This window comes from Pleuronectes platessa, chromosome 1, assembly GCF_947347685.1.
Source record: "Pleuronectes platessa chromosome 1, fPlePla1.1, whole genome shotgun sequence".
Taxonomy (NCBI): domain Eukaryota; kingdom Metazoa; phylum Chordata; class Actinopteri; order Pleuronectiformes; family Pleuronectidae; genus Pleuronectes; species Pleuronectes platessa.
This window is the reverse complement of record NC_070626.1, coordinates 2,357,855-2,502,033: the sequence shown is the minus strand read 5'-3', so window position 1 is coordinate 2,502,033 and position 144,179 is coordinate 2,357,855. Positions and strand designations below refer to the sequence as shown.

Genomic DNA, 144,179 nt, shown 5'->3' with positions numbered 1-144,179 from the left:
CTTTGAGATCCAGTAGCACATGCACATGGCCATGAAGAGAGGCAAGCGTTGAACAGTCCATTCTACAGCTTTACCACACACTATGCTTCCTGCCCCACTAATGTCTCATTACCATCCCTCTGCTCTTCTTTACTCTCAGAGGAAGTCCCCCTTTCCTGAAGGCATCATTCTCAGCACTCGTAGGTCATGACTTAATGTGACTTATGAGCTTAGACAGGGACAGGCTCTGCACTGTGTGTTTTTGCAGCAGCTAAGAGTAACACATATGGCTGAGAATCGTGAGGTACTGCTTTCTGGTGTATGGAATTGTGGGCGGAAATCTCAATTTTTTCACTGCCTCCCCTTTGATTGAAAGAGGTCTTCATCTGTATTTTCCACTCCTAGACTCAATCATTTGACCTCTCTCTTCAAACTGCCATGTGCTCCTTGGTCTGCCACCTTCACTCTAGCTGGAACAACTGTCCGGTGCATTAAATATGATTACATTTTACCATAATTAATTATATGGCATTGACAAAGCTTCAATGCAACTTGATGAATGCAGTCCATACTCCACATCACTTACTCAATAATCAAGACTAAAGCAGTAACTTTGCACATTTGTAAAGAAAAATTATGACTGCAGTAACTTTGTAAATTATTGGTATTTCGCTCTATTTTCCCACTAAGCAGACCTTGGTTTTTAAGCATCCACAGTGTTTTATGTCCCAAACCACATCTAAATGTGGTCTGAGTGATCGGCTGTTGGTAAATCTTTGGTAGGTAAATGCATCTATGTGTATTTTTAGTCATTAATGAAAGAAAATAGATATAATTGGACCTTAAATATAATAGTGTCAAGAGCTATGCTATACACAGCTATGATTGAAGTATGGATTTACAGGATTTCATTAAAGAACTGATTTTGAAATTACAGTTGAAATTTTATTGCATTTAATTAAAATTAGAGTTGAAATGTCTCAGGATTCTGTCTAATTTTGACCTCATTTAAATACTGTCAGCCACAGATTTCTATATAATTCATGGTATTCGTGTAATGTGTGGTGTGGCTTGATTTATTGATATGTTGGGGCAGTCATGACATCCTCCTCTCATGCTCCTCCAAAAGGATCAATAGAAGCGAATCCTGACACAATCATGTACAAAACAAGTTAATGTCTTTGGACAGATAGTCTGTTTGCTCGCCTCTCTCAGTAAATTCAGTCAGATATATCAATGTACCACCTGTAGACAGCCCAGTCAATGCATGGAACTGACACAACCAACCTCTTTTCACTCCAGTGGCCAGTTTGCAATCATTAAGTCATGGTGCTACAGGTGGTTTGGATTTTAAAGCTCATAAGGGTGAAGGGCAGCAAAATATATATATATATATATTACAAGACTAAACAGAATATTTCTTCCTAGTGTTAAGCATACCCTAACAATTAATATCTGTATAATAATATAACAATATTTGGGATGTACTGATGAAGCACAGATTAGGGAATCTGATTATCTTATTATTATATATTATTTAACGAAAACATACTTTATTCGATCTATGAATAGTAAAGAGGGAGGAAAAACACTGGTCATGTACATTTTACCAACAGTAGAAACTGTAACATAACTTGAATAAAGTGCAAGTGATATTCTTGTTTCACTTGAGGTAACATTAACTATCGACTATTTTACCTTCTCCTTTGCTCCTGTAACAATTACAATGGCGACTAGAGGGTCTTGTCATTCGAACCTTTGCATTTGTCGTTTTCCCGAAACAACTAATGTCATTTTCAAAGGAAGAGAGTTTTGTAATGACCTTTTGCAGGTTTATGAATAAAGTTTTGCAAAAACAAGTTTGTCTACATCAAAAAGAAAAGAAAGATGGGAGAAGGAACTGAGCACGAAATGTTTTGCTATGACAGTGTAGTCCAGGCAAAGTAACTCATTTTGGAACAAAAAATAAAATTAATTGTAAAATAATTTTTTTTTTATTTGGGCTATTTTTTTCCTGGAAAAAAAAGAAAAGAAAGTACCCATGAAAAGTAATGCAAATATTGTTTATTTAATACGCAAATGAGCTATACACTAATCGAATATATGCCCAAAATACACTAAAATAGGCTTAATTTTAATAAAACTTTACATGCATTTCCCCACATTTTCCTGTGACTGGCTGAACACCTTAGCTTGTTGAAGAAAGCTAGTGTCATTCTTTATTCTTTCGTGGTGGGGAGGCTTGTGTGCCTCCTTGACCCTGAAGACTATACCAGCAGGGGTTTATACCCATGACAGGTACTACCAAGCCAGGCGGTTTTCAGGCTAGAGGCCAGTCTAAAAGCAGCATTGCCATCACCCATTGGCAGTAGGATGATTGGATGAAGATTGGGCCGATGTATTTGTCATACATATGAATGGTGTTTCTGCCTATGCAAATTAGGACATATTCAATAAGTGTGGAGCTCATGTGCATATTCAAATTAATTTGAAAAGAAACTTGTAATACAAAAAAAGTAACTTTTCATGTAAAATGTTATTGTGGTAGAAGTAAAGGAAAAAATTAAGCCTATTTGGGTGTATTTTGGGCATATTCGATTGGTGTATATCTCATTTGCATATTCAAATTGATTTTAAAAGAAACTTGTAATAAAAAATTTGTTACTTTTCATGGGTACTGTCATTGTGTAAAGTTTTATTTTTATAGGAGTAAAGGAAAAAAATTGCCCCATTGGAGTGTATTGTTGCCTGGCCTTATTGGCACACATTGATGAGAATTAAACATATTTCCTCAACTAGGATTTCTTAGGACATTTAGTATGTTGGTCTGGACACCTCATAGAAATTATATATGCTGAAAAAAAAATTATTTTACAATTAGTCGGACATAAAGCACTACTTTGCCTGGACTAGTGGGGAGGTGTATGTTTTTAGATGTTTTAACTAATTTGAATTAAATGGACAGATAACTGTATCAATCCCCTGTGGATAATCTTTTGGTGCAGCATACTGTAAGATGTCGGCAGATATGGGTTAAGAGCAGTAGTTACTCTGGTGATTCTCCGATTTTAGTGCTGCATTAAAGTGGATTATGGCATCCTCAACTCTCAGCTAGAGAATTGTGGCATAAAGGAATTGCACAACTAAAACAGTTTCTATTCAGGTGTCAACCAGTCTTAGGTTGAGATTTATATTTTTGTGGGTTTTATTATATAGTTTGTTTTAAAGTTATTTTGTTGTCTTCTTGGCTGTTTGTTTTTACTTTTTATCTATCTACCCTATTTTTTCTGTACAACACGTCAATGTCTGTTCTACCTAAACATGTGTTACCAATAAATTGACTTGATTTGAGCAATTAAACAATAAGACGGCAACACCAGCTAGTTCATGAAAGGATTTGACAAACAACCTGGATGTGACTTAAATTGACTACATACATAAAAATGCACTCAGGCAAGAAAATAGTCTACTGTCAGATTCTGTAACATGAAGTAATATGGTGAGCCTGAAGCTGCCAAGTGGTCTTTTTGGTATTCATTGGTAAATAGGCTGCAGTTCAGCTTGTATAGCAAGTGTTGTGCACAGCGAGTCTGTTCAGACAGCAGCGGAGTCGAGTTTAAAGGTCCTCAGTGGTGAACCAACTCAGCAGCATGAGCACACAACTACATTAAGCCCCAAAGGGAAAACAAGATTCAATTCAGCCTATACTGCGTAAAGCAAGCTACACTTCGTCACACATTAGTAACACTATTGAAGATGGTATGATGTCGTTTATATAGCTGGCAGTTGGTTTGGTAAAACACAAAAGGCAGGTGAAAGATTTTGTCAGCATCCAAAACAAACATCAACATCAACAACTAAGAGGTTCGAGCAGACTGTTGATTGTCTGCGTTTCCACCTTGGCCTGAAGGGGAAAGTAGGAAATGTAGCCGGCTGACATATACAAGTGAGCGCTAGAACAAGCCAACATTCTCCAGTCCACCTCAGGGTGGTAATGCAGAAGACTATACAGTAACAATAATATACAGTATATATCGCGGAAACAGGGTAAACATGGATGTCATTAATTAGCTTGTCTCTGAAAAGGAGATCTGCAGTATACATTAAGCATATTAAAACAACTGGCAGCCATTTAATGTTGATTAAATCTTCAGTGCAATTTTGACAAATTCAGAGCCAGGGAGTTGATAGCCCTGAGCTGTTGTAAGTGTTGCGCTTACATAGAGGGGCACTAAAAGCCACAGAGCTCCACTGTACCCATGTTTGTTCTGTCAGAGCAGACTGAGTGTCCAAGGTCAGTTTCTCCAGGCGTAGGAAGGAAAGACAGTTAAGAATCAGAGGAGTGAATCAGGAGGAGGAGGGATGGGCTGAAAAGGAGGAGAGCTGGAGGAAGGAAGAGGAGATAGGAGTAAAAATTAAAACAAAGGGGTGGTGCTTGTCTGCTGTGGTAACCGGCAGTAATGGCTGTGCCCTTTTTCATGTTTCACTGTTGAGAGTAGGGGCCTAGAGATTTACTTGGACATTAGTTGGGAAGGGGGGTTGGAGAACCTGCAGGACATGGCCTGACAGGATGACCCCTGACCTCTCCTCTTGCTAGAGCTGCTTGGGGTCTCATGAAATACCTAAAGGGCCCCAAGCCTAGCCAGTGTGTGTCAGATCCCTCAGTGCTGTCAGATAGCTTAAGGTCCTTTTTAAATGTATTTTTCAAAAGGGGGAAATCAATAAGTTGGGTCAGAGAGAGGCGGCAGCAGAAACATGAGTCTGTGATATTTACTTTGCTGAAAGGCACGGCTTGTTCAGAGCACTTGTCAAAGATGGGCCTCCAAGTGCATATTTAGTTGTAAGACAAAAATAAGTCGATGAATGGACATGAAATGGAACTCACTCTTTTTTTAAGTCATCATTATACAATAAACTTTATCATGCATTAAGAATAGTTAAAGAGTGCGATCATTTTACCTTATGAAATTCATACAGTGAGGAAAATCCCTATATAGCCCCCAACCCTAGTGTTTTTTCAATAAATTAAATCTCCCCACTTATAGTCACATTGAAGATAGAAAAGCGTTTAGAGTGCGTTGTGAAATTGCATCGACAGCCCTGTTATTCCTTCTCATCCACCGTTTCACCACCATGCATTTTGGATTGCACTCTGTCCCGAGACAAAGCGGGTAATTGGATTCACATTGTGTCTGTGAAGGGAGGACGAGAAGAAACTCCACCTCTCCACAGTCTGGCCCATGGCGGCCAGTGTGATGGTGATATTGTACTGACCCTGCCTATCAGGGGTCACGATGGGGAATTACAGTGTCGGCTGTCAAGCTGAGACCCATATTCTGCCCAGAGGAAAGGCACACTGACAGCTTCGGAGGATGCAACCAGGCTCTCTGACACACACAGACAAACAGTAACACACACACACCTTATCTCTTTTTTTTGAGCGCTCACTGCACTACACTGCTCTCATTGGGTTTATGGGCCTATTGTTGCCCTCCAGGGGCAAGAGAGGGGAGAAAAATTACCAGCTACAGCAGAGCTTAGCAACTGAGTCAGAGTGACAGACACGGAGGGCTGATGTCTGCTGGTTCATCAGTTCATATTCCATCAAATAAACACAACACAAAAATGTAAAAAATGCACTCATTGGCATTTGATCCACACAACTTCATTTTCCGGAATCTCACATTTTCGGACCGAACACTTCCTGTTTCATTCCCTCCGTCTTCTGTTGTTGTTCTCGTCTCATAAAATATGTTACAAGCAAGTCCTCTTCCATGTCAAGCAGCTCCAGCTCCATCAACAGCCTTTGTCTGTTAGTTGCCATCGTTTTCTTTACATACGTCAAGAGGTAGAATTCTCTAAGCTCGTCTTCCGTTGCGCCAACTTCTGCTCTGGCGGTGAATCGTTTTCAGCACCCACAGCCTTCGGAGAACCATAAATGAAAAAGAGACCGTCGGATCCGTCCGTCCGCCAGTCCGTAATGGATTCGTAGTAGCATATATCGGCCTTTAGCCCTTACCCTTCATTTTGCGCGTTCAAATGTAGAGGTAGGCTTTTTCAGACCCTCACTTCGAACGGAGGGGTACCCAGAATGCCTTGTGAATCACCGGGAAGCATGGAGAGAGTCCCACAATATAGTATTTTCTCCATTAATTAGGAATAAAAAATTACGCCCTATGCTGGCGATCTTTTTGCATGATAATCCAGTATTTTGGGGGGTTTTCGCGATGACTACTGAAGATGTAACAGCTTCTTGAAGGGCTGTCCCAATAGGTAGGGGGAGATTTCCACCACTACCCCTTGTTACTCCGTTTCAAAGGGCAAGGTAACCCTCGAAAACAAAGGGAAGGGGGAGGGCCAAGGGGTGGAATTGGGATTGGGCTCTGTTATTTTTTTCTTATTACTTTAATTACATTTGTAAATAATTCAATTTTTTCATTGGAAATATATTAAATTTGATTTAAGTCATATCATCCTGAAGGTTTTGTTTTCAGTTTGTGTGTTTATTGTTACAGAAATTACACCGATCCTCAGAGCAGCTGTTATTTAGACCTTTATGTACATTCTGTAGAGTCTCTCCTTAGTGCATTGAAAAACATGCATATTCCCTCTCTCTCCCCCTTCCTCCCTCTCAAACACACACACACACACTCACACACACATACTGCTGTGAATAGTTGACCTCTCCTAGCAGCCAGCCATGTGCTTAAGAAGAACCTGTCTCCTGTCCAGTTTTTCTATCAGCTCTCCCATCACACGCTGACACCACAGCAGCACTTCAAAGAGGCCTGCTTTTGATGCTAACCATCAATATGCATTTCATCCTGCACCGCTTTCTCCCCAGCATTCCTCCTCTGTGTCTTCTCTCTGCAGTAATTGCCTTCAAAGCCAGTTAGCACAAATTATTTGCGACCATGCTGGTGGTAAAAACCCAGGGTTTGTCGGTGGAGGTGTCCTGGAGGTCAGATGTATTAGCTCAGTGGCTCTGTAAGCTCTTTCCGGTGTCTACTTGTACAAATAGGCTATCAAGCATAACCCGTGTCAACCTCCCTACATTAATCTCCCAATGTCTTGAAGGGGGGTTCTGTAAATGCATTATTAGAAGAGCAGCAGCTCACAATTTTTAGAGGCTCACAGGGCATGTTGCCCTAAACATGTGAGACTGGTAAAAATGTTTAGTTAATTTGTCGGGTTGCGTGTTGGCAGTTTGCATCCACAGCTTAAGTCTATGTTTAGCTAATGCTGCCAAAGCCATTTCACTGCAGCGCCTGCCTGTATTCCCCCTCGGAAAATACATGTTTTACTCTGTGAGCCAGATCAAAGCAGAGACGCTGGGATCAAAGACCAGCATCATGCCGCTTTGGTCACATCTGTGTTGTTTACATGAATGCTAAAGGCACTTATATCAAATATTACCAACTTTGAAAGATATATGTGTTGAATCAAAGTATTTTGATGTCACTTTTGAAGTACATCGGTGCATTTGGGGATAATTTTGAAAATCTCCCCACAATTTCACAACAATTTTGTAAGCCTTAAACAAGATGGGAGGACTGGGCCTGTAGAGTATGCATCTGTTTGCATCTCCCCCTACATTTTCAAATTCCACCACATCCTCACTATCAACAGCAAGGACCCCTGTAGGTATGTCTCTTAAGAGCTTAGCTGAGCTCTCAGTGAATACAATGGACTTAACTTAACAGGATCCAACATTTCCCATCGGTCCTTTGCCATATAAGATATAAATATAATGAAAAAGAGAGGGGGTAGAGATGGACTGTACATCTTTCAGGCTGTTGTTTATCTGTTGACCTCAGATATTCTCTCCTCAGTAATCTCCCCCGACGGGAGGCTGAAGAGGAGGAAGTGAGGTAGCTGAGGGGGGAGTGGTGGGTGGAGGTGTGTGCGTGCATGTGTGTGTGTGTGGGGGGGGGGGGGGGGGGGGGTATAAGGAACAAGGAGCAAGATGGAATAGGAGAGGGGGGTTCAATGACCTGTGAGCCAGCCTGCTGTTGGGCTGGGGGCTAAACACCTCCCCAGCCCCTTTACCTCTAACTGGATTATAAACCTTGCTATTCCCTTCGCAGAGAAGCAGACCAGATCTGACACCCAACCAACACACACACACACACACACACACACACACACACTCACAAACACACACACACACACACACACACACACACATACACACACACACACACACACTCACAAACACACACACACACACACACACACAAACACACACATTAAGGCTTCATCTCTGAAACAACACTTACCCTTCTACTTTTGGAGTTTTCTTAAGTTTTTCTCTTAGCTCTCCTCTGTCCTCTCCAGGAAGGTGAGGAGGGAACCGGAGTAAAAAGGGACACAACACACCGACTCCCTTCAAACATAAAATCACAACAAATCCTTTTCCACATTTCAGGATTCATGTTGTTGTTGCTGTTAATCTTAAAGGTTCAGTGTTTAGTGATATCTAGTGGTGAAGTTGCATTTGCAACTGAATACCCCTCACCTCACCTTCCCCTTCCAAACATGAGACAGAAAATTTGGTAGCCTTCAGTTGTCATACAAACTCAAAAGTTGTTTAGTTTGTTCAGTTTGGGCTACTGTAAAAAAAATGGGCCGATATATAAATCCATATATAAAGTATTTAAATATATTATAATAATATAACAGATTCAAAACATGTGCAAAAATGTCAAGACATCAAACTACTGTGATATACATTATGCTAAATTATTGTTAGATAGTAAACTTCAGAAGTGTTGGCATGTGTCTTTCTGAACTAGCTGTATGCTTCTATTACCAATCAGTTATGCTAAACTAGGCTAACCATCCACAGCTCTTTACTTTTCACACAGATATGACGGTGAAATCAATCTTCTCATCGACAGAGAAAGGGTTTAATATGCAATGTACAACAAATATAATGTCAATTTACCTGCAGTTTATTCTCAACGACACCTCAAAACCTGGATAAACAAAACAAAACCAATCTTCATTGACAGATTATGGCAGCTCAGGACGGTTGCTTTTTTCGAGTCTTTATGTCGTATGTATCCTTGTGTTTGACACTTAAACCAAAATTGTGCATTCTTTAAATGCATAGTAGATAGATAGATAGAGAGATAAAGAAACGCATTTGTTTTTATCAAATTGTTACCAAGAGTCTTGGGTTAGTCAAGTATCTATAACAATGCAAACAGGGTGAATTAAAACTTAAAATGAAGAGAAAGAAAGAATAAAATAAATTTTGACTGTATATACTGTATAAGGAATTTACACATCCTGAGTGATCTGGTCACAAGTGGTTGGTGATGTACAGGTGGGAATGCATCCAAGACACACAGATGACCTTTGGAAATGGTGTGGTATGTAAATTACCACATTCTTTTAGCAGTGTGTACAACAATGTGTTCTGGGCAACACTGAAGCACCGTCTACTCATTTCCAATGTCTTAAATTTGAAAAGCCTATACATGTATCATCAGTGCATGAAAAATCTTGGTCAACTTGGTTTGCCTGGAAGATAGAAAGGAATAGATCAATTCTGTACTATTTTGATTTCATCTTCTATTTTCAGACTTGGCACATAACATTGTTTGTTGCCTCCCACTGGTTAAATATAACATGATATTTGGATCTCTCAAAATTATTGATGCATGTATTTGCAAATAGAGTTGGAAACTGAGATCCCATCACAACTGGCCGTTTGATTCTAATACCAGATGTGAATTGATGCAAGAGCTGTTCACTTGTGATCAGATCACCCAAGACACATGGTAATACCAGGTACGAACAGGGTCATATACTCTTCCTCTCAATCCCAGTGCAGGAGAGGTTTGAAGCGCAGCTCAGTTCAGCAAGCAGGTCAGCGCTTCAAGGTCCTACACTGGCTGACTGACAGTTTGCTCTAACAGGGCTGAGTGGCCTGAGCATTTCATGTGTAAACCAGTGCTAGTCTGGCTAGTTTCAGATTTCATGAAGAGGAGCTGGCAGGGAGAGAGCAGCCACAGCAGATGCAGTCCGACACTCCCAATCCCCGGAGCAAATGCACCAACACAAATGCCTGCTCAGGCAAGCGGAAGAGGTGACAAAACACATCAGGTAACCTATGCCTACACGTCAGACATTAATGGTCATTGATAGTGACAGGAACCTTTCCGAGGTAGGACATGTGCATTGGAAGTGTTTAACTGGTTGTTAACTAGTGCGGCAGATGCCAACTGGTATCTACCAGCCAGAAAAAAACATAGCCATAAATATTACAACAAGACTCCCGTCATTATCAGAGGTCGTTAAAGCAATTAAGTGCTCATGTGTAGAATGGACAGATGTCGGGAGAAAAACAGAGCATATTAAAGAAGGCAAAGCTCCTTAGTGGCCCTGTTGATGCTAATATGGCAACAGTTTAGGGTTTCTATTCTTTCCAATGCCTGTTATCAGGGGATAACAAGAGGATTACAAATGTTCTCCTGTACTTTGTAGTTTGTTTTCTGGTTGCTGTGTGTGTGCGTGCGTGTGTCCAAGTAGCATTCCATACGTTTATTTTTGTGCTCATTAACATCGTAAAAATTATCAATTGTTTAAATGTTTAGATAGATAGATAGATAGATAGATCATTTTGATAATTATTTATATTTTTCACCATACGAGACTGACACAGATACACAGCTTAGGCGCTGATATCTGTCACAACAACGTTTATAGAACCCCTTTCTTTTTTTTAATATATTTTAATAGTCTAGTAAGCTGTGAAGGGGGGCCGACAGAGAGTGGGGGAAGACATGCAGCACAGGGCCACGACCTGGGCCGCTACGGGTGATGTCTAGCCTCAATGGGGCGGCAGCTCTACATGGTGAGCTACACGCCGTCCTGTAGTGTCCCTTTCTGTTTGGCAATTTTTCTTTTTTTCTTTTTCTTTTCTTTATATTTTAAATCGAAAGGAATTAGAGAGATTTTATTTTGAAAAGGTGTGAATTTGGGTCTGAAGATTGTGTCGGTTACTTGACAGACCTCTCAAATAGCCGGCATGTAATGAAAACACACATGAATATCAATGAAGCAAATTTAATGTCCTTCTATGAAAAACATTGACAATAAAATCTTCACTGCAGTGAAGGTTTTGTAACTTCAATCGGCCCCATAGACTGTTACACATAAGCTGTGCACACATTGTCCAGCACACAAACAACAGATAGTGACAGTATTTTGTTGAACTGTTAGAGGAGGTCCCACTGCTTTGTGCTGGGGAATTTTCCCTAATGAGAAGAGATGCAATACATTGTACAGAAGTCTATTAATAGAGGACATTAGAATGAATTACTAACAAACAAATATTATTCAACAAATCATTTAAACATTCTGATGCCCTACAATTGTTTTTAATAAAACACAAAATAAATATCCTTCCTATCTATAATATCCTACTATCCCATTATCAGGCTTTGTAGATGATATTATCTCATTAGATACACTGTGGATTTTACATTTTCTTTTAAGTTATTGAATTTGATTTTTGAATTTTGTCTACAAGTTGAGTATCAGAAAACACGGACTGACAGTGATTAACATCTTTCACTACTAGGTTATTCATGATATTCTTAAATTTAGTTTAATACATTATTTTTACTACAGCAGAATACAAAAGATCTTTATTTTCCAAACTGGAAGTTTTGGCTGAAGAATCAAATCCCCTGAACAACATTGAGAAAATAACGAAATGGAGAATATTAGGTGATGATTAGCAGCAGTTCTGTTCTCTGAGTTTTCTACAGGAGGTTCACATGCTGCATCAGGGTGGGGAGGTGCAGGGTAGCACACCAAGTCCACACATTAATTCTGTAAAAATTCTCCAAATTTCATATCACAGCCTAGGCTGGGGCCATCAGAAAAACCCCTCCCCTGCTGCAATTGGTGACATTACATTGAAATATTAAACACCTCTGCGCATCATGCTTTTTATGCACTGATGCATATTTTGTGTCGTGGTTAAGAATATTAAAGCATAATTTATATTTCAGCAATTTGACACCTTGACATTTTGACACCTCTGTTTTGAATTTCAGCATGCGGTTTGACATGTTTGTGTTAATAACATTGTGATCTCGGAGGGCCATGGCCGCAGGCTACTTGAACAAGACTACTAAAGAAAGGGATTTCAAAAGGAATTGTAGAGCAGCCTAGGGACTCGTCAAAATCAGCCCTGATACTGTTGCCCTGATAAAAATCCATTACCCGCAAACGTGAGGGGGGATGGTGGCTACAGTTGTGTCTGTGTGTGTGTATGTGTGTGTGTGTGTGTGTGTGTGTGTGTGTATGAGTGATACTGAGAGAGAGAGAGAGAGAGAGAGAGAGAGAGAGAGAGAGAGAGAGAGAGAGAGAGAGAGAGAGAGAGAGAGAGAGAGAGACCCTTTTATAGTCAGTTCAAGGCAGGGATGTTGTCCCTTTATTCCACCTCGCTGTTCTGTATAAAAGGGACAAACATAAAATAGGAGGGGCACTGATGTTCTGCCTTTATGGTGACGGTGGAGTTGTCACAGAGCCAATTCAGTATCTGTGCACAATTATTGAGCTGGCAGAGCAGGACAGGAACTTGACACTGTTGTGTTACATACAGTAAAGTTTATAGTAAGACCGATGACACGACAGCTCCTCAAAAGTTAAGCCAAAGCATCTCAAATACCCTCTGCTGGCTAGCTCCAGTAAAGGTCATAAAACCCTATTTAACCTAATCCATGTAAGTGGATGGGACATGGACCAAACTAAAACATCAAAGTACACATCAAACATTTGTCTCAGATGGTTTCTGTCATTTTAGGCAGTTCCTAAGGCACAATTATTTTGCAAATACTTTTCCGATATGTTTGGCATTCATTAGTTTTGATGCAATAAAAATTGGGTGAAATGTTATAATTGATAGCTGAGACCTATTTGACTTACAAGCATAGATGGTAGATTTTTGTATCAAGGATATTTTGATTTCTTTTCTGGACAATGGGGAAACAAGAGATGTGTTGTCCATCTATATAGTCAATTGATTCCTGCTGATGGCTTAGGTGATAGTGTATGAATGGCGCGTGATTGAAAAATCCCTACGTACAAAGGCAAATTAATTTGTGTTAATGGTTGAATGTAGCCCATTATACTATCTCCTCAAAGTTTCATGAGCATTTTCTGATCTCCCAGTCCAAACATTTATAGGCTATATATTCATTTATTTTCACTCTAAAGTTGGGTTACCTAAAATGTAAGTAGCACAGACAGGTTAATCGCTTATTTGCTATCTCTTGGAAATACTAAGTTGTCTTTTTGTTGTGTTGTGAATATTTGTTCTGAATTATGATTGTGCTGAATACTCGTATGAAACAAGAATCCAGTACAGATAATCGACTTTTACGAGCACAGGTACCAATCCGAGTAAAATGTGTCAATATCCATACTCGTGATGTGTGACAAAGTTCACTGTTGCTGCGCCAGCAGCCAGCAGTGACACACAACACAATCTTGTCGTTGTCACAGCCACTTTGTCCACAGGGATACTAACGTGTAACATCGTTATCTATGTTCATATATTCTCAGCAGCCACTGGCCAAGTCAAAGTGCAACCAGCCCGGCTAAACAGACAGAGAGCCACATGCAATGCACAGGCTCCACAGGCAATGCCCTGCAGGACAGAGGGCCGGGCAGCATTCACAAGCTCCACAGGCTAAGTCAGAGTTCACCCAGCCCGGCCAGACGCACGCGAGTCAATCTTTAGATCACTTAATCACAGGATGCATAAGTTATTTGATGGCTGTGCTGCAAAATTACCCCTAAATATTCTCCCCAGTTAACAGTGCTAGCCTGGTAATACCTAATGTAGGGAGTTTTACCACTATGGCTGTAGGAGCATGGACATTATCATGTGAAAAGAATGGAAAACAACATGGTGGCAACAGTAGCTCTTAGGAATTCTTAGGAATAAGTAACAAGGATTCAGAATTTGGAGCCACTTCAGTGTGCAGAGGTTATAATACTTTGCCCTAAACACCTTAGAGATACATTATCTAATGATATAGCTATCGACATTGCCCTTGCTTCCAATGGTTCGTCTCTGGTTCGACTCCACGGAGAAACAACAAAAAGACGAACCTGGATTGATCTGTCCAAAGATCCAAGAGGATTCTCCATACCCTGTCTAGTACCCCTGAGCAAGGCACCTTACTCCCCAACATCTGCTCCCCAGGCGCCGTACATGGTCGCTCACTGCTCTGTGTGTCCTGCACCAGATGGGTCAAAAGCAGAGGTTAAATTTCCCTACCTGCATGAGTGTGCCTGTGCATGTCTGTGCATGTATTTGGGACAAATAAATACATCTTAATCTTAATCTCTTAATCTGAAACAGTCAGGAACTTGGGAGTGATCTTCGATCCCGATTTCTGCTTTAATTCTCATTTAAAACGAATTCCTAGGACCGCCTTCTTCCACTTGCGTAATATCATATTTTACGCAATATCGTAAAATCAGACGTTCTTCTAAAAAAGATGGAGAAAAACTAGTTCACGCCTTTGTTACATCGAGACTGGACTATTGTAATTCATTATTATCTGGCTCCAGCAGTAAGTCGTTAAAGACTCTACAGCTTGTTCAAAATGCCGCAGCACGTGTCCTGACGAGAACAAAGAGAAGAGAGCACATTTCTCCAGTATTAGCATCGCTACACTGGCTTCCGGTTAAATCTAGAATAGAATTTAAAAACTCTCCTCCTCACCTTTATGGCCCTTAATAATATGGAACCATTTTACCTTAAACAGCTGTTAGTACCTTATCAACCCACTAGAGCACTCCGCTCCCAGAATTCAGGTTTACTTGTCGTCCCTAAAGTCTCTAAAAGTAGAGTAGGAGCCAGAGCTTTCAGCTATCAAGCCCCTCTCCTGTGGAATAATCTCTCACTTTCAGTTCGGGAGGCAGACACCATCTGTACGTTTAACAGTAGGCTTTAAACCTTCCTTTATGATAAAGCTCATAGTAAGAGCTGGTTTTTACATTATTTTTACTCTGTTAAAAGTATTTTTTTAGTTTTTTAGTTACTCCTTACTATTGTTAAGGGTTAAGGGCAGAGGATGTCACACCTTTTTAAAGCCCTATGAGACAACCTTTGATTTGTGAATATCGGCTATACAAATTAAATTGATTGATTGATTGATACTTTCTGATGCTACTAGATGTCCCTCCTCATGAAACTGTTTAGTTAATTAGTAAATGAAACCCATTTTGGGCCATGGGTAAAGAAACATGCAGGCCAGCTTCATCCGTTTAACTTGGTCAGTCTTGTTTTGATGTCTGCTTCAATTGTAGGACAATTACCCTGTATCAAATAACTCTCTCAATCTTAACCATCACCAAAGTACAAGCAGTGTGCACCATGTAATGTTCCTAATCTATACATAAACTGTAATGTAATGTTAGTGTTCATTCTGTAATGCTAACTGCATCAATAAACCTGAAAACAACAAATCTTGACCAATAAATCTAATTTTACACTATCTTTCGAACTATTCTAACTGGTGTTCTGTTGGAGCACAAGGAATTAAACCTACCTCAATCACATTGGATGAACATTTTGATCTTGAATGCCTTGAGATGTCTTCCGTTTGCCTGCTGAATAACCTCTGAATGTGAAAGCACAGCGGCCTCAGACACAACCATCTGCATTGTTCTCCATGACTGCACACAGCGGCTAGCTCCACCTGAGTATCTTGTGGTTTACTTACCCTCAACATTGCACAGACTGGTTGATGCTTTACAAATCTGCGTCATGAGACAATGAATGGTTTGACTTATGAATTAACTGACACCTGAATGGATTGTACTACCATTTCATTTCAAACATACACACTTACTCCAAAACCAAGTTTTTTTTTAAAGATGAACTTCCTCCTTTTCTGAGGTAACATCTTTTAGCCACATTTGAGCTATTGAGCCTTCTATAAAAGTAGAAATCTAGCCTTAAAGTCTGGACACAGGTGCTGGATATTGAGAACATAGACTGCTTTAATTGAATTTCCAGTATCCTCCGTTCCGAGTTACCAGAGTAGAGATAATTCCCTTATCCACATCAATGCAGGCCCTCTGCTGGGCTCAGTGAAAGGGGCTGTGGACCTGCTGTTTGCTGGCAGGATCTGCCACAATCAATTACACAAGCCTTGTTAAATACCCCTGTGATTTCCTGACTCACCCCACACTGACACTGAACTAAGTTAAAGGAACCAAACAACAGCCGCTGAGACAAATAGCCCCAGATCATTGTCCAGCTTCAGTGCATTTTGGTGTCTTAAGATGTCTTAAGCTGGCTGAAGTAATACTACAAGATGATAGACTTGTGCTGCCTGATATAGGCGGTCCCGGGTCTGGTGAGGAGGGCTGGTCATTGCCCCCATGGTGACCAATACATAGCTGTGTTGCCTCACCAACTGGGGAGTTCCTTTCATCCTGCTCACTCACCCAAGTGTCCATTCTGGGCCCAAGCTGACACCAAAACACATGCCCACAAAAAGACAAGCTTATATGTCCAAAACTGGATGTGTTGGGATAAAACCAATTCTACATTTCCTACATTTGCTTTCTCTCTTACATGTAGTAACCTTTCCAGTGGGCACACTTATGCCAATGAATCACAAATGTAAAAAACATATACAGTTTGGCAGACACAATTTTTTTTTACAATACAATTGTTCAGTTTAAAGCTGGCATTGTATTTTCGTATTAAAGCACTTAAAATTATAAGATTGGCATTCTTTAAGATGTCCTTTTCCAACTAAAACTGATTTGTTATAATACTGACAATAATTTATTTTAAATAAGAAATAAATGAAACAAGGAAAAATAGATCACCTCAAAGCCTGGCAATCGCTTTTACTCAAAGTATTAATAAGGCAATTCATTGGTACTATTCCGTAGGGAGGATTAATAAATGTTTAATTTTGATACGCTAGCCCATGAGAGTGAAATTAACACAGCTAAGCCAAAAATAAACAAATGGAAAAAAGATAAGCAAATAAAAACAATATCTTTGACAACATCTCCCACTGATGGAAATACAATGATTATGTATGATAAATATTTCAATTAATATAATAAAAACAGACAGAAGACAATCGTTCATTTAATACTTGTGTTTAACATAAACATGTCATAAAGCACAGCAAATAAAAAAAGACAGAGATTACCAGCAAGTGTTTGCAGCTTATGTTGTTTAAGTGGAGAGAGGATTTGTTTATTTCTTAAGTATTTGTCAATAAACTCAAAATAGTTGTCTGAAAGGTTTATATCTTTTCTTCTTGTTTTTTCTACAGGGCCCATCTTCATTATTATAAAGGAAGATGTAACACGTTTTAATTTGGACTCTTCAATGGACTTTGGTTCCGAGGGATAGCATGAAACAATACTCATTAGTGAGATCAATTGTTTGTTCATGTCTTTTCAGTGGATTTGATGATAAAAAATATAATGACAGGCTTTCCCACATTAAAAAATATGTATTTTGAATAAATATATTTTAGTCATTTCCACTATTTACTCAGGAAATGTTCAATAACTTGATTGAAAATACATGTTCCCCTGGAAAGAAATTTGAATTCGTTGGTATTTATTTTATAAGTCAGCTATTGGTTTACTAAGCATTCATTCAATCTGTCTTTGCTTTTAACTTGTCTATAGACCTTTCGGAGTAAAACCAACCCAACAAAAAGAAATGTCTGTAATCAAGTTCTTTGAGCTGTGGCTGTCTGAAATTATATATGAAAGTTTTTTAAGTTTTCTAAGAGTTCACTGTTGAAAGCCCAGCGCAGGGTGGTTATTTTACTGTATGACACAGTTCTTTCATGCAGACAAATGGATGCTCTTTGTGTGTCCCGCATTTTAACAAAGTTTCTATGAAGCAGTGTCTCTCATTGGATATACTATGGTCTGTGATGTGTAAGATGATTTTTCTCTTTTGTTGACTGCTGTATAGAGACAGGTTTAAGTGCCTTGGTGGAACTCATATTCACCTCCATGTTCAGCACTCTCCCATGGCCTTGTCTCCATTTCCAGCACCCAGAAAGAAACATGTCATTGTGAACCCTGACCCCACCCTGATCCGCATCCACTCTCCATCAGGAAGCCAAGCACATGCCTGAACAATTAACTCCTGCACTGCCATCAATTTAGCCCAGAGGGAAGAAAAGATTGAGTCACTCAGGTTCAGGCACAAAAAATGGGTAAAAACATATGGATAAAAGGGTTTTCTTGAGAAAGAGAGAGAAAAACATGTTTTTCAGTTCCTGCAAAGTAACTGTCACTGGAGTGACAAGGAGACACTATTGAGAGCCTCCGTTCATTCAGCCGGTTTGTCTGAACTGTTCAACAAACAATTACAGGGAGTCATGAGGGTTATGTTTATCTTGAGACCAGGCCTGTGAGGAGCTGCCTTAAAAGCCATGGTGAGTTTAAGTGGCAAGTACATCTGCTTCATAAACTTGTGATGTTAGGTCTCAGTATTGATTCCTGTTCAATGTAGCAGCTGATGGTGAGCAGGAAGCTGATGGCAGTGTGACCCACTGTCTGTTCAAGTTACTCTGAAGCAACTCCAGCTCTTTATTGGGGTTTAACTCATACATTCAGCCCTTGCATTGAAAGATAAGACACAAGCAAGTCAGAAGTACTCATCTGGTGCAAACAATGTACATAATAATTCATATGTTTTTTATTGTGGGGCTGGAGTAATTCAACACCATAGAAAGCACAGGAGGTGTACCTCCAAGGTTCAACCATAAAATATGAAGGTGCCCAGACAAACCAGCAGGAGTCACCAGTGAACCAAGGAGGATGAGACCCTCATTAGGAATGAAACGATTACTTGTGGCTGTGGAGGAAGAGCGGGTTATCCACATCGGCAGTCCTTTCCCTGTCTCCTCTGTTGAACCCCAATTTTCCCCTGACAGCTGTTTGTGTGGGATGTATGATAGAGAAAGTGCTGCACATTGATGCACTGTATGAACGGGTGTGTGAAAGGATCAATGGCCAAACTGTACTGCAAGGCACTTTGAGTGCTCCTCTGGGCTGATGAATGCGACTAGCTAGCTAACTGTGAAAGGCAGGCTTTGCTCTCCACAAGATAGAGATTTCCTAAGCTGCTTCCCCAAACTTTTTGTTGTTCATGTTTGAGATATCTAGAAATCCCTGCGGCAGTAGATCAATCAATCAATCAATCAAATTTTATTTGTATAGCCCATATTCACAAATCACAATTCGTCTCATAGGGCTTTAACATGGTGTGACATCCTCTGTCCTTAACCTTCAGCAAGAATAAGGAAAAACTACAAAAAATAACTTTTAACAGGGTAAAAATACGTAGGAACCTCAGAGAGAGCCACATGTGAGGGATCCCTCTCCCAGGACGGACAGAAGTGCAATAGATGTCAAGTGCAGGAAAACATCATCAAGATTAAAGTTTTTAGCAGCATTGATGAGGGTAAACATTTTGAAGGATAACTTCAATACTAAATGTCAAGCAGTCCTGCTGCAATCATAGTTTATGGTCAGCAGACAGCAAGATCATGATCCGCCATCCAGATCGGATCCACTATAGTCCACAGTCATTGTCCACTGCCGCTTATTAGGATCCATCATCAGCCGCCGACCTCGGTCGTGGTCCACCACCATTATATGATGCCAACGCGACACAGGTCCTGCCATTACCACTACGATCAGCCCGCACCGTATAGAATCCACCACACTGGATCCACCATTGCGACCTCTGATGCGCGATCCACAAATCGTAATCCATGGTGCGGCCACAGCAGGCCCGGATCTGCGGGCAATAAAGCAAAGGGACTCGGGGAAGGGGTCAAGTCAGTAACATGTACTGATGAGATATGACTTACTTCAATGTGATAGGGATGAAGAGGAGGAAGGAGAAGCTGGAAAGAGAAGCTCCGTGTGTCATGTGTCATAAATTCCCTTCGCGTCTTAGCGTCAGCAGGGTTTTTTGCCTTGTAATCAAAATCTGATCTGAGTGAAAGGTTAGAAACATACTCAGATAAACAATCAGAATTATAAGAGGATGCTGTACCATCAGGTAACTTAATGATCCTAACCACATTGCTTGTGTTGAATGTTATACTCCTCGACTTCTGCACCTTGTCTGTCTCTCTTTCAAATCTTCCTCTTTTTCTTTTGCTACCCCTCTAACTCCCCACCCTCTTTTGTCCCTTGACCCCTTCCCCCACAACCTGCCAATTAATGCCAATCAGACCAGCGGTGGGCTGATGTGGTGGGAGGGTGTGGGACTGGGACCACCTGGCTTTAACTCACAGCTGTCCTCTCCTCTCTACCTGTCAGGACCAGGCTTCTCAAAACACCCTGCGTTCAGTACTTGGAGCTGGAAGACTGAAATGTCAAACCTGCGTTGACTATGGTTTATTAATGACACACTCTTCACTTATTGTGTCTGATTTCTGTCTTCAATCCAACACTTTGACTGACTGGGAGGTAATTTGTGAAAAGTGGCAGATCATCTGGGACAGTTCGGCCTCGTGTATTTAGTTTAGGATTACAATCAGGATTAGTTGTACATCAAGGAATTTCCTCATCTGATCTGAAAAAAAGAAACGTCGGTATATTTAAACTAATCAATTTTACAAGGCCAACATGTGTATAAAATGGAGAATAGGAGAAATAGTTAACCACGAGACTACATCATGCTTCTATCTGTTAATATTACCACACTGTATCTTTACCATTATTCCTTTCGCAGTGTTGCTTTTGTTAATTTAATCTAAGGGAAATTATTTAGGGTGGTTATTTTATGTCAGCTTAATGTAGAATCTTTATAACTGAGAAGGACAAAGCTTCCAAGCAAAAATTGGCATTGTTTTTATTTTGAATCAAGGGAGTTACTGTAGTGATGCTGAAAGTGTGAAGTCAGAAAATATACCACCATTGACGCAAACCAACGTGCAATCCAATCCATTGTATCGAGTTGCTTTTGACTATGCAGAACTCAACCTGCTGTTATATTAATTATTTAATAGTTAATTTGACAAACCTCTCTCTGCATTGAAACAACAACAAAAAACAGAAATGAAAATTATTTAACTATGAACTATTTACTGACCCATAATATGTGTTTGGCCTGCGGTTTGTAAAGAGTCATAAATAAACTTGTTCCCTTTGCATAAATGAACACATGTTGTCTTTGAGTGCGCTTTTATTGATAATAGTAAATATAAACCAATTAGTTCAGTTCTAAAGGTATAATTTGATCACATTTACTGTAGCCGTGTTGTTGCAGCTGTTAGAGGTCATATACCATAAATAACTATAAGTAGTCCATTACTGACTTTCACCACAGTTTAAGTGTGTTAGGATCAACGTTTACTCTGTTTTTACTTTCTTTCTTTTCCCAGTGGAAACACAATTTTGCTTTTAAGGGTAAAACTCGTGAAATATATGTTTCACATTTCCAACTAATCCCATGAAAGTCCAAACCTGTCCACTGGGCAAAAATACTTAAATTACATCAAGGAAACACACTCCTGCACTGGGAGGTATAACCATGAATACACACACACACACACACACACACACACACACACTCTGTAGTATATTTTGAGTCAATGCCTTATACACAGCAGACACAGGGAGTTTGTTTGTTTGTTTGTTGATATACATTTAGCCTAGTATAGTGTCCCTTTTAGTCGGTCAATAAATAACATTTTATTTGTATAACCCATATTCACAAATAGCAAATTGTCTCATAGGGCTTAACAAGGTGTGAAATCCTCTGTCCTTAATCCTCAACAAGAGTAAGGAAATAAAAACAGAACCACATGTGAGGGATCCCTCTTCCAGGACGGACAGAAGTGCAATAGATGCCACATGTAACTGAGAACATCAGAGTATTTTAAAAATGTATAAGAATAAACTGTTGTTGCATAATGGGAAGTAAATGAATTGAGGAGTTATTGTCGGTATTTTAGTACTGATAGGACTTACATTTTAACTTATTTTTTGTGATCAAAATCCAATTGTCTGTATGTTTGCCTTGTACAAGCGACAGGCATCAGTCACCATCAACGTGCTACTGTCTATGTAAAGTGTAAAGGTTGACCAATGAACTACAAATGTTGATCTAAGCTTTGGATCAATAGTATGACTTTAATTTATTGATCTGCATTATTCAATTGATTCCTTGAAAAGTGAAAGAACTAAATGTGTATAATGGGATTAAAAAAGAAAAGCAGTATGTATATGCACAGTAGTAAGGAGGTAGTCTTACTTTTATATAATTTTTTTCTGGTTTGTGGTTCAGTCCAATCTATGGAACCACACTGCTCGCAGATAAACAAGGGTCAGCTCTCTCATATGAATGCTTAGTAGACTCCCTGGAGCACGAGCAATAGAATGATAGTTCATTTAAACAAAAAGCAATGCAGAGATTACAACCTATGTGTAATGTCTTCTGTCACTGACACTAAGGCCACCATTTTTCAACTAAAGGCGATACAGCTTTGATAGTTTCAGACTGAAACTAGCACCCATGTTATTTTATTGTCAAATGCACTTGCACTCAGCACCAATATAATTTTTTTCTTATAATGACCTGTGGTCGGGTGCACTGTTATATCTATACACTCTCAACCTAATATACTCATATATATATATATATAAATATGGACGCATCTTAAATGCACTTGCTCCATAAGCTTTAGAACTGGAGATATTTAATGAAATAAGTGAAATGAAATAAGAAAAGAGATTATCAATTAGCATGGGACAATGGGAGTTGTTGTCTCTGTCAGCCTTTCCTGGTCAGGATTCCTGTTTACTATGAATTGAATTCTCCCTGGACGTCTCCTCTCCGCCAAAACAAACAGACCAGCTGATAAAGTGCAGTACCAAACAATGCATCAAGCAGCTTCACGTTAAAAAATCTCAGGGTTGGGTGAATGTTTTTAGAAGGAGAGACAGATGATGTCTCCATGTGTGTGTGGATGTGTGTGTTTGTGGGAGTAAGAGAGTAACTGAAGTCATCCTATCATAGTGCCTCACATCTGCCTCACTATTACCCGACAGTCTTTGCTGTCCATTTTAAAACTAAAGATCCTTCTAGAAATTGAGCCTGATCTCTGTGTTAAATAATGCATCAGCATTTTTTTTGTTATGTAAAAAAGCTGGCTTTTAGTAGCATTGGTGGGACAGTAATGCCACCTGACAATCGTTCCCCACAGTCTTGACTGTGGCCTGCAGGAGAAGAGTCAGACTCCTTGTGATTGACAAGGACAAAAGAGGAGTAGTCCCACTTCTGTTTTTGAATTGTCAACCGCAGCCATGGGATTTGAGAATGAAGGATGACACCATGACTTTGACTACAAGAAATAAAGGACTTAAGCATGACAAGTGTGATTACATTATCCAGGAAAGTCATTTAGGGCATCAAGGTAAGAGGGAGTCTCAACAGGACACTCAAATATTTATAACACTGGAGAGAGCGGGGACTTTCAAGGCCAAAGAGCTCACTTCAAGGAGGGTGTATTTCAGATACTTTAGCAGCACCACACATTACATGTATGGTATGTAACCCAACTTCACTCGATCAAAACCACAGTTATCCGAAGTCAGCCTGACACTGACAGACCACAGAGTGTCCTAAGGCTTTCCTTATAGAGGTAAGTAATCAGCTCTGCAGTCCTGATATGAGACCTGTGGAATCTGATCTATAGCAGGGAGAAAGTGTAAATAAATCTTCCAACACTGACCTTCCTGATGACATCACGTTATGTAATACTCTCTACGTGTAGACTAAGTCTTGTGGGATGATTACAGACTTACAGTTTCTGGTAAAAAGTGGAAGTACGTTATCTACGTTCAGGTGAAAATTATTAATTCGAAAATTTGTCGTGGAACATCATGGTCATGGTGACATTAATAAATGATGTAAATCTAACAGAGTATTAAATATCTACAACAACGATTTTGAGTAGAAAAATGTGTAAGCCCAACATGTTGTTGAGCCAACAATCCTCAATTGTCTGTGGGTGTTGTTACCTCACCTGACTTCCTCTTTGCTCCTGTCATAATTCCTGCATTCACTAGTTGGCTCTAGTTAATCTCTTCTACAAATACATATGTCATTGTCAGGCCACTTGCTGAGCTAATCTCATCTTTCTTCGGATCACAGTTTTCCAATGTTGATATTAAAGGCGCATAGCTGTCCAGATGTTTTCAGTTATTGTGTCTCACTCAGGTTGGAGTAGGAGCAGTGCAAAGCTTTGCTGCGATTTACATTTGGCCTTTTTACTTGGTGTCATAACTAGAATAATTCAGTTGTAACATGATTATCATAGAAGAACCCCATAAGTCAGAAAAGAATAAACTTTTTTATCTTAATACACAAGATGCTCACAAATAATCAATCACGAGCCCACACAAAACACTGAAAGAAGCCATTCTGATGATGAGGGCTTTCACTTGTATTTAAGTTTGTATTTAGTTAGCAGCGGAATACCTTCATCACAGTTTCTAAAACATGTTTTCCAGACATGTGTACTGACACTGTCCTCTCAAAAAGAGAAGCAAACTATGACACCTTTTTCTAAATACGGAGTGGACAGAACAATGTTGACTGTTTGTCAGAAGCACAGGAGGAACTGTACAATGACAAAGACAAGAAAACAATGGGATGCCTCTGTCCACATATGCTCTTCTATTAGAAGTCACTGCTATTTTCTTCTAATCGTGACCATACATTAACACAGATATTAATTTAACCTAAAACAAGGCTATCTCTGTAATTGGTCTAGTTGTTGGAGTTGTTTTTGTGGCTTTACCAGCCAAACCTTAACAGGCAATGCTTTGCTGCCCTCACTAGTTGAAAGAGTCAAGCCTGTTTCTATTGAATCTCCTCCTGGACCCCCGACAGGTGGGTGTGTTTAAAAAGTGCGTCCTTTATCTAGCAATCCCACAATGATGTCCCTGTGTCCTGGAGTCTGCAAAAGTCAAAACATTGGTAGTCGGTGAAGATTTTCAAGGATTTAACTTTGCAACAAAGTATTTTCTGGTTTTAGTTTGGGGATTTTTAACAGTTGTGGAAGGTGCCAATTATCAAGGTCATCCTGCTGATATCAATGTGTCATTCTGAAGCGCCAACTACAAACAATGCATGATTTCACTGAGCCTATGTTGGGTGATTTAGGGTACTATCGGGTATTTAGAAAATACATCATGAGTCTCATCTAATTTATTTTGGCTGAGCTAATCTGTACGATTAGTTACATGTCACATTAGCATACATTAGTATCGGTATTGACTCAAATGAAAGAAAGAAAGAGTATAAAACCATATACAGGGCAAACAACACTCTCTGACCCAAGAAGACAATGTGACAAGATTCATTCATAGTACTGATGTGACTGCCAAAGAAATCTATGAGAAAGAAATTATTCTAATCTACATATTTTCACATGAAGGTCCTAATGCAAATGTGAATCAATCAATTTTGCAGGTTGAAGCAACAGCAAGGAAATAAAATGTTGGGTAAGTGTCTCACACACAGTGACAGTGGGATGATTTACTTTCTTGCATATTTTTCCTAACCACTTTCTTTTATTTGTACGAGAGTAGTTTTGTGTAACTGCTGGATTTATGAGAATGGGACTCCTCTGTCCCTCGCAAGCATATACACATGAACGCACACACATTAGACATGCACACTAAAGCCATGCTCAGTGGGCTGCAAATGCAGTATGAGCGGATGTGAAAAGTATCACTGGCATAGTCACACACTTTTACTGCAAGCAGTATCGTGGACGGACACCCATACCAGATGCCGTATGTGCCCTTAGCACAGAGGCATCACTGCGAGGGGAAAAGCCAGTACGGGGAAATAAGCACCTGTCATGTGCCAACTGAAGTGTTAAGTGCACAAATTGTGGAGGCGAGGGTGATGTTTCCGCAGGGGTGACAGCTCTGGGTCTGGGTGCCATGTCAGGCCCTGGCATATCATGCAGGCCTCCCCCTCCCCCGTCTTCCCTCTAGACCACCCTGGGCCCCGTCGCTTGCTGAGGGGCACAATGGCAACTATTATTTACTGGATGTCTGCCTCATTTCCTCATATTCATCCTGGCTGGCCATCACAGTGCCAGGGGGGGTGTTGCCCCCCCCCGTGTCATCGCTGAGGGGCGGCAGTGGCAAAACAATCTCTGGCGAACATTTAGATCATTTATTCAGAGCGCCGGGTGTCAGCCGCAAACCAAATTGCCCACATTTGTGCGGCAGTGTCTTCCCCTCGTGCCTCTCCCTTCAGGTTGGGCACGAATGCGAGCCGTGGAAGGTGCATCAGGCTGGGTGTCAGAGGGCCTCTTCACAAACTAACACTAATGCCACATGAAGGTCTTCCTGTGAACAGTGTGAAAGTGCAAAATGTATGATAAATTGAGCATGCCAGGGGGGCTTTATCGCTGTGAAGCACTGTGGCTGGTCGCAGGCATTGTTATGACTATGGCTATTTAGGATCATGGGAGTTGACAGTGTACTACTGGCAGCCATATCAGCCAGATTTATCTGAGCTTTGTGCACCAATAAACAGCAGAAACAGTGTGAGAGGGGGAAAAATTGTTTCAGAATACTTCTGAATTTAACAGAACTTCAAGGACATGATAGACACCAGTGACCTAGGCTAATGCTGTTAGGTAAAAAGCCTGATCCAAAAAGATGACAGCACCTTAGAAATACCTTCTTTTCATTTGACCACCTGTTGTCAAGGTGTTAGTAGCTGAGAGGGTTGAATAAAGCAATAAGTGCATGTATTCAGAGACAAATACCTGCAGCGAAGGCAGGTAATGGTTTTGTGATAATGGCTTCCTGATGTAGAAATAGCGGTACATGACACCGGCTCCAGCAGTCCACAAACATCTACAGAAGACAGATGAAAACCCCATGAGCCAGGGCAGGAAAAGCAGTCTGGCTCTTGTTCAAGCCTTTGCTGCCACCCACTGAACACACTATATGGGCTTAGAGCTGCCAGAGCACACGTGTTCAATTTGAAAAAGCCTGATTTCTATAAATATTTAAAAGATACAATTGATTTGAGATTTTTATTAAAAATAATTTTCAGGTAACAATTAAACAATGTTGAAACATAGAATATATTCGTAGTTCACATTATCTATCTCAATTCAAGCTAGGTAGGTTGTGTCTGTCTGCCACCTGCTGGAGGACTTTATGAAACACAGTCATTTATGAAAATGACTCTGCCTCAGTTTGTTTGATTTACTGACGTGAAAACCCCCTGTAAAGCAAACATATTGTGCAGTTGTGTATGCAGTACTGTATTTAATCTGTACATGTCCCCAAAGACTGAATTTTGTTTCATCTAAACAATCATCCAGGCACTTGCTCTTTTGTGTCATAAGGTCACAGCTCCAGTGTTTGATGTTCCACTATGTCTTTGAGAAGAGATCAATAAGACCAAACCTCTTTTACCAAGCCACAGTCCTGTTGATGAAGTTAGTAATGGCTTTTCAAGGACTGGCACAGAATGAAAGGTTCCACACTAAAATAACAAGCAATGATCAGGACCATTTTAGTTATATCAGAACAGTGCCTGTTCAAGATGTGCCTGTTCAGTACATGACACTGACAACACACATGCATTTTCATTTAAGTGATGGAAGACTATGACTTGAAAACCCCGCTTCAATCATTGCCCCTTATGAAACAATTGGTTCTGCTGAGAAGGGACCTGGAGAGTGTTCTGGTTCTTCCCCCTGTTTTTCTATTAGAATAGTAATGAAACACAAAATAGTATTTGCAAATAAACGTATGTAAGTTAAACTCAAAATAATCCACTTCACTTTTGGGGAGAACTTGTTCATTAAAGTTAAAGGTTGCTATGAATAGGATCACAGACTGCATGTCCCAGATCCAGCCACTGAGGTCGTCATTGATCTTGATCTTCTGCATTGAACAAACCACCTATCCATCCATCCCAACCGGGCCAGGAGACGCTCCAGGAGTATTGTCTGTCTCTCCGCCTGCCTCTGGAGAGCCGCCAGCTGCCATCTGGTACATGACCACGTACTCCTCCGCTGCTCAAATCAGCACGGTCTCTGTCGGCTGGTCGGCCTCTCTGGCTGTGTTGGGCCCCACATTGGATGCCACTGTGGCAAAGGTGGTTGCCACCCGGTAACCAGTTGCTTTTTCAGGATGTTTATTTATATCACCAGGTAAAGTCTAAAAATAAACTTACAATTTACTGGCATACATTATTTTCTTGTAGACCAATTTACATTGTTGGGATTGAATCAATTATGAAAGAATACTGGTCAAAAATTAAATGTGTTAAAAAAAATATGTGAAATTCTCGATACAACACCATATTAAATAGATTGGCATAATCTAACATCTGTGTGGATTGATATTTAATGAAATTGTTTTGAATATTATTATAAATTTTGGGAATCAAGAGAATCAACCTCCTAAAATGTCAAGGTTGTGTAACCCCCATTCAAAGATGCCACTTTGCTAATTTCTGCAAGAAAACCATGTGACAGGAAAATGTGTCAGAGAAAAGGAGATTATAACTGCTGCATGCAAGTAACTCTTTAAAAATTACAAAATGTGATATTTTTAGGCTATGGTGAAACTTTATGACCCCAGGAAACCATAAATAGTTCTTCATATTTGTAAAATAGGAATTTATATTAATATATGCTTATGCTCTTTTATACAAGGCCATGTGCTTGTTAACCAGTTACAACAGTTTACTCCTATAACGTTAATGGCTGATTTTGTCAAACATCAGCAGTTTATGATGCTGAATAAATATGAGATAAGAATTAATACACCCTGTTTGTACATTTTTTTGTAAATGGGTATTTTTATTTATTTTTAAATGATTTATCCACCACTCTATTAAGGCTCTATAAGATAAGAATAAAATGCAAACCTTGATGTTTTTTAATTTTGTTTTGTTTTAATGCATATTTATATTACATACACTTATCTGCAAGTGCTATAATCAAGCTGCAGCATTTTGCCACACTGACATCAGACAGAACAAGCAGACGGCAAACTCACTCTCTCTCTCTCTCTCTCTCTCTCTCTCTCTCTCTCTCTCTCTCTCTCTCTCTCTCTCTCTCTTTATATTTTTTTACAGATTTGCTATTGACAAATGCTTTTTGAAGTTCACAATGGAAGACGTGAATAAGAATTTTTTTTTATGAGATGTTTTCATTGTTTCCTAATCATCTTCTTTCGTATTCTTAAAAATAACAATAATCACTAATATGGGGCCATTATTGCAGAAAAACTATCGGTAATGTGAGTCTCAAAGCAAAAGACACATAGTCTGCACTTTCAAATTTGGAATAACTGGGTGCTACCGCCATCTAGTGGTATGCAGCAAGGCCGTAGTCATAAAGTGACACTACAATAATACCAAAGATGGGCAGTATTTCTATTACTTGTATTTGAAATACGTATTTCAATTACTTTGAGTATTTTGTAATTTATATTTGATAGGGCCGATAAAAAATCGCACGTAATTTGTAACAAAATACTTTAGAGTGGAGTAATAAACAGTTCACGAGTATGAATCAATTAACAAAATTCAGTGAATGAACAGAAGATAAATCTAAATCAAATCAATATTTGGTATGACCAGCCTTTGCCTTCAAAACATCAATTCGTCTAGGTAGACTTGCACACAGTTTTTGAAGGATCTCGGTTGGTAGGTTGTTCCAAACATCTTGGAGAACTAACCACAGATGTTCTGTGGATGTAGGCTTCCTCAAATCCTTCTGTCTCTTCATGTATTCCCAAACAGACTCGACGATGTTGAGATCAGGGCTCTGTGGGGGCCATACCATCACTTCCAGGACTTCTTGTTCTTCTTTACGCTGAAGATAGTTCTTAATGACATTGGCTGTATGTTTGGGGTCGTTGTCCTGCTGCAGAATAAATTTGGTGCCAATCATACGCCTCCCTGATGGTATTGCATGATGGATAAGTATCTGCCTGTATTTCTCAGCATTGAGTCCTGACCAAATCTCCATTTGCAGAAATGCAGCCCCAAACTTGCAAGGAACCTCCACCGTGCTTCACTGTTGCCTGCAGACACTCATTATTGTACCACTCTCCAGCCCTTCGGCGAACAAACTCCTTTCTTCTACAGCCAAATATTTCAACTTTTGACTCATCAGTCCAAAGCACCCGCTGCCATTTGTCTGCACCCCAGTTCCTATGTTTTCGTGCATAGTTGAGTCGCTTGGCCTTGTTTCCATATCGGAGTTATGGCTTTTTGGCTGCAACTCTTTCATGAAGATCACTTCTGATCAGACTTCTTTTGTTCGCTCACTTTGCTTTTTGTAAATTGATAAAAATAAACAATTATTATTTATATTTTTTATATTCTTAGTTTACAGCATTTTTTCACACCTGCCTTAAAACTTTTGCACAGTACTGTATATATACATAATCAACCAAATTGTTGTTACACTGACATTCTGTGACTGTTCTTCCTTTTTGTGGGGTTCACCAGAGCTTTGTGTACATTATAGCCAAAACCTGAATGCTCTGCTATACCAAATTGTGAGAAAACGGAAAATCCAGAAAAAGTAAATACTGGTGTTTTCTGGCACCAGTATTTTGTATTTTATTTTGATACATTTATTTGAGGGGTATTTTGTATCAAAATGCCCATCCCTGGGTGCACACAGCATCACTGTACGTACTGGGACAGTAAGTATCTAAGATATTCTGAATAGATTCATTCAGCTTTTCATATTGTCCAGAGGTGTGAATGTGAGCGTGGACGGTTGTTTGTGTTTATGTTTTGTTCCTAACCTCTTTATTTAGTTTGTCTTTGGTGCAATTTCTCTTTTAGTAATGCATAATAAAATAGTTTTAGTCTAAACCAGGGGTTCTCAAACTTTTGCAAGCTGGGCCCCCCCAAAGCTGGTTAGCACCCGCCGCCCGCCGCCGCCGCCCTCAACTACACCACCATATATAGATAGATAGCATATTGGTACGACTTTGAAGGAAGTTTTCTCCCGTTAGTACAAAACTTTTGTGTCGCTTGTACTGTATGCAGTGTAATCAATTTAAATTTTCACCCTGACACAGTATGCTTGTTGCAGACAGAGTATCAAAGGAGATGTGTTGATAGTAACATTTAAACCAGGATGCTGTGCTCTCTACGCATACTGCATGTGACTATGCAGTATTCTATCATTAGCAAAGCTCATTCAGGACAACAGCTGGAGTGCAGCTGTTTGGTCACAGCCATGGAAAACGAAGTAATGATACTGATGTGTTATGTATTCTCGTTTTCGATCACATCTTAAAATAAAACACCTCATTAGCTTCACACTTCAAACCCCTTTAGGAGGAAAGGTTTTTTGAGAGAAGATTCCGGATTCATTTACTAGACTGGCACTCAGTAGAAATCAACAGAGCCGTATAGGTTCATCTCTGATCCATGCAACTTCCTTCTAGCAAGTTTTGTGGTTATTGGTCCAGTAGTTTATTACATAAACCTGTTGACTGACAAATCAGAGATGAAAACATAAACTCCTTAGCAGAGGTAATAAAACCTCAACACATTTATAAAGGAAATGTCACTAACATTAATCATAATTAGAAACACAACAGGATAGAAATGCAGGATGATGTTCGCCGCAGGATGATGTGAGCCGCAGGATGTGCGCCGCAGGAGATGTGCGCAGCAGGAGAAGGTGTGAAAGTGTCTGAGCTTGTCTGTCTTCAAAACCCTAAACATTCCTTAACTTTTGTTCATTATGTCAGTTTGAATGAAAACTTATCTGTGGCCCAGGAAACAGTTGTGGGAATGTTTCACAACTGTTTTTTAAATGACTATTCTTGTTCTTGTCCCCTTTGCAGCAAACCAAGGGGCACCAAGGGGTGCATGGCGACCCCAGGTTCGCCATGCACTCGACCCACTGCAGTTTGCCTACCAGGAGAAGGTGGGCGTGGAGGATGCCATTATCTACCTCATGCACAGGGCACACTCTTATCTAGACAAGGGGAAATGTGCTGTGAGAATCATGTTCTTTGATTTCTCCAGTGCTTTCAACACCATCCAGCCCCTTCGACTGAGTGACAAGCTCCTGCAGATGGGTGTGAACGTCCACCTGGTATCCTGGATCACTGACTACCTGACAGAGAGACCACAGTTCGTCAGGCTGAAAGACTGTGTCTCTGAGACTGTGTTGTGCAGCACCGGCGCCCTGTACACATCTGACTTTAACTACAACTCGGAGTCATGCCACATCCAGAAGTTCTCTGACGACTCTGCTATTGTGGGATGTATCAGAGATGGCCAGGAGGGGGAGTACAGAAGCCAGGTGGATAACTTTGTGCAGTGGTGTACACTTAACAACCTGCAGCTGAACACCACTAAGACCAAGGAGATGGTGGTTGACTTTAGGAGGTCTCAGCCTCCTCTGCTCCCCGTCTCCATCGAGGGGGTCGGTGTGGAGGTGGTCAACACCTTCAAATATTTAGGAGTCCATATGGACAATAAACTGGACTGGTCAGCAAATGTGGACGCAATCTACAAGAAGGGTCAGAGCCGGCTCTACTTCCTGAGGAGGTTGAGGTCGTTCAACATCTGCAACCATCTCCTGCGCATGTTCTACCAGTCTGTTGTTGCCAGCGTCCTTTTTTATGCTGTTGTGTGCTGGGGAGGCAGTATAAAGAAGAGGGATGCAGGGCGACTGGATAGGCTGGTGAGGAAGGCGGGAGCTGTCGTTGGCTCTGAACTGGACTGCCTCACAACAGTGGCGGAGAGCAGGACCCTGAGTAGGTTGCGGTCTATCTTGGACAATGAGCACCACCCACTTCACAAAACTCTCATAGGTCAGAGGAGCGTTTTCAGTGGCAGACTCCTGTCATTGTCATGCTCATCTGAAAGGCTGAGGAGGTCCTTTGTCCCCAGGGCCATTCGGCTTCATAACGCCACACAGAGGGAGAGTGGGGGGGAGAGATCTTCCCGGCATGAGTCGACCATATTCGTGGCACCTATTGCACTTCTGTCCGTCCTGGGAGAGGGATCCCTCACATGTGGCTCTCTCTGAGGTTTCTATGTATTTTTACCCTGTTAAAGGGGTTTTTTCGTAGTTTTTCCTTACTCTTGTTGAGGGTTAAGGACAGAGGATGTCACACCCTGTTATAGCCCAGGAGAAGAATTGTAACTTGTGAATATGGGCTATACAGGTAAATTTGATTGATTGATTGATTGATATTTCTATATATTTCTTTATATATATATTCCTGCTGTTTTTATAATATAAATACAGTTTATATTTTGGTGCACTATCCACTCCAGCACAAAATCACTTTAATACTGGACACTGACACAATCACATCATTGCATTCCATACCTGTATCTGTACATATGCTCTCCGTATGTGATGTATGTGATATATGTGATTTATGTATATATGTCAGTGATGTTTTAAGTGTACAAGCTACTGAATTTCCCTCGGGATTAATAAAGTATCCATCTATCTATCTATCTCTCTACTGTCGTTATTGTTTTATCTGACCGGAGGAAGAGACGCTGCTTCTCCTTCCTCTTTCGTTCTGCTTGGACTGAGGTAGATTCAGTTTTTACTCGAGAGTTTTTGCATATTTAACCTTGAGGGAGTTGACGGATCTTGAGCGGGACAGATCAGACGACTTCACGACCAGTGTGGGTCGATCGCACGACTGGACAAGAGGCAGTTAGGAGGACGCTCCGGCGCACGTACCCCCTTTTTTTCAATTTTTTTGCCGCCGCCACGCCCAGAAATATTTGAAAAGTTAGTTTTTCTTAAAGGCAACTAAATTGGCTACTCAGTGGTTGGAAAAATTATTATGTCATAAAGATGTCAGTGTGAACCTGTATGAGACACTTAACACTGTAATACATGGGCGGCTGTGGCTGAGGGGTAGAGTGGTCGTTCTCCAACCTGAAGGTCGGCAGTTCGATCCCCAGTCTTACCCATGTGCATGCCGAAGTGTCCTTTGGCAAGATGCTGAACCCCAATGGCCCCCCATAGAATAACTAAGTGCTGTGAATAGATGCACTGTATGAATGTGTGTGTGAATGGGTGAATGTAAAACTGTACTGTAAAGCACTTTGATTGGTCATCAAGACTAGAAAAGAGCTATATAAATACAAAACCATTTACCATTTAATATAGAACTATGTGGCCTGCCATGCCACTGGCCAATGTAAGAGAGAAATAAGTAGGCTACCATGCCACTGGCCAAGGTTCAGTAAAAGAGAAGTAAGTCGGCTACTGACTTGTTAAGTTACCTGTTCACTTTTGATTTGATTTACTATTTACCTTTTATTATTATTAATTTTCAGTGCAGAACTTGATGTACAGTAATTTATTTAGTCTCTTTACCTGTGTACAACTGGTTTTAATTCTATATTTTGCTTTTATAGTATACATAGGCCTAATGTGTGATGCTATTGTTGTGTGATAAATATTTTCTTGTTGATACAAAGCCAAAGTTTATGGGCTGTTAAGTCCCATTTAAAAAAAAAAATGATATACATAATCAATCAAGTTGTTGTCTTTTAATAGCTCTGCTTAGTTACACTGACATTCTGTGACTGTTCTTCCTTTTTGTGGGGTTCACCAGAGCTTTGTGTACATTATATAGTCCAAACCTGAATGCTCTGCTATACCAAATTGTGAGAAAACGGAAAATCCAGAAAAAGTATTTCCTATATTTCAAAATACAAAATACATGTATTGTATTTTGTTTCATTTTCTGGCACCAGTATTTTGTATTTTATTTTAATACATTTATTTGAGGGGTAATTTTTTTTATACAAAATACAAATTATTCTCCCCGGAAATGATCCCTGAATAATACGTCTACCCTGAACTACCTGTTTGTCTACCATATTTTACTTTCTTTTACTGCAAAAATAAATGTAATTAATTAGTTCAATTCTTGTTTTTCTCAGGGGTGGAAATGTCCCGCCTCCAGAAGCCTGTAAACACACTCGCAGTCGCCAAGTTGACTTAAGTTCAGCTCATGGACAGATCTTTTCAAAGTTGCTGAGACAGAAATACTTAAATCCTGAGATTCATTGACAATAATCTACTATGATATAATACAATTCTGCAACTGTCTGTATTTAGATAAATGTCTCTGAAGACCTCAACAGTCTCAGTGCTTGAGAGATCAAAACCGAACTGGAAGTTCGAGAGGCCACAATAATGTATGTTCATTATCATTGTTTATTTTCAACTGCAAATCATTAATGAAAAGTCTCACTTAATAGATATTTTTCAGTTTCCAGAGCTTTGCACCTTCCACCTTTGCCTTTGTGGGTGCCACGGCATAAACATTTCTTATTTAGGAATTTAAATTAAGATAGTGTCCTTGAAAGAAATTACAGAAATTAACAGAGAGAACAACACTCGTCACCACAACCTTAGAAATGTTCAAACCTTTGGAGACGATTCAGTCTAGAGTGTATCCTTTGTTGTGTGAGTGCGTCGTCACATGTTGAGTCCGTCTATATTTATTGAGGAACATAAGACAATTCTTCAGTGTCTCTGTACTGAGGATCAACATGGGTGTTAAAATCACCAGCAGTCAAATCAATCAAAGTCAGGCAGTTCAGTAAAGTTAGCAGCTATTTTTCAGTATCAGTGCATTTCAGTGTGCAGGTGGATTGTGTATATAAATTAATGAAAATCTGGAAGAATTCAACCTGACAAATCCTCGTATTCAAAGGAAGAAATCTCAATAACTACTTGCACTAAACAAGATGTTACCCTTTTACCGGAATTGTTTTCTTTCACCTATCAGCAAAGGATAGGTAATAAAAATGATGGAAAGAAGGAACTGCGAGTTGTCTGCTACAACAGCTGATCAGTTTGCTGAAACGAGATGCTTCCTCAAAGTGGGAGCCAGCTGTCATTAAACTGCAGGGAGAAGCAGACCTTAATACTGGAGTAGTTTGAAAGACGAATGTGTTGTTGAAAGAGATTTTGTATTACAGATGCTGTTCACATGTGATTTAATGAAGAACAGTTAAAGATTCAGACCATTTGCACCATGTGCTATTAACTCTATAAGGTTATGTTTTTCACACATTATCTCTTTTCCCGGGGTGTTTTTATTTAAAGAGACAACACTTGCTCATCTGTACATGATTGAGTTAAAGAACACATTCATTCCATCTATTTTAAATGCAGACCAGATGCAGGGACTTCAGTGTTGCTTTTATTTCTTATTTCTAAGACCGGAAGTTTGACTGTTCCTCCTGTGACAGACTTTGCGCTTCTTACAGGTACTGGCCAACTGAGGCCATTCACGAACGCGTTTACACCTGAATTTGTGCGTAAGGGGATAGCCCTCACAGGCCCCGTTTTCCGCGTTTTTATTTATTTATTTATTTCCGTGTAAACTGCCGTCTTGATATAAAAACATTGATGGTGGATAATTTAGCCCAGCGTTGAGGGTTCCGGGGAGAATAAAGGATTTTAAAGTCTTCTCGCACTTCAGTCTAAATCCAGAGACATGGCTCGACCACGGCCGCGGGAATACAAGGCAGGAGATGTGGTTTTCGCTAAGATGAAGGGATACCCGCACTGGCCAGCGAGGGTGAGTCTGAGCTGCGGCCGGACTGGGAGAGCAGGGAGGCGGGGTTGATTCCCACTGTACAGCCGCTCCTCTGCTGGGGGAACCGGAGGGTTGCGACGGTGCCCGGAGCTCCACGTCTGCTCTGCGTGCTTCTCATGTCCCCGCTGTATTGTTGTCCACCAGGCTGAGGGGAAATGTAGACATTTTAAAATTAATATATTTATTCGGAGCGATTTCTTCAGAACGTACCATGCTTCATTTACCTCGTTCTCGAGTTGTAACGTTATTTACCGTACACCTATTTGCTGTCAAGCAGCTCGACGTGTTTTTCTTTTCCTCATGTTTGCTTTTCAGTGTCACGCGTGGAGTAAAGGAGCGGTAGTAACCCCCGTCTGTTTCAGCAGCACTATACACCAGCCTCTCAGTATATCAATATCACAACCAGCAGACGGTATGAACTCAACCGGAGTCATTGGGCATGTCCACAGTGCAGTGGGCTGTCGGGCTCCATTTGTGACCTCTCACAACTGCCCCACGCGTTGTTGTTTATGTGTGACAGGGCAGCATCCCATAGCAGCCTGTATCATTTAGGGTAATGGAGTAGACATCAGCAGATGAGTGGCAATCTCAGAAAATCAGAATGATCAGCATTATGTGGAGGGAGGAGAATACATATTCAGTTTGTCTCCCCCTGTCCTTCAGATTGATGAGCTTCCAGAGGGAGCTGTCAAACCACCTGCCAACAAGTATCCCATCTTCTTCTTTGGGACCCACGAAACGTAGGCACCTATTGTTGTCCAGGATGTGATGTGCCATTTACTCTTACATTGTCTAACAGGGAAGCAGCTGCCATGCACTATTAGAACTCAGCTCTGCTTATACACTTATATACTTAGCTATGAAAGTATATCCTTGTATAATACCAAGTACTGCTTTGAACAGATACACACTGTGGACACTTAAACACACTGAAACATGTTTTTACCTCAAGGATTAAAGTTCAGTCTTCACCATGGAAATAATTTGACAAAATATTTCAACTCAAGGTCCAGTATAATTTTCTGGAGCTTTCAACCATATCATTAACACTGTTTTCACATGACCTCAAATATGGTCTTTGTTCATGTGATCAGGATAATACACCAGCACCTGTCACCATGGAGCTTTAATCCATATTTTTTATTTTGTCATTTAATACAAGATGACAAACCATTAAAAGCACCAGGGTTAAATGAGTAACTCTGCATTGATACAAAAAGCTAGTCCAAACTTAATAATTATCCTGATGTAGATCAGCAAATATCTATAATTTAGTAGAAGAATATAGTACTCAATTTTAATGCTTGACAATCCTTTATAACCGGGGCTACAGACAAATTTCCGTCTGTTCTGAGATTTGAAACCAAAGACTGGTGTATAGGCAATAGCCTTTTTAAATAAATAGGTTCCACCGTGTTTTACATTTATAGCCGTTTATACTTTAATACTCTCAGTAAACAGTTTTCTGCAAAACTCTACATTTGAAAACTGTGTTGTCTAATCTTCCACTTTTTTGTATCAGTATGTTGTATTCCATGTAAAATTTACAGTTTGATTTACAGTTATAGTAAATGTCTCTTATCCCTCTTCAGTGCATTTTTAGGCACCAAGGATCTTCTGCCGTACAAGGAGTATAAGGACAAATTTGGCAAGTCCAACAAGAGGAAAGGCTTCAATGAGGGCCTGTGGGAGATCGAGAACAACCCCAGAGTCAAGTTCACAGGCTATCAGGTCCAAAAATATTATGTATGTGATTAAGAGAAAGAACAGCAGAAATGCCAAACAGGCTTGATGCTCAACAAAAGCTCATTGTTGCCTGGCCAAACCATAAGACACAAATAACTGTTATGAAAACAAAAGTGCTGGAATAAGAAAACTGGAGGAATGTGACTTAACTTGGACTCTCACGCGTTTAAATCTGGGGTGTCAGTCATTTTAGAATCAGCCATTTCTTCTTTAAGATTCAGCAAAGCTAATGGTGGATATCTTTTTTCTATCCACAGGCCATCCAGCAACAGAATTCATCTGAGACAGAAGAGGGGGGGAACACTGCTGATGGCAGCAGTGAGGGCGAGGAGGGTGACTCTGTTGAGGAGGAAGATGACAAGGAAAAGCTGAAGGGAGATAAGACAGGATCCAAACGGAAAAAAACTGCCCCCTCCAAGGTACTTTACTTCAGCTGGGGAACATGCTAACACAGAAGTGAGCAGCACCGAAGGTAACATGACCATGACAAATTATTTCAGAGGATTTTGTGACTCTAGAATTTGTCTTTGTTCACCTCTCATCTCATGTTTGTCTTTTTGAGATTTGGGCTGAACAATAGAGGTTAGGGCTCTTTATTATTTTTGGCACTGAAAAATCTGGTCTTTGGTTAATGTTGTTATCCATCTGTGAAGCTGAAGGCATACATGCAGTACTCTGGGATTTTGAGTCTTATAATTTGCTCTGAAAAAGGCTGCATGAACTGGGTGCTTTGAAGTAAATGTTGCTGCGTGATCATGTACAAATGGTAGGTTGACAATGGTACCAGCAGTGTCACTCACACAGTGTGATGGTAAATGGACTGCATTTTATATAGTGCTTTTCTAGTCTTAAATGCACAGTTGTCTGGAGCAATTTGGGGGTTCAGTGTTTTGCCCTAGGACATTGGACGGATGACTTGCAGACTGAAAGAACTAGGGTTGGTGTTCAGTGGATCACCTGCTCTACCTGCAGAACCACAGCTGCCCATTTCAACATACTAGCTTGTACAACTTGACATTTTAATGCAAATCCTAAAAGTATCATATTCCTCTGTTGACACAGCCCTGCATTAAAAGCACATGAGTGAGACACACTTGGGGCTGCTGTGGCTGAGGGGTAGAGTGGTCGTCCTCCAACCTGAAGGTCGACCCTGAATGGCACCCCATTAAATAACACAGTGCTGAGATTAGATGCACTGTATGAATGTGTGTGTGAATGTAAAACTGTACTGTAAAGCGCTTTGAGTGGTCATAAAGACTAGAAAAGCGCTATATAAATACAAAACCATTTAACCATTTACCATTTACACACTGTTGTACAGTTCAATCATTACCAGGAACACACACACTAGTTATTTTTGACTTAATCCTCCAACATGTGTCTGCTGCAAGGACATAGAAAACCTATGGGTCAGATACTGTGCTGTTTATGGACACAGTATTGGGTGTAAAGTGGTTTAAGTCTTCCACTACAAGATTTTTTAAATAGGCAAACCAGGCTGCTCTCCTATATTAATATAATCAGTCAAATTTTTATTCCCTGATCATCTGTATTCATTATGATGTTCAGCTTTTAGGGTTGAAGGGATGGAGTGCTGCAGAGCTGAGCACTGCCAGAGTGTGTTACTGTATTAGTGCTCAAGCCATCGCTGCTGTAAATGGGTGCAGGTTGAAAAAGTCAAACGCATCCTGCTCATCACTTAGCAACCACTGTTGCCTGGCAACTGGGCTCCATTACGCACAGCACATGTGGTGCGTCCGGAGGAATGTGACGCTGCTGGGGGGTCTTGTGCTGGTGTGTGTAAAAGGGATACACCGTAGAACTGGAATCTCCTCAGATAACAAAAGATTAAATGTGATCTGTAATCTGCAGTGTGTCTCGCACAGGTAGAAAAAATCACTCAAGTAAGTTTTACATTAAGATTAGATTTCACTCATGGCACAAGTCACGTCTCAACAGAGTTTGCTAATAAAAATATATTCTATACATATTCTGTATATGTAATGATAGCTTAGGTTTGAGGGTTTGGATATGGTTTGAGTTTTATTTTTCTGTTGTAATAGAGCTCCTGAGTTGCTTTTGAACTGCCAATCAGGAGACAGCAGTTCTTGGAGTGCAATGCTAAATCTGTGGAATCCTCTTAAGTATGTGTAACTGTTAATTAATTTTAAAATGGCAACAGGTTCTTATCATGTCTGTGAACAGTAATTGTCCTCTTCTAAGTGTTTTGGTTTATTTGTTGCTAATGACACTGAGCAAGTGACACTGATCTGCACGTCTTTGGCAGAAGTCCTCCAAGCTGTCAAGGATCTCATCTGCAGAGGATGACCTGCAGAAGGACAGGAAAGATGAAGACCAGAAGAGCGGCTCAGAGGGAGAAGACCCTGACAACGACATCATCCAAAATACCACAGACAGTAAGGTGGGATTCATAAATGCTTTCATACTCATCACCCTAATTGTAAAAATAAACTGATTATTTCAGTAAAAATTCGACTTAGTTATTGGGTCTATTGTATTATATGGAGTTTTCACAGAATATTTTCCGGGAAGTCCTGCTTCTTTAGAAATGGAGAAGCTGACTCGACAAAAAAAAATCACTTTTGACTAAAGTGTAACTGCTGTTTGTGAGAGCAGTGTTTTTCTTGAAGCACTTTGTTACAAACACCATACAAACACCATACCAATACTATATAAGCAACCTCAGTTTTCTAATAATAACACATTATTATTTGTCTATTTCTTTTATTATTAAGTATTATTTAAATATCTTTGCAAAGCTCGTTGATCAACATTTGACTTAACTTATAGTGTCTAATACTACTACCAATAACGCTGTCTCTTAATATTGTGTCTCCCCAGAACGTGCTGCTCATAGAAGAACATTAAGAAAGGAAAGCATGAAAGGGAAATCATTCTTTGTAGCTGTAATGTTGGAAAGGTGAACCAACAAGATGATTTCTCATCAACACCATCTACTGACTGCCATTGCCACCTCCTCTTCTTTGTTGGACTTAGTATGTGTTTATATGAAAGATGCACCCTGATACTGGTACCAGTTATCACACAGATACCAGTCAAACTGGGAAGTAATTGAAGTAACTGGGGACAACTTCTTCTAACGTAAAAATCAACAGAATAAAAACAGAAATGCCTCCATACTGCTCCTGTGATGTCCATAGGCCCACATTCAAATTTGAATGTCGGGGTTCACAGGCACTTGGATGACACCACAGGAGCAGTATGGCAGCTTTTTCTGTTCTTGTTTTACGTTTGAAGAAGTAGTCAGTAGTTACTTCAATGGTATTGGATATGGCTGCAACGCTGTTTACCACTGAAAATCCCAAAGTGTTTTGTGGACTCAAACACTTCACCCACCCCTCCATCCGCAAAGTGGTGAGAAGATAATGAGTGGATTTAAATTTTTCGGTGAACGATCCCTTTAAGGGCCATTTACATTATTATAACATCCTATGAGTGCAATGCTAAACTATTTAGCTTTTTTGGTGAAACATTAAATGACTGTGATGATGATGATCCACAGCATCAACAAGGCTCATTCACAAGTTCTGCTTTTGTATAGGGTTTCAACTTCTTAGCGATTAGATCTCTCACCACAAAATATGCCTGTATACGTGATAGCTGCTTTTTCGGTATTAAATTTTACATAACAGCATTTATTCTACTTTAAATTATGCAGTTCAGCTGCATGTTTCTAGCTAAAATCATCCTGAAGTTGTTCATACAGTCATGATGCACCACCCTAAAGGACAGGTCAGTCTACTGTTTTATATCATTTTCTTTAATCACAGAAAAAAATCATTGCTATAATTATTTTTTTTTGTATTACTGATTATTTATTTTGTTTCCCACCCCTGTGGCTCAGTGTGTAGAATTTAGTGACATCTAGTGGTAAAGTTGCATGTTGCAGCTGAATACCCCTCACCTCACCCTCCCCTTCCAAACATGAAAGAGAACCTGTGGGAGCCTTCTAACTCAAAAGGTGTTTATTTTGTCTAGTTTGTGATACTGTAAAAAGCCTGGTGGCCTCCATAGAGAGGACCAATCCAATGTAAATATAAATAAGTTAAATATAAAGGGCCTATTCTGTTGTAAATATAACAAAAATTAGTACAATTTAGATTAAACAAACTAGTGAAAACAACACTAGGATTATTTTATTTTCAATTTCTGCCAATTGATCCTTTTCAACAAAAACATACACACTGAACCTAGGATTACTTGAAATGTGTATTAGCAAAAATTGGATGGTATGCTAACCTATGTCAATAAATACTGACGGTAACACAGCTCTGATAGCTTGAGACTAATACAATGTTTGTCTATTTAGAAAATTCTCCTTATTAACTCTAACTTAAAATTATAACATTGTGGTAATGCAGTTATATTTCTAAGACAATATTTGGCCTCTTGCATAAGTAAAGTCAATAAATCTCCAACATTCACTAACTAAATGTGAGTTAATTTAACCTAATCTATTATTATAGCATAATGAATCTGCATGTCATATGTAGGTAGGTCAGATATAAGGAGGTTGAGGTTGTTCATCTTCTTTCCATTGCTCCATTAAATCACACAATGTAGATAGCCATCAGTCAATATTTATACTGGTGCATAACTGTCTGTATTGTATCCCTAATGGTCACCTGTCACTGTCTACAAAAGCATTTGGTAAGACTTCCATATATAAATATATAGATATATACGCATCTACTGTCTATGATATATGTTGGGAATTGCGGTTTACTGATCAATCTAGATGTAGCTGGAAATAGATTTTTTACATCAGTGTCATGGGATAGTCTTCTGGAATAGTAAATAATGGTTAAACATTATCTATCACAATATACTACTCTTTTATGTACCCAGGAAAATATGAATGGAAATACATGGATAGATGTATGAATTGTTGTGCACAACTGGGTTACACATTGTAACTCAATATTAACTATATATGTATATTTAACTTTTGTTGTAGAATAGGCCCACTATTCTGCTGGGACTGCGCTAGGTAACAGCTCATCTTTTTATGGAACAAGTGACACATCTGTTCTTCTGTGTATCTGTGGAATAGATCACTGTGTATTTCAAAGCTTTTGTAGTGGCATGCTCTGCTGTTGTACTCCACATCATTCTTTTATGAAAGTGTCTAAATCTGATATTTGTTGGTATGTGATTTACTTGGAGGTAAAAAAAACACAATCCACATTTTTCTGTTGCCTGGTCTCAGTTTTTAAAGCTGACAGCTGACAACTGAACCACAGTTGTGAAAAGGATTTTTCTATCCCAAACATTGTGAACAACATGCTGTGTGATACTGCATTGTGTAGTTGCCAAGCCTGTTAGATTGATGACACCAGTCTACTTTGACTTTCACCCTGTGCCAGTTGCCTTTATTTTACTCCAACTATTGCGATTAGATATAGATTTATTTATTTTTGATGACTGTTGAATGAGAAAACTTCTGTATGTAAACTCATGTTTTTTATTCCCTTTAAACCTTCGTTATGCTCCTTTTTGGAACATGTTTTGCATTTTCAAGGTTTGTAATTTGCAGTAAACTGTTTTGCTGTTTATGGATGAGACTTTTTACAAAATAAACTAATTGGAATGCCAAGAAAGGCTGTAATGCTCATCACACACTATAAAACTAAATTGTTGCATGGATTCAAATGGAAATATAATGCCACTTTGGCAACAAATGTACTAAGATTTCCCTATGGGTGGTGCCAAATAGAAAAACTGTAGACCCTTAACATTATCATGCTAATTGCTACCATGTTCCCAATTAACATGGTAACATTGGCATGCTAGCTGATATCTTTCATGACCACCCACCACATTACATTACATTAGCTGACGGTTTTATCCAAAGCGACAATTAACATCCATTAGGGCCATTTTTGGGGGGGTTCAGCATCTTGCCCAAGGACACTTCGGCATGGGCTGGGATTCAAGATGCCAACCTTCAGGTTGGAGAACAACCGCTCTACCCCCTCAGCCACAGCCTCCACATAACAGCACTATAGGTATTATCCCTCCACATTTTGCACATTACTGATATTACACAATGTATATTAGTCGGATAACATCATTCATAGAGTATGATATACTGTCCACTCACTATATTAAGAACACCATACTTGAAGTGGGTAGTTCCTCCCTTTACTTTGGAATTCACTGAGCGCTGGAAACTCGCCTCTGAGATTGTGCTCCATTTTGACATTGTTGCATCGCATCATTTCTGCAGAAACGGGAAACTGTGGCTATACATGGTCAGCACCTCCAGTCAGATAAACTGTGAGGGCTACGAAAACGGCTAAGTGTTTTAGCCTTCAACTGTCCAGTGTTGGTGAGTCTGTGTCACTGCAGCCTAGATCTTCTGTTGTTGGCTGACAAGAGAGGAGCCTGGTGTGGTCTTTGCTGCTGGAGAACCATCCACCTCCAGGTTCGACATGTGAATTCTGACATGCTTCTCCACCCAGCACAGTTGTAAAGAGTATTTATATGTGAGAGTTACAGATGGGCTACGCTAACTTAGACAATCAATCAATCAATCAATCAATCAAATTTTATTTGTATAGCCCATATTCACAAATTACAATTCGTCTCATAGGGCTTTAACAGGGTGTGACATCCTCTGTCCTTAACCCTCGGACTCTTCTGACCTCTCATCGACAAGGTTTTTCAGCCACACATCTGCTGCTCAGTGGACCGTTTGGTTTTAGGCTTTAATCTGAATAAAGACTGAAAACAGAAAAACTCACTGAGAGTGAGACCACACACACACACGTACATATGTATGCAAACGTGTGTGTTCCTCACAACAGTGGGTTTATGTGAAGGAGGTTGTGTATGCGTAACAACGCACACGAAGAATATATTTATATATATATATGTGTGTGTGTGTGTTTGTAGTTGGTTTCGTCAGTGCTCCGTACGCGCCAGCATTGTCCCATTTGGTGTGTGCGCGCAATGGCGCATGCGCGGTGTGCGCATACCGATTCGGCGGTGAAAAGGAACAAGCAAAGCACTGCCAGTCAGCGCATCAGCAGCAAGAACCGAATCAACGTTCACCCACTTCCTTTGCTTTCGAGCGTCGTGACACAGAGTTCGGAACATGGCGGATAAAGAGGGTAGGTCCCCAGAACTACTTAGCTCATTAAGCGGTGGCCCGTTTTCCTCGTGTGTTGCTTAGCCCAGGCATGGCTGCTAGCATGACATGCTAAGTCCTGTCAGTAGGCTAACTGGTCTTATTCTGCCTGTGTGTCGCTTCAGGTTTTAAACTTACTGGAGAATTTCATGTCTGACACTGGTAGTTTAACTTCAGTTTGTTTCCAAATGTCCAATCCATCAAACTAAACTTATTTCAACTTCAGACATTGTTCTGTGGCTGTTACGTTGCCACAACCTCCTACACCTAATCACACCGCAGAATGCTCCCAGTCCTCTGGCAGGGGAATAACAGCATCCAGCTGCGGTGGGTTACCAGTCTGTGATCAGTGTACATGGAACGGTGCAGCATTTAGCTGTTAAACTAGTTTGGTTTGACGCATATCAGCCGTCTTGTCTCTTCCTGAGAGAATCACTCTGGCAGATTCCACACTGTTACACAAACTGCCTCACTGCACCGTGAATAACTTCCTGATAAATATGTATAACCAACTAAGAATGAATGCACAGTAGCTTCTATTGTAGGGCTACACGATTATGGCCAAAATCATAATCACGATTATTTTTGATCAATATTGAGATCACGATTATTTATCACGATTATAAACTTCTTTTTATTGTTCTTTCACGTTTAAATGAACAAGAACACTGCTTCCACTTCCATTGTTGTGCTACATTCCAGCTAATGTACATGTCTTTGTATCAAAATAAAACTAATACCGTTCTGAATTAACCTGACGCAAAATGTAAATACAAAATTTCCCCCAAATAAAGGGCTAACAAAAAATAAATATGCCATCACAGATGGCATATTTATGGCAATTCAGGCCTATGCAGACAAGGCAATAACAAGGTGTTACCCTTAAACTGAAGCATCATAATTTCACCTCAAGGCTTCATTTTAAAAGAAAGCTACAGTTATTGTTACTTGGCAAATTATTTATTCAACACGTCTTTGGCAAAATGAAATCCGATTGCATCCATTATTTCAGAGTGTCTTTGGGAGGTGGATGGATACGCTGTCGCGCTATGCATGGTCGCTGTTATGGTTTTCTGGGTTGACGTAGGACATGGACAGAGATTCAGTTAAAAATTCGATTAATTGTTTCAAGTTATACGTTTAAAGTTATACGTTTAACCAAAATATGTTTTTTTGTTGTTTGTTGTTAGTTTATGATGATGCAGTGGAAGAAAGGGTCATCAATGAAGAGTACAAGATCTGGAAGAAAAACACTCCTTTCTTGTACGACCTGGTGATGACTCATGCACTTGAGTGGCCCAGCCTCACTGTCCAGTGGCTCCCAGATGTCCGCAGGTATTTCCATTACCTCCATGTTACTTGTCTTATAACATAGTTAAAATCTAAACAGGTCTGCTGCCTGATGTCGTCAAAGTGCCTTTTATTGGCAGTGAGCACCAGACATGGCTTAAAGGGGACATATTATGCCCATTTTACCACAGTTGATATGGTTCCTTGGGGTCTTAATGAAATGTCTCTAACATATTTTGGTCAAAATACCACAAGGATCATTTAAAACAGCACCCTTTTTACCCTGTCTAAAACAGCCCTCCTCAGATTGACCTGTTTTGAGTGCCCCTCCCCCCTCATCTCCGGTGAGCCTGGCTGTGTGAGCCCCAGCTCCCCAGCGCAGCCCCGCAGTGGGAGCAGTGGGAGCTTTAGCTGGCGCAGCAGAAGCATCCTTCCACACTGTTGAGTCAACGTTTAGAGGTGTCCCGGGGGTCCCTTGTTTATGCGGCCACTTCAATGTCTGATGGGTAGCAGTAGCGAGCTAACGCTAGCCGGGCTCCCCTAGCCGTGGGGGGCCCCTAGGGAGCCGGGGAGCTGGGCTCGCGAGCCCGGCTCCCCGGCTAGCATTAGCTCGCAGGCCAACCGGGCCGGTGGAGCCCGGCTAGCGTTAGATCACTCGTCCAAGGCCGAGTTTTTGGGACGGTAGACATGCCAGATACCCAAATTAATGTGTTGAAGCACTACAAAAGTGGAATTTTCATAATATGTCCCCTTTAACCCAGCTCCTTCACAGGAGTCTTGGAGACAAACCACTGCCATTCCAGATATACTTTGTGCCTTTGTCAAACAACATCAAAAATAGCATTAAATGGGACATATTATGACAATTTTTCATGCAGTGGAAGGTTCTCGGGTTCATCAGAATTATCAATGTTGTTTGTTTGTTTGAATAACAGCTGCCGTCTGACTGCATTAGAGTGGCGACTAGTGCAGATTGGGCAGAATTGTGGGTATATTGGAAGGTCCTTCGTTAAATGCGTACATTTTTTTTTTTAATTAATCCTGTATTTGAATCTTAACGCGTTCTTTTCCACAGCTCTAATTATTATACCTTTTTTTTTTTATCCTTATTTTTTTTTATTGATTAACCAACTTTTTTATTTATTCACTATTATTATTATTTTCTAAATCAGTCAATAGAGTATTTTCTGAATGGCATCTTCCTAAGACAAAGAGACACACAATCTCCCACGGGTTAGATTAGGTTATATAACTTTATTTGCTGCTGCTTAGTACAGATGAACCTTTGTCTCGTTTTTGGATCTCTGCAGGCCAGAAGGGAAGGACTACGCTGTCCACAGGCTGGTTTTAGGGACCCATACATCAGATGAGCAGAACCACCTTGTGATTGCCAGTGTCCAAGTGCCGAATGATGATGCCCAGCTTGATGCTTCACACTATGACAGCGAGAAAGGAGGTAAATACACCAGGACTCATTCTGCAGTGGAATGCTTTTCACTTACATCTTAGTGCTTGATTCCTCTGTGATGAATATCTATGTAAGAACAGGGGAGTAGGTGTAGACATGGCATTCTCACAAGTGGATGACTAAAGCTTAATTTCTTCTCCTGAAGCGGTCTGTTCTCAGATTTTATTTTTGAGCCACAACTTTGTCAAAATACCCAAACCAATAGAATGCCAGGTGTAGTGTTACATTACATGACAAATCATTTAGCTGAAGCTTTTATATCAACCATGAGGATACAAACCCAGAACAACAAGAATCAAGTTAGTACATTAGGTTCAAAAATCCAAACTACATTGTGCTACATGTAAGTGCCATATACAGTGCCTTGCATAAGTATTCACCCCCCTTGGACTTTTTCCCATTATGTACTGTTACTAACTGGAATTCAAATAGACTTAAATAAACTTTTTCCCGTTTGATCAACAAAACATGCATAGTACTTTGGAGGTGCAAAATAAATTTTATTGTGACACAAACAATAATGAGAACAAAAAAGTTGACATCTGGTAGAACCCCCTTTCGCTGCAATTACAGCTGCAAGTCTTTTGGGGTATGTCTCTACCAGCTTTGCACATCTAGAGATGGAAAGGTTTGTCCATTCTTCTTGGCAAAAAAGATGAAGCTCAGTCAGATTGGATGGAGACCGTCTGTGAACCGCAATCTTCAAGTCTTGCCATAGATTCTCTATTGGATTGAGGTCTGGGCTTTGACTGGGCCATTTTAAGACATTAACATTCTTTAATCCAAACCATTCCTTTGTAGCTCTGGCTGTATGTTTAGGGTCATTGTCCTGCTGGAAGATGAACCTCCGCCCCAGTCTCAAGTCTTTTGCAGACTGCATCAGATTTTCTTCAAGGATTTCCCTGTATTTGGCTCCATCCATCTTTCCCTCTATTCTGACCAGTTTCCCTGTACCTGCTGAAGAGAAGCATCCCCACAGCATGATGCTACCACCACCATGTTTCACTGTTGGGATGGTGTGCTCAGGGTGATGGGCAGTGTTGGGTTTTCGCCACACATAGCGTTTTGCATTGAGGCCAAAAAGTTCAATTTTGGTCTCATCTGACCAGAGCACCTTCTTCCACATGTTTGCTGTGTCTCCCACATGGCTTCTGGCAAATTCCAAACGGGATTTTTTATGGATCCCTTTCAACAATGGCTTTCTTCTTGCCACTCTTCCATAAAGGCCAGATTTGTGGAGTAGACGACTAATAGTTGTCCTGTGGACAGATTCTCCAACCTCAGCTGTGGATCTCTGCAACTCCTCCAGAGTAACCATGGGCCTCCTGGTTGCTTCTCTGATAAATGTTCTCCTTGTCCGACTCTTCAGTTTGGGTGGACGGCCTCCTCTTGGTAGGTTTGCGGTTGTGCCATATTCTTTCCATTTTCTAATGATGGATTTTATGGTGCTCAGAGAGATGTTCAAAGCTCTGGATATTATTTTATAACCTAACCCTGCTTCATATTTCTCCACAACTTGATCCCTGACCTGTTTGGTGAGCTCCTTGGTCTTCATGATGCTGTTTGTTCAGTAATGATCTCCAACAAACTCTTAGTCCGTCACAGAACAGGTGTATTTATACTGAGATTAAATTGCAGACAGGTGGACCCTATTTACTAATTATGTGACTTGCAAATGTGACTTGTGAATGCAATTGGTCGCACCAGATCTTTGTGAGGGGTTTCACAGTAAAGGGGGTGAATACATATGCACTCAACACTTTTCAGATTTTTATTTGTAAATAATTGTGAAATCCATGTAATATTTCCCCCCTCTTCCAAATGATGCACTATTTTGTGTTGGTCCATTACATAAACTCACGATGAAATAAATTTTAATCTGTGGTTATACCATGACAAAATGTAGAAAAGTCCAAAGGGGGTGAATACTTATGCAAGGCACTGTATAAGTGCAACTAGCTTTATTTGTTTTATTATATAAACCACACAGTTGAAGATGGTTATTAGACCATTATCTCTCGACCAAGGTGTAACCGGAAGAGATGTGTCTTTAGTCTGCGGCAGAAGATGTGTAGACTTCCTGCTTTCCTGGCTCCCAAATGGTGGAACGAGCTCCCCATTGCCATCAGGACAACAGTTGTGATTTTGTTGAGTGGCTAGCTGTCCCTCGCAGTGAGGGAGCAGCAGGCCGATTGGGAGATGACTGTTTGGGGTGTGAGGTTTAACCATGTCCTGGATATAGACAGGGCCCGATCCGTTCGCAGCACTGTACGCGAGTACTTATGTCTTGAAGCGGCGACGAGCAGCCACTGGTTTCCAGTATAGGGAGTTGAGGAACGGTGTGTTGTCAGTCAACTTTGGTAGGTTGAAGACCAGTCGAGCTGCTGAGGGAGTTGCAGTAGTCTAGGCTTGAGATGACCAGAGCCTGGACCAGCACCTGCACCGCCTTCTGAGTGAGAAGGGGAAGTATTCTCCTGATGTTGAGCAGCATGTATCTACAGGAGCGGGTTGTTGCATCAATGTTGGCGGTAAGGGAGAGTTGACTGTCGAGTGTCACACTCAACTTCCTTGCAGTCTGGGTGGGTGCTATCACAGAGTTTCCAATTGTGATAGTAAGGTCAGGGTAAGGGTGGGAGAGCCCTTCCCTGGAAAAAGAAGTAGGTTGGTCTGGACAAGTGAAATTGACTCGCCTAATTGTGTGTGTGTGTGTATTAGCGTTATGTCTATTACTTAATCCAGGTTCATGCACCTATGCCCTCCGCAACTTGTGGTGTGCGTGAAGAGAAAAATAATGTCACCTTTATCTGGCTGGAGTGCCACATGTTAATAGCTGGTCATCATGAAGGAGCAGATTTCAAAATCAAATCGCAAATCTCATATTTTGTAACTTAATGGGACCACTATTGCTCAAAACTATAAAAACACGGAAACAGCGGTAACAGATAAAGTAACCACTGTAAAGGTGGGACAATTTCATTCATCATCACTACACTATTGGTTGGGGAATTTTGACAGTTTTTTTGCAAAAAAATCCAAGACCAGAAGAAAAATAACTAAGATCGACTTTACACACTCACAGACAAGAAGTGTGAGTGTGAAAAGAGGCGCTGAAGTTGAAGTGCAGGCAATCTAAGCACCAGCAGGGTATATTTGAGTGTGAGAGCAGGGTTTTTGGTGAAAGTCCTGCTTGCAAACTAAAAGACCATGCTCTTAAATAAAGATCGGAACAAAACACATATGATCTTTTTTTGCTATTTTGTTAATGCAGTAGAGAGATATGTCTCTTTGGAGAATTGCAAAGTTTTTAACCGTCTAACTTAATTAATGAGGCTGCACTCAAGCCATTTTTCATTTAGTCTGTATACTGAAATTGTGATATTCTCTCTTCCAGCAGGTATGTTGATTGGCGCCCAGCTGTGTGTGTGTGATGAAGACTCTGTTCCTTTGGTGTGTTGCCATATGTATGTATAAGTTTGTTAATGTGGCCACAACAATTTTAAGGTAAATACCAAATCTTGATGCTAAATACATCCATATCAGAACAAAGATGGCAAAGAAGTAAGCTCCATCCACACAAGTACCTTTTAGTTTTAAAGTGCATCAGTGTTGCATGGTATACCGATACCAGAAAGGCATTGTGATACCTAGCCATTAAAAACGACAGATGCCTACTTTTATGAGTATTGGTACTTTTATGAATGATTCCCGGCGCACTTTGGCTGCAGAACGGCTGAGGGTTATGTTATTAAACTTAACAAGTTATGATCTTTATCTTTAAAATAATCCGAATTATATATAACCTACATGCATGAATACAAACAAACAAGAAAACACTTAACAGATTAACTTGAATTTTATTAAGCATGGAAATAATGATCTTAAATTACATTGTAAATGTGGCATTTCATGGCTCAATCCCAAGCACAATACTGATAGCCTCACAAACTAATTAAACCCACTGCTATGACAAATTTATCACCTTCATTTTTCTAACCCATTTTTTTACTACAGATGTTTGGTGCAGATAGAGTGACTCTTTTATTTTTTAAAGAAAAGTATCTGTATAGAAATTCATGGTATTGGTATCACTTCTACAACTTTTATGTCATAAAATAGGATTTCTGCCGTGGAGAAAGTCAGCGGCAGAGTACTCACGGGAGGAAACATGAGGGGAGGAGGGGAAAGAGCGCAACACACTTGAATCTGCCGTGCGAATCACTGTTCACCGTGGACTCCGTTGCGTCTTCTCGCTAAGATTCGCCAGCCGTCCTCCGGTTCTTCGCGACTCCCTCTCCCCCCCGCCTTAGCAAATAACCGAATAATTATTCAATAACATTATGAATATTCGAACATGAAAACTCCTGTAAAGTCCCATCCCTACTATAAAACTATACTAAACACACTACCTTTTGAGCCCTCAAAAGGTAGTGTGGTCTTGTTTTAATTTGAAATCCATGGTTGTGTTTGAGTCTTGACGGGCAAAAACAGGCACAACATATTGGTATCAGCTTAGACTACCAATAGTCATTGTTAGCTGGATAACTACTTACAAGCATTGCTGACCTTTTTGTCTTGGCTAGCAGTTAGATTCTGTATTTTATACAGTTAAAACATGCCAATGACTGTGTACAGGAACTGTTACGTGATATGTATTTTAAAGGAGACGTTTTCTTCTCATATTCAGATACATAATTTAAATTATGCTTGAAAAGGTGTTCATGCTCTAGTGTTTGGAAAACGCAACACTTGCCAGACTAGCCATGACATATTCAGAGTCACATCTCATCTCAGAATGAGGCACACTGGGTCCATCTCAGCACAAAATCCAATCTTTTTTTATTTCAGATAAAACATCAGACCAAGACCTTTTGTAGTTTACAGCATGACCAAAGACAGTGAGTTAATGGATTAAAATAATGTTTATGATTGGGAGAACTGTGCAATCTATGTATAATCCTAAATGCCATTGCTTTGGTGCGATTACACTTTGACATTGATCTTCCCAGTAAATTGTGACAGAAAGTTCCTTCTCCCAGGTGCCTTTAAGTCCTCCAGATCCCTCAATGATGCAATACTCAAAGCCTTATAAAATAAAATGGCAGACATCCTTCCAGCTGCTTCAAATATCAATTTCTCGATAGGGGATACTTTAGGTTTGTCAATTATGGTTGTGTTATGTTATATATAGTGGCACATCTGCTGATAGCTGTAATTGTTTTGTCTAGGGATTCCAAATTTTACAATCAAATGTTAGAGTATCTTTACCATATCATCATTTGTTTCTTTTTTAAAATATATTAATAATAGCATATCTGCATACTGACAAACGTTACAAGTGCTATTTGTTTATGAGCTCATATGTGATCAGTACCCTTCTCAGAAATTCAATTCAGACAGTCAAATCAAAGTTTGTAGTCTGCACTGGTCCTATGTTAATGTGCTGGTTAGTTAACAGGGGCATGCATCGATTACCTGAATTGTCTCCCTTATCAGGGGATTTGGTTGTACGTTTGGATCGCTAGTAACGTTGTTGAGTAAAATGGAGGCAGACAGCGATAGTGAAAGGATTAGAGGCAGAAATCTACATTCAGAACTGGAGTGTGTTTTCTCTGCCAAGGCTCTGTGTCCTCACACAGCAGCTATTGGCTGATATTGTTGCAGCAATAACAACAGTTCTCATCAGCCAGTAATCTATATCATCATCATCATGTTGCAAAATCAAGGAAAATGTAAAAGACTAAAGGCCTTTCTTTTAGATCACTGTAAAAATGTGAAATTCATAAAAGTCCACAGGAAGTGGCTGAGCTAGCGGACGTTTTCCGATGGTCCCTGAATGCATTATAATATGTGATATAAAGTGAATGAATAAACTACAAGTGACTTGTAGTTTAAAGTGCTTTAAATGTTCAATAAGACTAGAAAAACAGCTATATAAATGCGGTACATTTACCATTTCTAACAATTTATGTATTACAGTATCATTCTGTTCTTTTGTCAGAGTTTGGTGGATTTGGTTCAGTAAGTGGAAAAATAGAGATCGAGATCAAAATCAACCACGAAGGAGAGGTGAACCGAGCCCGCTACATGCCCCAGAACCCCTTCATCATTGCCACCAAGACTCCATCGTGTGATGTTTTGGTCTTTGACTACACGAAGCACCCGCCTAAGCCAGGTTGGAGCTCTGCTGTGATGATGTTCTTATGACCATTGCTTCAGAGTGTTTTAGTCAATTGCATATCATTAGGCGAAGGCTGAATGTATTTCTGTCTTTCAGATCCCAGTGGAGAATGTAATCCAGACATGAGACTGAAAGGCCATCAGAAAGAAGGGTATGGTCTTTCTTGGAATCCCAACCTCAGCGGCAACCTTCTCAGTGCCTCCGATGACCATGTAAGTGAAGAGAACTAACACCTACCAGTTTATTAGTTTTAGTTAGTTATCCAGAGTAGGTAGCAACATGAGCAGTTCCAGTTCCACTGATGCCAAGGTGATGTCTTGTAAAGTCTTCACAAGCTGCGATTCTGGGTTTTAGCCCTTTTACACTCAACAGATAGAAATAGCTAAATCAACCAAAGTTGAAGTTGCAAAATTGGTTGTGATGATAAATTGTGGCATTGACCAGTTTATAACATCAATGCAAGCAAGAGGATGTACAAAACATAAACTAACACTGTGCTCTCCTTTCATTCTTCTCCAGACCATCTGTCTATGGGACATCGGTGCTGGCCCCAAGGAAGGGAAGGTTGTTGATGCCAAAACCATCTTCACAGGCCACACAGCAGTGGTTGAAGATGTTTCCTGGCATTTGCTCCATGAATCCCTGTTTGGCTCAGTGGCCGACGACCAGAAGCTCATGATGTAAGAGGTTAATGCAAATGGTCTGGTTATGAATTATTTCTTACCAAATACAATCACTGAGCACTTTATTAGGTAGTTCCTCCCTTTGCTCTCAAAACAGCTTAGGTACCTTGTCAAATGGATCAGTATCTACAAGATGCAGGAAACTTTCCTCTGACATTCTGCTCTATGTTGACGTGACATCATATCATTTTGTAGATTTGTCAAGTGCACATTCATGCTGCTGATCATTTGTTCTACCACATCACAACGATTATACTGATTTCACATCTGGTGGCTGTGGAGGTTCATGAAACCACTTTGACACATTTACGTTGTGTCATAGAGCATTATCAGTTAAAGGAAACCATTGTAGGATGGAAACCTGTGCCTATGAGGGGTTGAATATAGATGGTCAGCAACAATACCGAGATAGTGTGACATTCAAACCATGATTGATTGATATTAGACCCAAAGTGAGTCAAAAAATGTACCACCAGCAGCCTGGACTGGTGACAAAAGGTAGGTTGTCTAGATTCATGCTGTTGACTCCAGATTGTGACTCTACCATCTGAAATCCAGACTCATCAGACCAGGCTATGCTTTTTAGTTTTCAACTGTCGGAACCTGATGTGCTGTTGCTAGAAACATCCACCGCAAAGTGTGTGAATGGCTATCTGAGTGACCTTAGCCTTTCTGACAGGTCCAACCAGGCGGACCATTCTCCTCTGACATTTCTCATCAACCCAGAACTGCTGCTCACTGGAGTTGTTATGTTTTTCGCTCCATGCTGAGTAAATACTCTAGAAATTGTTGTGTCTGAAGATCTTAGGAGATCAGTTTCTCACTGGACTCAACTTTATGAATAAGCAGGTGTGCAGCTGATTGTATTAAAATGCTCATTGAGTGTATGCTATGTCCTTGCCTCCTCCTTACCCGTCTTTATCCTCCAGATGGGACACACGGTCCAATAACACATCCAAAGCCAGCCACGCGGTAGATGCTCACACTGCTGAAGTCAACTGTCTGAGCTTCAACCCATACAGCGAGTTCATTCTTGCCACTGGTTCTGCTGATAAGGTACAGAAAAAGCAAAAACCCATTTGGATTGTGCCAGGTTCAGGCTTACATCAATGACTAAGGAGAAATGTAAGGGATATGTAAGGCAAATCTTCCTTTGTTTTTCAGACTGTTGCACTGTGGGATCTCAGGAACCTCAAACTGAAGCTACACTCCTTTGAGTCCCACAAAGATGAAATCTTCCAGGTAACCTCAACTGCTTTGTTTTGCAAACACAATCTAAGTAAAATTGTATCATTAATAGTCCACACTGTATGAATTATCACAGTTTCACTTAGTGCAGCTCTTCTTTTCAACAGTTTCTTGAACAAAAAATAACCAAGGAAACTAAAACATGTCTTTTATAAACAGCACTTATCGTAGAAGCTTAGTGCAGCACAGCAGAGGTACAACTAGAACGTCACTAAGATTTATATTTACTAAATAGAAAATTAAACAAGGCTCTCAGAGTAAAGACCTCCATCAATTAGGTGTGTATGAGACACTTGTGTTTAGTCTGCTTTAGTGCTGTATCATGGTGTGCAGGCTGATAATCCTCACTTTGAGATGCATCACTATGACGTGCCAAAATTAAAGGTTGTCATTTATGTTTAAAACTGTAGTGTTGTGAAGTGTTTTTTCCATATATGGGATGAAATTGCAAATGAAAAGATTGATAATGTATTATTGTAGCTGAGCATTACATTAACCTGCTGTCATTTGACTGTCCCACTCATTAGGTACAATGGTCTCCTCACAATGAGACCATCTTGGCCTCCAGTGGCACCGACCGGCGTCTCAACGTCTGGGATCTCAGGTAAAAACCTCAATGTTTGTCTGTGTATATATAAAAATTCATCATGACATAGACACTGATCACACAATGTGTTGAATATTAGCTTTATTAAATTCGAAATATGGCACTAAGAGTTGATTGAAGAGTAACTGTTGTTTTCTAGTAAAATTGGGGAGGAGCAGTCGGCAGAAGATGCAGAGGATGGCCCGCCAGAACTGCTGGTAAGTAATGTCCCAACAAGCAAGATAACTGGGATTCCATCTCTCACTCATCAGGTCCTTTTTCTCACAGGGACCAAAGAATTGTCCACTTGCACAAATATCTGTGCAAGCAATGTAAATATGGTGTTTGTCAGGCTGCCCCTGCACAGTAATCAAACACATCACTGATTGTTTGTAAAAAGTATGAGGATAGATAGCTCCACAGATGTTATTCATCTGTTTCAAACCACTGAGCTTTCATGTCTGTGGGTTCCCTCTCAAGTGAACCACTTCACTTCTAGATGTTATTAACATGTCTGTCATTTCATCTTTTTTCCACCAGTTCATCCACGGAGGCCACACCGCCAAGATCTCCGACTTCTCCTGGAACCCCAACGAACCCTGGGTTATTTGCTCTGTGTCCGAGGACAACATCATGCAAGTCTGGCAGATGGTGAGTGCTGCTGCTCTCACATGAGCCTCACACACAGTCTCGTTCTGAGATTTCCTCCTCAACACTTCTTGATGTTTTCACCTTAAAAGCCTCTTACTAAAGGTCTTGCAACAAGACAGGGAAGAGGAGCCAGGAGGCTGCAACACTTTAGATGTGAAGTGTGGATTTTCATTCACGATAGCCTTTTAATACATCATTCAGCAGCTCTACCTGAATTGGACCAGTTAGAAATAAAGACTTGTTTTTACCTGCAGCTCTGGGAACGGTTTTCTTGGACATTAAAATTGTGTTAGGATTGTTTGGAAAGAAACTCATCCACCAGGTGTTGTTGCAGAACCATCACTGTGAGCCAGATTATTGATGTTGTTAATGGCCTGTAACTATATAGAGCTTTTCTAGTCTTGATGACCACTCAAAATGTATTGTACATTTCAATTTTCCAGGCAGAGAACATCTACAATGATGAGGAACCAGACAACACCCCTGCATCAGAGCTGGAGGCTCAGGGATCTTAACCCAGTGCTGCACCAATCTCTCTCGAGGCATGGCCCCTCCTCCCAACCTGGCCCCACCTGATGCCCTCTTCTCTAATTCACTCAAGTGCAAAATGAAAACGTCTGTTCTCCACATGAATGGAAAGTGTGGATTCAGAGACATTGTGGACTTGTTAACAGACAGATGGATTCCAGTCGGTCTTCTTTACTCTGCACCATGGCTCAGGTGCTCTGAAGCAGGCCAACATCCGACCATTTCAGTACCATCTCCAGTGTCTGGGTATCTGGTGGTGACGGTGCTTCGAGCATAAAACTATGCCAGTCACTGTAAGTCATTGAGAGCTGCTAATCTGTTCATGTCAGAGGGCTCATGCAAAGATAAGTGACATTTTACATTTGGATCATGAATATCTAGCAAACCAGTAAACGGGCTCCCTGAAGATAGAAATATGTAGTAGAACCTGCACAATAGATGAGTACCTGACCTTTATCCCTCTGAAGTCTGAGTGTTCAGCAGCTTTTCTTAATGTTCCACCTGAGTTATTGTTGGCTGTTATTTTTCTTGCATTTAGCTGACGCATCACTCTCTTGTGAAGAAACATTCCCTGTTTTTCTCCTATAGGTTCATAAACTGCTATGTTGGTGTCTCGAGTGAAAGGTGTGGGACTTGACAAGTGCACCTTTCTTTCCTCTACTCTTGTTACATGATAAATGACCCTGTTTTGAGTCCTGAAGCTGAGATCACAATAAGACATTTGTAACTTTGTTAAAGCAAGTTTCTCATTCATTTACAGTTGTCCTCACTTCCAATTTGACTAAGGCATAACAATCTTCACTCCTGATTCCTTAGTTAAAGGAAATAAATCCATAGTGAAGAGAGTGCAAATTCTACAAAATGTTTATTGAAAAGAAAGACAGGACTACAAGAACATTGTACAATCAAAGAGAGGGTGTGGGCTTTTTCAGTAAAAATAAAGCCCTCTGAAGCTGTGGTGACTCGTGCCTCTTCTTTCACAATTTCTACAGAGGTAGATTCTGACATTACCTGAGTGTCAATCTGGGCAAAGCGGAAACAGGCTGCTCAGGGGTGTGACAACAACTGTCCACCACTTGATACCAGAGATGTACGCACACGTCAACCGAGCCTTTGAGTTGACATGTCCACACAATGTGAAGGAAAATTTGATGAACAGCAAGGCAATGTCTTTCATTCATTGACATGTTAAACAGGCCAACTGTTCAGTACATAATGAAGGAAAACTATTTGAAACAACCCAACCTGACTCTCGCTGACCTTACTCAGACGCTGAAGCAGACTTCAGAAAGGACATTACTCTAGGACAAGTCAAAAATGATTGCACTTTAGTTTCTCAGATTCACTCATTTCTACAAACTGGAACTTTTCTTAGGGCTTAACAAGATGCTGTGCATCAGGAATGATGTTTTTTAGGGTTAGCAGCTGCAATGAGGCAGTGTTAACCCAGACTGAGTATAATAAAATAAAATAAAGTGTGAAAACCAGAGATCATGTATGTTACAAACATCTGATCGGCCAATGATCCCTTTCCTACACATCAGGACTCCACTCGGCAGCTTCTGTAAGTGAGGAAACATGTGTTTAAACGAGTCTGGTTGATACAATGACCTGAGCCATTACTTCTCATTTAAATTCAAACAAAGCTGTTACATTTTGAACTGGAATGACCTGTTAAAATGTTATATTTACCATTTGCAGATCAAAGATTCTGAACTTGCCATCTAGGAGGACCTACTCAACTTGTTGCTCTCAGTATAAAATGAAGCCCTTTGGCAACAGATGTTTTAATGAGGAAAACTGAAGACCTCAATTTTCTTGGTTTTAGCTTAAACAAAAAATATATTTTGTATTGTTATCTAATGTATCACATCTGATCCTAACATTTAGTAATTCTATGACTTTATTCGCATATTGCGTAAACCACAAACTGTTGTCTTTAGGAAATAACACCTCAAGTATCAAATTTGATATGATAAAAATGAATCATGACTGCAGCTGCCCATCAACCATCCTTAGACTCTGGTGACATACTGTCATTTACCTTTAGTAATCGGCAGTTGCAAGGGGGGGGGGGGGGGTAAAAAAGGAACCAGGGTTTCCACTTCTGTTTTCATTTGTTACACACCAACAACTGAGTGCAATGAAATAACTGTCTTCTGAGAGATATGTGCAGAGCTCTCTAGTCATCACCATGAAGTTAGCAAAGCAACATTAGCCTGGTATAATGACAGGGTGGGTCGGTCATAGTGACGCTTGTTCAGCTTGTGCACTTTAGAATTTAGCTTTCAGACTCATTACTAAACAGAAAATATTGGAAAATCTGTAGCAAAAGTGATGGGTAGCATGCTAACTAGTTATTAGCAAACAGGTGGGTCAAGGTAGCCTTTTTATATGGATTCACAGATTAATTTTGTTAAGATACTTCTGGTTCCAAAAGACCAACTTATCTAAACACAAACAAAAAAAAGATGGTCAACAATGAAGATGTCAAACGAGCCATCCCTGCTTCCTCCTCAGATCACATTCTCACTGTGGGCTTCATTAACACACTAACCTATAAACAAAAGCATGTGACGGACCCACTTGTGACAGAATCACTGGAGAACTTCTGATGAGATGCGACGCGACACCACAGGGATGGACCATTTGACCAAAGAAATTAAAGATGGACTGCTTCAATTAGACTGCATTGAAATTTCTTATGAAAATACACTTATGGTAGAAAATGGAGTACAAAGTGCTCGCCACAAAGCCAATTATTACAACCAACCTAAACGTGGGCTAGCTCTTAGAATAGAATCTTTGATTAAGTCACTTTATCCTTCTTAAACGATTACACAAAAAGATATAGGCTCAGTTTCTGTGTAGAAACCTGCAGAGGCAAGTGTAGACTTAAAAAACAGAGGAAATCTATATCTCCATTGAAGATGGTTTGTCTGGCTAGTTCTTGAACTAGGCTGGAGGCATGTGGAACCCTAGTATCAAAACCTTTTCCTCTATACTCACACACATGTAGGTTGGCTCAGTCCTGTGTGTCTGTAGGAGGGCTGCTTATTGTAGCAGTAGTGGTTTTGTCAGTAGCAGCCGGAGAGGAGTCAAGTCCAGGTCGTCTGGGGGCTTGGTGAATGCCCTCTGTCTCCTGTGTTGAGCCCACTTCCCCATCCTTTTCCTGCCCATCCCCTTCCTCCTCCTCCTCCTCCTGCTGCTGCTGCTGCTCCTCTGCTAAAGGCTCCTGTCGCTGGTCTTCAGGAGCTGCTGTGGTCCCTTCGTCTCCCTGCTCCTGCAGGAGGCTGAGCCGATTGTTCAGGTCGTTCCTCTCCTTCTGCAGCGCTCTGCACAGCCTCTCCAGCAGCTCCAGCTTCCCCTGCAGGGCCTTGAAGTGGCCATCGCGCAGAGTTTTCTACAACAAACAGTGTTTCAATAGCGTCATTTTTCTCACACTGGACAGGGAAGTTTGGAGGAAAGTATTGAATGACAAATTGTTAAGTCAGAACTTTCAACCATATATCTTGGCTATGGAGCTCTGGAAAAAATAAGTGGACTAGTGAGCAAAACTTTGCAGCCTTTTATGTATGGAATTATTACTTTCTTTTATTCTCTGCTGGCTGTAACGCAAATTGCCCATCTGGGATAAAAAAAAGTTTACCTTGACCTAACAATTATCCTATCAAATTGTTTCAAATGAAAGGACATAAAAGTTTATTAAATTAAACAGAACTCCCTTTTAGTTAACAATGGAATATTAATTCATCCTAATTTGCTTACGTTATTTTTTTATTTTACCCTCAGGTGTGCATAAACTACAGGCCATGAGTCCATTGATTCACTGACATATCTCTGCAAAAAAAAAAGAAAACATTCTCCCTGGAGGATTAAAGGGATAGTCCACAGAAAAATGACAACTGTACGTTTGAAATATTGATCCTAGTTACTTCAATTGTATTCGATTTAAGCTACTTTACAGGTAATACTGAGCATATTTACCCTCTTAGTTTAGCCTGGTAAAATCTACTAAACACTGAAAACGGCAGCTATTTGGTAAAGCCCTGTTAGATGAGAAGTCCGAGGGAGGAATGCTGGCTGTTTCATTCCAGTCTTTGTGCTAAGCTTGACTAAGTATTCCTTGATTTCAGATCAGTATTTAACATCCACACACGGAGACTGATATACCGCTTGACATTCACCCTCAGAAAGACAAAGACTGTGTTTAAAAGTCACCTCCTCAGCCATCTGCAGCAGGGCCTGGTTGTTACTCTCCCATTTGTTCTTCCACTGTGTTGTCTCTTTCTCCAACTTCTTGATCTTCTTTGTCATCTGGAGGTTAAAACACAGTTACTCATGACGGATGAAGGCAAACAACAGGAAGTCAGATTGTCATTGACAAGTTATCGATTCTTACCTTTTCCATCTCTTGTCTAAAAGTGGTGAAGACCTCATTGCTTTTAGCCAGAGTACTCTGAAACTCCTCGAACTTGTCCATGTACAAGGAGAGCTAAGAGGGACAAGACTGGAGCTGTGAGAACTGATGTGCACAAAGGTGAACACAAGTGGTGGTAGGCATCTTCCCGACAGCATTTTGTTGGTTTGTAAACGTAGCCTGGATCAATGTCATTAGAGTAGACCATGGACACCAAGCATTTATGTTCCCAGAGGAAAACAGTCTTGTTGCATTGAATGTGTTCCTGATCCTGAGTGTGTGTGTGTGTGTGTGTGTGTGTGTGTGTGTGTGTGTAAATGGTTTTGTATTTATATAGTGCTTTTCTAGTCTTGATGACCACTCAAAGCACTTTACAGTACAGTTTTACATTCCCACACTCATTCATGTGGAGGACGACCAGTCTACCCCTCAGCCACAGCCGCCCCCTGAGTGTGTGTGTGTGTGTGTGCGCGCGCGCGCTTGTGCTTGTGCTTACCTGTTGTTTGAGTTGTGTTTCCTGCTCCTTCATTAGCTCACACTTGCGTCTGGACTCAGTGGCATCTTTCAGCAGCTGAAGCATAACAGCAGTCAGTTCTAATGCTCTCACAGGCTGCACACTTTGAAAATGTTCTTGCACAATTTTTTAAGCCAAATTTAATGCTTTTTTTAAAGACCCTTTAAGACAGTGATTCTCAAACTGTGTGGCGCGCCCCACTGGTGTTCTTATTGGTTGAGCTTTATCATCTTTGTAACAGAGTGATTATAATTGAATAAATGTTTTCTCTATTATTGAAAAAGTACAGACTGATGGAGGAATGTAGTGATAAATGTCCCCAAAATTACTTCAATTAAGTTGAATTTAAGCAAAGTTATGGCACTATTCTTTGAAAAAAGCAAAAAAGGTCACAGAAAATTATTTGCACATCAGAAATTCCTGAAAGTAATGTGGATTTAATGTTCATGTGTATGTTATGTAAAAACACATGTTAAACTTGGCCCATTTTGTTGGGGCTGGGGAGAGGGTGGGGCATGAAAAATCCAAAGTAGACCCAAAGTGGGGGCATGACAGAAAAAGTTTGAGAACCACTGCCTCAATAAATTATATTTAAGACCCCAAAAATGTCAACCTTTTCTTTTATAGAAGAGAATTTCTTAAAACTTATTAATAATCTTCATACAATATCATAATAATAAAATGTAGTCAGGGTAGCTGTTGGAGCTGTTTACGGTTGGCTTTAGAGTTTAATAGTGAAACATTTTTTTTTCAGTTTATTATTACATAAATGGTTAGATTATGCCTTTAGAATAAGCGGAAAAGAGTCATATTGTTTTGGTTATTTATAGTTAGTTCATGCTTATCTTTTTTTAATAAAAAGGTACTTAGCACAAGGTGAAATCAATTATATGGTTAGGTGGGCATAGGCATCCAGGCACCAGGAAGGGGTCATGGTTTTTTTCAACAGGGCAAGAGAGGCCATTGCCTCTTCTTTTGTTTGTCCTGGACAATGGAGTTATTTCCCTGCGCAAAGTGTACTTCTTGGGTGCCTCAGTGGGTTACTGATTTTGAGTTTTAAGTCTTTTGCTTTTTCTAGTCAAATTTGAAGACAAGGTGCCATTATAGTAACACTTCCTGACAGAGTGCCCAGAAAAAGCATTCTTTGAAAAATAAATTTACTTTTACATTACATACATACATACATACATACATACATACATATATATATATATACATATATATACACACATACATAATTTTTGTAGTTAGTATCCTGTTCATTTACAATTATCATTGTTGTTATTGATACAATTGTTATTAGGCTATTATTGGTCTGTTTGTATATTAGAAATTAACTCCCATCTGGGTTCTGTGATTAGAAACATAAAACTGGCAGAGTCTCACGCAGACCGCAAGGCTGTGATTGGTCTGCTAACTACATCCTTTCCGGAGTCGCCCTTCCGGTTTCATGCCCCATAACTAGTTTCCGCCTAGTGTTCTGGAGGTGAATTGCGTTCGAACACGCGCAACCGCTTAGAGAAGCATAAATTAAAACGAGTCCTTCGACACAGCTGCGTGTAAAGCCACAGACGCAGCTGCAGAAGCATGCGCCGGCCTTTAAACTTTGCAGCCAATTTATGGTCAATTTAAGATCTTAATTTCATAGATTTTTTAAGGACTACTACAATTAATGTATTGTGCTTACACAGCTGATATAATGAACACAGTACTCACAAAGTCCCTCTCTCTCTGCTGCTTCTCTTCCACTTCTTTCATCATCTCTGTGATTGTCTGAAGCTTGGCGTCCATCAGCTGCTGCTGCAGCTCCTTGTGCTTGAACACCTTGTCTATATGCTGCAAGGCGGACACAATCACATCTCTAACAGACTGTACAACTTGCGATAAAATAATCATTATCCTGAGTGTTTTTAAACTGCTGGACGTTTTAATGAACAGTGACTGTTCAACTGGTAGAAAATATTCTCTATCAGTTGATTTAAATCTACATTCTCACCTGACCACTTTAACCTACCAGTTAAGTTAGTTTTCTATCACAGCAGTGATACACTGCCCATATGTCAGTTATCAATACCAAAATGAGACAATTGTTGATACCTGACATGATGAAGTATGACTGCCCAGGTTTGTACTTTATGCCATAGACACAACAGACTACAGTTGTGCAACAGTGTAAGGAAAAGTACTTTTGTGACATCTTACCTCCTCTCTGAGCTCATACTGCTCGATGAGCTTTTTCAGCTTCTCTGCCAGCTCCATGTTCTCCTGCCTCAGCTTGGTGTTGTGGGAGCTGTGCTGCTCCATCTGCACCTCAATGTCACTCAAGGTCATCTGGAAGTGTAGCATGGCCTCCTTCCGCTGCTCCTCGTACTCCCTGGACCGCTGAGCATTCTCATCCTATCAGGTGACAGGTGCGGACATTGAGGGGATATCAAGGAGATGAGAGGAGAAAAGAGAAGAGTGAGACACAGAGGTACATTTGAAAATAATTATTACAATCTGAGGGCTAATTTGACCAAGAGAGAGAAAGTTGATGGTGCCAATAATTAAAATAGTATCCTTTGTGTGTTCATCTTCCTGATGCTTTAGCAATAATGTGTTCGCTGTTTGTCGAGACAAGATAAAAAGATAATAGTGACACAGATGAGTGTGGCTGCAGTGGGTTAGGGTTGTACCTTCAGAGTTTTGTTGTGTCTTTGCAGCTCCCTGCACAAGCTCTCCAGCTTGCTGCGGGCCAGGATGGCCTTGCTATGCTCCCCTTGCAGGTGGATCTTCTCCTTCACAATCTGAGACTGCTTCTTCTGCACGGCTTTCAGTCGCTTCTGCATGCAGCGGCTCTCCTCAAGCTGAACACACAGAGAAAATGAAAGATTCACATCATGGAGAAATATGTAGGGATGGGCATTCGATTTAAATTGTCTTAATCTATCGTCGGGAGAATTAACGATCGATTTTCGATTAATCATTAATATTTTTATATTAAAATTCACTATTTATAGGCGATATTAAAATGCAGTGAAAATAGAGCTAGCTGCCTCCTTGTAGCTTCAAGCTGTTCAATTAGCAATGCAGTTCGGAAACAAGACCGGGGAACACCTGCGCTAAGAAACGATAACATAAGCATTATGACCCGCTGGGTGTCACTTTATTTTATTGAGTTGCCATGGTAGACTGTGTGTGTGAAAAGCCGGGAGCAGGTAAATAATGAACGTGTACTTCTTCTGGGAACTCATGAGGTAGGCTTCTCTAATCTCGTCTTCCGTTGCGCCCCCTACTGTTCTGGCGCCCAATTTTTTTCAGCATCGGAGAACTATAAATCAAAAAGTGTCCGTCCGATCTGTCCGTCCGTAACGGACTCGGAGAAGCATACATTTGCCTTAACATCTTGGCTGTGCTGCGTTCAGGGAAACTCTGATATTCCGACCTCCTGCCACATAGCAAACATGCAATAGTTTTATCGATGAAAAAATAATGTCATTGACGAAATTCTTAATGACCAATTAATCGATCGTCGATAATTTATGCCCACCCCTAGAAATATGGTCATTTTTTTTTATACTTTCTTGAATTTAATACAAACATGCAACATTGATTTGGGAGATCACCATTTTTAGATTGTGCATGTTGCATTTGCACTTGAAAAAGGGGGCAGCAATTAAAGCATGATATTCTTACAATGTCGCAGAACAAATCTTAATGAAACTGGATGAAAAAGTAGATATCCGGACTAAGTTTACTTTGTGTTTTCACTAGATGAGGTAAAAACCTTTATAAATCTACAGAGTTGTGTTTAAGCTTATCAGTCACAACATATGCTTCCCTGACTGATCACCCTCATAGTTCAAACAAAACAGCATCGGCCTGGACTACCAGTGGCAGATGTTAAGTGTTGGAAATCCAAATATCAATCAACCTTTGCCATTGGTCCAAGAAAAGTAAATCCCAGCACTTTTCAGAATGTCTGTTCTTCGTTTGTAGTATTTTGAGCAATTAAGCAACCAAATGCAGAGAACATGATCAGCTTCGTGTTTTCCAACATTTGCAAATGAGAAGTCATATGATGTGTTTTCAGGTGTGCAAGTATCTACTGTAAGGAGGGTTTTAAGGGCCAAAACTAAATTCATAAATAATTATATAAATACATAATTATTTTATGAAATGCCTAAATGTATGATTTTTATACATTTATAGATGTCTTGATTAATGTTTTTATTTATTTATACTTTTCTTTACATTTTTATTTATTCAAACTTTTATTTATCCATAGTGTAACTTGCTGGAAGGAACAAAATAAACTTGCAATGGCTAAAGTTGACAGTTATATTTTGTTCTGTCCGGCAAGTTAATTTATTAATCAGTAAATTAATAAATACATTTATAAATGTATAAATAAATACATAACTAAATATATATATATATATATATTTAGTTTTGGCCCTTAGAACCCTCCATAGCGCAGGGACTACTTCTGAAGCAGAACTGAATAGAAAGTAATTTGTTTTAAAATCAGATGCTCACCAGGTCGGCATATTTCTTGCACAAAGCAGCCAGTTTCTCTTCAGGAGTGGCCAGAGAATTCAGAGCCTGCATCAACAGAGCGACCTCCTTCCCTGGAATATAAAGCATAACAGAAAACATTCAGGAGAATTCTTTCAAGTAGATTTCCGATGAGAAGATAACCACCTAAGAACCTACAACCTGAGACTAAAGTGGTGACAGGTAAACCAATATGCCTGTCTGACTCAGATGTTATTGCGACACCAAAAAAAGTATGATATCAAAGCTCACACAATGGTGTGAGAAAGATTGCAATTTTTTTTTAAATAATTCTGTTGAATTGCTCCACCTTCGACAAAACCTTGCAAAGCTAATATGGAGCTAAATTATTATAATCAGTTTAAATTGATGAGTTAACTTTTATAATTTCATGTCAATACAAGCTCTGTTAAAAGTAATGTGATGTCAGTGGAAACAGCAATAAAAAAAGGACTGGGACAGATAAGTAATTTGGACAACCTTCATAAAAAGATCCAGAGCATTATCCTGAACCAAAGGCAGATTCTGGTCACATATTTATTACTCAGATAGAAAAAAGACTGAGGATATCAGACAACTACTGTTTTAGTAATGTTATATTGGTATGATACGAGTTGTATGAATGAAGAAAGAAATGTTTAACTTGAATGTACACAAAATATTTTGGAATGATGTTTTAATTATTTTCTAGGGAAACTAAAACTGTTGATGTACACAGTAAGTACATAGAATGTGTTTTTCAGCAAGAATCAGAAAGCCCTAGAGACCCGCCCAATCCAGTATAACTGGACCCATCTCTCCTGTGCAACTCTTTTCACATACAGTGTATGTTACACTGGGGGCTTGGTCTGTTCGGGCAATGACACATACATATTACATTTACAATAAATTTAACAGGGATGTAACTCGGGTGTTAACAAAGACATAAGAACAAATGTGACATCACACATACAGTATGTAATGACAAGATTGTTTGTACCAAAGGCCTTGTCTTCTCCACTCTTGGGGTCTCCTCCAGGATCAAGCTCTGCCTCCCCAAGATCACTGGGACTATCCTCTCTGCCTGGAGTTTCCCCTCTCTCCTCCTCAGCGCAGCACAAGCCCAAATCAAACGCTGCAACCACTTCCTGTTAACACACACATACACAGCAGGTATGAGTTCTTACCCACCCAAAGTTTTCCCAACAGGTCTAAGGCTTCGAACAGGTTGATTTTCACGCAAGGCCGGCTGGCTCCATCTGTCTGTGAGGTGATGCCATCATGCTACGAAAGCAGAGCACTAAGATGTTTATTTCCCTGATATCTTTATCCACACATGACATTTGTATTAGGGCTGATGATAAATAAAAGATAGTCAGATCATTGACATGTTTTTTGTCAATGATTAATTTTCATTCATTCATTCGCAAATGATAGGGACACAGAGAGGAGCAGTAAACTACTGACAGAGCTGCTAAAATTGTTTTAAAAAAAAAAAACGTTTACCCAATCCAAACATGTAGCGGTCCGTGATCTCTACGTCCGTAGCCAGGAACTGTTTGTTTATTTAACTTAGTCATATCTTCACGATTTTAAAGGAGACACATGCCCATTTTACCACAGTTGATATGGTTCCTTGGGGTCTTAATGAAATGTCTGTAAAATATTTTGGTCAAAATACCAAAAGGGTCATTTAAAACATCACCCTTTTTACCCCGTCTAAAACAGCCCTCCTCAGATTGACCCGTTTTGAGTGCCCCGCCCCCCCTTGACGACAATTGTGACGGAAACGGACGCGCAGAATGAACTATGAGTGTAAGAATTTGCACACTCTGTCTACATATTCTTACACTCATAGTATATTATATTATTTATTGTATAGTCAAATACTTATATTTATACCTCTACTATATATCATATCATATAATATCACTGTCTAACAATAACATTACCATCATATCATCAGTACTATTACCATCATCTTGCCACTGCACCTTATCTACCTATTTATCTTGTGTTTCTGTTTTTTATTCTTTCTACCTCAATATTTTATTTTTATTTTATTGTATTGTATTGTATTCAAGTATATACCGGCTGCTATGACGATTTAATTTGCCTTCGGGGATGAATAAAGTAATCTATCTATCTATAAAATATACTCGATTTCAGCAATGTACGATATGGAAAAAAGTTCATAGCCTGTAGTTTACACACACTTGAGGATAAAATTGCCAAATATATTAAGCAAATATGGATGAATTATTATTCCATTGTTAACACAACAAAAATTCTGACTCAATCCTGAGTGTTCATTTAGATTTTTTGTGAAGTACATCAGAAAACTTCACACAACTTTAGGTGGAGGAGGAAAATCTCTATTTTCCTTTTACCTGCATCATGTTAACCCTCCTCTCATCTCACTGTGTTGCTGTGAGGGAGGAGTCCTGGGACCTGTGTCTGTGTGTCTGTGTCTGTGTCTGTGTGTGTGTATTAACTCCAACTCACTCCGAGCACATACACAACGTCAGTCACGTTCATTATTTGTAAACTGATGCCTTCGGTTCACAAAGAATATGAACTACTGTCAATAACCGTCTCTTAGCTCTCATCAACTCGCTGGGGCTCTTCGCTTTCTTTCGCTCTCTCCAAGTTCTCTTCCCTCTTCTCCTGATACAAAAAATATACAGTGCCTTGCATAAGTATTCACCCCCTTTGGACTTTTCAACATTTTGTCATGGTATAACCACAGATTAAAATTTATTTCATCGTGAGTTTATGTAATGGACCAACACAAAATAGTGCATCATTTGGAAGTGGGGGGAAATATTACATGGATTTCACAATTATTTACAAATAAAAATCTGAAAAGTGTCGAGTGCATATGTATTCACCCCCTTTACTGTGAAACCCCTAACAAAGATCTGGTGCGACAAATTGCATTCACAAGTCACATTTGCAAGTCACGTAATTAGTAAATAGGGTCCACCTGTCTGCAATTTAATCTCAGTATAAATACACCTGTTCTGTGACGGACTCAGAGTTTGTTGGAGATCATTACTGAACAAACAGCATCATGAAGACCAAGGAGCTCACCAAACAGGTCAGGGATAAAGTTGTGGAGAAATATGAAGAAGGGTTAGGTTATAAAAAAATATCCAGAGCTTTGAACATCTCTCTGAGCACCATAAAATCCATCATAAGAAAATGGAAAGAATATGGCACAACCGCAAACCTACCAAGAGGAGGCCGTCCACCCAAACTGAAGAGTCGGACAAGGAGAAAATTAATCAGAAGCAACCAGGAGGCCCATGGTTACTCTGGAGGAGTTGCAGAGATCCACAGCTGAGGTGGGAGAATCTGTCCACAGGACAACTATTAGTCGTCTACTCCACCAATCTGGCCTTTATGGAAGAGTGGCAAGAAGAAAGCCATTGTTGAAAGGGATCCATAAAAAAATCCCGTTTGGAGTTTGCCAGAAGCCATGTGGGAGACACAGCAAACATGTGGAAGAAGGTGCTCTGGTCAGATGAGACCAAAATGGAACTTTTTGGCCTCGATGCAAAACGCTATGTGTGGCGCAAACCCAACACTGCCCATCACCCTGAGCACACCATCCCAACAGTGAAACATGGTGGTGGTAGCATCATGCTGTGGGGATGCTTCTCTTCAGCAGGTACAGGGAAACTGGTCAGAATAGAGGGAAAGATGGATGGAGCCAAATACAGGGAAATCCTTGAAGAAAATCTGATGCAGTCTGCAAAAGACTTGAGACTGGGCGGAGGTTCATCTTCCAGCAGGACAATGACCCTAAACATACAGCCAGAGCTACAAAGGAATGGTTTGGATTAAAGAATGTTAATGTCTTAAAATGGCCCAGTCAAAGCCCAGACCTCAATCCAATAGAGAATCTATGGCAAGACTTGAAGATTGCGGTTCACAGACGGTCTCCATCCAATCTGACTGAGCTTCATCTTTTTTGCCAAGAAGAATGGACAAACCTTTCCATCTCTAGATGTGCAAAGCTGGTAGAGACATACCCCAAAAGACTTGCAGCTGTAATTGCAGCGAAAGGGGGTTCTACCAAGTATTGACACAGGGGGGTGAATACTTATGCACCCAACAGATGTCAACTTTTTTGTTCTCATTATTGTTTGTGTCACAATAAAATTTATTTTGCACCTCCAAAGTACTATGCATGATTTGTTGATCAAACGGGAAAAAGTTTATTTAAGTCTATTTGAATTCCAGTTAGTGACAGTACATAATGGGAAAAAGTCCAAGGGGGGTGAATACTTATGCAAGGCACTGTACATCCAAGCAGGAGAGTTTTCTGGATGGGCGGGGGAGTGAGCTGTCTGCTGTGAGAGGGTCATGAGAAGAGAGCGAGAGAAGCGAAACTCCAAATTGAATTTTATGCTGAAGGCTTAAAGCATTCACGTGACCATTTGTACTTGATGGTCGCGATAAAGTCCTTTTGTACATCTCACATGGAACAAGCCGCGATATATTGAGTATATGTGTCGCCCACCTCTAGTCTCAAGTCTGGTATTTTTTGATCGGACAGTTCTTGATTTAAACCTAATTTTGCCAGCTTTGGCTGTTAAGGCGACAGGAATCTAGTTGTCACCAGGCAGGCAGAACTCAGCAAACACCTGTCATGAGAGCTCACACATTCACTGTGTCAAACAGAAAGAAGTTGCACTCCTTAATAGCATAACACTGACTGCTGATATAAAATTATTTTGACGGAGCAACAGCCGGTGAAAAAAGTCCAACAAAAAACACCCGACCACGGAAGTATCCTTTACAGACTCCCAAGCTGCTTTCAGACATGCACTGAACTTTTCTCTGCAGAGGCTGTAGGTGTGAACTAAAATGTCCAAGTGAGAGCCTCTGAAGCTTCTGTGGACTTTATCCACCTGGTCCCCCAGTATACTGTAAGGTCCGTAGACACCGGTGCTGTTGTGAACGAAGCTGAGCAGAGAATCTCCCACTACATTCCTCCAGAGGTCCTGTCTGAAAACGGCTTCAGTGAGGCCGACATGGACAATTATGTTTGTCGTGCTGGTCCTGATGTTGTGGTTTAGCCAAAAGCATTTTTGTGACAAAGTGTCACTTTGTTTTTGGCACAAAAACATTTTTGTAATCCTGCTACTCTTGCTATTTGAAAGACATTAAAAACAGGAAGACTGACAGTAGCACAGTAGTAGCAGGACAAATAACAAAACATAACAATACATCACACATAACAATGCATGTTGAGTGTTTACCTGACAAGAGCTGTCCAGGTCGATAGGAGAATCACTGCCTCCCGCTATTCTCCTGGTCGCCACATCAATGTCACACACTGCTGTTGTCTCCATTTGTCCTGATCACAATCTACACATTCACAGAAAAACAGAATTTGTAGAAAATCTCCATGAGATGACAGCCTGATCATCCACTTACATCCAGTAATGAGCAGTGTTTGCTGAATACTGTCTGGATAAGAGGAAGGCAAATTCAACAGCAGACAGCAAGAGTCCACCACCACCACGTGTGTGGAGAGCTGCAGGAGCAGCCTGGCCTGAACATGCCGCCAGAGTGAAACATGTCAACGCAGCACAGAGCAAGTCTGCTCATGGGTACATTCACACACACTGCAACTATGTGAGGGACTCTCTGAATATAGTAACACAATGCGCGTAACCAGTCAAAAATAAAGACGATCCCACCTACCTCATCCTTTCATTTGTCTGGGGCCTACAAACAATTTACTTCCCTCTCTACAATAACAGGCTACCGTTAGCCTCACACCAGCATTGATGTGCAATGACAACAGGTTGAAGAACGCTAAGCTACATGCCGTTCAGTTAGTGGAATGCCACACATGACAGGTAACCAACAACAGTTAGTGACAATTAACTAATCTTGTAGGCTAATCAGAGTAAAGCTAACCTAAAGGAGCACTGTTTGTATCGATGCTGAATGACAACCGCCTACTAAACAATAGCATGACTGTTGGGCCAAAGTTGCAGTCAAGAGTACTAGCATGTTATTGTAATGGATTCTGAGCAGATTAGTCGTGTTACATTGGAGCAAACCGCGTCAGTCCCCGTCAGAGCTTACTGCCCCACCTGATGCAGAGGAACACGCAGGACATGTAGTTCGCTGCATTACTACGTGTTGTTCCCTCGTTTCACTCACTCTGTCTCCTTCAGAGCAAAAGCAGCAGCTCTCCCATGAAATGTGTCCCACTGGGCACAAACACACAACGTGCCATGTTACTTAACGTCGAGCGTTTATAAGCCCTGGTACTACAACCGCTGGCTGCGTTTATACAACTTCACAAAGTGGGGAAATTCACTTAAACTCAAGTTTAATACTTGAGCCGAATTCAAGAGTGTCTTCTCATACTGTTAAAAGTGTATTTACTCAAATGATAACTGTAAAGTGGCTTTGCAGATGAACAAAGTAACCGCAACCGTTTGAAGCTGTAAATGGAGTCTGGTATGACGTTCCTTCGGCTCAGGTCATGTTAGCTCCAGAGCTAAACGCACAGCACGCACTTCACTTTTTGTCCGTTTAAACAAAGGAACGTAACCATTTACAGTGTCGGTGTATCTATTCAGACACATGGTGGATATCAAAGCGCGCGGCTGCTAAACCCACAGTTATTAGCCGTAGAAGTAATTTGCTATTGTTAGCAGGGCTAATCCTGTGCTATGTGCTAAACTAGCTTATGGCTAGCCCCATTGGCTAACACTAGAAGTAAACTTGAGAAATAGGCAAGAGTAAACAAAAGGCTAAACAGAGAGTTAGTGAGTAGATCAAATCAGTACGGTACAATACCAGTGAATGAAATGTGCTGATGAAGCAGGCAGAGCGTTTACCTGTATTTTCACTCTGGATAGAACCAGGAGACAGTTAACAAGCTAGCAAATAAGGTCTAACGTCCGGTTGAACCTTTTCAAAATTAAATATATACGTGTGCGTGTGAACGGTGTCCAGAAGTGAACATTCTTATTCAATTGTTTATAAAAGGCTAGTACAGAAACGTTTGTTGTCATCTTCTGGAACAGCATACTACTGTAAATCAAAGTATATGAGGTACTTATATTTTACATGAGTGGTATCCTCTTGTGCTTCTTATACTTAGCTTATACTCTACTTTGATCATCAGACAGATGTAATATAGCTCCTGGTTACTTTACAAGTTAAACTTGTCACTACATTTATTTGCATTAAATGTCACAATGCACCTTTGAATGTTTCGAGTTTTAGTATTGTATTGTGTTGACTTTTTTTCTATAGTAACCACTTTCTACCTTGATTTTACTTAATTTAACTATTGCACTGCTGAGCTGATCGGTTTCTCCTTGTCCAACACATATCATTGTACTGTTGACCCTGTGGTAATTTGCATATTAAAAATAAATCTATAAACTTTACATAAAATTCATTAGAGGAGCTTGGTCACAGACGATACTAATTATCAGTATATACAATTAGAGAAGAAAGAATTAGTTAACTAACAATAATTCAACTCTGATCAGGAACAGTAATGATTCTTAATTCACATCTGATTATCAGTTTGAATATGATTACACTTTTCTTTAAGTAAGATTTTCAATGGGTGAATTTTACTTGTGAAGGAGTAGGGGAGAGCGGGGTAATGTGGGACATTTTTTACATTTGCTCCCCTCTAGGCGAGCTAAAATGATATATCAGTAAAATTGACACATTTCCCATTAATTCTGGATGTTTTCTAGGAATTGAAATGATCAGAATGTCTTCAGGACAAAGGGCAGTGAAAATATGATTGTTTTAAAAAAAGTGGTCTTGTGTCCCACTTTAAAACTACCATAACAAAACATGTTGTAATAGTTAAAATCCCGACAGCTAGATTGACAACCACTAATATCGGACTAGTAACAGAATCATGGGGATTGGTCAATTAAGCACATTTATGATTATTATGATTCATGTGATCTCTTGCACACCCTAGCTTACCGGCACATTGTTTCTCTGTCCAATTGGCAGGGACAGGGATATTATTTTTCTCTGCGTATTCAAATGCCAGTTCACGGCACTTTACTGGAGCAAGGCCATGGAACTGGTCAGCTAGTTGTTTCAAGTGTTTGGCAAGCTCCTCCTCCATCTCATTTGTGAATATTCTCTTTAACTCAGCTACTGCACCCCAGGCTACTGATTTTACTTCCCCTTTCTCTTTTTTCTTTATGAATCTTTTGAGGGTTGTCTTATCAATATTTCTATCCCTTCCAGCTTTTCTTAAGGACTTCTTTCCTTGCATGACCTCAGCGGCTGCACTCTCCATCTCTGCGAGGGGTGGTTGGCCCCAGGTTGTCTTCCTGGTGTATAGTTTCTTGGCATGATGGCTTTTCTACAATGTTTATGACATTAAAAATAAGACATATATATAATGTAATATAACACTAGAATATGTTTAAGACTAAACTTAACTTGTGCTTCATGGTGAGGTAAAGTGAGACACTGTCCCACTTTACCCCACAGCATTTGTCTCACTTTACCCCACAGCCACCGTTTTAGAAAAGCAACATCTCTTAGCAATTCAGGCTAATCTTCAGCTAGCATCAATCACATGGTTTTATATGTTGGAAGTTCACCAACATGTATGATATAAGTTTTTCTACCTGAATCAATTTGTTTTGACACAACAGTTGATTAAGTTCAAAGCAAGAAAATTTACTTTTACATGCAAAACACAAATTTTTGTGAAAAAACATACTTTCCACAACACCAGCACCAACTTTTCCTTCATGGCAAGGGGGGAATGGGAGGGGCTTGAAAACATAATGGTCACATGACCACATATGTGTTCCGTTGCCTAGATACAGGGGGTATATCACATTACCCGATGTCCCACATTACCCCGCTCTCCGCTACTACTTCGCGGTATTCATAGTTTTACATTTAATAACCTAACATTCATACCCATCATATGCTACGGTAACCTTCCTTTGCACACGTTGCTAACCTGACATATTTGCTTTTAACGTGAAGGCTCATTTCCTGTCAGAATTGCAAGATTTTGATGAAGCTAAAACCAAAAGCAAGAGAGCTCTGTTTGTTCCGGGACGTCAGAGAGGAGGGAAATAACAGCCACTTGATGTCATGTGTCAACAACCACTTCATCTATGTGATTACAGCATCTCAGCTTTTTCACCCAGTTCACATTTTTCTCTTCTTGTTATAAAAACAGCAACCTCTCATCTGGACATCATCATCTATTTGAACCAAAAATGTATAAACAAACTTTGCAGATGACAAACAAGCTTATGACAAGTTTTGCTTTCAGTTGTTGAGTTTTTGAATAAAATTTCTCCCACATGAACTGAATTGAGTGAGTTTACAATTCCTCACTTCCAACCCTGTGCTGGCACAGTACCATAATAAATCCATACAGTGTCCATATAACGTGTACATTTGTGATAAGATATAATTAATTTATCCTATCAATCATAAAAACGATTATTTACTGCCAAAAAGTTGGTTGTAATTAATAAAAACAATTGGCAAACTTTATCCTTAAAAAAAGAATTTGACCTTAATGCCCTGGTCAAGGTACAGGACAAGGTTCATCCAAAATTAAAATGTCTGTATTAAAAAAAAACACCTTCTGATCAAAATAATGATTTAACTGACACTCAGTGTTTGCTATTAACATTTGACTTATTACTGGTTCTGGTCTCCCTTTTATATTGTGCTGGACAATGTATTTAGTTATTTATCCACTATATAAAGTAAACATATATACAGTAAGTTTAACTTTAACTTGAGTATAAGAATATTCATTTTAGCAGAAAAACTGTAGTATAAAGTATTAAGGTAAGATACTGGTTGGTCCCGCTGACTAATTATTAGATAATTAATACTGCAGTGTATAAGTAATATTTCACCATTGAAGTAGCTGCAGCTGGAATTAGTTTGAACTTTATGTTTTTATAACAGGGACACCAATCAGAGGGATCATCAGTTAATTAATGGTAAAGAAAGAAAAAAAGAAGGTATTTTATGTTTAAATGAAAATGCCATTTATTTATGTTTCTTATGTATAGATTTATAATCGTTATTAATATTGTCTTGGCTTTTAGATTAAATATGTACTTTTTTCGTTACCTTTTTTCCAAGTATTTATACAATATGAAAAAAGTAGAGACGACATTGCATTGGAGCTACTTACTATATACTGTGTATGAACAAACTGAAGTTATCATTTTATTTATGTTGATATTTTGATCACTGCATTAGGACACATAGTATGTCCTAAAAGGGTGGATCTTATCTTATTATATGAAGTGAACTGGTTATTTTGCAGTGGGTCATTTTATTAAATTCCTGCAGACTGAACTCATCACACATTTAATATTCATATTCCTACTTAAACCTTTTTTATCTGCATCACATGTTAAACATCAGTCTAAAGAGCAAACATACTCACAATTAATGAAAACCCTGCCTTATACAGGCAGATTTTTTCTCTTGCCTTTTCTTCTTATATGATCAGTATTAAAATTTAACTTTTTAAATATCATTATAATTTCATGATCTTGAAATTGTTATTAATGAGTTCACCTCTGTCACATGAACAAGTTCTTGCTGTAAAACCGAAACTTAACTGAAACAGTTGGTTACCACTTAATCAGCACAGTCAATAGCTAATGAAGAATATGTGCTGAGCCTGCTGTGATAACTAACTTTGTTTTGGTTTGTCTCTCTCCTTCCTCTATAGATGCACTTTGTTTTCCATTATTGATAAATGCAGTGTTGGCTTGGACAGAGGTGTGTACACATCTCCACACATTAAGATACAAATACACAAATGTACATTACATGTGTCTTGAAGTTATACCCCTTGAAATACATGGGGCAGTTAATTAGTATGTAAATAAAAACGTTGGGGTATCACAACAGACAGAGGCAAAAGTAATGTATTCAAACGCATGTTGTTGTCAGACCCTCCTCATCTGGTGAACATCTGCATAGTTACAAAGTCACAAACACAGGTATTATTCTAAACACAAAACATTAGTCTTCATGTCATGAGTCAAAGTGAGTTAGGAAATAGGCTGGATCAAGTGAATTTCTAAACCATGACTGAACCTCAAGCCAATAAAAAGTCTGCTGTAATATCATGGAACATGAGACACCAACACCACATTATTTGAGCCCAAAGTTTTGCTAATTTGATTTGAAATAAATATGTCTGTTTAGATGATAATAAATTACTTTATTCTCTCATATGTCCTATGGCTTAACTACCTGGCATCTGGACATACGGTCTTTACAATAGGGCCTTGAAGGCAGCATCACTGCTGCATCACAAGTAAATATAAGCAATTTGTTAACTTTGATGACTTTCATTATGTAAAGTCTAAATTTAAATGTTTAAATGAGGAAAGTCCTGGAACTCGCTATCTGATATACATTTTTTGCTAACTTTCATAAACTCCTTATAGGGACAACAAAGAATTTCAGCATAAAAGATTTGATATTTCACAAAGTTGTCATTATGCAAGGGGGGGCAAGCTTGCAAAAGTTTGAGAACCCCTGACTTAGATGTTTAGTGTTGACTTATTAAATGTTAGAGTGGTACTTGATTACAGACAAAAATAACTAAATATTGGGGTAGAAAATTATAATTATAATAAAATTATATTAATGTGCACTAAAAGCAGATAATCAATATTCAAACTTTTGTAGGATCAAAAGCATGATTGGGACAACCTATTTGTATAGATTCCCAGTCATCCAGGTCATGGTTTGTTCAGAAGTTGTATCGGTGAACATCCGCAAATGGACTGTTCAGTGTTTCTTGAACATCCAAAAGGCTTTTCAGTCCAGCACTGAGAGGTCTTTTGGATGAGAGATGAAACATCCTTAAAAAACACAAGAAAGACCTTTACTTGTGCAACTTCTGAAGATTAGGACAATCCTCATTCAAATTCAACAAGGCCAGTATGTGTGTGGAATATGCTCCTAGTCAGTCTATTTTATTTGACAACATTGGCGTCCTGTTTAGGATGTACTGTGGCTTTCACCCAATGTCAGCTGGGATTGGCTCCAGCTCCCCATGTGACCCCTCAAAGGATAAGCGTTGAAGATAAGGGATTAATTGATGTTTAAAGCATGAGGAAAAGTATTACCATGATTGATAATATGGGACAGCATGATTTAGGTAATCTGGGACAATCATTTCAGTTCTCTAAATGGGGAAAACTGCACGTAGGGACTTCCTGCAGTGAATAAACAGACTAAAGAGATGTAGCAAATGATCTGCAGTTGACAGACAGGAGTTCATGGTAAATAGAGTCTGTCCCTGTCTGTTTAAACTGATTGTCTGGTCAGCTAAGTAGCAGAAAATCAGTTAGCTCTCTAGGAAAAGGATGATCCAAAACGCACAGAAGAGTTGGTCTTTTGATCTGTGGAGAGAACGATGGGCTGATCAATGATGATTAGTCTCTCACCTGCAAGGAGTGGACCCAATATGGTGAATTACCAAATGAATAATCTGTTACTGTTGCTTGCTGTTGATTGCATTTTAATAGATAAGAATGTTTCTTTATTTAAATAGGCTTCTTTATGAAAAATAATTTGAAATTAACATGTTCAAATGAATTAATTACATTTCTATGAATAAAATATCTTGTTCATTTTCTTTTTAGTATTATGATAATACAATTTTCATGGTAATATTGAGCTTTGCGTGATATTCTGGGACAGAATTTTATTTTTTGGCACAAGGAACACTCAAAGCTGTGTCATTTCTCAGAAGTATGCAATCTCCATTTTTCTCCTGGTGAAGTTAGAAAACGTATATAAAGGGTATAACATGTTGATACAATGTTTGAAACAGATATCAGAAATAATTCACAGAAGTCAAAATTGCACTCCCCCCCCCCCCCCCAGACTTAACTGAAAACAGTTGTTTTCAGTTAAGTCTGCTTTAGTTGTAAGATCTATTGAATCTGTTTGTTTGAAAATAAAGGATAATAATTTCAGTAGGAATGCCATTTAATGTTAATTCCGGCATAATATAATTAACTTTAACTTTAATTTACTTCTGTAAATAAAAAAATAGCATCTGCTAATGGAGTTTATTGGCTATTATCTATGTTTGATTATATATTTAATTATATATCACGTTACACTCACTCTCGTCCTCTCCTGTAGTAATTTCATCAGGGCGGTCCTTGCTCAACCAGCCAATTATCGCAGAGCTGTGAGTTGGTAGCTGAACCTGATTGGTTGAAAGCAGTAGACTGTTGCCGTACAGATAGACTATTGGTCAGACGGCTTGCCCTAACGCTTGAGACCCGCCTGTTTTCTCCCTTCGGTGAGGACGTCGTCTCCATCCAGAGCAGAAGGGGAACCAGCAGAAAACAAGAAGCCTGGTGGACTGTTGAGAGGAGGAAAAGAGGGGAATCCCGAGCTGCTTCCCCGGGATTAAAACTCATGTTCCAGCGGGAGATCACAGCAGTCATTGCCGCTACTTCACTTACGGTACGTCGTCCGCTACATGTGTTCTAGTGGCTGATAGTTTGACTGAGCCCTCTGCTCCTAGACTCACTGGTGTCAGATGACACGTAAAGCACCATGGTCCCCTCTTTCCATACATGCAACATTCATATATATATATTTGAGTCATAGTTCACAAATACTAGACCTTTATTGTAGCGATAACTGTCATAGTGCTTTTGTGGTGCTGGAAGGAAGGAGCCTTTTCTTGATTTTTGAAGACACTGTGAAGTTTACACATTGGGGCTCCTGTCTTTATTGAATGATTTAAGTCATTCTTAAAGATTTAAATGGACCTGCAATGTAAGGAACATGATCAGGGAGTTCCAGGGAGTGGCCTGTAGTAGTTGTTAAAGTGGGGGAGCCCAGTGGATCCTGAAAGGGCACAGTTAGCTTGTAACAGCTGCCTTATTTTGAAGAAGAGACTATCAGAAAAATCCATTGCCTGAAGGTTGTTGTAGATCAATCATTAGCTAGTTGCATAAACACTCATGGCTAAGAGTGTAAGAATGTTGACATCAATGAATGAGGGACTTCCCCGGAGCTGATGGAATTAATTACACTAATAATCCATAACACAGAAGTTATAAACTGTGGAATGTGAAATGTTACCTGACCACAGGCTCCCAGCTCCTTTACAAAAACAGAGCAAACCACCTTCAATGATTGGAAATATGCTGAGATGCCATCTTTTCAGTTGTGGTGGTCCTGGATCAGCTGTCTGTGAAGGGGGTAGGACAGGGTTTGCCCTGAATGTTGTGCCTGTCATGCACATTCAAGATCAGTCTCTGAAAAAGCAAAGCTGCAATTCCACCATAATAACTTTTCCCAGGAGCTAGGGACCTTTGCAGGAACCCTGCATTTCCATTCTGGGGTGTTAATCAAGTTCCCAGTAAAAAAAAAATGTCATCCCAAAAGTCCATGCCTGGGAGACAGTATTTCATAAAACAACAGGCACGTTTGAGATGGGGCTTGTAGCACTGAAGAAGTATTATTGGTCAAGTACTCAAGTGTTTTATTTTAGCTCCTCAATATCCATGATTTTCTCTCCACAATTTAGAGAGCAGACTTAAGACATTTTATGTTAAAGGTACTAACATAGGACTTCATCATCTACTTACATTTGGCATTGAGTGGTTTGTTGATGGTAAAAAGTATTCTTCCCATTTAAATGGAGAAAATGAATGAACCGGTTCACTTACTGCAAGCTGCTTTCAGGAGGGGAGGTTGTTGTGAATGTGTCCGAGCGAAGAATCTCCTGCTGCGTTCTTCATATGTGAAAGGCAGCATCTGTAGGAAGTCCAGACACAAGCAATCCTGCGAGCCACTTTGCTTTCACTTGTTCTCTTCTTATGTTGTTTAATACTGTCTCAACTTCCTGCAATTGGTACAAAATTCCAAACTATCCAAAACAGTGTTTTCACACTGTATATGATCCAAATGATGGTTTGTTTGATCTCAACAAAGACCACCTCTTTTGACCATGGTCAAAGGCAAATTAGGTGAGAAAGTCCCCTAAAAGTTCGAGGCAATCTTGGACTTTTGATCAATGTGGTGAAATATTTTAAGTAAATGTATCCTGGTGAGTTAAGATTAAGATGAATCCTGCTCTTTTTTTGGTGTCAACGAAACTGCTAGATTTAATTAAACTGCAAGTTCCTTCCCATTGACGGGCCACCAATTTCTGACTTTCAAAAAGTCCTTACATCATCTCCAAACCACAAAGGAATTAAAGAATTGGAAAAGATGCATCAAGAAGCACAACAGAAACAGAATGTAACTTTAGACTTGTTTTAAACCTGAATATTAGATGTTAAAATGTGAGATGGATCATGAGGCTGTGGGGGTTTTCCTCACAGTATATCCTGCTGCAGTGTCCTGAGGTTTCACGCAGCAGACAGCACCATCTGTTCTGCTTCCTGTAGCTACCTGCTGTGTTCATGTGACTACGAGGACAGTCTGCACTACTCTGTCTTCGATTTCATCCTCCATCGTTACCTCTCTCACGATTGTCCTCCACTTCATTCAGTTCCATCTCCCTTATTTATATGTCTCTCTTTTAAGCACACATACACTAACGCACGCGCACGCGAGTCAGACTGTTGTGTGAGTTATGGTTGTCATGGAAACAGTTTCGGAAGGCAAAAGACACGTGCTCACTCTTCAGACACCATGTCTGATCTATATCTCTCTCTTTGTGTATACTATTATAGACTGTTTAACGTGGGCTCAACAATAATTCTTTTTAAGAACTATAATACTATTTCCTTCTTCTGTCAAAAAATGTTGTGATGAAGAAGAAAAAGTTTTACCTGTTCTCTGATGTGTTTTGTTCTTGGAATTAAAATACCATTATACTATTAGGAATTACATTGTGGCTTTTGCACATAGATACATACATTTTAATAAGGCAGCAACGTATAACAATTTTCACTGTGCTGACTTAAATATCTCAACAGCTATTGGATTGATTTCCAAGAATATTTGTTCAGATTTTCATTGATGGAAGAAGACTTGTGCTAGAAAAGGTAGTTGGAATCGTCAAAAAGCTGTCATACCTGCTGCAAAATGTACTTTAGGCAGCATAGTAAATAGCTGATACTGAAGTAGATTGTGATTACAAAGCAGTAATATTCGGTTGTAGCACGTCAAAGTGGATCTACTTTAATATTTAAATAAAGTTGGGTAGTTCAGGCCCCTGGTTCACAAACTAAGGGCCATTCCAAAAGGTCATGTGATAAATCTGAGGTGATACCAAATCTGTTAAATTCAGGGGCTGTCCTGTTTGATGTACTGTGGTCTATCTCTGCTAGGAGATCTGCTCTGTACCTATATTATTCATACAACTCAAGACTCCATATGCTGGGCACCTGCGCTACCAGCTGTCTCTCTTCCGACCATACCTTGAAAACAATTTTGAAACTAACAATTTAGTGGCACTTAAACAGTACTCATAGCACTTTGTAGTTTTGCCATTTTTTTGGAAGAAATTGTACTTTCTTGATTCTTGTTGTTCTGGGTTTTTACCCTCATGGTTGAATGCACTTATTGTAAGTCGCTTTGGATAAAAGCATCAGCTAAATGAAATGTAATGTAAATGTGATAATGCTTATTTTTCTTAAAATAGCTTTATGTGTGGGACAGAATGTCATTACTGACTGAGAGATGTTTCCACCATGAAAACTACACAGTTCTGGGTATGAGCACTGCTAGACATCGTGTCTGGTCTTTGTGTGGCCTTTGTATATCCACCAGACCTTTTGCTTGTCTGTCTTCCTGTGTGGAATATCAACATCCTCTTATGCTTCACCCCACCCAGTGAAACCAAAGTAGCCAAATCTCTCTACTACCTCTGTCTGCTGCAACAACCTCTCTTTCTCATTACTAATCTCTGTCCTCTCAAACTGCGTCTTTTATGTCTGTGGAAGACAGTCTGTGCATTTCTCTTACTGTGAAGCAGATTAGCCTCCTCAGGACTGAAGCACCATGGTAAGAATGCAGTCTTATTTGTTCTGGTGTGGTTTGTATGTAGCTGAGAGCTTGTATGCAATGTTGATGGTGTACCCTCAGTCACTGTGCCTGGTTAAACACATTCCAATCCTCTCAAATTGTTTAGATTACTTTCTTCATCTCTTTTCTCTCAAGCTCTCCTCCAACCCTCCAATTTCTCAATCTGTCTCTCATTGGTTGCTCTGCGCCCTCTCTGCCTATCTCTGTCTGTTTTTCTCCAGCTCAGTGACTGTCAGGCTCTTGACAGTCTTGGGAATCAAGTTTTTTTCAGCATAGTTTCTGTAACTGACTGTTACTTGCAGTCCATCCTGGCCTACACTAATTCACTCTGTCAGCTTCACCATTAACTCTAAAAGATGCATCCAGTACATGACATCACTTCTAGTTTTATTTGGGGTAAACGTTATTACATTTACTCTTGTTGCTCTAATTGAACAACTCCCCTGAGGTCCATCATCATCTAAAAACATTAATATAAGGATATTATTCTAACAAAGTAAATGGTTTTGTATTTATATAGCGCTTTTCTAGTCTTGATGACCACTCAAAGCTCTTTACAGTACAGTTTTACATTCACCCATTCACACACATATTCATACAGTTTATCTATTAGCAGCACTTTCTTGTTCTATGAGGGGCAATTCGGGGTTCAGCATCTTGCCCAAGGACACTTCAGCATGCAGATGGGGAAGACTTGGGATCGAACTACCGACCTTCAGGAGGGAGAACGACCGCTCTACCCCTCAGCCACATTCAGGGTTCAAGTCATTTACTTACACAAACCTTCAGTTCTGAGCCAGACTTATTGTTTTAGTTATTATAATTCGTTGTGCTATTTCCCAAGGTGGTTTATTAAGAAATGTCTCTCTTCAGCTTTCTGGCTGTGCTAGTAGGCTGTATTTATTTGTCTTGTGCTGTGAGTAGATACACAATACCCAGCGGTTGGAGGGAACATTGGCCCTGTGAGCTAATGATCGACAATAGATGAAATAAAGCAATGACATACCTATGAGTCTTGGGTCGATTTCATTTCAACAGAGTCTTAAAGATGCTGGTACATGTGGGTTTAGGCATCAGGTGTAGCCCTTATATCAATCTGTCTATTTGATTATTAAAACTATCACTCTTTAAGATAGATAATGATATTCTAACTTGGTCTTGTAAGTAATGTTGGGTTACAACCATATGTAGGTTAATGGTAAGTCAGGCATGACAACGCTTGTGGTTAACATTAGTGGCATTATGTTACAATAATCTTTTCCTATAACATTTGCTCTTCTGTTATATAATTTGTACGCTTCTAAACTTTCTCTTACCAAAGTACTTTAAAAACTGTGCTACTTTAAACTTGGGGTGTCAATCTCATTTTAGTTCACAGGCCACACAGCTCAGTTCGATACAAGTAAAACCACTGCATAATAACCTGTAGATAACAACACATCCAAATATTTCTCTATTTTGTGTAAAGTATAAGTAAATTCTCAAAACACAGGACAAGATGGTGAAAAACACTCGGACGTTTGAAGTTCTTCCGCACTAGTTAAGTCCCCAACCGCCAGCAGATAACGCTATCACCAGCGTATGTTAGGGACATATTCTCAGTTGTGTACTTAAGGGTCACTGGCTGTTTTTAATCACAAGATACCCCCTGCTAAGGCAGGCCCATCACAGGTTGATCAGACCTGGGTGTGTTTCTAACATTTTGACCTGGGTCTTCCCTCTTGACCCAGAGCCATTGGCCATTAGATGAATAATGGCGCACCACCAGAGATCCAGTCCACTCCGATCCATCCAGCATGCCAAAGTGCTGCTGTAAACTTATGGACCCCAGTGACATAAGCACCACGAAAGGACTTGGTCAGTGTCACAGTGATGTCTCTCGATTAAATTTGACCAATACGAATTTTGACTGATTAATACTATCAACTAAATAAAGATAACTTCTGAACATGTGTTTCCTCCTTCGGGTCTCCCAGTGAACATACTCTCATCAGAATAACCCTACAACATGTGTTTCCATTTCTGAGTGGAAGTTTGTGTGTGTCTGTCTATGTTTACCTGTGTTTGTTTAGTACTTGATAATTATGGCTGGAAGCAGAGTTCTAGTTAGGGCAAGCAGAGGAATGTCTTTAGTCTGCTCCTGCCACTGAGACTTAACTATGTGCTTTATAAATACTAGATTGTGTGGATGTGTTTAATGACGTATATTTTTTGGTATGAGTGGGCACACAGCTGTCTTGTTTGGGTGGAACCACCAGATGATGTCAGTAGTTGCCTCTGGTGGCCTCAAGGTGATCTGTCTTCCAGATGTGGTGAATGGAAGCAGCAGATGGCTGTGGTGGGTGGAGTCAGTGGAATGCTCTGATTCCTCTCACTGACAGTTGTGGGTCATGGTCATCCTGTTTTAGGCCTTGTTTTGGTCTTAACTGAAAGGGACAGATTTTTATATCCAAAGGGCTTTTGTTAATGTTGAGTTTTATTTCTTTGTTTTTTGATATTTCGTGTTGTTAGTATTTAGTGTTTCACAAAATCACAGTCACAGTTTGAGCCGAAATAAAAGGTGAATTCAAATTTTTCTTTGAACTATCCCTTTAAATGTATTATGACAGTACTATGTTGAACTATTTACACAGTAAAATGGGCTTGGGTCTACACTTTATTATGCAAGTTTGGCACAACGTCGGGATGGCAGAAGATGGAATAGCGTTATATCATCATATGAGGTGGCAACCTGCACTCTAATGCAGGCAACCAGCACTAGTGGATCACGTCCCAAAACCACATCGGTGTCACTCTATCGTTTATCGCTGCCATGCCATACATATACGACAAGTCTAGAAAGAGATGGGAAACCTCCAGAACAGCTACTGTAGCCAATGTTTTGTCAACAACATAAAGCAAAGAGGGGCCCAGTGATTTTCTCCAAATTAAAAAACTATTTAGTTGTATCTGATCCCATCTGAACTCTCCTTATCCAGGTACGTAGTGGTATTTGCATGCCCCCAGCATGGTAGCAGGCAGATTTGGTGGGCTTTAGCGCGGAATTATCTCTATAACCAAGATTACCTACCTATATGGAGTATGCGGTTTACACTGCAACAGAATGAACAGATAGGGTTAAGCTTTATTGCTGTCTGTGGAGGTTATTGCTGTTGACCAGCAGTTTTCTCACTCGAGGTAGCTCAGCTCTGGCCATGTCTCTCTTCATGTGTCTCTCCTCTGAGCTCTGCTGCTGCCTTTTGAATCCAGGGAAAGTGAATTGGCCTACTAATCAGCTTAGCCAATCAACACTCCCTGGTGCACCTGGAGGTGCTCTCTGAGCCACCTCTACATACCCCTATCACCGAACTACGGCCAGGTCAGGCGACTTTGAGACCGGAGACCGGACCAGGCGGCGTGGAGACCGGACCAGGCGGTGTTGAGACCGGACCAGTCGGCGTGGAGATCGGACCAGGCGGTGAGGAGACCGGACCAGGCGGTGTTGAGACCGGACCAGGCGGCGTGGAGATCAGACCAGGCGGTGAGGAGACCGGACCAGGCGGCGTGGAGACCGGACCAGGCGGTGTTGAGACCGGACCAGGCGGTGTTGAGACCGGACCAGGCGGTGTTGAGACCGGACCAGGCGGCGTGGAGATCGGACCAGGCGGTGAGGAGACCGGACCAGGCATGCTATTTAAAATCCCATCCAGGGCAATCATTATGCTGTTTTTTTATTCCATTTCAACAAGTGAAGTGAGTGGTAAAGAACTATCCTTGCGGTCCATGGTGGCAGTTTTTCCCCCCTGTTTTGAAGATCTTAAACTGAACCCATGTGCTCCCATGTGTCTGTGTGTTGCAGTATAAGCCTGTTTGGCTGATTTGCTTGCATTAATAATTGGTTGATCCTCATTAGAGCAAGTTAGTGTCCAGCTGCCCACTGAGCTTTGCATCACACAGACTGTGAAAGATTAAAAAGAAAGATTACAACCATGCTAATTCCTGGTCATCTCAGGACATTCAGACAATTCAACAAATGTTATACTGAGGAATTATATTGGTGTTGCTGTGGCAGTTTGACTGTCAGTCTTATTCCCAGACATTAAATGTTGTGCTTCATAATTTTTTTTTAATTGTTAATCTACAACATCCCCGTCCACATTGGTGCTGTTCATAACTCGCATTAGTTTCAAGGCAAAAAGTTGAAAAAAGCCTTTTAAAGTGCATTTTCTTTCAGAGATCCAGCTGGCACAGAATGCTGAGGTCTTTGGGATTGTAATGAGTCATGAGCTTAAAAGCATCGTCAAATTTGAAAGCTATATCACTTTTAAGCCAATTTACTAAAAATATACTTAACCTAATGAATGAGTATTTTGGAAACCATGCTGAGCTGAACATTTTTTAAGGGGAAGTTGTAATGCTTTTCTTTCAATTTTTACTGTTTACAATCTCAAATGTCCTCATTAAATACAGTATAGTGGTAAATATATGTTAAACTAATCCTTTATGAGACAAAAGCTCTGTCTTCTGTTCATTTAAGGTCAGATAATTTTTCTACTCTACCACTGATGTCAAGTCATCACAGGCTTGTGTGCAGCCAATCAGAAGAAAGTAAATGGTTTTGTGTTTATATAGCGCTTTTCTAGTCTTGATGACCACTCAAAGTGCTTTACAGTACAGTTTTACATTCACACACACATTTATACAGTGCATCTACTCGCAGCACTTTGTTATTCTATGGGGGGCCATTCGGGGTTCAGCATCTTGCCCAAGGACACTTCGTCATTCAGATGGGTCAGACTGGGAATCGAACTGCCGACCTTCAGGTTGGAGGACGACCACTCTACCCCCCAGCCACAGCCGCTCTGGACTTATCATAGATGTTTCTGTGCTATGAAAACCAACAGACTGACACAGTGAACATCATTAAGGTTGATATAAGAGCTGTGAGACTCATTCAAGTCAGGAGTTGCAATCTGTAAATTAAACACCAAGCTAAGAGATGGTAAAACAGTCTGAAGCTGAGCGGAGCTTTACATCCGGTCACTGGTAATGTCATGCTAACACAAATATAAAGTGAGTATTGTTTGATGAAAATCACAGACTTGCTAGTAATCATTTTGAGGTGTGTAGGCAATGACTATGGAGGATGGGAAGTTGTATTATGAGGATGTAAGCTCCTCTATCTTTCATTTCTTTCTATACACTGCTTCACTTTCCGTTTCTCTCTTCGAATTTCATCATCTCCTTCACCTCAGAGACTTCTGTATAGAAAAAGAAGATGCTCTACATCTTCCACCTCTTTACCTAATAGTCTGCATTATGCAAATCTCTCTCTGCTCTCCTCGGAGTAAGAGAAGCTGTGAAGCTACTGTGCCCTGCAGAAATGAACCATTTTTAGTTGGCCTTCTCAACAGCTGAGGCAAATCTTAGTCCTAGTGTTCATCAAAAACCATTATCAAAGGCTTGGTGAACAGCTAGAGTCAAATGTTTCGTCTAACCTCTATCAATTATTGGTACTGTTCTTTAATGTAAACTTTGGATAATAAAAACTTCCTCTGTCAAATCAGGGTTTTTCCTGGCCTAAAATAAGGCGTGCGGGGGTCACAGCGCTTATGGCAGACACCCAGGGAGCCATGCACAGCTCCACTATGTTAGCTTACATGTTTGACAATAAATGTGTGTTTTACATTTTTTTTGTAATTTTTTGCTCCTCTCTGTGTCTATATCATTCGTGCTACGTGGTGCCAACCAAATCGAGTCAAACCGAATGCTTCCCCCCACTCCTCCGGCTCTCCATACTTGTCTAAGTTAACAAATTCAGCTGTTTTTACACACTGAGTTTACATATGTGTCCGATCACACTGTTTGTGTGTGTTTAAGTGTGTTTGCGTGTCAGAAAGTGAGAAGTAAGCAGCCGAGTCAGTGTGTGTATGTGTGTGTGCCGTTACCTTTCCCAAAAACTATCGGGATGAACCGGGACTATCATAGAAAAGCTATATGCAATTATTTTATAGCAATCAACTGCTTATAGTGATGAATTTAGCCTGGGACAAACATCACTATAATCGGTTTCCACTGTTGTAGAGTTCTGTCAGGAGTGTTATGTTAAACTCTTTGTTTAAAGTTAAAAAAAGTTCCAATAACAAACAGTAATGAATATTGACAGTTACAGGGACTGCTACATATTGATGTGGTCGTAAAGTCTCAAATTGAGTATTTATGTGCCATAAGAGATTTTAAAGTATCAAGAAATGATTTGTATTTCACAATACAGCCTAAAAACATTGCAATATTATTTTTGGAATGCTATATTAATTAACCTTAAACCTCAGGATCAGATGTTATCTGCTCCATCTGTTCCTTAAGCCTCATAAACCAAAATGCAGCAAGAGTAGTAAAAGTGGCTTTATGTCCTGGAACTTCACTCACTCACATATATTAAAAAAATTTCAACTTTATCCTTGAAGTCACACACTCTGTCCTTTAATGCAGTAGATTCGCTTTGTTGCATTACTAAGTTGAACCTGTGTGAAACTGTTAGCTAGTTGCACGGTCTGTGTGTTCAGTGCATGTTTGATTTGAGCTTGTGCACATAGGGCGTATGCTGTGTGGAGCCACGGGAGAGAGTGTGTATTACAGGGGTAGAGGCAGAGAGAGATGGGGGAAGAGTCATCGTTCAGGAATGTACTGTATGAATTGTTATGTGGCGCCGCCTGCTTCAATAACACCTTGGCCCACCATGTTCATATACATGGTATATCAAGTTCAAAGTTCAGTTCATCATCTCATAAGACTAAAATGATCAATCCTTTCCCATTATCGACACCATGGATTGAAACTGTTCTGATCAGTTGTTCATCAGTTCATCTGCAGTCATTAAATGGTTCAAACTTTGCCTTTGATTGAGCCTATGGCTGCAAAGAGCAACATCTCTCATAAGATTCCTAAAAAATTACTTGACTTGCTTACTAACAGACTTTACTCTTTCTTATGGTAGTAGGTATGGAATGGGTCAATAGCAGCCCGTGATTGATGGCTGTAATAAAACTTTTGTCAGGGACTCCATACTCTCCATTGTGTTGCTGCTTTGTGTGGTTTCCATTGCTTGGCTGCCCTGCTGCCAGGGGTAATAATGAGCAGGAAGGAGAGCAATCAAAAAATAAAAGAAGACGGTCGCCATCTTTGAGCTACGCTATTTTGTTTGTTTGCTTTTTCAAAGGGAAAATCCTGTTGGTACATACACTCCTGATCAAAATCTTAAGACCAGTTAAAAAATTGCATGAATTTGCATTTTGCACTGTTGGATCTTAGGAAGGTTCTAAGTAGAGCTTCAAAATGCAAAAAGAAGAAATGGGAACAAGAGACCAAAAGTTGTGAGCAGGTAATTTATTGAAAACAACAATTTAACTCAAATAGGCTGTTCATCAGCTGATCAAAAGTTTAAGACCACAGCCTTTAAAAGCCAAAATCTGTGCAAAAATTTGGATTTCATGTCATTTCCTGTCAAGTAATCACACTGTGAAGATCTCTTGATGGCAAAGGCAAAAAAGCTCACCGTCTTTGAACGTGGTAGGATTGTTGAACTGCATAAACAAGGCCTCTTACAACATGCCATCGCTGCTGAGGTTGGACGCAGTAAGACAGTCATTTTGCATTTCGTAAAAGATCCTCAGGGTTATGGAACAAAAAAATCAAGTGGTAGACCCAAAAAACAGCAGCTGGCTATGTGGAGATGTTGCAGCGGGCATCCCTCATGACTGAGGGCCCTCGTCTGTGTGGTAACGACTGGGTTTTTCAGCAGGACAACGCTCCAATTCACAATGCCCGTCTGACCAAGACTTTTTTCCAGGAGAATAACCTCACTCTTTTGGGCCATCCTGCATGTTCCCCTGATCTTAATCAAATTGAGAACATTTGGGGATGGATGGCAAGGGAAGTTTACAAAAATGGAATTCAGTTCCAGACAGTGGATGCCCTTCGTGAAGCCATCTTCACCACTTGGCGCAACATTCGCACTAGCCTTTTGGAAACACTTGCATCAAGCATGCCAAAACGAATTTTTGAAGTGATCAACAATAATAGTGGAGCTACTCATTACTGAGTCAGTTTTTGACACTTTAATTTCTATTTTATTTTTTTAGCTGTGGTCTTAAACTTTTGAACAGCCTACTTCAGTTAAATTGTTGTTTTCAATAAATTGCCTGCTCACAACTTTTGGGCTCTTGTTCCCATTTCTTCTTTTTGCATTTTGAAGCTCTACTTAGAACCTTCCTAAGATTCAACAGTGCAAAATGCAAATTCATGCAATTTTTAAGATTTTGATCAGGTGTATATGAATTTCCGATTAGAAAGCAAACATTTAGTCGTGTGAGCTTCTATACTGTGTTTAGGCTCACGGTTTCAAGCTGCCTACAGCTGAAAAGCTGTGTGTGATTATTATTCCGGCCGTACTTCTGCGTTGTATGTGGACTGTCAATTGAGTTACATTTACACTTGTGTTGAATGTGGTCACAATCAGATCATCATCTGTCCTCAATGCTGGTTTGGTGCTTTATACCTGCATTTTAATGTAGGAGGAAATGTACCTGTTGCTAACCACAATCAAGACCCGGGCTCAGCCATCCATTTCTCCCTGGCTGCATGTGGCCCCTTTGTAGTGGCTGCCGGACTTTGTAAAAAATATGTAGCCTTTAGCTTACTTTGAATGAGAAATAAAAATAAACTATATCACTCACAAACCCAAAGAAGAAACCTCTCAGGGGTCAACATAAGTTAATAGTGCATGGACAGAGTGGTTTGCTTTCATCGCCACCTTATCTGGGTTTACCGGATTGCTCTACTGCTGGGAAAAGTTGACAATCAACAAAAAATGTCATCTTGAAAGACATTTGAAGAACATCCCACTCCATTTGTTAACAGTGTTGTTTAAAAAATAACCTTTTATTCTACTTATAGAGATGATAAACCTTGCATCACAACAGTTGAGGCCTTTGGACATTTAGGAGTAGTCCTTTGTGCGTTAAGTATGGTATGTTTTTTTTCACCACATTGTTGTAGCTAAAAAATCTCAGATATTTTGATTTGATATTGTAATTAAGGAAATTATGCCTGAATAGTCATCTCCCTGAATAGACTGTGTACAAGCCTGGACATATTGAGTTACTCCTGTGGAAACTTTTTTATTCTGGGGGGGGAAATCCAGCTCTGCTTTGATGTTTGGAAATCTCCCACTGGCTCTATTTCAAGAACTCTAAGTGAGAAAAGGAAGAGGTTTGAAGTAGAAGTTTGGAGCTAAAACTGATATGATTAGGCTTACATTAGAACTGGAGGCTTGTACTGTCAGCCTTTTTTTTAATAATGGGAGGGCTTCCAGAAGATTTGTCTCATCAAAAGAAATATCAGTTAAATAATACTGTTTGTGAAAATGTCAATTCATCTCTGTCCTCTCTAATCTACTATGATGTACTTGTGAGTTGATTGAATGAGTTAGGACTTACTGACCAGACCACATCTATATGAGTCACCTATTTCAGTCATTTTGTGAACTGCCTGGAACCCATGTCACTCAGATAATTGTACGTTTCATACAGTGTTTCTAACTGAATTAGTTTCTGTTTGTAATAGGAGACAGACATTGTTTTATTAGGGATCTAAGCCTGTAGTTGGCAGGGTGCCAAGCATGCAAAGCAGTGTGGTCAATTGGAAACACTTGCATACCAAGTCCAGTTCATGAATGTCTTTCTTGAGGGCCATCTCACATATGCTATGCATATTTCTTCAGTGTAGAACAACTATCACCTTAGGGACTAATTGATGTACTTCAAAGGATGTTATGTTAAATGTGAATTTTTTAGTGTCACTTTTCTTCAGATATGGCACAAATGTTCAATTGAACACAAACATGGCCTGGTTAGATTTTGGAGGTCGAATGTAATAGTCAAACTTGTCTGTCCTTCTCATGAACATTATCTCTCAGGAATGCCTCTCAGGGAATTTCTTCACATTTGGCAGAAACATTCACTTGGATATGGATTTAGATGGATCTCCTCACAAAATAAAACGTAAATGGATTGCCAAGATACGTTCAATTTATCCTGTGGGGAACATGAAGTAGTAGTAAATTATTATTGTTAAAGGGCACATATTATGAAAATTCCACTTTTGTAGTGCTTCTACACATTAATTTGGGTATCTGGCATGTCTACCGCCCCAAACCTCTGGAAAAAAACAACTCCAGCGATTTGTTGTGGTTCCTCTATGTCAGAAACGATACGCTAGAGTGCGTCGAATGGGATTACGAACGATGTGCACTACATTTTCCAACCATGCCCATGTAGGGAGTCTCGCTACATGGCCTTGGACCACCCCCCACCATCATCTCACCGGCTCCGGGGAGCCGTCTTCCTCGGAGCTAGCATTAGCTCGAGCTAACGCTAGCTCCGAGGGGACAGCCGTCTCCTAACTCCTGGGACTCCGGGGAGCCGTCTCCTAGCTCCAGGGAACCATCTCCTAGCTCCGTGGGCTCCGGGGAGCCGTCTCCTAGCTCCGGGAGCGAGCTCAAAACAGGTCAATCTGAGGAGGGCTGTTTTAGACAGGGTAAAAAAGGTGCTGTTTTAAATGATCCTTGTGGTATTTTGACCAAAATATGTTACAGACATTTCATTAAGACCCCGAGGAACCATATCAACTTAGGTAAAATGGGCATACGATGGGTCCTTTAATGTTAATGATGTTGATATATTTCATTCAAAAGCTGTTTTCAGACATGAACTGTGAAGGAACTCCGGAGAATTGGTTCCGGACATTCTCTGCAGTTTGTCTTTCACATCTGCACAACACATAAGGGGGTTCTCTCTTAAGACTCATTCTCAACAGCTGACAAATCTTCTCAGGATTGAGATGAGGGATGGTGCAACAGGCAGAGGCAGGATGTAACGTTTAAGTGCATATCTGAAAAGCAGCTATTATCACAAATATCAACATCATGCACACAAACTGGCCATGTTGAGCTTCAGGGTCAACCAAAGTGAAAACAGTTTGTACAACTTACTCATTTTACCCGCTGAATTTGTTGAGATATTCCAGCCCATGCAGGGAGTGAAACAACAAACCTTCTCCTCTCACTACATCACTTACACTCCTGCACTCATCCCGCTGTCCCTAGAGAGATGAATTCCCCTCTTCTTGTATCATCTGCACTGATGTAACTCAACCACCTTCAGACCTAGTCACCTGAGGGAGCAAGAGGGGGAAGGACTTGATTCATGTTTTACACATGCTCCACATGGAATTCATGTTGCTGCAGTAAAATAAAAACCTTTCATCTGCACGAAATGAGCTGAAATACAGAGCCATGTTGACAATGACACAGCCATTTAGTTAGGGTCATGGCAGTACATACCAAGCTTCTGGTAAATAGAGAAAAGATGGACAGGGAAAGGTTCACATATTTCACATAATTCTCTGTTTACTTGAGGGGAGTTTGTCACAACATAAGATCCAATATAGACTGACAATTGACAGAAGTCTGCAAGTCAGCTAGAGTGTGATTCCCTACCAGAGATAATTTTTTCTCATTTAGAGAAAAGACTCACTCACCCCCCAAACACACACACACACACACACACACACACACACACACACACACACACACACACACACACACACACACACACAAATCCTCAAACACACAAACATGACTGCTGCTCTTTCCAACAACAGACGACAAAGAAGCCATTTCCATTTCAAGTGAAATAAATTGTGTGTGATTGTTGTTGGCCGCAATGCCTTTTTCCAATACAGGGTCAACTATGATCTGATGATTTGTTTGTAATGTAGAATAGTGAGTTGAATATGAACATTAATCAATGTTTGGACTGTATAACATATGGTCAGTGATGGCAGCTGTTTTGTCAAAGAGTTTATTACCCCAGAGCCTGATTCACTGGTTGGCTGTGCATTTATTAGGCCCATGTGAGGGTGGGGTTCAAATGGAGGTTGGGCAAATAAAGGGGAGAAATAGCAAAGTGTGAGACAGAGGAGCAGTGACAGAGTTAAAGTATAGTTGATAAAAAATTCTGTTTGGATGAACAGCAAAAGCTCTGTTTTGTGATTCATCTCAAGCTGTGATAACTGAAGTCACAGAGGCCTTAAGGTAAGAATAATTGAAAATAACTTGAGTCTCCATTCAGCTCTCATATGGAAAGAGTTTAACCCCTAGTCTGGTCGATTTAAATTTTAGTTGTCTTTAACAGAAACTACGAAAATAAGTTGTTTTGTAAATATGTTGCATTTAAATGTGGTAGTTAACAAGCTGTTAGCTCAGCAGCATGTCTGCTTGGTGTCACGTTCAGTGTGGAGGGGTGGTGGTGGTGGTGGGGAGCGGCGTGGTGGGTTAGGAGGCTGGACTAATACCGGCTGGGTGGGGCTGAGAGATGAGTGCGAAAGCAAATGATTCATACAGGTGAGGAACTACGAAACGAAACGTTTCGAAAACCTATTTCTTAGAATGGACTGAGTGAAAAAGTTAGCGGAGTTACTGTTTTCATACTTTGAGGGTGCCTACTGACCGCCTTCAAGTCATTATGGAGAGTAAAAGCCTAGAAAATGTATTTTACACGATATGGGCCCTTTCATTTTTCAGTTATTTCTGTCAAAAAGCCGGGGTGTGTCTGTCTCTATATAATGGCAGTGTTTTGTACTGAAACCTCCTTTGGCTGAACTCTGGAATGCATTTTTGCACAGAGCAAGGACTGTGGATATTGTCCCCCATCTCCTTCATTAGAGTGGCTTTAGGAAAGGAGCTCTGCAGGTTCAGCAACCAATAACTCTTTCAACTCACTTATAGTCACGTGAATACCATTATAATTTGGTTGGGGTCTGTGATTTAGATTTAAACTTATAATTATACCAAATAGTTTGAGTATACACACACAGGACCATTAAAAGGATGACTCCCAAATAGCTAAATCCTCTCCTATATAACCTACATATACATTACATTACATGTCATTTGGCTGACGCTTTTGTCAAAAGTGACTTACAATTAGTACACTAAACATTTATGAGGAGCCATTTAGGGGTTCAGTATCTTGCCAAGGACACTTCGGCATGCAGATGGGAGAGAGTGGGGTTTGGACCGGCAACCTTCTTGTTGGAGAACCACCACTCTAACCACTAGGCCACACCGCCCCATATAATTTTTGACCAGCATACAGATATTTAGAATTGAAAAATACATGTTCACTGCTCTCTGTCATGTCACTGTTTGAATATTCTGCCAGATACATAATATCTTTGGCATTTGAATCTTAAAAGAAAAGCTATGATAATGGTAGAATAATAGTAGTAAATGAAAACATTTAAGCAAAGCACATTTAATTGGATTTCTTAGTTTTTTTCCTTTTTTCCAAAACTATTACTGATATTTTGTCGCATGCATTTGGGGATGCATATAGGAAGAATAAAGATTATTGCTTGGAATCAGTGGGTCATTACCAAAACGGTGTAGATGTTAATCAGGGCTTACTGAGACACAGTTGGATAAAAAGTTAAATTTGTTAATTTGCAAAACCTAAACAAATATGCTAATGCTACCATATGACTGAGAGTCTCAACATACTGTAATTAATGGTGATCTTAGGGTAAAAAAAACAAATTAACCACTTAAACTGCACCGTTATTGTATGGTTATCATTATTATATACTGTATGTATTTTATTTTTTCTTGCTTTTTTTTTTTTTAATTGACTTGTCCACATTGCTTGCAGAGTGTTTAAATGCCCTGCTGGGAGCAACAATGTTTCCCACTGTGGAGAACACTCACTCTAGGGACAGAGGTTTATGAAGGGCCGATCTGACTTTCTAGCTGAAATGTGGACAAGAGGGAACTTTGTAATGGGGCCTGATTACTTTCAGAGTGTGTTTGAACCCTGCGTTCTCAACAACAGAACAGTTGTATGTCCGCTGCTGTAAAAACACTGATGTTCGTTATTGCTTTGACACGATCTAAATGATTTGCAAGCAGCAGTTTTAATGCCATGGTGAGCTGTTTTTTTCCCCTATAACACTAGTGGACATCACTCTGGTGATGTCGTTTCAAACGAGTCGCCATGTTGGATGTGCTACCAGCTACATATCCGATAGCAGTTGCGCACTGTCGGCATACGGCCTTTGTAAGATCCACTTGTCTTTGTCCATCGTCATTAAAGTTTTAATGTGACAATGAAGTGCTCCCACACATCAGACTTAAATGATAAGGGATGGTCTTCACAAAGCACATTTGGGCCTTCACTTAAGTTGTCTGACGGATTTAGAGACGCAAGCAAATAGGTTCTGCACGTGGACTTGGTGCATTCGTCCAAACCAGAAATTTGCGTTTTGGTACCGTTATGCCCCTAGTGATTAACAAAGTAGTTTAACTGAATTATCCCCAAACATCTAAGTCATGTGTGCATAATGTACACAAGAGACACAATCTTGTTTTGCTATTGTGATTGGGAGATATTTTTAGGAAAGGAACAGATCTCTCAAAATACGTATTGTTTACCTGGGAATAAAAACAGGCTATTCACACTATAGCCAGTATGTCATAAAGTTCAACTCCTTATTATCTGCTTATCAGCTCTGTCCTTTAAGCACAATACAGACTCATTAATACCAATAACTGGCCTGCTGTGGCACATTGGACTATGGTAAATAACGGGAAACATTAAAGTTCTTGATACTACTTTACAGTGTACATCAAGTTCAGTTTAGTTGTGCTGCATGTTTTTTTAAATTTTTTTTTTTATACTATGTTACCTAAATGTACATCATGTTAGTTTGTAGAGGAACATTGGCAAAAAGTTCTTAGTTATGCCCTCTCCTGAGCCCCCACAATGCCAAACCTTTATTTCCTCTCTTTCCTTCTGGTTCCATGTGAGTTCCCATAGTTCCAGAGATCCCCTGCCTCCTCTGGAGAGGAGGGAGGAGGCCACAGGAGGAGGGGAACAGGAAGAACGAAAGCTTTTCTTGGCCCAGAGAGTTTGAGGCCGAACTTCACCACAGCCAGAAATGGGATATCTTTCTAGAAATCCTCAACCAGAAGCTGGCAGTGTATGTGGACATACACTCCTGATCAAAATCAGACCAGTTAAAAAATTGCATGAATTTGCATTTTGCACTGTTGAATCTTAGGAAGGTTCTAAGTAGAGTTTCAAAATGCAAAAAGAAGAAATAGGAACAAGAGCCCAAAAGTTTATTGCAATTTATTGAAAACAACAATTTAACTGAAGTAGGGTGTTCATCAGCTGATCAAAAGTTTAAGACCACAGCTCAAAAAAAAAAAAAACCCTCCTAAAACAGAAATTAAAGTGTCAAAAACTGACTCAGTAATGAGTAGCTCCACCATTATTGTTGATCACTTCAAAAATTCGTTTTGGCATGCTTGATGCAAGTGTTTCCAAAAGGCTAGTGCGAATGTTGCGCCGAGTGGTGAAGATGGCTTCACGAAGGGCATCCACTGTCTGCAACTGAAGTCCATTTTTGTAAACTTCCCTTGCCATCCATCCCCAAATGTTCTCAATTGGATTAAGATCAGGGGAACATGCAGAATGGTCCAAAAGAGTGATGATGTTATTCTCCTGGAAAAAAGTCTTGGTCAGATGGGCATTGTGAATTGGAGCGTTGTCAAGATGCCGTCTGATGGTTATTGGGCTGCAGTCAGCACCAGTAATGGCCTTAATTTGGGACGAGGATCGTCCCTTGTCTTGACGGACAGCCATTCGGATCCTCTGGGTCAGCGGCAGTGAGATTTTTTTGGGTCTACCACTTGATTTTTTTGTTCCATAACCCTGAGGATCTTTTAAGAAATGCAAAATGACTGTCTTACTGCGTCCAACCTCAGCAGCGATGGCATGTTGTAAGAGGCCTTGTTTATGCAGTTCAACAATCCTACCACGTTCAAAGACGGTGAGCTTTTTTATCTTTGCCATCAAGAGATCTTCACAGTGTGATTACTTGACAGGAAATGACATGGAATCCAAATTTTTGCACAGATTTTGGCTTTTAAAGGCTATGGTCTTAAACTTTTGATCAGCTGATGAACAGCCTATTTGAGTTAAATTGTTGTTTTCAATAAATTGCCTGCTCACAACTTTTGGTCTCTTGTTCCCATTTCTTCTTTTTGCATTTTGAAGCTCTACTTAGAACCTTCCTAAGATCCAACAGTGCAAAATGCAAATTCATGCAATTTTTTATCCGGTCTTAAGATTTTGATCAGGAGTGTATAAACAAAGTCCACTAAAAGAGAATGCAATCAGAAACAGTTTTTTTTTTTAGTATTGGGAAAATAAAAATAAATATGTGAAAGAAAAGTGAAAAATATATAACATTGGTGGGTTTGAATAAGATAAAAGGAAAATAACAGATATAAAATATGTACAATTTCTAATAAATACACCCAACCAATATGAAAAATACATTTATGATATTAAATCTTTAGTGCCTCAGTGTTTTGTTCAAGTATACAAACGTTTTCATGGCAGGTATTGAAAGAGAAGAGGGAGATGAGCTCAGAATATTTCATCAGTGTCTGGTATCGTTCATTTTAAGCCTCCAGATAAATTAAACTCATTCACTGTATTCATCTTAGGAAAATTACTGTGTACTACAAATTTTATTTTTTGTGAAATAAGATGCATGATTCATAAAGATGCATTCATAGGTTTTTGGCAGCTTGGGGGCAGCACAACAACCTGCTAATGCGTTAGAAATTTGTCTACTTACACTTCCAGGAGACACAAAGTAACATTGGTATTCAGAGTCCAATAACATTCTGCTCCTTTTTTGCCTCTTCCACATACTGCATCTTAAAAACGAAATCTTTGTGATGGATTGATGACATATTTTTTGGGGATTTCAAACACATTTGGACATTTTATAGTGAAACTGTGTGTGTGTGCGTGTGTGCTTGCGTCTGTTTTTTATGGTACATGGAGCTGCTTAGCATCCAGCAATAGAAGTAGTTTGAGCCTCCTGTGAAGCATCTGTCCAGTCTGTCTTTGTATTTACAGTATCAGGGTTGGAGAGCAGAACAGGGGTCTCATTTATAACCATTGGGTACACACAGGGTCTAAAAGATACGTATGCCATTTCTCGCGCAAACGTTGGGATTTATAAAAACAAACGTGACACATTCTCCCAAGAATGTGCCCACTTACCCCCTAACTCTGACCCATGCGTACGGACATTTTGGAGACGGGAAAAGTACGCTGCAGATGTGAGGCTGTGAACTGAAGCAGATTATTGATCCACTTCATCATTAACTTTATAATGAGCTGCGTTATTTGTGTTCATGTAACATAACTGTTCCATAAGAACCTTCAATTGAAAACGATAATAAGCAACCTACAGCATTTAATGTCCATTACTGTCACTAATAGTTTTTAATAATATCTTCTAACACTGTGCGTGTATCATCCAGGACGAGTGTGGGTAAAATCGCTGCAGTGAACGTGATTGTGATCTTGTCTTTATTTCTAAAATCACTGCTGTCCCATAAAAAAATCGCTCTTCACCCCCACCTCACTAACAAACACTTCCATGTCAGTGTCAGAAAGTTCCGCTTCCTCCTCTCATCGCTTGATGTCGTGACTTATGGTGGAAACCCATTGATCAGCAGGATAATTTTATATTCATGAGGTGCTTTGCATTGACCGTTGGACCGGGGTTTGATGCAGATCCAAGCACAAACATTTCCAGGTGGCATGTGATTTATAAACTGAACATCGCCTGTAGGTGTGCATACACTTTTAGCATGAATCCTATGCAGTGTATTATAAATGATGCCCCAGGACTGTCTCTGCCCAAAAGCAGCTCAGTGTGTCTGTCAGTGATTTTACCCGGTGTCTTTCTGTGTTTTAAAAGTAGTCTAGATTTATCTCATGTTTGAATTGTTCAATGCTCGAACTTGGCTTATCTCCAAGGCACATGAGGGTTACATATGTACATGCATGTGTTACTATTTTGTTCTGATTGCATTTCTTCCTGATTTTGTTTTTCCCTAGATTGACTGAAGAGGATGAGGATGTTCTGCTGAACCCACCCAACACTTACAACCCTTCATTCTTTTCACTGCCCTCATTCTAACCACTGCCTTCATCATGAACCACACTCCCAGCCCCCACCTCTCAGAAGGTGGTAGGTCAGTTGGAGGCGGGCTGCTATGTAGCCTGGGTCTGGGATCCGACAGGGGGATCCGCTCCCCGGACAGCCTAACCCACACCCCCAGCCCCACAGGGGAAACCCCTAGCTCCAGTCCCCCGCTGCTGCTGTCACCCGGGTTCGGAGGCCTTGGGCTGGGATCCCTCTGTTCAATGGGTGAAGGAGCTGGGGCCGACTGGGAGAGCAGGGAGGAGCTGCGGCTCAGGGAGTTGGAGGAGGCTCGGGCCCGTGCGGCACAGATGGAGAAGACCATGAGATGGTGGTCGGACTGCACTGCCAACTGGAGAGAGAAGTGGAGCAAGGTGGGGCTGCTAGTTACTGAACAAAAGTTGTGCATGTATTTATCAAGGGATATATACATTTAAGTCACAGCTTTTATCATAATCGTTTTTGTGATTTTATTTAAGAAAATATTTAACTTAATAACGTTATGATTCCATTCATAGGTAAACCCACCGCTCCAGCTTATCAGTCAATAAATTATACAATACACTTATTGACAACTCTTTAACCATCATGCTGTTCCTGAGTCTTCCTTAGTAACTAAATATATTGTTCACTGTATTAAAAATATTACCATTCATATCCATTTCATTTGCATTAGCAAATATGTTTTACAGTGTAGTAAAGTTGTGGTATCATGAACATATATACATATATGGTTATATTCTGTTAGTCTTTCTCCACATTCATATAAGTTCACTGTGTCTACTGACAACTGAAACATAATCACTTTATCTATGAGTCCAAGTGACAACTGATCAAAAGATGAAGAAATTCCCTCAAACCATATTGAGATATCACATACAAGAGGCCAACAACTTGTTTTTTGAGCTTACCATGACCTTGACCTTTGACCACCAAAATCGAATCAGTTAATCTTGCTGATTTACTTCACTTGGACTTGCTTTCCAAGTGAATTGTAACAGATGTAATGACATTTTTTATGGGTAGACTAATATCACATTAACAAGGTTGAGGTCACCATGTCAAAATCTGTGCCATACCTCTAGACACCAAGAGTAATGTCAAGGGAGGTTTTGATGTGCTGTAAACAAAAACACATGACCTCAAAGTAAAGTAATGCCGCTGCCAACTGCACCATCCCTTACATGAAAGCTCTGAAATCCATGTTCTTGTGAATGAATCTGAGCTTCTTTGTTCATGTGTGGAGGACAAACTTCAGAACCAATTCGGTGGACATCCTTTCGTGGTCATGTCGGAAAATGGCTGTTGTGTACTGTGCCCCGCTGCCGGAAATACTTACAAGAGCACAAGATTTGAAAATAATCCATACCAAATGCAGTTTCTCAGGTTCCATCTATATATTGTAATATACAGTATAATAATGTTCAGATGAGAATGGAGAACCTTTAATAACAATAAATCACATATTTATATCTTCACGGAAAGCAGCAGAGTCTGGGACTGATTATTGTATCCTGTATCAATTGCTGTTTGTTTGGCAGGTTCGTGCAGAGCGTAACCGAGCACGTGACGAGGTTCGACAGCTGAGACAGCGGCTGGACACACTCACCAAAGAGTTGACCAGTGTTCGACGGGAGAGGCAGGACCTGACCTCTGAGAATGAAGCGTTACGGCAGCAGACACTGCATCTCCGTGACAACCACGCGGCTCCTCCTCCAACCGCCACCTCGCCTTCTTGCTCACCTGCACACCCCTGTGGTGCTTCCTCCTCCTCATCTCCATCCATTCCTCCCTCCTCCCCTGCTTCCTCGTCCTCTCAGGTTCACGATGACAGCAAGCTGGACAGGATGGGGGACGCCCCCCCAGGGTATCCAGAGCCAGAACCAGTAAGGGACGTGGACTTGGACAGAGATAAGCTTGGTCAGCAACAGGTGAGTCTGCAATGTACATTTAGATGATAATTTATCATTTAATTTGATCAACTAATATCAGTGTGAGGATTTTTTTTGGTCCGCACAGACCACAGATACAGAAGTAAATTAAATGATATGCAGCAGACTGATTGTAATGGGATGGAAGATGTATTTACCTTATATATTGTTGGTTGTGTTAAAGGTGCCCTGTGGGACTGACTTTTGAATGGACTGTCTTTAAATGTGAATCCTAATGCATTTGGAAATCCCCTGACCTTTCCTCTTACTTTACAACAATGTTTGATTTTTCAGAAAAATACCTACAACCATTGGATCAATTACCATTCAAATACACACTCCTTTCACTCTCTGGGAAGATCTCTTGCCATTGAGAAGATCCAGACATGCTAAACTAAGATGGTGAACATGCTTAATATCAGCAAATTCACAATGTCACCAGGGGAATGTTAACATGCTGACCTTAGCATTTAGGCATGCAGGCCCCAAGAGCTGCTATTGGCTGTAGACTTCAAGCTTTGTTAAGATTGATACTTTGAGTAATTCACTGTGCAGCCTGGTGACATGTGAAGTGCATTTCTTCAGACAATTACCAAAACTTAACTAAAAAAGTTGCCCTGCTGTTATATGGACAGTAGTAATGACTGCAGTGTTGGTACAGCTTTTCAGAAGACATTGTTGCGGACGGGTGTGAAAAGGTAACAAAGCAGCTCTTAGACCATGTTAGAAATAACTTACAGCAATAGGATCTGCAGTGCTGAAGATGCCTGATTGGTTGGGTACTGAAGCGATTTATTTCAAATGGTTAGCCTCTGCCAAATTCAAATCATTTAAAAAAAAAAGGACAGAAAAATTTAAAGGAATCATGATGTTAATGTGTTCCATTTAATGATTTTGAACTGTACATTGAATTTCGGAACTGTACATTGAATTAAACTAGAATTGTCCACAAAGTGGGCAGCTCAGGGTGCTTTTGGATCTGGTACTTATGATTATCACGTCTACACATCTGTCAAGAAAACACGGAAACGCTGGAGCGGAATGGTTCAAATCGCTGTAAAGACGTCATGGAGCATGCGCATAAAGTGAAAAAAGACAAAAGTCGAGATCCTACTACATCTTCCCATTGCTGAACACCCTCGTTTGTGTTAAAGGGGACATATTATGCCCATTTCACCACAGTTGATATGTTTCCTTGGGGTCTTAATGAAATGTCTGTAACATTTTTTGGTAAAAATACCACAAGGATCATTTAAAACAGCACCCTTTTTACCCTGTCTAAAACAGACCTCCTCAAGGCCAATGTATGCTTCTCCGTTTTGACGGACACGGACAGATAGGACCGCCTTCTCCAAGGTGGAACGCCCTCTCCGGGCCTCTCCGCGGCTCCTCGGAGAGCTTTTCGTGCAGCTCTCATTTTTCTAACTACACGTCGAAATGGCGGAGAGCCCACGGATAGCCCTTGACTGTGATTGGTCCGCTAACGCCAGCATTTCGGGACCTCAAACTTCCTGTTCCATTCCCTACATCACAATAAACCAAAATCACAACTACGACTCTATGATTAATGTGACAAGTGTGTTAAGCCAGCGGCGTTGTCCGGCTGACGGTGGCTGGTTAGAGCACTTACGGCATGTGTGTACGGTCACAACGAACTTTCATAACGGGGGTAGCGGGCTAGCCACCATGCTAACTGCGTCGGGAACAGCGCAAAAACCTGCTGACTTTAATCCCACAGCTGTCATGACAGTGTTTCTCAAACACCGTCAGGTTAGAAGCAAACACTTGGTAGTAGCTAGTATCGGGTGTCCCTGCTGACTGTGTGTGGAAGCTGGGGGGAAGCTAGCTGCCTCCGTGTAGCTTCAAGCTGTTGCAGCTGTTGAATTAGCAACGCAGTTTGGAAACAAGACCGGGGAACCACTGCGTTAAGACACGATAACATAAGCATTTTGACCCGCTGGGTGTCACTTTATTTCAGCAAAACTGTAGCGTCATCAACACCCTTTTTCTGTTAGTTGCCATCGTTCACTGTGTGTGAGGAGCCGGGAGGACGTAAATAAACCAGCGTGGACTTCTTCTATATACCTCATGAGGTAGGCTTGTCTAAGCTCGACTTCAGTTGCACCATCAACTGTTCTGGCGGTGAATTGTTTTCACAACAAAAAGGCTCGTAGAACTATAAATCAAAAAGGGTCCGTCCGCTCCGTCCGTCCGTCAGTCCCAAGGGGCAACATCCTGGGCTGAGCGATGAGGCCGATACGGAAGTGTAAAAAGCTGCAGTTCACTGGGTGGCCACTTGAGGCTGGCTCCAAGAAATAGAAAGTCTCATTGACTCCCATGTTAAAATGCCCAACTTTAGAGCAGAATTAAACCTGTTTACAGCATGGTTCAACTTTTGGTTTTAGTCTCAATCGCGAGGTTCTTCATTCATGACAACTCTGAGGGGGGTGAATTTTTTTCTAACTCCCCAGTTTAAGCGATATTGAGGTTTAAAATTACGCATAATTAGGGGCGTGGTCTATTGATTGACACCTGGGCACAGGCTACGATGCGGGCACAGCTTGTCACTAGCCGCTCGTTAGCTCCCCTCAAGCCACCTGCAAGCTGCTCGGTCCACCTGTAGGTTCATGTCGGCGGATCTCCGTCGATGCACTCGACACAAACCATGGCTTGCTGTGCAGTTCATTGTACTAACAGACCGTCTCACAGCTCTGTTGTCAAGTTCTTCCGGTGAGTGAAAATCTATTTTTATTTAATTCAATAATTAGAACCATAGCAATAATTAGCAGGTAGCATTGCTCACGATGCATGGCTTGTTAGCTTATGTCGAGATTAAGCTAATGTTATTTAAGCTTGTGTTCGCCGCATAGACTGTAGGTTCCTCTCTGAGCAGCACAGCCCGATGCGGTCCTGATGCTACATTATGGAGCGTGAATGCTAGACACAGTAAACCGGTGCGCATTCTAGACATAGTGGAGAAGTGTTTCAATGAAGAAATGGAGATTATTAGTTACAGCGATCAATGTTGGTATGTCACTTAAAACTACTGCGCACATATGTAAGCCTGGTCACAGGAATGAAAGCTTAAATGATGCTATATTATCTCTTTAGCATGAGTTTTTTATTGAGACTAACCCTATTTGTTAATGTTAAGGCTATATACATCTGGCAAGGCTAGATGATGATAATAATAGTTATTATATTTATATATATTTGTTTCACTAGATGATGTGTCATCTGTGGTTTCAGTGAATACTAAGTTTTTGTTCCATAATTTTTCCGCTTTCAAACTCTATTAAACTTATCTCACTTGTGTGTTAGAAACGTGAATATGGCATGAAATAGTAACTATATGAATATGAAATAACTTCAAATATAAGTGTAACAAATAGGCCCATAACACAAAAAGAGGCAATTCAACAGATGGATTATGTGAACTGGGATATCTAAAAAGACTGAAGTTATTGACATTTTATTGTTTGCATATACATACGTATGAAGATGGTAACCTGACAGATATTGTTTTTTACATATTTCTTTTGTTCGTGTAGTTTTCATCTTGGTGATCCTGAGAGGCTAGACCTGTGGGTGATCAACATGAAGAGACAGAACTGGATTCTGAGTCTCTGCAGTCAACACTTGAGAGACAACACTTTGAGCATTGACAAAAGGGTACACAGAAATGTTTTAATAACTTCTGAGAAATCAAGCAACTTGATTGTTACATGGCAACTACAATTTTAGCATGAACTGTGTACTGTACATTTCTACTCTATTTACAATGAATTTTGTAAAATCAGTGTATCACATATCGGTGTGTTTGAGTTTTCCTCCAGGTGACTCAGACAGCCTGCACCAGTGGATGTCCAACATGAGGAGACAGAACAGGACTCCAACAAGACTGAACACTAAGTGTCATCACCTATGCACTGACTCCAGGTACAGACCTGTTTCCATACCTTACAAACAATCAAAGCAAAGATAATGTGGAAGAACTCCATACTGCATTGTCTTGGTAGTGCACTGTTTAATTCAAATACAGAGTTGAATATCCACAGAATTTTTAGGACAGAAACTTTGTTCATAAGTATCACTTCCTATACAATAATGCCATACTTTTATGTTTCCTGTCATTTTATTAGGGACGGACAAGCCTGAAGGACTCAGCTGTGCTGACGGTGTTCTGTCTCTTATGGGGAATTAGAAAAATAAAGCACTGGGTTTTTATCTAAAGTGTATCAAATCAGATTGTAAAAGATAATAATTCTTGTAACCAACCATAAATCTATTATCCATGACACATAGCAATGATTGCCAACTCTAAGAGAACCGATGTACTGGGATCTGGGTTTGTACCCTCATAGTTGAATGCACATATTGTAGGTAAGTTTGGATCAAAGTGTCAGCCAAATGAAATGTAATGTACTGAAAGAAATAAAAACTTAGTACAAATAGATAAAATGTATTTCTACCTCATCTGTAATATTCAAGGTGATAATCTTTCACAGAGCTGTTGATAACATTCCACATCAAGTCTCTCGACTTCCCTCTGTGGAAAAATAATTATATAATTAATGAGAACTGTTTACAACACTGGTTTGTGGAGATTATAATCATATCTAATCTGTCAAATTCACTCTAAAATTCCATAAAAGGCTAAATAAACGAGGTGGTCACAACCAAACAAAACTCTGTAGTTAACTTGCTTCAATCTTTTCATTAGATGTGTTAAATAAACGGTAATTTTTATAACGATTACATATTAAAAACCACTTGAGGCATGTAAGCATATGATTATGATGATAGATAAAGCAAAAGGTTTTGTTGTGTAGTTTCAAGGTTACTTACCTCTAGTACTTACCTCGGCTGGTCAAGATCGCGACCAGCCGGACCAGCTACAGCACAGCGCTAACCGGTTAGCAGCGTCAGGTAGCATGTAGCCTAGCTCCTTAGCCCTGAGCTAACCTGGAAACGCTGAGCTCCGCGAGCATCGCTCGGCTGTCAGTCTTCACTCGCGCTCCTCCTCTTGCCCATTGATTCGTTAGCCAGGAACGAGGAGGAGTAAGCACCGGCAAGATGGCGCCGGGGGAACGCCCCCTACTAGCCTCATTCTCACTCTGCAGAAACCAATGGGTGACGTCACAGACCCTCCGTCCATCTAGTCTATGGTCAGTCCGCAACGGACTCGGAGAAGCATACAGAGGCCTTAAGATTGACCTGTTTTGAGGGCCCCGCCCCCCTCTCACCCCGCCCCCATTTTACCCCACCCTCTTTCACCCCTCCCCCCTCTCATGGAGGTGTAGGACATAACGTTTTTACCTCCATTAATTAGCCTGTGTGTTTGAATGTGTTCTCTCTACAGAATGCATTCAACATCTATAGGGCAGATTATGGGCCTTTATGTCATGCATTTTTTTTATGCATGAGATATCAGTCATTTCTGCAATACAAATATGACTGAGAAATAAAATACATAAATTACTCTTCCCTCTGTATTACTTTGCTAACTGCTCATCTTACACGTGTCAATTGTTGACATGTTACATATCAAACACTAAAAGCACTGTTTCTATACACTTTTATTGTCAGAAAGATTGCTAGAAAGAATGCCACAGAGCTTTTTAAACAGTTATTAAATGTACTGGCTGGGACAGAGGTAATACATACAAAAAATACCAAGTATGATAAAAAACTTGATTACAAAAATACACTTTGTGCCAGTAGTAGCCATACTGTAAACAAAGGAGCACTTTATATTTGTGTGTCAGCTTTTATTCTCTAAATACAATGTAAATTTTGCTCAGCCGTTACAGGTATTTGGCGTACAGAAGCTTTGTTAGCTGGTGTTGGGGCTATCTGGGCCGGAGAATCAGGGTGGTCCTGCCCTCCTGCGTGGTGCTCCAGATACGCAGAGTGTTCCCTGATGCTCACATAGCTGGCTATAACTTCCTGCTTGTCAGGTTTCTCATACTTGGCAGAGAGATCCTCGGGTATTGAGATCTTCAGCACCTCATTCACATATGGGGCCGGGTCCTGAAAAACCTCGTGAAAGATGAGGTCCAACAGGTCTGTAATACAAATTGGGAAAAAAAGTTGGACAATTTGCACTTTTTTGTATTTATTATTTTCTTTTTATAATTATTTTGTAATTATATTATTCTATTTATCGTGAAGACAATAAATAAATGGTCTTTAAATCGTGAAGACCATTTAAAGACAGCAGTTAATTGATATGTTATTTATGTTTCACATACTGTTTGTACATTGTTTGGCTTTTAAATAAAGCCTGTGAGACTCACGGAAGGTTGCATCTGCTTTCACCGGCTTTGCTGTGCACTCGCCCTTCTTATATATTACATCTGTCCCCTGCCGACACACAGGACACACCTCAAACAGCTCCAGGAGGCAGTTTTCATAGACAATATATGTGGGTGTCTTATGAACAGGGTTGCAAGATTCCATTCTATTAGAAAGACAAAGATTTCACCAAAAGGCTGCAACAGCTAAAAAAGTGTAGGATGGTAATCCATCTGATTATTGAAATGTTTAGATTAAATATTGAGTCACTCACGTCACATCTGCTGACTCAGTCAAGACTCTGATCGAGTCATCTGGATCATAGATAGCATCCTGTGGCTCTCCGAAGTCCATACTTGAACAACTTGGGTTGTCCTCTCCCTCCTCCAAGCGAGGTCTCTTACAGCTGAGGTCCCAACACCGACATCAGTGCAGCACAGTTTTCTGTGTGCCTATGATATAACAGACATTCAGTATCCGTGGAGTCACAACAAATTAGATGATGTTACAACGTTAACACGGAGACACAATCAATGACATGACGAAGTAACTGAGGGTAAACAAACCTGTACTTTTGTAGTGAGGTCGCAGTGTTTTCATAGAAAGCTGTGTGCCATGTGTGCGCATCTTTGGTGGGACCGTCTGGCATGCTAAGTGATGTACCCTAGCACTGTGAACAGATGTGCTTGCCTAAACACCAAAAGCAGCAATGTTATTCATGTTTGTACTACTGTCATGCATTGTCGAATTCGATTCATGCTGCTAGTTAGCATATCCAAGTGTTCCCTAGGCTTGCAAGAATGAAATGGCGGCCGGACAACGATAGACTGTCTAAAAAGTGGGTGGGTCCATCTATGGGTGGGTCGAGTGGTGGTGAGGGAGTGCATAGATCTATGGGGGCATGGGCATGTCGCGACTATGACGTCTATTTCGATCGTAATCCCATTGGAGGCACTCTAGCATATTGTTTCTGAAATAGAGGAACCACAACAAATCGCGGGAGTTGTTTTTTTCCAGAGTTTTTGGGACGGTAGACATGCCTGATACCAAATGAATGTGTAGAAGCACTACAAAAGTGGAATTTTCATAATATGTCCCCTTTAAATTACCGTTTTGAAACTTCCATCTATGGTTACATTTTTTCACGTCAGATTAGCTGGTTTTGAACAATGGTCCGATGAAAATAGATTAAACCATGATAGATTAAAGTGTTGCTTGGAAATGTCATCCCTTTCCTAACCAGCTTCTTTACAACATCGATTTGGTTTATGTTATTGCTATTATGAAGTGAGGCAGCGGGGTTAATAAGGGTTCAGGTGAGGTTGCGAGGCGAGGCGTGGTGCGTTCACGGTTAAATACAACAAGCGGAGAAAGCAGAATCGCGGGCTGACCGGCGCTGAGCAATGCGCGTCCCGTGTGAACAGCCAGGCGCCTGCACGCTTGAGAATTGCGCGGCAGGGCGGCGTCCGGTGTAATACTTTCCAAGATCAGTCTTGTACTGCCAGGGGGAGTATTTCCCCTCTGACAGCCAAGCTGGGTCAAAAGGGTTAGGGTTAGGGTTAGCAGGAGAGCTACTCCAGCTGCTACTTGCAGCATCCACCTGGGAGCGGAGTAGCATCCACCTGGGAGCGTTTAAAAAATGCGGATATTTTTAACTGCTTCTCAGGTGGTTCATGAGACATGTTTTCAGATGGATGGTCTCTGTCCGCTGGTGGGGAGGTGTGCGCGCATCTGGAGCTCTGTCGTGCGTGACTCATGTAGAGACAGAAATTACATGCCTTCGTGTAAATAAGATAAATAACATAAGGCCATTTAGTTTGTTTGATAACAAAGCAAGCTATAGACCTGTTTTATAGGAAAGGTAACCTTAAAATGATTTATGTTATGATCTGGCGCTATATTAAAAAATACAAAATATTTTTTGTATTTTGTATTTTTTGTATTTTTTAATATTTCCCCCAATATAATGGTAGGGGAAACACTGAGTTTGCGAAATACCCAGTGGCAATTGGGGGATCCCACCTACCTAGAACTTCAGTGTTAAAAAAATAGATCAATGAGTAAATGAATAGACTAAAATAATAACATTCAACATTTAGATTTAGATTATTTTGACGCTCTCCACATGAATGGACTAAGGCTTGTGTGGTGAAAAACGCGGATATCCCGGTGGCGCCGCTGTCCAACAAGAGACTCTGCTCATCTTTTATAATCGCTCACACTTAGAACGGATCTATATAAAAACCTGCTGAATTCATATTTATGTGTCTGGAAAAACGGGGGGGGGGGGGAGTTGCTTTACTTTTTCTGTGACAATTAAGTGAAACACAGTATGTGTAATACAGCATGGTACAAGGATACCAATCTGCATCTGCCTGACAGACCACTGCTGCAGAATATGCATGGATGCTTGTGCGGTGTGTGCACATGAACGTGAAAGCGGTTTATAATCAGGCCATTGGGACTGAGTAGCTCAAAGAGTGTCTGCAGGTGAGAGGTGTTCTGTTTTGGAAGGACTGGCTACCAGTATATCAACCAGATAAACAAACCAAAAAGGCAGGTCCCTCAGCATGGTATCCATCAGTTGCTGGAAAGTCTGTGCTGCATTTTTCAGGCTGGAATTCATACAAAGGAATTCGAATAGGCCAAATTCTGTGCTAACCGCTTTCTTGGGCAAGTCCAGTGGGTGTACATGCCCCTTGTGACCCAAGTCCACCTTGGAAAATATGACTTTACCAGCCAGACAGTCAGAAAAGTCCTAGATGTGCAGGACTGAATAGCAATTAGAGTTTGTTGAGCCTACAGTAATCCCACACGGGCGCCACTCACCACCTTGCTTTGCCACCATATGCAGCAGTGAAGCCCATGGGCTGCTTGAACAAGGAATGATATCAAGGCGCTCCATCTCTCAAACTCATTTTTGGCAAAGCTTAGCTTAGTTTGTTCGAAGTCCGAGCTCCAAACGTGAACCGGTGGGTCGGCAGTAGAAATGGGATGTTCCACCCCATGTTTGGTGGTGTTAGATGAGAAACTGGGCTTTGTTGAACTCGTCCGCGGCTGGAAGAATTCTGGACACTCCCATGATGCCTGACATGCATAGGAACAAAAATCGCTGCGTCAATCGTACAGCAGCCCTTGATATCCACTAATGACCTATGAGCACACAGGAAATCAACACCAAATGTAACAAAGTCACAGCTAAAACGTTGGTCCACAAAACGCAGCTCCACGTACTGTATTCCATAGGTGCTGTGTCGCACAGAATGCATTGCCCGTAGATGGTGTCCTGAAGAAAAAGTTACTGGGCCGCACCGCTTCCGTCCCACTGAAACTGCATGTAGACCGACACTCCTTAGTCTTTGGAACAAATCTTGCATGGTAAAACACGGGTGGGGAGATTTGCTGCTGTTTAAATGCCAAAGGCTGGATCCCAGGCACTCAAAACAGGTCAATCTGAGGAGGGCTGTTTTAGACAGGGTAAAAAGGGTGGTGTTTTAAATGATCCTTTTGGTATTTTGACCAAAATATGTTACAGACATTTCATTAAGACCCCAAGGAACCATACCGACTGTGGTAAAATGGGCATAATATGTCCCCTTTAACTCAGAGGGCGTGCAGTTGCTGAGGCCATTCAGAAAAATTATCTGTAGACTCGCTCAGAATCGGAAAGTCCAAAAGCCTTTTAGGTGAGCATTTAGTTGACTATATGTAACATGCTCATCTCTCTGCCTGCTGCTGAGGGCTGCGACGACATTATAATACCTTGTATATTATTCTATATTTCAGATGTGTATTTATCTCTCAGCGCAAACTGCGCCTCTGTCTGAGCAAACCAGGCCAAAGCTTGCGTTTCCCAAAACCCGTTGTGTTTGTCGCCATGTCCGACTCTTTAAAGGTCTAGAGTAAAACCAAGGTCACCACAGTAGGGGTCAATGAAATAAACTGGAACTTTCTCGTGTGTGTTTATTCTCATGAATTTTATCAGCAACAGCACTTCCTGGTGTCATCAAAACAACCTCTTCTTACACCTCCCAGTGACCCTGTTAACATGGTAACCCTGCATCTCCTTACAGGAGCGGATAACATAACATGACCACATCAAACAGGCTTTGGTAAATTCCGTCCATCAGGTGTGTCCACCACATTTATATGTATATATATTTAATGAGCTTTGGTACAGTTACCCATGGTCATACCAATAGTAGGACTTGTTCCTATGATGATACTGCCTTACCCTTCTGTGTTTTTCAGTTACTCTGGATGACACTGAGCTCTCAATGCGTTTGTTAGCACTAGTTGGACCCTTTGTTCTTTGGCTGTTGCATATTGTCTCTCACAGACAGAAATACACTACATGCATGTGTACATGAGCTCTGACCTCATAATGATGGTGTCTGTGTTAAAAAATGGCAGAGAAAAAAGATTCCCATCATTGCCTGTCAGACTTGACCTTCAGCTTCCTCGGGCAATGTTACCATGGTTATACATGCACAAACATACCAATGCACTAGCTGAGTTATACACATTTAGGCTGTGGTGCTCCAAATGAGCGATGATTATATGTGTTAGTGGCAGCAGAAGTGGTCTTAGAGCAGAAGCTGACTGTTGCTCACACACAGCACAGCCTTGTTTCCTGTCTCCCTCAATTGTTCTTGTTCCCACACACACACTGAGTACTTCCTCATGTGGCATATTGTGATTTGTTACCAGCATCTGTTACACACTGGGTTCCTCTGTTGGGGGTTACCTGTAACGACAGCTGACGCATTACATGTCGGATATTAGTTTGTAAGAAATGCAAATGAAAAACATGTAAAGTTGTAATAAAGATTGTCAAATGCTATTCATTGGTCATATATATGTCCTAAACGTTTTCTTCTTAGAAACTGAAAAAACAGGAACTTTGTAGACTGACCTCAGTATATTACTCAAACACACCATGATCTTACTCTGGCTGTCCACTGACCCATGACCTTTGACCACTTCAGCTTGAGGTCTGTGTGGTTTTGGTTTGGTGTTCATAGGCAGCTGATATTGGGTCATTGCTGTTTAATTGAACTTATTGGTACTGCAATATTTTAAGTTCACCACACAACAAATCCTAATGACTTTGATGATCCTCTGACATTTACCCCTGTGCCACCAGCCCATCAAAAATATATAGGGAGGACTTTATCCCTGCTAATGTTTTGTAAGAAGCTATAAAGGTGTGTTAGATAACAATGGTAAATGTTTCCTAAAGGATGATGATGATTAGCAATGAGAAGTTACTTCATACATCCAAAAATGCTTTAAAAAGTTTTATGAAACTTTGGAATGGTAATGCAAATAAATCAATCAATCAAATTTTATTTGTATAGCCCATATTCACAAATCACAATTCGTCTCATAGGGCTTTAACATGGTGTGACATCCTCTGTCCTTAACCCTCAGCAAGAGTAAGGAAAAACTACTAAAAACCCTTTTAACAGGGTAAAAATATGTAGAAACCTCAGAGAAAGCCACATGTGGTACAAGCCGAACTTGGGGGTACACTGAGGCTCAAGATAAATCTGACTGGCTACTGGTTTGTATTAGCCTGACGTTGTCAGACTCACAATTCTAGTCAGAATGTGAGTCTGAGACCGCTCCATTGGGCTGTGATTATGGGGCGTGTTTCAACTGACCAGGAAGTAAAATTCTTCTTCGCTCAATTGGATAGACCTACAACCAATCAGAGCAACGTAGTATGTGACGTATGCTAAGCAACGCATTGTGAGTTATTTACTAACGCCGGGTTCACACCGGACGCTTCAGCGCAGCGCCAAGCCTTAAATAACAGCTGGCTCCCATCCACTCCCATGTTAAAACTTTGTGCCGGTCACACCGGAGGCTGAAGCACCGCGAGGCAGCCTTGGTGCAGCGCGGTGCTTCAGCCTCCGGTGTGACTGGCACAAAGCCGTGCAGCGATCTACTGGATCAACGGGTGATATTATTAGCGCTGCCCGGTGGTTCAGCGTCGCCTCAGTGTCCGTTGTGAACAGCCAAGCGCCGGCGCGATAGGGATTAGCGCGGTGCTTTGGCGTCGCCTCCACGTTCTGTGTTCCTCTTTCAAAATGAATGCGCTGTCGATGTCTTCTAAAACAGACTCAATGGCAGCATCTACACATCTCAGCTCGCCAGCGGCAGGCATGTTTGTTGAAAACGAATTCAACCCAAGGGCACTTTGATGACGTGGTTGATTACGTTACCGTTGATCATCTGTCAATCATCGTATAAAGCCCGCCCTGACAATCTGATTGGCCCGGTCGGGCCATAATTTTTCCTCAACGGAGCGACTCCAGACCGAACTGCCCGACCTAAAATGTTGTGGGCGGGGCTAAGTTCGTCTGGCATCCAGGCTAGGTTTGTATGGTAGTACGATGAAAACCATGTGGCCCACTCAGCAGATCAGCCATCAATACCGCTATGCCTTTTTAAACTAAACGCTTCCTTTTTTAGAACATAGGAAAAGTAACGTTCTGCAGCACTAATTAATTCTAACTATAACCTTTATCAAAAAGGAAGGTTTTGAGCCTACTCTTAAATGAACAGATGGTGTGGCCTGAATTCTGGGAGCGGAGTGCTCTAGTGGGTTGATAAGGTACTAACAGCCCTTTAAGGTAAAATGGCGCTATATTATAATAATTTGCGTCCTGATTATGTTTCCTAGTGGAAGCATATATAATGAGAATAAATTGGGCCGAGCACAGAGCCCTGTGGAACACAATGGTTAACTTTGGTGCGCACAGATGACTCATCGTTAATTTGCACGAATTGGGAGCGATCAGAAAAATAAGATTTAAACCAGTTAAGGACAGTTCCATTAATGTTAATTAACTGTTTAAGTCTTTGTAATAAAATTATCAGTTATACCAGCTTTTAAAACAGAACTAATGACAAATAACCAGTTTATAAGCTAATATATCACTGTTTCCCTTTATTCTCTGTTTGGCTTAAAGGATGATTTGGGTTTATTAAAACCTTGGCTCTCTGTCTTATCATTCGTTTCGATGTCTCACTGCGGGATACGTATTCACAAAAACCTTGTGTATTCTCAAAAGCTCTTGTAACAATTCTCCAGCCCTGAGTGGCTGGCAGTCGTGACGTCTGTTTCAGGATCCCACACCTTAAATGAGCCTGATGCAGCGTCACATGTCATTCATGTCAAATACCTCTTTTCACTTCACGAACAAGCTAGTCAGATCCGCGTCGATGCTAACTATTAACTGTCCATAGATCGGAGCGGACCAACTCCATAGGTACAGTTTTATTAAAACTAGCTAGCGCATTAACCTCCTAACAAGCTGACTGCACCAGGAGCCTGGGATCAACACACTGCCTGCCACTGGAACTAGCTAACAGAGTTATCCTTCCAGATATTGTCCATTTGGTACAATCTTGTCCTTCCTGTAGAACTTGATTGATGAAAGGTTTTGATTGGCAGCTATTTCCACTTGCCATTTTGGATTGGATGGAAAACCGGCGGGCCAACACCCCCTGGTTTGTCGTTTTATGAAAGGTGCACAGAGATTGCTGTCCATCTCCAAGCCTATGTCACCCTTTTGGCATCTAGCAGTGGTGCTGGGAGCCCTCACTAGTCATCCCTTTGAACCATTGGATGACGTACACCTGATAACGTAATCCTTGAAGGGGGCCCTGTTATTGGCTTTGGCTACAGCCAAACATGTGAGATATATTCACTCTATATCTGTACATTTGGCGTGTATGCGGTTCACTCCAGGGAACCTTGGTGTGATGCTGAGGCCGAATCATGCTCCCCAGAGGAATTGCCAGCTTTCCAGCCATCGCCCTATAGCTCTGCAGAACAGCAGCGGTTACACATGCTTTGCCCTGTCCATGCTTTACACACGTATGTGGAAAAAAAGTTTTCGAATTTTAGAAATGGGGATACTTTTTTTGTATCCTGGGTTAAGCCCTACTGGTCCAAACATATAACATGAACATACAAAGACTTTATCAATGGATATAGGATGCCATAACATTGGCTAACCTCAGCTCGGGCTTCCAAGTTCTTACTGGTTTACGGGCACATTCAGGTAGAGGTCTCGCAACCTCTTGGGCTCTGTTAAAGCTGCAGCCAACTGGTCTTCACCCCTCACATTTGCGAGGTTCTTTGGGTTGGTTGTCACTTTCCCTGGCCTGACCCACGCTGTCCTGAGTGTGGGCTCGTCTGTGGATCTGCCTTATCCACTCACTTTTACATGAAGAGGGGCTGGGAGCTTTTCTGGCATACGTCTAGCCATAGTGAGACATCGATACTAATGCTAAGAAAGATAACTTTAGGTTACTGTCGTAACCCCGGTTCTCTAAGAAGCATGAGTGAGATGTCTCACCAGACCACCTTCCTGGGGTAAAGCGAGAAGAGGTGGGCTTGTTTTGAATGACGTGTGACGCTGCATCAGGTGTATGTAAGGTGTGGAACCCTGACACAGACGTCACAACTGTCAGCCACTCAGGGCTGGCAAATTGGTATAAGTGCTTCTGTGAATAAGCGAGTTGGCGTATCCCATAGTGAGACATCTCCCTCATGCTACTCAGAGTACCGGGTTTACGACAGTAACCTAAAGTTATGGTTACTCCCCATTCCCAAAACTTCACACAGAACTCTAAATTCTCACTGATGACTGTCAGCAGTGTGTGACTGGAATGTGTGATAAAGAAATTCTTAAAGTTAGAAGCATAATAATGTGTATGAGAATGGGTGAATGTGACCTGTAATGTAAAGCACTTTGATTATTCATTAACACTGGAAAATCAATTAGTATTTAATACGGCGCAGTGTATAGTATGCACCTCATATCAGCAAACTAGTATTTTCATCCCATTTTTATTCTCTGTCTTTGTCTCTATCAGGAGTTGGAGCTGCTAGATTCTGTTCTGCGTTCCAGGACCCCGGGCACTGACAGTCAGGAGGCCTGGGACAGTCGTGGTGGTGGTGGCAGCGACGGTGTTAATCCCGCCAGCTCACGTTTATCCTGCGGTATGAGCCGGCAGGAGCGCAGCAGGCAGCTGTGGGAGGACATGAGCACGGTGGAGGAAGACTCCAGCAAACTCAACGCACTTCAGCTTCGCCTTGATGAGTCCCAAAAAGTCCTGCTGAAAGAAAGAGAGTAAGAGAGAACTCTGAGTAACTAAATGAAATAAGAAATAATTGAATAATTGGATATCTGGATTATTAAAATATTTCCACTACTTGATTAGAATTTATGTAATACAACACTGAAAGAGGCTAATCTTTGCAATGAGTGGTTTTATTTTGAGGGACATTTTACTCATCAAGGTCATGGTTACTCATTGTTGAGAGTAAGGAATTCCGATTTCCAATTTCTTTCTTTCCCACACTCAGTGGATTACATAGGCAAAAAGGTCTTTATTATCCATGACTACAGGCCTGAGGTAATGTGGCAGCGACGTGAATTCAGTAAGATCTTGAGCGCTCTCCGGGAGCTCAAGGTGGAGCACAGATAAACCTTTCAATACACCAGGGGAAGCAATGTCATTTCTGAAAACTGATTTAGAAAAGGCCTCCTAAAAACTTTGATGCCACTCTTTGTTAACTTTGTTCTCAGTTATCTAACCATATGATAACATTTTTTTTATTTTGTTATTGAAATGACTTATTTTGACTTTAGAGAGACTGTAAATTTGTTCAACAATTTTCTCCAATCACCCTTGTTTGGCACTGTGTGCTGAGCTAGCTTGTGTGCTCCATTTTGGGATTCTCCCTGGATGGGTAGGGAATATGATGTGGATTTGTTTGAGACAAAGAGGTTTTTGGTTTTTTTTTTTATGCCTCAGTGTCAGCAACAGCCATTGGCCAGAAGCAGTGAAGTGTGGACGACTCTGCAATCGATAATGAGAGGACATAATTCAAGGTTTCCACTATGTTCATTTTGTGCCACTGAAAAATGATTACCCCCACTGCTTGAGGATCAGGGCAGTCGCTCATTAAAGTTTGCATCGTCTTTCATCATGCTGAAGTCTCTTGTATGGGTTTCCTCTCTCCACACTCCCCTGCTGACCTGCACTCACTTTCACTTTAACAATATACACCAGCAGTAGTCAGAATTTATTAGGACCTGAACAGTACTTGGAAATTTATTTTGTGTTTGATTTGCTCTCTTAAAATGTTTAAGGCACTTATTTAAACACGTTGAAATAAAGTCAGTTGGGCACAAATTCCACCTGTCACACACAACACAAATCAGTTATTCCTCGGTTTAAGGGTTAGGTTCAGCACACAAGGGTTGGAGAGCACTGACCACTGCTGTAGACAGAATTGAATTGAAAACCTTATTTAGTAAATTACCTCACTCTTGTAGTAACAGTAACAGTCTATTATTCCTTTAAAGCATGTGAATTCAGATTTATCTGACTGATTATATAAGTTGATGAATAAGCAGCCATTTGCAGTAATATAGAAAATTGAGAATGTGGATAACTCAGATAACATCCTCTGACCTTTTATAGCTTCATAATGGACCAGAGTATTTTCACCTGTATTTTTACAGTATTTCACATACTTTGATTATTTGTGGACAATATAAACACTGATGATAACAAAGTTTATAATAAAAATGTACAAATTTAAAAATGTGAATTTCCCCTCGCAGACATCTGCTGAGACAGTTAAACCACACAGACACTATAGCAGTCTGACGGAAATACTAATGTGTTTTGTCTTCCCCAGAGACAAACTTGCCCTGAGTAAGAGCATTGAGAGGCTGGAGGCTGAACTCAGTCAGTGGAAACTTAAATATGAGGAGCTCAGCAAGAACAAGCAGGAGGCCCTCAAACAGGTAAGCCCTCTGCGTCTTCAGGCTGTCACCCTGCCTGTTACAATAGATTTCTGTGGATTGCTGAAAATAAACAGAAGACATTCACTCACTCTTGTTGCATATACTCTAGTTTTTACTTTCTGTTTAGGCAGAGGGTCACCGACTGTAGATGGTGGTTACACAAACAAATGAGTTGGTTGATTTTGATCAAACCAAGCAACTTATTCAAGGTTCTGTGCTTTTATGTTACCACTAACTGCAGGATTAATATTTTATTTTCTTGCATTGAAATTTGTCCAATGCTTATGGCCAGGAAACTGCAAATCTAATGATGTCCCCATAATAGTAGTTGTACTTGTGTTTATTAATTGTAACTGCGTTTTTTGTTAAATTCAAAATGATAGTATCATTGGACCTCATGGAAGAACATGTCAGTGTTCTTATCCTAAACTTCACCTACATTAGGTCGTATGGTGACTTTGTTCCAACATGACATTTCAGATTAAACAAACGCTTCTAACTTCAGATAAGTGTACGTCCTGTGTGAACATGATGAACGCCAAGCTGCAAAATAAGAGCAAAATTTGCATAAATAATGCCACAATAATATATTATAAGGCTATGTGGCCTGCCTAATGTCAATGACAGTTAAAACTTATTGAGTTCAGAAGTCCTTGTTTCAGAGATGCATAGAGGAAATTCGATACTCAGTGTCAGCAAAGAATTAAGAGACTAACTAATGTAGCACTGTTAATGCTGTATCACCCGCAGGTGCCACTATCAGTGAAATAAAGAAAAAATGGTTAAATATTAAAATGGCTTTAAAAATGTCTCGCCACAGCAAGGAGATTGATGAATGCAACAGGAGGAAGTCAAGGTAAAATCTCTGTTAATGATATGAATGAAAAATTACATGCCATAACATGTGATGTTTCTGCTGGTGATGGATCAGTACACCTTGGTCCAATGTAATGTACATTATGCAGCAAGCCAAAATACTCTGTACTCTGTCGAGCAGTTTGCCACCAATGGTGTCAAGGCACTTTCACCTAACCTTCACAACAGCAACAGTTTGCTCCAACATGGTGCATTTGATGCTCATTAACTAAACGTTATGATGCTGAATGTTAAATCATGACATCAACCACTTGGAGAAAATAGTCAATTTTAGGGAAATTATTTGAGAATACCTTCATGGTGTAATTCAACTCCAGCCAGTCATCTTTGTGTGCCCCTTGTGCAAGAAACATGCTGCACTATATTGCAGCACAAAGACGTTATGTGCTCCACTGGACATCGCAACATTTAGCAGGTACGTTAATACATTTAGGATTATTACACGATCATTTGAATTGCACAGTTAAACAGAATAATGTCAACATAATTACGATGTGTTATTTATTATTTATAAAAATTGCTCCAAACTATGGAATATAAAATTCATTAATGAAAACTTTTTCATTGTCTTAGAATCTTAGATTCTGTGTAGATTGGGCATTTATTTATGCCTAATATAAAACAAACATTTCTTCTTATTAACAAATATGAATGAACCAAACCTAAAACTTGTTTTATCTGGCAGTAGGGATGAATAAAGTTGCATCTTATGCTGATGGCAGATCTTTAAAAAGTAAAAAGTAAATTTTTATTCTAGAGTTATCAAAAAATCAAATCTTCTATGAAGGATTTGGACTTCCCAAAAGAAAGATGATACAAATTGTCTCAGTCATCCTTGAATCCAGACCAATCTTATGAACCAGTTCAGGATCCGATTCATTGCAATCAGCTGCTGCTTACAGCATTTTTCGAGTTTCAAGTTTTCAGCTTGTTTCAATTGTTAGTTAACTCCCAGCTGATTGTGGTCTTAGGTGGCAGTGTACAGTAGGGGAGAGCAGGGTAATGTGGGACATTTTTTACATTTGCTCCCCTCCAGGCGAGCTAAAATGATATATCAGTAAAATTTACACATTTCCCATTAATTCAGGATGTTTTCTAGCAATGGAAATTATCAGAATGTCTTCAGGACAAAGGGCAGTGAAAATATGATTGTTTTAAAAAAAGTAGTCTTGTGTCCCACAGCTAAGGGGTAAAGTGAAATCAAGGGGGGAGAGTGAGCCACTTACTTTTTCCACACTAAAACTACCATAACAACACATGTTGTAATAGTTAAAATCCCGACAGCTAGATTGACAACCACACATTCCAAAACTAATATCGGACTAGTAACAGAATCATGGGGATTGGTCAATTAAGCACATTTATGATTATTATGATTCATGTGATCTCTTGCGCACCCTAGCTTACCTGCACATTGTTTCTCTGTCCAATTGGCAGGGACAGGGATATTGTTTTTCTCTGCGTATGCCAGTTCACGGCACTTAACTGGAGCAAGGCCATGGAACTGGTCAGCTAGTTGTTTCAAGTGTTTGGCAAGCTCCTCCTCCATCTCATCTGTGAATATTCTCTTTACCTCAGCTACTGCACCCCAGGCTACTGATTTTACTTTCCCTTTCTCTTTTTTCTTTATGAATCTTTTGAGGGTTGTCTTATCAATATTTCTATCCCTTCCAGCTTTTCTTAAGGACTTCTTTCCTTGCATGACCTCAGCAGCTGCACTCTCCATCTCTGCGAGGGGTGTTTGGCCCCAGGTTGTCTTCCTGGTGTAGTTTCTTGGCATGATGGCTTTTCTACAATGTTTATGACATTAAAAATAAAACACATACAGTGCCTTGCATAAGTATTCACCCCCCTTGGACTTTTTCCCATTATGTACTGTTACTAACTGGAATTCAAATAGACTTAAATAAACTTTTTCCCTTTTGATCAACAAAACATGCATAGTACTTTGGAGGTGCAAAATAAATTTTATTGTGACACAAACAATAATGAGAACAAAAAAGTTGACATCTGTTGGGTGCATAAGTATTCACCCCCCTGTGTCAATACTTGGTAGAACCCCCTTTCGCTGCAATTACAGCTGCAAGTCTTTTGGGGTATGTCTCTACCAGCTTTGCACATCTAGAGATGGAAAGGTTTGTCCATTCTTCTTGGCAAAAAAGATGAAGCTCAGTCAGATTGGATGGAGACCGTCTGTGAACCGCAATCTTCAAGTCTTGCCATAGATTCTCTATTGGATTGAGGTCTGGGCTTTGACTGGGCCATTTTAAGACATTAACATTCTTTAATCCAAACCATTCCTTTGTAGCTCTGGCTGTATGTTTAGGGTCATTGTCCTGCTGGAAGATGAACCTCCGCCCCAGTCTCAAGTCTTTTGCAGACTGCATCAGATTTTCTTCAAGGATTTCCCTGTATTTGGCTCCATCCATCTTTCCCTCTATTCTGACCAGTTTCCCTGTACCTGCTGAAGAGAAGCATCCCCACAGCATGATGCTACCACCACCATGTTTCACTGTTGGGATGGTGTGCTCAGGGTGATGGGCAGTGTTGGGTTTTCGCCACACATAGCGTTTTGCATTGAGGCCAAAAAGTTCAAATTTTGGTCTCATCTGACCAGAGCACCTTCTTCCACATGTTAGCTGTGTCTCCCACATGGCTTCTGGCAAACTCCAAACGGGATTTTTTATGGATCCCTTTCAACAATGGCTTTCTTCTTGCCACTCTTCCATAAAGGCCAGATTGGTGGAGTAGACGACTAATAGTTGTCCTGTGGACAGATTCTCCCACCTCAGCTGTGGATCTCTGCAACTCCTCCAGAGTAACCATGGGCCTCCTGGTTGCTTCTCTGATTAATTTTCTCCTTGTCCGACTCTTCAGTTTGGGTGGACGGCCTCCTCTTGGTAGGTTTGCGGTTGTGCCATATTCTTTCCATTTTCTTATGATGGATTTTATGGTGCTCAGAGAGATGTTCAAAGCTCTGGATATTTTTTTATAACCTAACCCTGCTTAATATTTCTCCACAACTTTATCCCTGACCTGTTTGGTGAGCTCCTTGGTCTTCATGATGCTGTTTGTTCAGTAATGATCTCCAACAAACTCTGAGTCCGTCACAGAACAGGTGTATTTATACTGAGATTAAATTGCAGACAGGTGGACCCTATTTACTAATTATGTGACTTGCAAATGTGACTTGTGAATGCAATTGGTCGCACCAGATCTTTGTTAGGGGTTTCACAGTAAAGGGGGTGAATACATATGCACTCAACACTTTTCAGATTTTTATTTGTAAATAATTGTGAAATCCATGTAATATTTCCCCCCACTTCCAAATGATGCACTATTTTGTGTTGGTCCATTACATAAACTCACGATGAAATAAATTTTAATCTGTGGTTATACCATGACAAAATGTAGAAAAGTCCAAAGGGGGTGAATACTTATGCAAGGCACTGTATAATGTAATATAACACTAAAATATGTTTAAGACTAAACTTAACTTGTGCTTCATGGTGGGGTAAAGTGAGACACTGTCTCACTTCACAGCATTTGTCCCACTTTACCCCACAGCCAACGTTTTAGAAAAAACCACATCACTTAGCAATTCAGGCTAATCTTCAGCTAGCATCAATCACATGGTTTTATATGTTGGAGGTTCACCAACATGTATGATATAAGTTTTTCTACCTGATTCAATTTGTTTTGACACAACAGTTGATTAAGTTCAAAGCAAGAAGATTTACTTTTACATGCAAAAAACACATTTTTGTGAAAAAACATACTTTCCACAACACCTGCACCAACTTCTCCTGCATGGCAAGGGGGGAATGGGAGGGGCTTGATAACATAATGGTCAAATGACCACAAATGTGTTCTGTTGCCTATATACAGGGGGTGTCTCACATTACCCAATGTCCCACATTACCCCGCTCTCCCCTATGTTTGCAACGTTATGAGGGACCCATCTGCTGGATTTGTATTTATGTGGATCAAGACATGAATAAATTGACTGGTATTTGTTTTATAACCGTATTTTTGGCAATTCCTACTTTCTGGATGAGGCTCCTACACAGATGGGTTGCTATCTTGCAGACTTGCGAGATCATTCTAGTGGCTAGTGACGTCATAAACATCAGTCATAAGACCGTTTACTCTCCAACAACCCCCGACTAACAAGAAGCTGGTGACCGACAGAGTGACTGTTCAGTTCAGCCAAGACTGGAATTACATGTTAATGATTGCCAGGAGTGAAAGCTTTACGGTAACATAAGAAGCAGACCAGAGTTAGGTTGGAATATGATACAGAGAAGTAGGAAAAAACGAACCAAGTAAGATGGTACGTCAGAATGTTACCTCAGACTGGTGTGCAGAATAAATAAATGTGTTGGGAACCAAATATGCAGTTTTTTAATAAGACAAAGAAAAAAAAGAAAAGTTCACCTCATTAGTCTAGGGATGTCAATAGAAAATATCCAAACTAAGGATAATTTTAGAAAGCAAATGTTCAGGCGCGTTCACAACAGTAATATATGTCGGCACACACATTTTATACAGTGGGATAGTAGAGTACATTCTGCGATATTCTAGTAAAATATTGCAAACAATGCCCGCTATCATTTACTGCTACTGTGGTTCTACTTATCTTTGGTGTCTACAACCAAGGAATAATTCATATACTGTAGGTTTGCTCGTGGCCTAAGGCCATAAACGTGGTTAATGTTATGGCAGAGGAAATCCACCTGAGGGCAGTCCAGTCCTTCAGAGAGGAGAGAGGCAGGCTGGTGGTACAACAAACACAAAATGACAGATTCAGTCTGATAAAACCAACAAAGGCAAATAATGGAATGGGGTGGGTCAGAGGATTTTAGAGATGTGTGGACAGTGATGATAGGTGTTTTGAAGATAAGCAGCATAGAGAAGATAAAGATGAACGCAGGATAGGGTGAAATGCCAAAGGTGCAGACGAGGCAGATGCGGAGATGCAGTGATCAGAAGGAGGGATGAAAAAATTATGGGAGAGGAGATTGGCTCAAACTTATCTACACTCTGGTCCAAGATATTCAAGATCACAGTGAATATTTTGTTCTAGAAGTGACCAGATATATCTGTTTACTGATCAAAAGATAAAACTGTCAAGCAATTAAAAAGTTTTGTTTGCTGTCATGCATCCCAATTTAATAAGATTTAATATTTCCTCCTCTTCTTAACACCATCTAGTTGAATCTGCTGAAGGAAATACATGAGGATGAACTTGGCCGCATATCTGAAGACCTGGAGGACGAGCTGGGAGCTAGGACGAGTATGGACAAGAAACTAGCTGACCTACGAGCTGAGGTGAGGAGACAGGAGAGCAGAGTGGCAACATAAGAAAGAATGTGGTGGGTGGGCAGGTAGAGGCAAAATATCAGCCCCTTACAAATGAAAACCCCCTGTTTTCCTACATTAGCATCGTCGTCTTTAACTTAATTTAGTGCCATTTGATGCAATTCATTTGTCAAATCACTTGACATAATTTCTATCATCTGGTTTATTTATTCTTATTTGAAGAAACTATATTGCATCTCCTGCTTTACATTGCATAGAGATTTCTACACTCATTCTTAATTGCTTAGGTAGTCATCTAATATTTATTTTATGATCCATCATCTTCCTGAGCAGTGAAGCTCTATTGTAAAATCACACCACAGCTGGTATACAAGTAAAACAGACGTCTAGTTTTTAGTGGTTGCACCTGAACAGTGTATATTACCTGCATGTCACCTGAGTTCTATCAATCTATGTTGTTCTTTCTGATCCTTATCACAAGTACATAATACATACACTTTCTTAGGGGAAAGCAACTACAAATTTAGATTTACAGAGAAAGAAGTCAAATGTTTGTGAGTTAGCGTTGCTATAGCGTTATTTCCTCTGGGTGTTTCATAATGGTCTGGCCTCCTCTGCTTTGATATTAAAATGTATTTGTTGTGGAACACCCAGAGGAAATCAAGACAGGAATTGTTTTGTTAGTATCCCAAAGAGCTTTACAGATAAGATGCAGTTATTTCAACAAATTAATGGAGCAGGACAGTACAAGGACATTGTCGGGGCACAACTACTGTAAATATATACAGTTAAATATGATCTTAGTCTTTCATATGATAACTAATATAGATCCATTAATATTTCACTATTGTCCACAGCAAATACTATTAGTTTTCATGGTCAGTCAGGTCAGGTGAATAGTTGAGAGTAGTTGGAGGAAAACGCCTGCATTAAAATGGGTTTTGGGTGATCAGATTACAATCAGGTAGAAGAGTCAGGTGCAAATCACATTGAGGACAGATTGTGATGTGATCAGCCATCCACCTCTGGAGATGGTCAGTGACACATTTTTACCATGTTGAACACTAATTTAAATGATATTGTGTTGCCAGCCCACACACAACAACTGCATGGGTGAAGAAAATAATCATACACAACTATTCTAGCTCTTGCCAGTAAACACAGGATCCACTCCTCTCTTCAGCCAGGACGTCTGTGGATGGAGTAAAGATCAGACCGATTGAAAAGCAGAAAAACAAAACGCTACATTACGGATTGGCTACCATCTTATGCTATTCTTCTTCTTCTTTCCTCTGCTTGTTGTTGTTTATTCATGCCTGCGCAATTTAGAAGAGGATGTTACATGAACATGGACAGAATGATCAGTTCTCAGTCCGATCTAAAAACGTATCTCAGTTCGGACAGTGGGGACTCATATTATCACCAGTGGTAAATGTAATCTTGATACTATCAGGGTGTGATGTTGGATGTCGGGCAAACACACAATGACCTTAGACTTAGTATAATTTCAAACATTCACACCAGGAGTTGCGCTGTATAGCTACACTGCTGATGTAGTTATCACTGAGCAGCTCCACTGGAGATGATGCTTGAGGTAACACAACCCCCCTGTAACATTTAGTCTACCACCAGAAAACATTTCATCAAGTCAGCCTCTTCCTCTCACTGTCTTTAGATGGAGAGGCTGCAGGTGGAGAACGCTGCAGAGTGGGGACGCAGAGAGTGTTTGGAAACCGAGAAACTGGCCTTGGAGAGGGACAACAAGAAGCTGCGTGCTCAAGCTGAAGACCTAGAGGAGCAACTGGCCAAGAAACGCCGACAGGCCGCATCCGCTCTCGACACAGACCTGAAGGCCATCCAGAGCGAGCTGTTCGAAAGAAACAAGGTGGGCAGGACTTCTCTTACACATCCGTGTGCTTTCACCCTGCTAAGAAACCTTTCAAGCAGCTGCCCTCTGGTCATGTTTCCTTCAATCCAGTTTTACCAACTATTAGTAGAAAATGTCATTGTATCACAACTTTAGTCTTATCTGGTATTTTTGTACGTCATTTCTATTTCAACAAAATTGTCTACACCAAAGTAACCAGGACTGTAAACACAACTGAGTAATTCTTTAGATTCCATGCAGCAACAAAACAGAAATGGACTTCAGTTTGTACAATCATTTTATTACCGCACCGGTACATAGATGCTGATGAAATCTCTTGGTGTGTGTGTGTTTGAGAAAATACAGAGAGAGATTGATTGTATTATGAGAGTAATGTTGAAACCATGGTATTGATCCTGACAGAGAATGAGAAACAAGACAAGCGATAAAGACACTGAATGCACATTTGGTTGATTGATAGTAGAATCATCTTCATCCACAGCCACTGATTTGGCCATCGCTGCATCTGAACAGATTAATGCTCGCTGTCACACTGCGATACACAGTCAGTGTAAATCAGTGTGAAACTAGCATCCAATTTCCTCACTATAGCTCTTTCTGTGTATCTGTCTGTCTGCACATCTCACCAACAATTACAGTAGGACCATTTGTTTTTGCAATTTATTTTTCTTTTATTCTCTGTTCCAAAAGCCAAGACTGAATAACGTTGAATACTTTCCCCAAGAAGTTTCACATTGGATATTGTTTTTGTGGCAGTGGGTATTATCATATTTTAAACACAGATCATTTAAATGAGGTGGAGCAAGTGAAGCGTGAGTGAAATCTAGTGTTTGCTTTTACAAGACAGGAGCAATTTTGATTGAATTTATGGTTTAAAGCAGGCAAAGAAATACATAATAACAGTGAAATTGGAAATAAAGGAATAGAATTTATAAAATTATAATATACATAATTCATATATATCTTAGAACAATGTATTGTTATGATACCTATAGTCACCAGGTGGGGTTGTTTATCCAAAATGCAGAATATGTTGATTGTAGTCATATTTCATGCTGTGTGTGTGTGTGCGTGTGTGCGTGCGTGCGTGCGTGCGTGAGATGATCTCTTATTTCTTTAAATGGCCCTATTACCCAAAGCCAGGGTGGGTGGCACATTCATACACTCGCAACTATAATGTGTGTACGTTTTTGGCAATGTAAATGGCCCCATTATCACCTGCCCCATGGGGTTATTTATGAAGCACTCAGGTTTATTTAATGCTACAATTAGCAGTGCACACACACTAGAATGATTCAAAGAGAGAGGGGCAGTGATTACTCTGTACATTATGTTGAGAGAAGAGTGCTCTGAGTTCATGATTAAATATATCTTCGAAAAATATTGATATTCCAGCAGTCTCATTTTCCCCCTCTCATCATGTCTTTGCATTTACTGCATTGTGTTACCGGTCTGCTGAAGATGAAAACAATTACAGAAAAATAACTTTCAATGTTTACATAATTAAAATAGAGCTCATACTTTGACCATTGAAAGTGCAGTGCCGGAAGAGAAGGGGCAGGACCAGATCATTGCCAGATGAACTAGAACTTTGTTAATTGCTAATTATTATTTTTTTATTCATCTTATTTCATGTCTTTGATTTAATTGTAAAACACTTTGAGCTTAATCTTGTGTACGAAATCAAGATCTCATATCACATTTGAATTCACTAGATCAAGATTTTATTACAATCTTCACCAAATCAGACACACTCTCACAATCACTATCACATAGGTCCATAGGTTTACTCTGACACATTGCTCACAGATCATTCACATTTAATAGAGTCCGGGACCTCCAGCTTCTCCCCCATATCCTCCGCTCCCCTCCTGTCTCTTCCTTCTCAATCTACCCTCTTCATTACAGTGTTTCAAGTGATGAAACTGCTGAGAATACAGAGGTTTCTGGCATACAGTAGAAAGCTGCTCTATTTATCACACCTTCTGACTGACAGATTACACACCATACACTGGAGTCAGGACTTTGAACAAAAAAAAAAAAAGGTGGCAGGCAGATAGACAGACACATCTGACTAGCAGGTAGGCATAAGCCATCTTCATATATGACCTGCGGGTAAGACCTGGAGAATTGGCTACAGAGTTTACCTGCAGTCTAACTTTCACACATGCACAACACATCCAGAGCAACTAATTCTTTATTAAGGCTAGGTGTGGAGCAGCCGGGTGCAGCAGACAGAGGCAGGAAGTCACGTATGTACTCTGCTACATTGTTTTAGCGCACACATTTAGCAGAAAGTGTATGTTTTGGGATGTCCATGTCGTAACCTTGCGATATAGGGTATTCAATACCATTTTTATGTTTCATGAAGATGTTAAATCAAAGAGAATCCACCAGCGGATGTTAGGGACACGTGAGTTGTGCACCTTAGCACCATCAAGAGTTTTGGGCTTTTAATCAACGATACAGAACTTGAGAGTACGCTGAGGCAGGTAAATCTGAGTGGCTACTGGCTTGTTTGGCAGCACTATTGAAGCCATGTGGTCGCTCAGTAGATCAGACATCATAACCTCTATGCCTTTTGAACTAAATACTTTCCCATTTGTAACATAGGACAAGATGGAGATTACGCTATGTACTTTCTGCTGCACTAATTAATGCCTACCGCCAGTTGATGTAATCAGATGTTAGTGACCAACAGCGGGTGTTTGGGACATGTGCCTTAGGGTAGCTGTAGTTGAGATTAGGGGCCATGATGGATCTTCGTTCAGCCACTGCTGTAGGTTTTAAGGTGAGGGAAGGACGTCATATGTTACTCTAAGCAGGAAGCTAATCCTGCTTGCTTCCATTTCCCCCATGTCCTTCCAGCTGATCTTTCTTTTCTCTATGCTTTCCCATGTCATCCACTGCCCCTGTCTGGCTTGAGTGACAGACTTCGCACATCTTGCTGCCTCGTCCAGACGCCGGATTTCCAGGACTACCAATTTTCGCTGCTCTGAAGGAGTTGCTTTGTTCCACAGGGGTCTACTCTGACCTAGGCCAAAACCTCCTCTTTCCTGTTGAACGTGGCCCACAATGTCAGCGTGCTCAAGTGCTTAATTTGCTTGAGTTGCATCTTTTGGTGTCCATTTCAGCCCTGTTGTCAATGATGTCCAACAGCCCATATAGATTTTTCTCTGGACTCTGAGAGGATCATCTTCAGCCTTGTTTTGGTGCATTTAAACTCCATGACGAGACTTTGGATAAGCAGCTTGAGAATGCCATGTCCATACAGGCTGATGCTGCTCAAACATCTTGGGACTCCTAACCACTCTCTGACATAAGAGTTGATCTTTCTCTCCATGTTCTCAACTCTAGTCATAGGAATGTCAACTACTGACATCAGTCAGGGTAAAAGGCCAAACTGGAAGCACCAGGGCTTTAGCTTGCTCAATGTTCTTCAGACCTCTGTTGACATCCTGCTTCAGTTGCTGGACCTGCTTAGTGTTTTTGAGGCTTGCATAATTACATCAACCAAGGCTTTTTATTGGTTTATCAGACACTGTTGGAATGGGTTATCCATTAATATATAACCTATGGTCTGATTTCTTACCTTTGCTTATTGAGATGCTTCTTGATTTTTATGTATTGATCCTCATTCTGGCCCATGTGGTGTTGTATTCACGTTTCCTAAGCAACCATCTGGTGCACGGTGCAGTTGTGGTCAGGGTTGTCATGTTGTCCATGTAAATGGTTTTGGTAAATGGTTTCGTATTTATATAGCGCTTTTCTAGTCTTGATGACCACTCAAAGCGCTATACAGTACAGTTTTACATTCACACATTCACACACACATTCATACAGTGGATCTACTCGCAGCACTTTGTTATTCTATGGGGGGCCATTCGGGGTTCAGCATCTTGCCAAAGGACACTTCGGCATGCAGATGGGTCAGACTGGGGATCGAACTGCCGACCTTCAGGTTGGAGGACGACCACTGTCGTCAGAGTGTAGGCCTTGATAGTTGGTAATCGGACCGTGACCTTTGTTGCTCGCCACCTACTACCCATTTTGAAGCTCTAATAATCACCTCCGTTGCCATAGTGAACGCTAGTGGGGAGATGGTGCAGCCAGTCATGATGCCCACTTCGAGATGCTGCCATATGGTGGTAAAATCTGGTGTTTTGAAGAAGAATTTCAGAATTGCCAAAAGTATCTTAAAAGGAAAGGTGGTTGATATCCCAGATATGTGCAACTTTCCTAATGTGTTGTAATTCATAGCTAAAAATACGTCCAACAAATCCACTACTTCCTCGTGATAGGCATTTGTCAAAAAGTGCAGTTTTTTTCTATCAGTAGAACCAATGAGCTTGAATTTGAGAGATAGACAGGGTAGGTAATTCCGAAAAAACTGAGAAACAGACGAACGCTTTCTTTTTTCACAGAATTTCCTGAGAGTAAAACAAACACAGAATAACACCAAACTCTCCCTGCATAGCACATCTTTCTGCCTTTACTACTGAACCGTCATAACCAACATTTAATGTCAGACAGGCTGGAGATCTGAATTTCTTCCTGGATTCCCTGTCTCATACTCATATGAAGGCTGCATTTTGTCAATTTCGTATTCGTATCTATTTATATTTGTATTTTCTCATCTTTGTTATGTATTAGATAATGCATTATTTTTCATTTGCTGCTATTATCATGGAAATATGTGATGGGGGGGATGCGTTTTTGTTAATTCGTAAAGCAAAAATAATACATAATACACGGGTTTGGCTTTTATTGTTCCTGTAGATATGCCGCTATTGGTGTATAAATTCAGAAGAGCTTCTTGGAAGCTGCTCTGCCTGGGGAGACATTAAGTGTGAGGTAGATGAGAGGGAGGCTGAATCTATGCCATCAAAGTACTGCACATGAAAGTGCAATGAGTGACAATGGTGCATTATTGATAATGCCATTAGCTTCAAGTGCAACCTTTCTATAGTTATTCCAAGGCAAACCTGTGGAAAATATATTTTTGTTGTTTCAAACATGACCAGCAACACAATTACCTGAAATGACAGATTTGAATAAAACCTTGTTCAAATAGTTTGGAAGACAACCAAATGTTTCCATTAAGACATGTCCATCCAGAGACCATTAGTCACTTTTTAGTGTTATTTTACTTTGAGTGCTTCCTTCCTTATTGACAGCCTCACCATTTCCTCTGGATACTTGAAGCATTTCTCATAGCTTTTCATCCAAACTGAACCATTAGAAAAGACACATACATACACAAATATGTGTATGTGTGTGTGTGTATATATAAGAACAATGTGTCAATCAGCCCAGGGGCCTCTACAAAAAATTCCTCTTACATAACCTGAGACAATGATTGACCTTCCATTGTAAATTACCTTGTAACTGTGTTTTGAAAGGTACTTTATAATTAATATCTTTATTTTTATTGTTATTATGAAAGATGTATCACAACAATTGGCATGCAATCACCTCATCTGAATATATCAGACAGGAAAATTAGCCCAAGTCAATCCCCAGACTTCACTTTGTCAAAGATTTGCCAAAGGGTGTCTGTCAACTGATACACTGATACCAACAGGCAACAACAAATGCTAATGAGGCACTACAAATTGTTAAATATATTGTATGTATTTATCTCACTCATCATTGTTAGTGTGACTACAGCCGTCTTTTGAATTAGGTTTTTTTGAGGGGGGGGTGAGGAGACATAACAGAACAAATCTGTCACTTCATTATTTTTCAACACCCTAAACATTCGGATTTGCCCTGTAAAACATGGTCTTTGTGCTTTTATTAAAAGTTTTGTGTCAGCCTTATCAGTGTCAGTATCAGTCGGCCTCTATTTAACATATTACAGTTTCTATCATTTGACATGTATTTGTATCCATGGAAAAGTTCCATGTGTGGTACATGATGTAAATAACATTTTAATACTAACTACTTAACTGATGGATGAAGTGATTGACGCAGTCAACATGGGACTCCACTTCATCCTCCAGCACCTCGACTCCCCTGGCACCTACGCCAGGATCCTGTTTGTGGACTTTAGCTCCGCATTCAACACCATCTCCCCAGCTCTTCTCCAGGACAAGCTGACACAGCTGAGCGTGCCTGAGCCCACCTGCAGGTGGATCACTAACTTCCTGACTGACAGGAAGCAGCGCGTGAGGCTGGGCAAGCTTGTCTCTGAGACCCAGACCATCAGCACTGGAGCCCCTCAAGGTTGTGTGCTCTCTCCTCTACTCTTCTCCCTCTACACCAACAACTGCACTTCCAGCCACCCCTCTGTCAAACTCCTGAAGTTTGCTGACGACACCACCCTAATTGGATTAATTTCCAATGGGGACGAGGCCGCCTACAGAGAGGAAGTTAACAGCCTGGCTTCCTGGTGCAGCCAGAACCACCTGGAGCTGAACGCTTTAAAAACTGTAGAGATGGTAGCAGACTTCAGGAGGAGTCCAGCCCAATCCGCCCCCCTCACCATGTGCAACTCCCCAGTTAAAACAGTGGAGTCTTTCAGATTCCTGGGGACGATCATCGCACAGGACCTGAGGTGGACGGAGAACATCACCTCCATCATCAAGAAGGCCCAGCAGAGGATGTTCTTCCTGCGGCAACTGAGGAAATTCAACATGCGGCGGAAAGTGATGGTTGAGTTTTATACAGCCATCATTGAGTCCATCCTCACCTCATCTATAACTGTCTGGTTTGCTGCCTCCACTGCCAAGGCCAAGGGCAGACTGCAGCGGATCATTCGGTCAGCTGAGAAGGTCATTGGCTGTGACCTGCCGGCTCTCCTAGACCTGTTCCACTCCAGGACCAGTAAGAGAGCAGGCAAGATCATTGCTGATCCTTCCCATCCCGGTCACCACCTGTTCCAGAGACTACCGTCCGGAAAAAGGTTCCGGGCCATCAGGACTAAAACCTTGCGTCACCTGAACAGTTTTTTCCCCATGGCAGTGGGGCTCACAAACAAGCCCCCTGCATCACACTGACTCTGTATCACACTGACTCTGCTGCCCCCCCCCCCCCCCCCTCGCACATAATTTATATCTCTATATTATTAGCATTATCACCAATCTATGCACCTTAGAACCGCACGAAACTCTCTTACTGTATATATTGTTGTTCAATATTGTTGTTTTTATATTGTTGTTTTTGAATTGTTGTTTGTATATTGTTGTTTGTACAGTGCACCTACCACACCAAGGCAATTTCCTGTATGTGCAAATATACATGGCAATAAAAATAATTCTGATTCTGATTCTGATTAATCAACTGATATTAATCATAATAATAGGATGTGAATATGGAGCTCATATAAGCCTGCGTCTGTCCTCTCTGTCTGTCTGCTTTGTCCTCAGGAGCTGGCCGACCTTCGCCACATTCATGCTAAGCTGAAGAAGCAGTTCCAAGAGAAGACGGCGGAGCTCGTTCATGCCAACCGGAGAGTCGAGAGTCATGAGACAGAAGTGAAAAAGCTACGTCTGAGGGTGGAGGAGCTTAAGAAAGAGTTAGGACAAGCTGAGGATGAGGTAGGAAACATGTGTTTGTGTCTGATCGAAATGTTTAATGGTCAGACCTTCAGGCTGTTGTTCTGTCCTTGTGTTTGACTGCTCCCCTAATGCAAAAACTCCACTTACCAACTGTTATATAACATAATTCTACTCCCATGGTAGTTACATACACAATAGAAAACACCCTAGAATTGTTTGATTGCTTTGTAGAGCTGAATATAACTGTTGCTTACTGTGTAAAGTTTCCCGTGTGCAACAGACTGGCGACATCGAGTAGTGTTACACAACACACCCTAGACTCTCTTAGCTTGTGATCAAATAAGAAGTTTGATTTCTACAAGATCAACATGCATCAACACTCTGAAAGAAATACAAGTGTGTGTGTGTGTGTGTGTGTGTGTGTGTGTGTGTGTGTGTGTGTGTGTGTGCGCGCGTGTGCGCGTGTGCGCGCATGCGTGTGTGCATGTCTGTGTGTGTCTGTGTGTATGCATGCTTGTCTGTGTGTGTTTGTGTACAGTTGGATGAGTCTCATAACCAGACCAGGAAGCTGCAGAGGTCTCTTGATGAGCAGGTGGAGCAGACTGAGAACCTGCAGGTACAATTGGAACACTTACAGTCAAGGTAAGACTCTCACACACACACACACAAACTCTCGACTACACTTTAATTAGGGCCCAAGCACTGACAGTGGGAGGCCCTATTGAAATTGTAAAGATTATTATTATTATTATTATTATTATTATTATTCAGGCAAATGAATTGGCTTTTTGAGGGCTTTAACATGCTCAAATTCTTACCAAAATGGGCTGAAAGTTAGAAAGTGGTGAAAATGTACGCAGAGCTGCCAACTCTCATGCTTCCGCCGTGTGACACACGCTTTTGCATGTTTTCACACGCACTCACGCCACACATCCAATTTCTCACGCCATCTTGGATCTTTTAAGTGAAGCGCATGACTAAATCTATTTTAACTTGTTGACGAGACGAGACGAAAATGTTGGTGGTTGACTAAGTCACGATCATTTTTTAAAACATCATCGTATCAGGCCGTCATGAAGTACCAGGAGTGTGTGTGTGTGTGTGTGTGTGTGTGTGTGTGTGTGTGTGTGTGTGTTTGTGTGTGCCCCAGATAGCGCACCGGTCCCGAGGCTCCGCCCCCCGCCCTGCGCACTCGCTCAGAGACACAAGACCAGAGCTCCTTCACGTGAAGGAGCTGGTCACTGACTCACCGGCTGCTCAGTGGAAACAGTGAAAACACAGAGTTTCTCTGGTCTCAGCTGATCAGAGCTCAGCGTCTTGATCAGAGCAGAAGCTGCAGTTGGTTTCTACCGAGCTGCAGTTTCTGTGTCCGCCTCCAGCCTGACCTGCTCTCACTTTTCGTTTAAATATTTCGCCAACTAAAATATATATTTTTAAGCTATTAGGCTGCAGCTATATGTTTTTATTTATTTAAAAATAGGGTACTTCTTATTTCATACATTTTCCACAAATACGGGGAGGACTCAAATAACCCTACAAAGGTCTGTGTTTAATTTATTTCAAAGTAGGCCGACACTTGCCTGTGTATTTTCTTCTCTTCATAAGCGTTTGGTTTTTCCTTTGTTGTAACAGGTAAAAATATCAATCAAATGTCAACAGTTTTCTTTATTGTTGTTCGATAATTTCATAAATGCAACAAACCATAGTTTAGTATAGTATAACTTTATATAAAACTTTATTAGCTTTGTTATCAAATATGTTTTGCGGCTCCAGACAAATTTTATTTTGGGGAAGAGGGTGCATTGTGTTGCTTAAAAAGGCTACTGTTTAAGCACTTTATTTGTTGCACTTTTTTGTCTGATGGAAAGTGTGGTGGGAGGCGAACATAAATCATTAACTGCTCTTAAGAATACAATTATTTAAAATATAGGTTAGGTTTCAGTTCAGAATTAGTTGAAAACCATTGTAATCAAAATGTCAATCAACCTACCTTGGTCAAATCTTAAACAAAGGTCTATTAATTAGGCTATATTGTGGTCATTGAGGCACAACAATAGTTTTCTGGTTGAATGTTCAGCTCAAGGCTAGAAGGCCCTACAAGTCATGATCAGAGGAACATGAATCAGAAGAAGTTCAGGTATTGCACATCTTTAGCATACCACCCAAAAATCCACTAGAATGCAGGAAACAACATCTACTTAAACCAACATTTCCTGGGGGTGGACCTTCAGCTATGTCTTTGCGTCACAGAATGTAACCAATGTTGTCCATCTCCAGTCGGCCGCTCCTATCAACGACTTCGGGCCCCAAAGGCCACCAGAATGCAGCGAACAACATGGATACAACGCCAAATTCCAACAATTCCCTGATATTTGAGCCACCAACGTGTGTGGCTGTGTGCGCGGCAAAATGTTGGTCACCCCCGACAAAATCTCACTCCAAGGTTTTTTGAAAAGTTGGCAGCTCTGTGTACGTATTCTGGAGGAATTTTCAATGGGCGTCGCAAAATGTCTCAATGGTGCCCCCCGAGACCCCGGAACGTGTTCACATTGACCGATCTTCACAAAAATTGATACACAGGTCTATCCTGACCAGACAAACTAAAAACAAATTGGAAAAACGCAACAGGAAGCCTGCTATTTTGCATTTAGTGGCCATTTTGGCCATATTTCACATTTTTACTTTGGTATACTTGTACCAGGGCTTTCATTATGATTTAAGTTCCCCCCCTGAATATAAGAAATAGTCGCATTTTAAGATTTTAATTTTTATTTTGTATGAAATTATTTTAAAGCTGAAAGTTATATAATGTTAAGCTATTATTAAGTCAGATAATTTCAAACCAAAGACACTAGAGTGTTTCAGATATGCAGTCCATAATCCTTGAATCCCAGAAAGTTATGAGGGCCCATTTATGTTCAATACCATTATTGAGAAAAAATTGACATGAGGACATGTTGGCTGACTTGGTTTTAGGGTTAGGGTTTGGGTAATGGGCTAGGGAATGTATTATGTCAATGTCCTCACAACTATAGAGAGACGTGCATTTGTGTGTGTGTCTGTGTGTTTCTGTGTGTGTGTGTGTCTGTGTCGTGTTAGTAATGTGATGTGATGTGAAGCTGACAGCCTGCTTGTAGCAGGCAGGCTTGCTGTGAGCCTCAGTACTTACTTGTCCTACTATTTAGAGATTAGCTTCTTCTGCTCTGTATGTGTGTGTATCACTTGTCACTCACTTTAGCTCTAACACTCTATCAGCTTTACACAGTCCTCAGCTCGTTGCTCTCTGCCCCCCTTTGCTTTCTCTCCATACCCTCCACATTGCTGCTCAAGACAGCCAATTGCTGAGCACCCACTTGCAGGTCACCATAGTAACAGGGAGCCCTGTTGTTGCCTGGCTATGTGGAGGAGTTACAGGCGTGTCGGCATAGTAACAGCTTCAGAGACTGACACAAATCTGTGTGTGTAGTTCTAGAGGTTGTAGCTTAAGCTTTTCAAGTAGATGGTGCAACATTTGTTCAAAGCCTTTCTACATTTTGGACTTTGCAGCAACCTGTTCCGTTGCAGACCAACACTGTCAAGACGGTATAATACAGGTCAACACTGCATACGCACATGTCAAACTTCACCAACATCACATATATATTCAAGTGACCAGCACCTACTAATTCAAGAAACATGAATCTATGTCTGTCTGTATGTGGGATGCATATCTTGCAAACCATTCACCCATGTGGTTTCACACTTGGCATGTGTATTGTAAATTGCAGTGCTGTGTTTGCTGTGATTTGGACACAAGATAGGTTCAATCTGAATAAAAAGGGAACAAGCAGGCAGTGTTCCTTCAGCCTGTGAACTGATTTGAACATCTACTTCTGTGTCCTCCGATACACTACAGCAGTGGTCAGCAAATGTGTCAAACCTCGGGTCAAAATGAGAAAATCTTAAACAGACATTCTCAGGTTGAATGTTGCAGGTCTCGATCTCAAGCATGGCAGCAGCATTCCGAGGATCTCTAACTACATTTCAATGTCTTTTCAAAGTAAAAGCACATTTTGTTGTAGCAATGCTTAATATAGAGCTGATTTACAGAGCTTTGATTTTGAAAAGTTGGGCACCTGGGTCTGAAGATTGTTTGATTGCTCAACAGACCTCTGATTAAGTCGACATGCAATGCAAAATACACATACAACTGTACAACAATACAACTGTAATAAAGCAAATTTAGCTTTATTTTATGAAAAACATTGACTTTGAAATCTTCATTACAGATAAGACAGGTAAGATGAACCCTAGGTTGTCTAACTTCCCTATAGCAGTATATAAAAAGCTCTGTACACAATCTCAAAAATAAAAAATAAAATGTGACAGTATATTGTGGAACTGTTTGAGGACTACTGACAAGGAATACTGTAATACTGAAGGAGAATCCAGAGCGTATCAAAGAAGCTGTTATTTTTAAAAACATATTTTAATACTTAATCATTAGTCACAATATGGAATGGGGAGATTAAACAGGAGGATTTCATCTGTCTATTTACATAATAATCTGTCTGTGTGGTATGTTTAAAAAGGCTTGGATACACTCCGAACATAACTCAACACGTAAGGCGTATCAGCAACTGCTTATGTTTCCATCTGTGGTGTAGGAAACATGATCTGGTGCATCGTGGCTGCACTGTTGCAGGGGTTTTCGATAAAGCCATTAATTCTCCTCATTGCTCATTGAAAAAGTAACAACAACACTGTTGGATGGCAGCATCTCTGTCTATACATTCTCCCACTGGACTCACTCTCTTCCTGCGCTGTTGAAAAGCTTTTAGGAAGTGAGCTTGTTTTGTGGGCTAAATGTTATGATGGTTAATATCAGTTGTTGGCTCTGACCTTGACTGCTGATTTCTAAGGATAGAAAAGGTGAAAAGATCAGAAGGAGCAGTGTTTGGGGAAATGTTGCATTGGAGGAAAGCCAAAGACCCAGGTTGATGATGTGGATATGGTTTGCAGAGGTGTTATGATAATGGCTCAGTAGTGACTTAGAACATGGTATTAAGTGATAACATGTTAATCAATCACATTGATCCTGGTCCTCTACCACTATCCACAATCAGCTGCCAACATGATCATGATCCACCAATACGATCAAGATCTCTGATTTGCGATCCACCATCATGATCCACGATGTGGCATCTGTTAATCTGCATCATCAGTTAGCAGGGGGATTTAACTTTAGTTTAGCCTTTTAGTTGATGAAATCATTTATCTGATACTGTGACAAAAAGTAATGTCTTAAAAGAGCTATCTAATACTGCAAGATGTAAGTTGAAGTGGAAAAACTAGTTTTATTACTCAGGTTCAAACTATGTTTATTATTATCAATGCTTGTCTCTGTTGAAACATTTTGTGATTTAATTTACCTCTTCAGGTCTTATTAAGTATTCAGGAAAAATCACTGCTGCTGTCACAAACCAGAAAGTTTGGGAGCCTTCTTCATATTGACCCATAGTGTCACTGAACTGACTTATTAATTTGACAGTTAATGTGATCGTCATCCTGCATCATGGAGTTTCGATTTGAACTCCAAGTCTCCAGACTCCAGTCCTACCTACTCAACAGTTTGCTGGTTTTATCCTTTATTGATATAGTGTCAGTCATCACTGTAGAGGCAGCTTCACACAAACCAAATGTTTAAACATAAGTTGTCCCTTGAAAAAAGAGCAGTTCAGAATTCTACTGATGAAGCAACTGAAATTGTTTTTGCGGCAGTGAGGTTTTATCTCCACTTCTTCATCAAACTGTGAATGTTATACATTACTTGCTCACTTAAGAAACTAAGAGGCAGAGCTTCGTTTGCACTGATGGTACACCTATGATTAAATATATGCTGTTAGATAAGTTAATTACAACACTTAATATGTTTCTGTGTTTTGCCCCCCCCCCCCTTCTGATCCCTAGACTGCGGAGGCAGCAGCAAAGTCCTGGACTCTTTGGGAAGATGCGATCGGCTCGGTTCACTCCTGAAAACCCAGACAGTCCCACCAGCGATATGGATGAGGAGGAGGAGGAACAGCTCCAGATCCCATGACACAGACAAACACACACACACACACACACACACACACACACACACACACACACACACACACACACACACACACACACACACACACACACACACACACACACACACACACACACACACACACACACACACACACACAGACTGTGAACCATCATATACTGTTGAGGTGTTGTTACTCCGGAGGAAAACTTTTTATACAAAAAAAGAATGGTTTTACAACTAGAAGGAGCTCAGTCTGTGAGTGTTTTAAGGACCAATCCAATATTTTTAAACATTTCACTCAATGTCAGATCAAATGATCAGTATTAAGTGATTTCGTCAACTGGTTACTGGACAGGATAATGATCACAAATCTGTGAGTTATTAAAAGACCAAACAAAAAAACAATGAAGCTTTAAACATGAATACGTTTCCACACAGTAGCAGTAAAACATCCCTTACCCTTACAAATAACTAAAACTAACACATGCTTGCAAATCTATGGGTTGATTATTTTATTAAAGCTATTTACAGCTATGAGATTGGAGTATTCTAATCTGTATCTAACTGTATAACTATCTCAATCAATGTATGTGTAATCAGATTTCTTTCCACATTTACAAATGTGATTACGCTC

At 40.4% G+C, this 144,179-nt stretch overlaps 4 protein-coding genes across 9 annotated transcripts; 3 read left to right on the top strand and 1 right to left on the bottom strand.

Annotated features, from left to right (window-relative positions):
- Positions 1-36,331: 36,331 nt before the first annotated feature.
- hdgfl3 (HDGF like 3) lies at positions 36,332-44,012 on the top strand. Of its 2 annotated transcripts, none has more exons than XM_053424097.1 (6): positions 36,332-36,651; positions 37,333-37,409; positions 38,262-38,400; positions 38,673-38,834; positions 40,706-40,837; positions 41,278-44,012. In XM_053424097.1, exons 1-6 carry the CDS (start codon positions 36,568-36,570, stop codon positions 41,302-41,304), a joined length of 621 nt encoding a protein of 206 aa, XP_053280072.1. In that variant the 5' UTR covers positions 36,332-36,567; the 3' UTR covers positions 41,305-44,012. The 2 variants fall into 2 exon arrangements, with proteins under 2 accessions (XP_053280072.1, XP_053280062.1); XM_053424087.1 differs by having other exon boundaries at positions 36,336-36,651; positions 40,703-40,837.
- A 1,408-nt stretch (positions 44,013-45,420) lies between these two features.
- On the top strand, positions 45,421-59,177 carry LOC128439828 (histone-binding protein RBBP7). 2 transcript variants are annotated; one of them, XM_053422296.1, is made up of 12 exons: positions 45,421-45,572; positions 46,780-46,924; positions 48,190-48,335; positions 54,346-54,519; positions 54,622-54,737; positions 55,045-55,205; positions 56,138-56,264; positions 56,373-56,450; positions 56,984-57,060; positions 57,203-57,260; positions 57,583-57,693; positions 58,137-59,177. In XM_053422296.1, exons 1-12 carry the CDS (start codon positions 45,557-45,559, stop codon positions 58,206-58,208), a joined length of 1,281 nt encoding a protein of 426 aa, XP_053278271.1. In that variant the 5' UTR covers positions 45,421-45,556; the 3' UTR covers positions 58,209-59,177. The 2 variants fall into 2 exon arrangements, with proteins under 2 accessions (XP_053278271.1, XP_053278261.1); XM_053422286.1 differs by having other exon boundaries at positions 54,343-54,519.
- Positions 59,178-59,639: 462 nt separating this feature from the next.
- txlng (taxilin gamma) lies at positions 59,640-74,629 on the bottom strand. 3 transcript variants are annotated; one of them, XM_053422252.1, is made up of 12 exons: positions 74,543-74,629; positions 72,941-73,049; positions 68,671-68,818; positions 67,674-67,765; positions 65,831-66,001; positions 65,358-65,552; positions 64,872-64,991; positions 63,138-63,212; positions 62,624-62,716; positions 62,443-62,538; positions 61,231-61,624; positions 59,640-59,783 (listed from the first exon to the last, which is right to left on the bottom strand). In XM_053422252.1, exons 2-11 carry the CDS (start codon positions 73,031-73,033, stop codon positions 61,247-61,249), a joined length of 1,461 nt encoding a protein of 486 aa, XP_053278227.1. In that variant the 5' UTR covers positions 73,034-73,049; positions 74,543-74,629; the 3' UTR covers positions 59,640-59,783; positions 61,231-61,246. The 3 variants fall into 3 exon arrangements, with proteins under 3 accessions (XP_053278227.1, XP_053278237.1, XP_053278248.1); XM_053422262.1 differs by lacking the exon at positions 59,640-59,783 and having other exon boundaries at positions 60,320-61,624; positions 74,502-74,597; XM_053422273.1 differs by lacking the exons at positions 59,640-59,783; positions 72,941-73,049 and having other exon boundaries at positions 60,320-61,624; positions 74,543-74,615.
- A 6,389-nt stretch (positions 74,630-81,018) lies between these two features.
- Positions 81,019-143,705, top strand: ccdc102a (coiled-coil domain containing 102A). Of its 2 annotated transcripts, none has more exons than XM_053422231.1 (10): positions 81,019-81,194; positions 102,746-103,204; positions 104,372-104,761; positions 119,954-120,210; positions 121,791-121,899; positions 127,990-128,106; positions 129,773-129,982; positions 137,356-137,526; positions 138,026-138,129; positions 143,437-143,705. In XM_053422231.1, exons 2-10 carry the CDS (start codon positions 102,842-102,844, stop codon positions 143,564-143,566), a joined length of 1,851 nt encoding a protein of 616 aa, XP_053278206.1. In that variant the 5' UTR covers positions 81,019-81,194; positions 102,746-102,841; the 3' UTR covers positions 143,567-143,705. The 2 variants fall into 2 exon arrangements, with proteins under 2 accessions (XP_053278206.1, XP_053278214.1); XM_053422239.1 differs by lacking the exon at positions 81,019-81,194 and adding an exon at positions 83,635-84,698.
- The last annotated feature ends 474 nt before the right edge of the window (positions 143,706-144,179 follow it).

What these genes read in the sequence shown, in the direction of transcription:
- ccdc102a (XM_053422231.1), top strand. Translation starts at nt 102,842, where the DNA reads ATGAACCACACTCCCAGCCCCCACCTCTCAGAAGGTGGTAGGTCAGTT. An exon ending in GGAGAGAGAAGTGGAGCAAG is followed by an intron (nt 103,205 to 104,371) that starts GTGGGGCTGCTA and finishes TTTGTTTGGCAG; the next exon opens with GTTCGTGCAGAGCGTAACCG. An exon ending in ATAAGCTTGGTCAGCAACAG is followed by an intron (nt 104,762 to 119,953) that starts GTGAGTCTGCAA and finishes TGTCTCTATCAG; the next exon opens with GAGTTGGAGCTGCTAGATTC.
- hdgfl3 (XM_053424087.1), top strand. Translation starts at nt 36,568, where the DNA reads ATGGCTCGACCACGGCCGCGGGAATACAAGGCAGGAGATGTGGTTTTC. An exon ending in TCAAGTTCACAGGCTATCAG is followed by an intron (nt 38,401 to 38,672) that starts GTCCAAAAATAT and finishes TTCTATCCACAG; the next exon opens with GCCATCCAGCAACAGAATTC. An exon ending in AAAATACCACAGACAGTAAG is followed by an intron (nt 40,838 to 41,277) that starts GTGGGATTCATA and finishes GTGTCTCCCCAG; the next exon opens with AACGTGCTGCTCATAGAAGA.
- txlng (XM_053422252.1), bottom strand. Translation starts at nt 73,033, where the DNA reads ATGGAGACAACAGCAGTGTGTGACATTGATGTGGCGACCAGGAGAATA. An exon ending in AGTATGAGCTCAGAGAGGAG is followed by an intron (nt 64,992 to 65,357) that starts GTAAGATGTCAC and finishes TCCGCCTTGCAG; the next exon opens with CATATAGACAAGGTGTTCAA. An exon ending in TGCTGCAGATGGCTGAGGAG is followed by an intron (nt 61,625 to 62,442) that starts GTGACTTTTAAA and finishes TGTTTGTTGTAG; the next exon opens with AAAACTCTGCGCGATGGCCA.
- LOC128439828 (XM_053422286.1), top strand. An exon ending in ACAAAGATGAAATCTTCCAG is followed by an intron (nt 56,451 to 56,983) that starts GTAACCTCAACT and finishes CCCACTCATTAG; the next exon opens with GTACAATGGTCTCCTCACAA. An exon ending in CTCAACGTCTGGGATCTCAG is followed by an intron (nt 57,061 to 57,202) that starts GTAAAAACCTCA and finishes GTTGTTTTCTAG; the next exon opens with TAAAATTGGGGAGGAGCAGT.